At 48.8% G+C, this 132,111-nt stretch overlaps 7 protein-coding genes, 1 long non-coding RNA gene and 1 pseudogene across 9 annotated transcripts; 8 read left to right on the top strand and 1 right to left on the bottom strand.

The window, feature by feature from the left end:
- Positions 1 to 463: 463 nt before the first annotated feature.
- On the top strand, positions 464 to 6,103 carry IFT22 (intraflagellar transport 22; the record flags this gene model as incomplete). The annotated part of the gene is given in 5 exon segments (XM_004482122.5): positions 464 to 534; positions 672 to 744; positions 746 to 762; positions 1,293 to 1,495; positions 2,151 to 6,103. Coding segments are annotated over 5 exon segments (513 nt in total), but the record flags the coding sequence as incomplete, so codon positions are not given.
- Positions 6,104 to 7,163: 1,060 nt separating this feature from the next.
- On the top strand, positions 7,164 to 22,096 carry LOC101447595 (uncharacterized). Its single transcript, XR_189141.4, has 4 exons — positions 7,164 to 7,311; positions 7,988 to 8,265; positions 10,248 to 10,517; positions 14,756 to 22,096. It is a non-coding gene; the product is annotated as an uncharacterized lncRNA (long non-coding RNA).
- A 3,264-nt stretch (positions 22,097 to 25,360) lies between these two features.
- LOC101447150 (single-strand DNA endonuclease ASTE1 pseudogene) lies at positions 25,361 to 27,600 on the top strand (annotated as a pseudogene).
- A 44,559-nt stretch (positions 27,601 to 72,159) lies between these two features.
- Positions 72,160 to 76,527, top strand: FIS1 (fission, mitochondrial 1). Its single transcript, XM_004482120.5, is given in 6 exon segments — positions 72,160 to 72,249; positions 72,251 to 72,274; positions 73,141 to 73,273; positions 75,232 to 75,308; positions 75,754 to 75,859; positions 76,174 to 76,527. Coding segments are annotated over 6 exon segments (459 nt in total). The 5' UTR covers positions 72,160 to 72,228; the 3' UTR covers positions 76,272 to 76,527.
- An 88-nt stretch (positions 76,528 to 76,615) lies between these two features.
- Positions 76,616 to 83,375, top strand: CLDN15 (claudin 15). Of its 2 annotated transcripts, none has more exons than XM_058285901.2 (7): positions 76,616 to 77,730; positions 78,044 to 78,152; positions 78,273 to 78,723; positions 81,495 to 81,659; positions 82,667 to 82,748; positions 82,834 to 82,950; positions 83,019 to 83,375. In XM_058285901.2, exons 3-7 carry the CDS (start codon positions 78,507 to 78,509, stop codon positions 83,146 to 83,148), a joined length of 711 nt encoding a protein of 236 aa, XP_058141884.1. In that variant the 5' UTR covers positions 76,616 to 77,730; positions 78,044 to 78,152; positions 78,273 to 78,506; the 3' UTR covers positions 83,149 to 83,375. The 2 variants fall into 2 exon arrangements, with proteins under 2 accessions (XP_058141884.1, XP_058141883.1); XM_058285900.2 differs by having other exon boundaries at positions 76,616 to 77,840.
- Positions 83,376 to 84,000: 625 nt separating this feature from the next.
- Positions 84,001 to 106,947, bottom strand: ZNHIT1 (zinc finger HIT-type containing 1). The gene is made up of 5 exons (XM_004482119.3): positions 106,757 to 106,947; positions 90,809 to 90,979; positions 89,874 to 89,953; positions 89,608 to 89,777; positions 84,001 to 89,526 (listed from the first exon to the last, which is right to left on the bottom strand). The coding sequence occupies exons 1-5, from the start codon at positions 106,776 to 106,778 to the stop codon at positions 89,505 to 89,507; spliced, it is 465 nt and encodes a 154-aa protein (XP_004482176.1). The 5' UTR covers positions 106,779 to 106,947; the 3' UTR covers positions 84,001 to 89,504.
- Positions 106,948 to 107,700: 753 nt separating this feature from the next.
- Positions 107,701 to 115,015, top strand: PLOD3 (procollagen-lysine,2-oxoglutarate 5-dioxygenase 3). The gene is made up of 19 exons (XM_058285899.1): positions 107,701 to 107,824; positions 108,216 to 108,307; positions 108,437 to 108,573; positions 108,662 to 108,825; positions 108,949 to 109,061; positions 109,184 to 109,247; positions 109,741 to 109,838; positions 110,007 to 110,108; positions 110,285 to 110,410; positions 110,610 to 110,731; positions 111,074 to 111,178; positions 111,293 to 111,418; positions 111,640 to 111,781; positions 111,877 to 111,990; positions 112,100 to 112,168; positions 112,711 to 112,815; positions 113,750 to 113,896; positions 114,177 to 114,302; positions 114,556 to 115,015. Exons 1-19 carry the CDS (start codon positions 107,701 to 107,703, stop codon positions 114,709 to 114,711), a joined length of 2,232 nt encoding a protein of 743 aa, XP_058141882.1. The 3' UTR covers positions 114,712 to 115,015.
- Positions 115,016 to 116,825: 1,810 nt separating this feature from the next.
- LOC101416033 (2-acylglycerol O-acyltransferase 2-B-like) lies at positions 116,826 to 118,656 on the top strand. Its single transcript, XM_071211462.1, has 5 exons — positions 116,826 to 116,922; positions 117,042 to 117,220; positions 117,336 to 117,482; positions 117,590 to 117,861; positions 117,985 to 118,656. Exons 1-5 carry the CDS (start codon positions 116,826 to 116,828, stop codon positions 118,571 to 118,573), a joined length of 1,284 nt encoding a protein of 427 aa, XP_071067563.1. The 3' UTR covers positions 118,574 to 118,656.
- A 76-nt stretch (positions 118,657 to 118,732) lies between these two features.
- MOGAT3 (monoacylglycerol O-acyltransferase 3) lies at positions 118,733 to 121,755 on the top strand. The gene is given in 8 exon segments (XM_004482131.3): positions 118,733 to 119,162; positions 119,330 to 119,437; positions 119,524 to 119,594; positions 120,244 to 120,445; positions 120,614 to 120,788; positions 121,290 to 121,426; positions 121,429 to 121,491; positions 121,576 to 121,755. Coding segments are annotated over 8 exon segments (1,341 nt in total). The 3' UTR covers positions 121,731 to 121,755.
- Positions 121,756 to 132,111: the final 10,356 nt, after the last annotated feature.

The raw sequence follows: 132,111 nt of genomic DNA, 5'->3' as shown, positions 1-132,111 counted from the left end.
CCAGAACTGGAACCCAGCTCTGACCTTGGCCCACTGTGTGGCTGTGAAGAGGTCCCTTCCCCTCTCTGGGCCTCAGTGTGACAGACTGTGCTTTCCTGAAGATGTGAAGAGGAGCAAGGAAGAGGAAAGAGGCACATGCTAATGAGTTTTTTTTTTTCTGTTGTTTGGGGATAAGTGACCTGAGAGCCATGCGGGGAAATCAACGTGGGAAGAGTCACCCAGTGGCAGAGCCAGCCCTGCAATCCTGTGCTCCCTGGTTCCCAGACCAGGCTGTCCCACCACCCTAGAGCAAAGCAGCGAAGCCCACCCAACCAGGGAGAGCCCTCTGTCTCGGTGATCTTAGGGAGTAGCCATGGTCTATACTCCATCCAGCCTGGTTCTGAATACTTATGGGTGGGGACTCATGGTTTCTTCTATGCTGTTCAGCGAAGCTCTTTTATTCCCTCACATTTTCACAGAGTGAAAAACCGTTTTGGCCAACTTCCTAACAGAATCTTCTGACATCACCGAATACAACCCAACCCAAGGAGTGAGGTGAGCCCTGACAAATCTGTGTCCCCAAGAGTCCCCACACATCATGCTTCTCCAGTCCCACATTTTATGCTCGTGGCATTCCAAAAGTATAATGTTTTCCTAAGCATAGTTGCCACTGTGGTTGTTTTTATTTTCAGAATCCTGGAATTTGAGAACCCACATGTTACCAGCAACAACAAAGGATCAGGGTGTGAATTCGAGCTGTGGGATTTGTGGTGGTGATCCAAAGTATGTTTCCTTTCAAGAGGGTTTACATCATCAAATGGTTTAAAAATAAGCTGCCTGCCAGGCAACCTTGCACCAATTCCTAACACATAGTAGGGGCCTTGATTATATCAGCAACATGAACTGCTTTATAAGCTTTAGCATTTGGGTTTACAATACAATTAGAAATTATCAATCAAGTATTGATAATAAGATATATTCTTAATTTTATTGTTTTAACATATAAATAACAAAGTTTGCCACTTTAACTATTCTCAAGTATACAGTTCAGTGATTCGCAACGTTGTGCAACATCACCACCATCCGTTGCCACTACTTTTCCATCACCCCAAACAGAAACTCTGTACTTGTAAGCAAGAACTCCCCGTTCCCTCTCCCCCAAGCCCTTGGTAACTGCTCATTTACTTTCTGTCTCTAGACAGATATTTAAGATATTTAATATTATTTAAGATATTTAAGATGTTATTTGTAAAGTCCACAGTTGGAAACCTAAATGAACTGACATTCACTCTGGCTCTTTTTCGGCCCTGAAGGTTCGAGTCTTGCTGGCCGGCCTTGATGAAGGATGCTCATGGAGTGGCTATCATCTTCAGTGCTGACATCCCCAGCCACCTGAAGGAAATTGAAATGTGGTACTCCTGCTTTGTCCAGCAACAGCTGTTACAGGATAATCAGTGTCTGTTAATTGCACATCACAAGCCAGGATCTGGAGGTGATAAAGGAAATCTGCCTTTGCGTAAGGACACTGGGATCGCTCCTTTCTACTTTGGTTTTGAATGGGTTAGGCATTTATATATTTCTAGATATCTTTGAAGCCAGCAGCTACACACAGTTCTTCAGCACCTTTGTGTTTTCAGCCTTCATTTTCCTCCCCATGCAAATCAGAATCGCCATGTTTAAAGATCAGCCATACCATCCAGGCAGGGGTACAGGCATGTTAAAAGCAGGCAGACACTAAGACGGGCTAAAACCTGGGTTGGTTGGTTGGTTTTAGCCATTTGTCAATAGTCAGGGACTCTATTTCCTGACCAGCCTTTTCCCCTGAAAAACCTACAATTTGTATATGACAGACACATTACAGATATGACAAAGCAATCGTGGGAAATGGCTCAATTAGAAAATATCCAGAAACAAATAAGAGTAAAAGAGAATTTGTCTCTTTCTGATTGAGGAACAGAGAGAATCTGTAAGTGGTTTGTAGAGTTTGTATCCTGACACTAGGTGGCAGTGTGGGAAACCATTCTCTGTTAAATTGTATCAAGCAAGATACCGAACTTTTATTTTGAGACTTTAGAAAGTTAAACTAATTGGCTTCTATAATTTCAGGTCATTTGGAACTAGTAAGAGCCTCTCAAACACTCACGTCTAATTACCTTGCCTTCCTTGTTCAGCACCGCCCTTGAACAAGCTGAGGCTGGTACACTCGAATCTTGAGGATGACCCTGAAGAGATCCGGATGGAATTCATAAAGTATTTAAAAAGCATAGTTAACTCAGTATCTGAGAACAGAGACCGGGAGGAGATGTCAATTATTACCTAACCAGCCTTCATCGAAGATTCTTCCATATCCCAAATGAAGGCCTATTCCCCAAACAAATCTGAAATCTTAGCCAGCAACTGAAGTTTTCTTCCTTCTGGAACTGTTTAAGGAATTTCTCTATTTGCTTGGGAGACATTTGGCTTATGCCATCTACTCCCTGTTTTTAGTTCAGTTGAGAAAATTCTGTTATTGAATTCTGATTCCTTTGCGCTAGACCTTTCTAATGAACTGGAAAAAAAGAGGGCGTCCCCCCCCTTTATATATGTCAAGTTATAAAAATTGTGGAATTGTAATTACTGTAGCCCAATGATACAGTAGTAGTTTAATCCATGTGTATTGGTTTGAATAAGATTTTCATTCCTTGGTTTACTCCACAAATAACAACTTTTTGAGCAGCTGCTGTGTGCCAGGGACTGTTCTAGAAGCTGAGGATATATAGCATGAACAAAACAAAAATCCTTACCTTCATGGAGTTACCATTCTATTTTTGTAAATAATAGTAAGGTCAAGTGAAAAACTTAATACTTCATCCAGTGTGAGCAAAGTACAGCTTCTTTGTTTTCTATAACTGTTCCCATCCACCTAGATAATGTGTGGAGCTGGGGTCTTTAACCAGGCCAACTGAAGGTATTTCTTGCAATGTAAAAGCTTTTCAGGTAGGGGAACGGATGTAGCTCAAGCAGTTGAGTGCCCGCCTCCCACTTGGGAGGTCCCAGGTTTGGTTCCTGGTACCTCCCAAAGGAAATGAGCAGACAACAAGCAAATAGACAAGGGAGCCAACTCAGGGGAGCCTGTGTGGCTCAGTGGGTGAGCTCCAGTGTCCTGCATTCAAGGTCCCAGTTTCAAGCCCCAGTCCTGGTACTTAAAAAAAAATATATATATATATGTGTGTGTGTGTATGTGTATATATATATGTATATATATGTATGTATGTATAAAAGATTTTCAGGTTAGTTCATACTCTTTTTTGGAGAACTGTTTGATCAATTCAATGTTACAATCCCCCATCCTTTACCTCTCCCCAAGATGGTATCAGAAAAGTATTCAAGTCCTTGCTTGCTTGTTAGGGCAGATGAGCTGGTTGGTCCAAAGACAGATCTTCTGGTTCTTCCCCGACCTCTGCAGAGATGTCCAACCTACTAGCCATCTCCTGCTGTCGAAATCCAAAACTGATGAGGCTCTTGTCCAAGTCTCCACATATTCCAGAACCAGAGGTCCCCAGGCTGACTTGGCTCATCCTGGCTCAGACCTTCCCTGCTCATCTGAGAGTCGTCTGTGGCCTCCATCCAGTCCCAGGAGTGGGTTGTATTTTGCCCTTTGCCACAACTGGCCCATGGCAGGACAATTCATTCTCAACTCACCTTCCTGGGAGAAGAACATGGTTTTCAGAGAAATCAGGAATATGTCAGGTGAATAATTTTAAAATATTATCCCTATTACAATAGCAAGAAATGCTATATTTTCATTGTAAATCTAAAAGGAGGAAGCTGTACCTGACCACTGAGGATGTTTTTGAAGAATATTAGCCTTTAAGCTCCCTGAAATTTTATGTTTATTTACATATACTTCATGTCTGGACACCATATCAAACTAGAAGGTGGAGTACATATATAGAGAACTTGTCAAAAGTTTATGATCTTGGGAATTTCTTTTTTCTTATATATTATTTAATGTGATACATGTAAAACAATGTTACATTGTCATAAAACTTAATTTTTAAAATTTTAAAAAATTATGCTCAGAATAATATGAATTTATAGGTTATACATACAAGTTTGTTTTAATTATCTTAGAAATTATTTTTAATTCACAAAGTTATATATATTTGTAATTTTTTAATATTGCCAATCTGAAATAAATTGAAAACACATTAAATAAATCAAAAGCTAGATATAGATTTTTTCAGCTAAGAATGGGAGAAGACACGAATAAATATTCAAGAATGCATTTCACTTTTACAATTAAAACAGCTAATTGTAGCTATGTAGGCAATCTGTTTGCAAGAGTAGTTTTTGTAAATCATAATTCTCTGGCAAATTTATATTGAACTACAGTCAACTCATTTAGTAATCTGCTTCTGTTATCTGGGACCACATTTTAACTCAAGATTAATTTTCTTCTGCTGCCTAACATGCTATTAGTTGGTACATATGCAGGGAAAACAAAATAACTTTAATGCTAACTGAAGCAAATGATATTTACATAATTGCTGCAGTAATAGTAACTGATTTTTCAAAATGTATTTCAAAACCAAGGGATCATGGCTGAGTGTGTCACCTTTCAAATTGAAGCCAGTAAAGTACTAACAACCACAGTAACCACAGGGAAATAAGTAATAATCTATTTTTATTTTTTATTTTTTTAAATTTATTTCTGTCCCCTTCCCCCCCCCCCCCCCCCCCCCCAGTTCTGCTGTCTGTTCGCTGTGTGTTCTTCTGTGTCCACTTGTATGCTTGTCAGCGGCACCCGGAATCTGTGTCACATTTTGTTGTGTCACCTTGCTGCGTCAGCTCTCTGTGTGTGCGACGCCACTCCTGGGCAGGCTGCACTGTTTTTACGCTGGGTGGCTCTCCTTATGGGGTGCACTCCTTGCTCATGGGGCTCCCCAACATGGGGGACACCCCTGTGTGGCATGGCACCCCTTGTGCACATCAGCACTGCGCATGGGCCAGCTCATCACACGGTTCAGGAGTCCGTGGGTTTGAACCTTAGACTTCCCATGTAGTAGGCGGACTCCCTATCTGTTGGGCCAAATCCGCTTCCCAATCTAACCATTTTTAAAATAGATCCACTCAGGAAGATGGCTTACATATATATGTCAGATAGAACTAGCACTGTATATCTTGAAATCAGTCAGATGACCAAGTAGTATTCTGAAGCTTTATCGTTGTAAAGAAAACTATGAGTTTTTCATTTACATTTACGTTGTAACTTGACTCTCCAGGTCTCAAAACTGTTTGGACAAAGCTCCCGGGTATCACTATGTGCTTTTTGAGGGACAAGGGAAAACCCTTGTAGGGTAGGCTAGACTCTATAAATAGAGTAGAGCTGTGATGGCAACTGAGGATTTACAACAGTTAATTAAAAAAGAAAAAGTAGTACTCCTGGTGCCCCTTGAAAAGATAACCCGATTGTACCACTTAACTACTCTGTAATATAGCTAGCTTTCCCACCTGATTGCCAAGAACTGCATGGACTTTGGATGATGCTTTCTCAACGTACTTTTTCTTAAGACAAGAAATGAACCCTTCCAAGTTTTAAAAAACAAAACCAAAAAATTAAATGAGGGAGGAAATTCTCTACTTTTGAATGTTAAGAACAAATGACATATTTTTGATATGACTTCTAAACTACTTTATCAGTTAAATCATTCTCTACATTTATGATACAGGCCGTTCTTTCTACTAAAGTTAAAAGCCAGTGAGAATGTGTCTGTCAGCTCTTCCCACTTCAAAAGGAAAGTTCTTGATGCTTTGATGTGAGCAACACATCATTTATCTTTCTGCACTCCACAGTTCATTTTTATCTAAGCTTTTTGAGAGGCGTTAAAGTGTACCTCCTTGCTCTAAAACCTCAGTGCTGGTTTATTCCATGCTTAGGGCTCTTAGACCAGGGGTAATTATAGATCTTAGGACTTCATGGTATGATAGAAAATAAAAATAACCCAGCTATTTTATATTTGTAGTCTTCCTTTTTTCTTCTGTGATAAAAGACCGGGGAGATACCTATAGCTGTGCATTAACTGTATCATATGATGAAATATTTTGTTGAGATGAATAAAATGATTTCTGTTATCTGAGTAAATGGGAAACTTGGTTTTTGTTTATAGATATTCCAAGTATTTCTCAAGAATATATATATTTTGCAAATCCAACTACCCTGGAAATTTTTCACTCTTTGGTGCAATTGATAAAAGCAGGAAATTGGCTCTGCAATTTTTAAAAGAATAGTGATCTTGGCTTTAAGGTATCAGTTTAGAGAAAAGAGAATGTTTGTTATGTATAACGAGGAGAATGGTGAGAGACAAATGTACAAGTAGATGAGGTCAAATACAAACGCCAGCCAAACGGTTTGGGCTTGATTTTATTAGCGGTTGAAAGCTGTAAACAGCAGGGACAGATTACTTTGGTGGCCGCGTGGAGAAGAGATTTAAGTGCAACGAGACTGGAGGCAGATCAACCAGGTAAATGATCCAGGTAGGAAATATAAAGTGAAATACAGCACTGAAAGTTGGCATGAAGAGAAAGGAGCAGATTCGACAGCATTTAGAATGTAAAAGATGTGTTTGCGCGGACGTGGAAGGGAAGGAAAGAGGACGGTTATATCCCCTATCCTCAGCTGCCCGGCTTACAGCAGAGGCTCAAGGTGGGGCAGGTCTTCTCTGACTGCACTTCCGGTGGTCCGCAGGGTAGCGTCGCTTCCATTTCCCAGAATGCTGTGCGATGTTCGTACTGGTCCTGAGCATCCGTGGAAGCAACAGCGGCAAACAGGCGGGAATTTGCTTTTTAACGTTGCCGTATGCCCAGACTTCCTAGTCTCCTTCCCTTCTCTAGCCCCCTTCTCTGCCCTCCCGCTTCGCCGGAACAACTCCGGTCTCCTTGGCAACAACTCGATGTTAACCGTTTTGGTACCGCGATACTAGAAGGGCCTGTGCCCGGAGCCTTCTGGGAAATGTAGTTTAGCGTCCCCAAGGGCCCCATCCGGGTTGCATTGCTCTGCCTCCTCGGCCCCCAGGACTAAGGGCTGGGAGACCGCGGCGCGTCAACGACCCCTTCGGAAGCTAAGGGTTACCCTGCGCCAGTAGGTAGCAGAGTCGACCCGTCCGCCACGTCTCCGCGGTAACCGGCTCGCCGCTGAGGACTGTGGGAGTGGTAGTCGGGCGGGAGATGGGCCGGGGGCCAAAGGTCAGAGCTCCTGCCGTTAGTCCTGATCACGTGCATCTACCGGCCACAGGCCGGCGCCGGCGGTCAGACCGAGCGCGGTGACCCGCCACGCGACGAGCCCTGCGGGGGGTGAGGACTTTCTGACGTCCGGGACGGGCTTCTCTCGCGTCGGGTCACCTCGGCTTTCAGCCCCGATCTGACGCCCCGGAGGCCGGGCACCCAGGGACCGGCCACTGGGTGGGCGGCTGTCGGCGCAGATCCTCCCCGGCACCGCCGCCGGGCTCGCCCTTTCTGGGCCGGGCTGCTGGCCTTGCTCGATGTAGTTCACGTCGAGAGTTCCCTGGAATATACTAGGCTGGAGTTTTGCGTAGAATCGTAGAGTGGGTCGTAGCGCAGCCTTTACATATCGTCTAGTCCAGTCCTCTTCTGTTAGAGAAGGGGGAACCGACGCCCAGGGAGACTGAAGGATTTGCCCCAAGGGGCATGGCTGAATGCTCACTCCCTTATTTCCAACACAAAGCGCCCAGAATAGGCGCTCAAAAATTTATTAAGGGTTATTTCAGTGTAAGGACACACAATGGAAATACTTCAACAAATAAATTACAAGATGAAAATTTTTGGGGAAAAAAAGGATGTGAAGTGTAGAGAGGGATGGATGAAACAAGAATGGCAGAAAATGACAAGTTTTTGAAGCTGGGTGATGAGTACGTGAGAGTTCATTGTATCATTGGGTCCACTTTAATGGGATTGAAACTTTCCATAATAAAAGAGTTTTTAATAAGAGAGTGTATTTTGTGTATTTCAGGAATGTTTCTGGGGGAAAAAAGCAGCTCATGAGGAGTTTCTGTGAAGTTTAACCCTCCCTCAAGTGAGTCTCCTTCGGGACTTTTCCAGGCAAGAATGGCCACAGCAATGAGAAGAGCTATGTCCTTGGCCCCCCAAATCCTTCCAAAGCAGGACAGAATTCTGCTGGTGAAGATGCAGGAAGAGGACCGTTTGTGGGGGAAAGAGACCCTGCTCTAAGGGAACCATGCCCCCAACCTGGAGCTGACCCATCAGCACTTCAGACAGTCTTATCAGGAGGTTTGTGCTTGGAGACGTTCTGAGATGTCTGTGGGAGCTCTGCTGCCTCTGGTGGAGGCTCGAGTGGCAGATCCAGGAGCCCATCCTAGAACTGAGTCCAGGACTCAGACTGAGACCATTGGAGGACAGCAAAGAGAATGCAAATGCTCTTCTCAATTAGCCGTGGGTGCATCAGCCACAGCTGAGTGTGATTCATTCCCTGAATAGTTCACATTTTACACAGCACTGGGCTTTTTTGAAATGGGAGGGGGGTTGGAAATCAAGAGGCTATGCCTCCCAACCCAGGGGGAGGAGCAGGGCATGGTGGAGGAGCTGGTCACACTTCTCTCTCCTCCTTCAGACAGATTTCATTACATCACTGTTTTTGTTTGCTGTAAATTCTCAGAATTCAGTATATTCCCTTATAGTGGGGCAGTAAACACTTTTTGCAGCGCCAAATAAAAAGATGAAGTTCCTGTTTTAGATTAGCAATGCCCACTGATCTTTGTATGAGCAACCAAGAGTTGACTCCACAGATTTGGACACATCCATAGAAACATGCATCAGGGGAACAAGTTCCTTCTCTGTGGAGTGTGGTTTGGCAAAAGAGCTGCCACATGCCACACTGAAGTAATTGTTGACACATTGGACAACTCCAAGGGTGTTGTGTCCCTTTTGGAATCCACATGTCATAGAAGTAGGGGAGGCCATAGGCAGGAATGACATTCAGCTGGTACCCACCAGAGTGGATGGCTAGGTTGTTGAAGTATTGAAATGCTGCTTTACCAGTTGGTCACCAGCTGCTTCTCTGCCCCGAGGGCCCTACCAGGCACGTTGGCCACCTTAGCCACCCCCAGGTCCTCCCTCAGGATCTCTTCTAGGTTCAGCATCTAAGGGTTATTCTGGGTTATTACCCTCTGAGGACTTGGGATCCTGCTCCAGTGCTGAGGCCAGCTTCTGTTCTGATTGGTCAGTGTTTGGGTCCTACCAGTTGTTCAATATTTTTAATACCTTCCTTGGCTACAGCCTCCTTACACCTTCAGTGTCCAGACTCAAGACGGCTCAGCAGCAGAGTACAGGGAAAGGAGCACTGGGGCCAGCAGCACTGGCTTCCAGGCCTGGCCCTGCCCCATCCTAGCTGGGTGATCTTGGGCCAGTACTCAACTTCTCTGAGCCTCAGTTTCCTTGGCAGTGAGCATCAAAATAATGGATGAGATGGAAATGTTTGAGAAGGAAAAAAAAAAAGAATGTACATTTAATCGAGAAATGGAAATGTTAAAAAATAAAGGATGAGAAATTACTTTGTAAATTACAAAGTGGTAAACATTTAATTTGATCATTATTTAAATTATTGTATGATAATATCATAGATATGATGTTATTTATGAGTTTTTTGGTCCAACATAGGATCACACCCTCAAACCCAGCGCTCTTCCCTCTCCCTCGGCAGCTTTTCCCCTCTCTGCAGTTACCTCACGCTGCCAACCGCTGCTGCCCTCGTGTGGTGCTTGTAAGCTTCCAAGCCCAGCCCATAAGCGCCTCCTCCTGCCTTCCTCCCCGCCCCTGAGGGGAGCCTCAGGACTCCCTCTTTGGAGGTCCCTACCCTCAGGCCCTTCGGGTAGCTTCCTCAGCTGCCGGCTTGCCACAGCCTTCTACTTTGTGGCCAGGATTGCTGAAGTTATTCTTTCCAAACATCTCAGGCCTCCCTCACGTCACTCCACCTACCACTTTAGTCTCCTGCTCTTTTCCCCATCTTTGCCTCAGATTTGTGAAATAATGCATTATAGAACATTCAGAAAATAAGAGGAGCAAAAAATAAATACAAAAAATTGTGCCTTTTCAGATCATTAAATATTCTGCAACCTCATTTTTCATCATTGTATTCTGTGACACAGATTGGCTATACTAGAGTTTATTTGACCCTTCCCCTATGGTAGGCACGGGTTTTATTTAGATGGCTTTTTTCACACAGGAAATAAATCATTTTCTTCTTATGATTTCAGGTGGTGACATGAGGACCGAGAACAAGGGGTTCACCTCAGCTCAGGAACTTCCTGAAGAAGATCCCACCGGGTGACCTCAAGAAGACTCCAGGGAAGCTCTGTGGGCACCAGGGCTGGGAGACACCTCTGAGTGTCCCAGTACCTTAGAGCAGCATGTGGGAACCTCTCAGAGGAGAGGCCAAGCAGTGCTCCTTCCCAAAAGGAGAGTTTCAAGCAGGAGAGGAGAGAAAAGCCATTAAGGAGATGCAAGCAACTAAGCCTGCAGGCCAGGTGAGTCCCTTGTCCCAAATCAGAAGAGGTGGAAAGGAAGAGACCCCCAGAAGGAGACCATGTGGCCAGAGTTTCCAACCATGCCCCCCTCTTACTCAGCACCCAAGAGTCCACGCTGGAGAGAGACCTTTGGCTTGTAGAAAGGGAATGTGGCAGCCCTTCGGCAGAGCTCTCACCTCACTCAAGAGGCTCCACACAGGAGGAAACCCCTCAAGGATAAATGTGGACAGCCCCTCGCCAGAGCTCAGCTGTCAGTGAACACCAGGGCATCACAGCTGGGGAGAGAAGCCCTGTGGGGGCAAAGAGCGTGAAAGCACCTTCCACTGGCACTTGCTCTGACTAACCACCGGGGAAGTCACGCCCAGGGAGAGAAGCCCTGTGGGCCCCTGAGTTGTGGGAAGGCCTTCAGAAAACCCATGCCCAGGAGTGATCCTGCACATGGACAAACATGGAGGGGCTTCATGTTTAGCCCCTAAAACAACATGTTTGAAGCCTGCATGGAAATGGCCGGCTACCCATTGCCTTAACCCACAGCCTCCCCATTTGACCAGAGCTCAGAAGTCAAGAGGCAGCATAAGACATTTAACAGATACCCCAGAAAGCATACTCAGTATCCCCTGATGGCCAGGCCTGTGGAGAGGTGCTTCAGGAGAGAGTCCTGTGTAGTGGGAGAGTAAGAGAGCTGGTGGCAGCTGACACCTCAGAAGGAACAGACAGTTACCAAGACATGAATTTCAAAGGCTTTTTTCCCCTGGGATTGGGTTGCCAGAATTTCTCTAGGGAACCATCTGGCCCAGCAGGAGCTGAGGTACAACTGTTTCTGAGGAGGTGTGTGCCCTGAGAGTGCGGGGAAATTGGAAGTTCACTGCAGCCTGCCCTGTCAGAGGCCACGTGACTCCAAACAACCTAAGGCAGCACCCTGAGTGTGGCCCCCAAACTTTGGGTGCCCTGGCCCTGTGCCGCCTGTGGGTCCACCTGCACTGAGAGTAGTCCTGGATCCTCTGTGCTTCCTTAGCAGAGAATTCCCACCCCTGGAGCCCACTGAATGGCAGACCTGATGTGTCACATGTGGGTTAGCCAGAGCAGCCCCCACCCGAAGCTTGTGGAGGCAGCAGGGGTCATGAGGAGGCCCTGACTAGACACCGAAGACCCAGCATTGAGGAGCAGCTCATTTGGGCAAGCTAATTTCACTTAGCCTCAGCTTATATGTCTCTAAACAGGAATCATGTGTACTCTGTGTGTGTGTGAGTGTGAGTGTGTGTGTGTGTGTGTGTGTGACTTCAACAAAGCACGTTCTTAAAGCGTAAGTAATGATCCCAGGAATTCTGAGGAAAAGACACTTTAGATATGACCCATCATCGGTTCAGAGAGGTTCAGAAACATTTCCAGGATCAGTAAAGTCAGAGTCTGCACTGAGCTGGTATGAAGATGCTCCTCACAATCAAATCAAATAGATGCGGAATTATCCTGGAAACTAAATTATCACCGATGTTAGGAATGGTTGACATTGTCTTTCTTGTTGCTCTATTGAATACAGTATTTCAAATCAGCGCTTCTCAAACTTCCCTGTGCCCGTGGATCACCTGAGCAGCTTGTTAAAATGCAGATTCTAACTCACCTCTGATATTCTGCAGTTCTGAGGGCCTGCCAGGTGGTGTCGACCTCGGAGCAGAGCACACTCTGAGTGGCAAGTCCTAGATCAGTGCTGTCCAGTAGAAATAGAACGTGAGCCATGTGTGTAATTTTAAAATTTCTACTTGCCACATTAAAAAAAACTAAAAGGGACAGGCGAAATTCATTTTAATATGGTTCACTTCATCTGTTATATTTAAAATGTTGTATTTTCAGGATGTAATCTGTTCTATGGAGATACTTTACTTTTTTTCCCACTTAGTCTTCAAAATTGGACCTGTACTGTACACTTACAGCACATCTCAGTTGGGGCTGGGCCACATTTCAAGTGCTCAGTAGCTATGTGTGACTGGTAGCTGCCAGACTGGACCATGCATTTCTAGATCTTCCTGTGAGGGAAGGAGTTCTCTGAGGGAAGGGAGCCCCAAAAACCTCTTTGAAGGCAGTATGTTTGGTAAAAATCATCAGATGAAAATTTGTGCAGTCACACGATTATAACTGTAGCATAAACCCTAAAAGAGAAGGAAAACAGGCTAGCAATTCTGTTTAACTTTTAGAGGAACTGCCAAACTGTTTCCCCAGCTGTGTACCATCATGCATGCCCAGCAGCAGCGTGCTGGGTTCTGTTGCCCCGCATCCTCGCCAACACTTGCTATGCTCTCTGTGCTGTTACAACCAGCAGGGTGGGTGCTGCCTGGGTGTGGAAGAGAACAGGGCGCTGGGCTGGGCAGCAGCTCCTCGCCACGCCCCTCGGTGCCACATCAGCCATTTGGCCCCCACCTTAGTCCCATCTTAGGGCACTTTTTTGTCATTTTGGTTCTTTAAATGTATATATATAAACACACACATATACTGCTCTTTTTCCTTATGAGCAAAAGTAATACATGTCCATAGCAGAAAAAAAAAAGTAAATACATATAAACAAAACTAAAAAACCATTAGTCACCTTTCTTCCAAGAGCCCCACTAGTAACATCTGAGTGTCTGTCTAGCATTTTTTCCTAATATATAGTCAGATTTCTCTTTAAAAGAAAGAAAAGGTGGGGAATTACCTGGGAGCCATAAGCTGACTTAATTTCATCTGGTTTTCTGAATGAGAATCAAGAGGCAGTCCCTTAGACCCGTATTTGCAGATCTTCAGTTAGCAATACCCAAACAGACCACAAGAGAGGGATGTTTCTTTAAGAATGTCTGTCCCCAAAATCACTGGCTGTGGTGCACCTGTCTTTCATACACAAGACAATTTTTTTCCCCTCAAATCCAGGAATTAGCAACTCCCATGGAAGTTACCAAGGCTTTATTGCTCATTCTGCTCACAGTGCCTCTTGGAAAACCTTGTTTCACGAGGAAGTCAAGGCAGAGGTAACAAGCTCCCTCTTTCACCACGTCTGCCCCAAATTTGACAGCTCCTCTCATGGTGGCAGCCGTGGGCAGCTGAGGGATGAACAACAGGGCTGCTCGGGTCACCCCCCCCAACTTAAAACTCTTCCGGGGAGTGGATGTATCTCCGTGGTTGAGTGCCTGCTTTCCATCCCCATTATCTCCTAAAATTAAAAATAAAAAACCTGATTTCTCATGGTTTTAGGATCAAGTCTTGCTCTAGTTGGAATCCGGGGGTGACTAAGACCTGGTTTTTCAAATGATCACCAGCCCCTGACTCACTCCACTCGGAAGATTTAGCCCCACAGTGACTCCGTTGACGTGGGGTGAGGTGGTTTTCTCGGAAGGCCATTTCCTTCTTTGAGGATGTCGCTTTTCTCCTGCGCAGCACTCCTGTGGGTTGGCGCTGGCGGGGGCTTCTGCCCGTTCTGACCTGCAGACCACTGCGTCAGTTCTCACCTCTCATGACTGCTCCCCTCCAGCGGAGGCTTTTCCTGCCCTCGCCCCACACGTGGGGATCCTTTAGGATGAATTGAGAGGAATTTTCTCTTATTTGTAGCATTCAAAGATTTCTCCTAGCGTATGAATTCTTTGATTGTGTAGCAAAATTCTGTCTAAATGTTCGGCCACAGATATCAGGCTGGTGGAGCAAGGTTGGGGCTAGGAGTCTGTGATCCCCCAAAGCAATAAAGTCTCCTCCCAACCCTGGCATCCATCTTCCCAGGCTACCCTTCTCCCTCCCCCATGTGTCACACAAGCCTGAGCTTGTGTGTTGACGTGCCCTTAGCCCCAGTCCACCTTACGATGAGACCATAGGAAATGGGAATGCTGCAGGCTCCCGTTTCTGAGAAACAGCTCTTGCATCAGGCCTCTGGCTCCAGCTGTGTCCTCTTATGATTACAGCGGAGAGAACAGAGAAGGGCCCAGGTGAAGCGTTTACTCACAGGGGGCGTGGGAGCAAACTATAATATCCTGAGCACTGACCAGTGCTGTCATACTCTTTAGTGCAGCCCAGACCATCACTGCCACCACCATTTGAATTCTGCCCATCCTTTAAGGCTGGCCCAAAGCCGGCCTCTTCCCTGAAGCCCCCCTGGAACGGTGTCAGCTCACAATTAGGCTCCACCTTGGAATTTCTGGGCGAGTCACTGCTGGTAAAGCCCATTTAGTATTCATTTAATGCTCTGGTCTCATTATTTTTTTATGTGTCTTTTTCTTCTCAAATAGACTGAAATCTCTTTGAGGCTGAACCACATCTGGTCCGCTCTATTCTTCACAGCACCTCGGAACACTGAGCCCCGGAAGAGGGGGGCACTGGCTGCCTGTAAACGGTGATGGACCCTGCAGTCCCAGCAAATGGACTTGTGGTTCAGGGCAGTCGTGGGTGGAGATGTGTGCAGCCTGACTGAAACGTGTCCTGCCTTCTCTGGGATGGTTGTCGGTCATTCTCTTCCACCAAGGTCACGCAGGGAGGGAGGCCATCTCGTCCTCGTCACCCACCCCCCTTCCTGCCAAAGCCACCACCAGGCAGGCAGCCAGGTTAGTCCCCATGATCCAATAGGTGACAGGTGCTGCATCTGTGTCACCTCAACTCTGCTGAGGAGTGTAGCTGCTTGCCACACATTGCACTAGGCCCTGGAGCAACTTTGGGAGGAGGGAGAGAAGGAACAAGAGATCGGGACAGTTGCAGGACTGTCCATTCAGAGTAGCCTGGTTAAGTTGACTGGCCCAGAAACCACCCTGGGTGGACCTTGGCAGTCTTTGAGGGCATCTGTATATTCACAGGGTTGAATTGAGCTTCTAGCACATAGTAGGTGTTCACGCAGTTGCTCCTGAATGAGTGATTACCAGGCAACCAAGGAGTTCCTGGAGGTAAACTGGAGACCGGGCGTTAGTGACTGTACTGTCTGCCCACCTTGGCCTCCGCCAGCCCTCCACCAGCCTCCCCAGCCCTCAGTGAGTCTCCCAGCCATTGGTTCATGGCCCAGTTCTGGGTCTCAAGCACAAAGTGCAGAAAAGGCCTCTTTGATTAGTGGTAAATTCTCCATCTCCCCTGAGAATGAGGGGACAAAGTCTCTGCATAAATCCAGAATTTTATAGAGCCGTGGAGTTCTCTTCTCTCTTTAAAAGCTGGTGGGCTGAAAGTGTTCTTGGTGAGGGCTGTAAGAACCAGTCCCAGTGTGGGTCCTGCTGACATAGGAACTGTACTTCCTCAGAGTCCGGGTCGTCTTGTAAACAGCTAACCCTTTAACTTGGTGGCGATGTGACCAGATCATTGAGAACTGAGGAGAGGAAGGAAGGGAGAGCCCTTGCCAACTGCCTCTCAGAGGCTTCTGTGCTTAACCTGGTTATCTCCAGGCCACAGGAGACAGCTGATCTCCTAGTCTATGCTCCAATCTTGGAATTTTAGAGCTGAAAGGTCATTTGTGCGGGTCTCCAGATGCCCTCAAATTGCTCTTCTAATGATTATCCCAAGGCCAAATGGGATAAGCAATACTGGGGCAGGTGGGGGAGATGGCAGGGATGCCCATGGGAAGGCTGGCGGGGAAGCTGGGGCTGGAGGGCTCGGCGGCTCTCGGCCAAGCATGCTGAGGGAGCCGGGGAGGCCGTTCCCCACGGAGAGAGTGTGGCTTGTGGTCTGGGGGGACACAGAGAGCTCCCCTTCTGGGACTGCCACGCCAGCCTCTTCCCGTGCCTCTGACCCTCCCTCACCTCAGGGACTGGAAGCTCTGGGATAATAGTAACTAATATGTATTGAGTGCTGACTCTGGCAAGTGCTTCATGTCCAGCTTCTCATTCAGCCTTCCCCGCAACCTCTGAAATAGGTGTGTTTCTATCCTCAAGTCAGAAATGAAGAAAATAAGACTTTGAGAGGTTCTATAACTTGCCCAAGGTCATGCAACTGATAGAGTAGGAGCAAGGAATTAAATCCAGGTCTGTCCATTTGCCATGCTTGAAAAAGCAGTTGTTTTTCCATTGCAGGATTTTTTATTTCATTTGCTAGAATAACTGACCCACTTAAGCCTGTGTAATAAATAGGCCATCTTTGAAAGAATCCTCCCTCAACAAACCCTTCTACGGCCTGTCAAAGCCACAAAATGGTTCCTAAGAGACCAACTCTAGTGGGCGATGAACATTTCAGATCCCCTATCAAAGTCAGGTCATGAGGGGCACCAGGCTTTCCACGGCAGTCGCTGGGATTCCCGCTGTGGAGTTCTGTGAAGCTTTTGGAGTTACGGTGATCTCAAGGGCCTGTGATTCTGCTCTCAATTCGTGCCGGTTATTCAGGCAGCACAAAGAGGGAACAATTTATCTCTGCTCCACAATGTGTGGGCCTCTGCTGGCGTGGCTGGGGCGGTTCAACTTGGGCCAGATGCCAGGAGCCTGGGCTCTCTCTGCCAGCTGGAGTCCTCGATTCTTCTCCATGTGGCATCTGCTGGGGAGGAAATGTCCGAATGGCGTTTTCACTCCTGTGCTCGTCTCCCCATGTGCTTCCTGGTGGCCTTTCTCTCCTCTCCTTACATTGTTGCTCGGGGTGCTGTGCTCTCCTCCACTCTGCTATACCTGCCCTAGCCCTCAGTTTCCTTCTGAGGTGTGCTGCGTGTCATACCATAGAACCCTGCCCCCGGGCCCCTCCCTGCACACACACACAGGCAGTTTGTTGGGTCCAATATTGGCTGGCCAGTGACTTTTAAACCAGTTGGCTCAAAAATATAACAAAAGCCAATCAGAGTCCCTCTTTTGGAACTCTGAACAAAGAAGTCAGAGTTTCTGCACGAGATCATGAGGGCAAGTGGGGCCCACCCACGTGGGACAAGGTGGAAGTCCAGATTATATTGAGGAAGACACATGGAGTTAGAAGGGAAAAAAAATACAAACTATGACATGGAGAAAATCCACGCATAGTAGGGGAGGCAGGGGTAAGCCTGTTTTGGGCAAGAGAATAAAGGAGGAATGGCCAGAGTAGAGCTGGGACTCCAGGAGAGACAGAGAAAGCCCGTCTGGCCTTGCTTTGCCACGTGCCTCCTGGCAGCAAGCTTGTTCATCATTCCCTTTGTGGTCAGTTGCCTTAGAAGTGGGTTTGTGACTCAGTTCTGCTACTGAAACTTCAGAGGGAATTGGCTGGGGGACTTTTGGGAAGAATTTTTCTTTTTGATTAAGTGAGAGTGAGGATACCTGTCCCTTTTTCCTGCTTGAACGTGGATATTTGAAGGGATGCTACTTGGAGCTGAAGCAGCCATCATGAGACCATGGGGCAATATATCCAAGCGAAGTAGCCAGCATGCTGTTCCAAAAGAGCCTGGGTGCTGAGCCACTGCACCTGTCCTGGAACCACCTGCTTCCAGCCTTATGAATCTTAAAGGTAAATGCCTTTATTTGCTAGGCAGATTTCTGTTGCTTACAGCCTAAAGCATTCCTAAGCAGTATAGCAGGCTCTCTGTCATCAACTCCTTGGAGCCTCGTGGCTCTTGCTATAGATCCAAGTGGAACATTGACCTAAGATTAGACATTGGAAAGCTTGCTTAAGAGTTAGGAAATTAATAGTCAGAATTTGTCACAGTCTATGGAACAGTTCCAGCACGTAGTCCCAATTCCTGAGCCTACAGGGCACACACAAAGAAAGAAAGAAATAGGAAAGTTCCAGGGGTATGAACATGAGTTTTCAAAAATAGGTCTCAATGAATTAGGAGGAACAGGTTCAGTGAGGTTTTAATCTCTGAGACTGGTGCCTAAGCAAGGGCCGAAACAGGGAAGACACGAGCAGCGGGTTAGAATTGTCAGATGGGGAAAGATAGGATGATTCTGGAGAAGGAAGCCAGTGACCACGGCAGGACTTTATGAGCTCCATGTACTAGCCGGAAGTTTAAGACACGAACTCAAGTGGCGAAAAACTAGACCCTTTGGTTACTCTCCAGCCAGCCTATCTGATGTTTTAGATTCTCTTAGGAATGTGGAGCCTGGAGTTTCCATTCTCTGTATACAAGCACTCCCCAATTCCTTTATTATCTCTTCCCTATGTCTCCCTTTTTCTGTTTTGTTTTGTTTTGTTTTTTTTCCGCCCTCTTGTCTTTTCTATGCAAAGCCAGGAGCCAGAGGACCTGAATCGCTTCTAACTCAAGTTCATGCAGTGAAAGGAGAGGTGCATTTTGGAACACTGAGAATACTCGTCTAGGGATGAGGAGTGAGATTGTGGGGGGAGAGTGGTCAGGCCATGAGGACTGGAGAAAACCTTCTGGCCCAGCTTTATTTAAGCAATATAACCCAAGAAAATGTGCCTCATCCCTCCCTTAGGAAGTGAGAAGAACTCTAGTTCTCTCTCTTTAAAATTCTATTATTTCCTTATAAAACAAAGAGAAACTGAGCTCATTGCATCGGCATCCTCCTAATGTGTCCTACAAATATGAATTATCCCATAACATTCAGAGTCACCCAACCGTTTCCCAACTCAAATCCTCAACAGCAGTGTAGAAACGTGGCCTAAAGGCGTGTAGCAGATTTAGGGGACCCACCTGTGGATGTGGTGCAGTGCTACTAGAATTGGCAGCCACCAGGCTGTACCACTAAGCGTAGCCCCTCTTTTTTTTTTTTTTTTAAAGATTTCTTCATTTATTTCTCTCCCCTTCCCCTCCCCCCCCACCCCGGTTGTCTATTCTCTGTGTCTATTTGCTGCATCTTCTTTGTCCGCTTCTGTTGATGTCAGCGGCACAGGAATCTGTGTTTCTTTTTGCTGCGTCATCTTGTTGTGTCAGCTCTCCCATGTGGGCAGCACCATTCCTGGGCAGGCTGCACTTTCTTTTGCGCTGGGCGGCTCTCCTTACGGGGCGCACTCCTTGCGCGTGGGGTTCCCCTACTCAGGGACACCCCTGTGTGGCAGGGCAGTCCTTGCGCGCATCAGCACTGGGCATGGGCCAGCTCCCCACGGGTCAGGGAGGCCCGGGTTTGAACCGCAGACCTCCCATTTGGTAGACGGACGCCCTATCCATTGGGCCAAGTCTGCCGCCCCCTAGCCCCTCTCAAAGCAGTCCTTATGCACCCCTGAAAGTCCCCAAACAGTGCAGCTCGGTGCTAGCCTATTTTGTCACTTCATTTATTTAGCAGAAATGTACTGAATACCTAGTGGAATGAGAATTTAAGCCTATAAAAGGTATGATAATGTAAGAAAGATGAGTCATTAGAGGAAAAAAAAGTCCTATGAGATCATCAGAGACAGGAATGAAAACTTTGGTTGGAATGGAAAAATCAAAAAGTTCAAACCCCTACTTTGATGTGATTAACGCTTTAGTGCCATACTTAATAAACCCTGAATTCCCCCATGACGTTTCTCTGGATTGCACTAAGGATTCTCTGAAACCCGAAAAGGAGAAGTTGAAGGCTTTCCCCCATTCTCCATAATCAAGGTCTTTCTCCAGCATGAATTAGCCTGATTGCTGACTAAAAGCTCTCCCACGGTCTTGACAAGAGTTTATTTCCTGTGAATTCTCCTCTGATGAGAAAGGGCTGCGCTATCCCCAGATGATTTTCTGCATTGACGATATGCAGAGCCTCCTCTCCAGGATGAATGATCTGATATTCAATATCTTCCACGTTCCCTTAAATAGTTCCCTGTATTCATTACATATGGCCTGTTGAAGTCCCAAAGGAATCAGCTGGGATTGACTAAGGAGGCAACTCTGACTCCGTTCTATTCACTGGGCTTCTCTCTGCTGTGAAATCCCAGATGTCTAATCAGCCCTGGGCTCCATCTAAAAGCATCCTAGCCATTACGTGCACGCGGCTTTTCTCCAGTGTGAATTCTCTGACGTCAAATGAGCTTTACTTTCTTGAAAGCCCTCATGCGCGCATTCATTGCATTTGTAGAGTTTCTGTTGCATGTGAATGCACCGATGCTGTGTGGTGGTGGCACGCTGACGGATGCCTCCCACATCCGCAGGGATTCTCTCCAAGATAAGGGCTGTGATGTTCAAGTACACAATTGGAAGCCCCAAGGAAAGTTGCCCATATTCATAACAGTCAGAAATGTTCTCTCCAATATGAAAACCATTAACAGTGTATGAATTTGGAGTTCATTCCCAAGATTTGGCCACATAGCTCTTATCTTTGGTTTCCTCACTTCTAAAAACTGTTGATATGTACATAGAATTGCACATGTCCCCATATTCATCACACTCATGGAGTGGGGTCCCTAAAGCTTCTGTAGGATGTCTCCATATTCTCAGATCTCTCCAAACTCAGGCCGGTCGGCAACCCCCCATGGGGACCTTCTTATTATGTCCATCTGTGGGTCTGTTGCTACAAAAAGTTTCTGCTTTGGGGTCAGCTAGTTGTTCTTGGTCCCAGTTTCACAATAAGAGATTACAGAAAATGTAAATATCAACCATTCTTTCTTGAGGGACAAGAAAATTTCTTGGACTAAGAAGGAAAGATTTTGAGAGAAGGTTTAAGGATAAGAGTGCCTTTGGACAAATATATAAAATGGGTGTAGCAGGCTGGTTGTCTGCATTCACTTTTTCCCTAATGAATGCAATTTAGTTTACAGTGGCAGTGGACCCCTGAAAAATATCTTCTCTGGTAACTGGGAAGGGAGCCAGTTGGGGTGTTGCAAGGAGGCTGCCAGTGCTGTTTCTTCATCTGGATACTGCTTGGTTGGGTGTGTTCACATTGTGAAAACTGGTGAAATTGTAGACTTATGCTTTGTGCACTTTACTGTACCATGAAAAGTTTTCAAAAATACTCAGCTCCCTGTACTCCCATGCAGAGCCAGGTGACACAGTTCTGGCAAATGAGATGTAAGCAGAATTTACTGGATGGGCTTCCAAGAAACTTGTTAAAGGAAGCAGACCGTGGAGCATGCATCTTTTGTCTTCTGCCATCTGCCTTCCCCCTTCCCCTTGCCCGCTTCTAGAGCGGCAACAGTCATCCTCTGTTCATGTGGTAAGGGCCACGTGAAAATATGGAAGGCGCCCCATTCCTGATGGCCTTGGACCCCTTACCTCTGGTCTTTTCCTTTTTTTTTTTTTTTTTAGACCAAGGGGTAGAAAATGGAATCTCATTTTTAATTTACATTTAATTGTGTGAGGCTAGTTACCTTTTCCTGTGTTGATTGGCTACTTATATCTTATTTTCTACTTGTGTTTTCCTTTCTTGATTTGCAAAAGTTCTGTCTGTATTCATTGAAGAAATTAGCCTTTTTGTGTGTCAAATGTATTATAAATATACTTCTAAATTTGACATTTATCTTTTGGGTTTGTGTTTGTTTTAAGTGAACAGAGGTTATTACACTTTTATTTTATGGCTTTTGAAATTTGTTTAATGTTTATACTTTTCCCATTCCAGAACTGTTAAAATGGTAACCCTTTTTATTAGTACTTTTATGATTTCTTTTTTTATGTTTAAATCTTGGATCCAAAGGAATTTAATCTAGTGAAAAGAATGAGGTGAAGAGCCAGCTTTTCCCCTCCCACCCATGATTAGCCTATTGTCCCAACACCAGCTAGTGAATAATCTATCCTTTCCCAACTATTGAAATGCCACCTTTATTTTATCATGTATTAAAATCCTATGAATTTAGGTCTTTTTCTTGGTCTATTCTGTTTCATTTATCTGTCTGTTCCTTCCCCAGTACCAAATTATCTTAATTATTTTACTCTATAATTTGTTTGAAAAGCTGGAAGTGTTAGTCCCCCACCTTGTTCTTCTTTTTCGAATGCTCATGCTGAAAACAAGGGGGATAAATTGGGGTTGGTGAGAGTCACTCTTTCAGAGATTGAGAGATGTTTTTGAGAGGTTTTCAGTGTAGTCAATTATCTATGGGTCCAAGGACTTAGATAAAATGAAAAAAAAAGCTAAATGAGAATAATGTAACATAATCACAAAATATTCTGTTAATGTGACATCAGAGATTACATAAAGTTTTCTTAATATAAATCAGAACATTGTAATAATATCCTTATTTTAAGCAGTCACCCTTTTTCTCTGTAATGTATTCCTGGACCATTTGGTGAAAAAAAAATCATATTTTCTCTTATTACTCATGTCCAGAAATTCAGCATCACACAAATTATAGTTCAAATAGGCATGTCATAAAAGCAAAAAAAAAAAGTTATGACGGTCTTTAGTAATATAAATAGGTACTATTATGCTTCGAGTTCTATCGGATGGACATATATATACTCGAGAGGTTACTTTTCAGGGCTCAATGTACTATAAAGTCTACAAAAAGTACAGGCCATTCTGCCATTCTGTCTATTCTAAAAATAGCTCTAGCTATGACCAAAAAGCCAAATATAACTAACAATTGTGCTTCCCTCCTTGGAATGTGAGAGCCTTGAGGAAATTATATGTAAGATCCAGGTCTCTTTTTAAAATAAGCGTGCCAGAGAAAACTGAAAGGATTCTTCCTATTTCTGCCAATAAATTTCCCTGAAAGAAACAGAAGCATTCAGAAGAATTCTCTTCATCTTATGGCTGAATATGATTTCCGTGTTCATTTACCCCCCCGCCCTAAAAATGGCTATTACAGTATTTGAAGGGTTCATAAGGTCATGAGTTGTGACTGTGTGAAAGTACTAAGACAACTAGTTCCTGAACTCATGGCTTTATAGTCATCTTTTCTCTGCTGTATGTTCCACATTGATGTAATCAACATTAAAATGAAACATTTGAAAAAATTATCTCTTCCAGTAAATCAGAATTTGTAACAGTATAACAGGGTCTGAGATAAATATTTTAAAAAGAAATTACATGGGCTGCACATAGTGACTTCCAAAGAGTACAATATGGAAAGGGGGAGGGGCAAAAGAGTAACTTTAAGTAGAGAAACTTAGCAAACACTGCCTCAACCAGATGATCAAGGTCAACATTGACAGTGATGACATATTGATAGTATGGACCCATGATATGATGTGATGCAAATGGTCACTTTACATTTGTGGTTTCCTCCCCAAATCCCGAATCTAATCATGAGGAAAACAGCAGACAAAGCCCAACTACGGGACATTTTACAAAATACCTGACTCCTCAAATCCATCAAGGTCATCAAACAAAGTCTGAGAAACTGTCACAGCCAAGAGGGGCCCAAAGAGATATGACAACTGAATGTAATGTGGTACCTTGCACGGGATCCTGAAACAGAAAAAGGAAATCTGGATAAAGTCTGGACTTTAGTTAATAATATACCAATATTGGTTCATTAATTGTGACAAAAGTACCATACTTACGTTTGTTAATAGTAGGGGACACTGGATTTGGGGAATTTTCTGTACTATCTTTGAAACTTTTCTATAAATCTAAAACTATTCTTTAAAAATTTTTATTTAAAAAAATACCCTAAAATTATAAAAGTTAGAAAAAGTCACTGACAGTGCCAGACAAGATGACACAGACCCATTTTTTCTCTATTCCTCCTTGTAAGTACAGCAAAAAACTCTGGGCATAATACATAATGTAAATGAAAGATACTGATGAAAGATTAAAGGAAGAAGACAATGAGGGATCTCCAGACTCATAAAATTGGCATGGCACTGTATTCCCTGGATTTTCTTTTTGCCTTCTATTATCTTGGAGAGGGCACTGGAAGAGCCTGCAACCCAGAAAGGCCAATGGGCACAGACAGGAAAAAACAAACAAAAAACAAGAAAAAGCGGTCTCTCTCTAACCAAAAGATAGCCTAGCAGGGCAGAATATTTTGGACAATGCCTTGCCACTGCAGTCAAACATCATGGGGGAAAAAACATGCTGCATCCAACCCCCACCATCAGTGGAGACAGAACGACAGCCTAGACTCCTATCCCCACCTGGAAGTAACAAGATGCCCATCTCCTTCCCACAGTGTTACCAGAGGCCAAGCAGGGACTATGGACTTTAGTCCCCACCCTGCCCCACCAGCGTGATGTCGGAAGAAGATTTAAACAAGATCCAGAGTCTCATAATATCCAAAATGTCTAGGATACAATGGAAAAGCATTTGTAATACCAAGAATCAGAAAAATCTCAACTTGAATGAGAAAAGACGGCCAACAGACACCAACCCTGAGATGATGCTGATGTTGGGATTACCTGCCAAAGAGTTTAAAGCAGCCACCATAAAAATCCTTTGATGAGCAAATATGAACACACTTGAGACAAATAGAAAACAATGATCTCAGCAAAGAAATAGAAGCTATAAAGAAAAATCAAGTGGAAATTTTGAAACTGAAAAATAACCAAAATTTAAAACTCATTGGATGATCTCAATAACAGAATGGAGACACAGAAAAAAATAATCTCTGAACTTGAAGACTGATCAACAGAAAGAACTCAAACTGAAGAACAGAAGACTCGCTGATAAAAAATAAAATATCAGAGCCCCAGAGACCTGTGAGACAACAGGAGAAGCACTAACATCCATGTCATTAGAGTCCCAGAAGGAAAGAAAAAAGTGTGGAGCTGAAAAATATTTTAAGAAATACTGGCTTAAATTTCTCCAAATTTGGCAAAAGATAGAAACTTACAGATTCAGTAAGTCTCAAGGAGCTTTCCCTCGCGGCCGCCACAGCCGCCTTGGGCCGGGACCGGGCCGGGACGTGTGGGGACCTCCGGGCCTGCGGCGGCGCGGCGCGCACGTGGGGCCGCGGGAGGAGCAGCTGCTGCGCGGCGCGGGGTGCGCGGCCACGGCGCGGGGTGGCGGCCTTCCGCCAGGCCTGCCCTGTGCCTCTGCCCTTCCGCGCCCGTGTGAACAACTCCCCTGTGGAGGATTGCGCTCGTTGTTTTAGGTTGAGTCGACACCATCCTTGCGCGCAAGTGCCTTTCTTAGACGAGCTGGTTTAGGAAAAGTACTAAACGGGAGTCAGCAGCCGCCTCCACCCCTTTCCCAGAGTCAAACCCCCTGAAACCGCTGCATTTGTGCCTTGTACCGCACAGGGAAAAGAGAAGAGAATGAAAAGCCCTCAGCTGGCTGTGTTGCCTGAAGGTACAGGCAGTTCAGACTGTTATCTAGGGTATCCGAGGACTCATGTGGAAGATCATAGTAATGAGCTCTTCACTGATTTGAAATTGGGGGACACAAAAGTTATCATCGATGGCTATGCTCTTTTCCACCGGCCTTACTTCAGTTCAGACTTGGAGCTCCGATACGGAGAGGTCTATGATTCTTTTACAGACATTGTACAGAAGGTCTCTGAATCGCTATTTGCTTTGTCCATATGTTGTACTAGATGGAGGATGTGACACTTCAGATAAAAAGCTCACAACGCTAAAGGATCGAGCCCGAGAGAAAATGCAGATGGCCCATTCCCTTTCCGCCGGTGGGACTGGATATGTGTGTCCCTTACTCCTAAGGGAAGTGTTTATGCAGGTTTTGATCAGGTCACAGGTATGTTTTTTCCAGTGCTTTTCAGAAGCAGATCGAGACATTATGACACTTGCTAATCATTGGAATTGCCCTGTATTATCTTCAGATAGTGACTTTTGCATTTTTGATCTGAAAGCTGGGTTTTGCCCATTGAAGGGCTTTCAGGGGAGAAATGGGAACGCTGTGAAGGACACACGAGACTGCTGCATCCGTGCCAGGTGGTTTTCTCTCGATGCGTTCTGCCATCACTTCAGCAGTGTGAACAAGGCTCTCCTCCCTCTCTGCGGTGCTCTGTGGAAATGACCGTGTCAATCTGTCTTGCGTGGAGACATTCCTAAGTACAGTACACCTTCCTCTTGGAGGTACCAGTGCCAAGGGGAGGAGACACCACCGAGTTCTGGGACTTCTGAACTGGTTGTCTCAGTTTGCCGACCCCTCAGAAGCACTAGATAATGTGCTGAATCATCTCCCAAAAAAGGATGGAGACAACGTCAAGGAACTTCTCCACTGTTCCATGGAGAAAAGCAGCAGTCCTTGGTGAAGCTGCAGGACTTCTTCCAGTCTGGGACCTACGTCTGCCCAGATGCTTTGAACCTGGGCCTGCCTGAATGGGTCCCGGTAGCTCTGGCCAGAGGCCAGCTGCCTCCTTCCATCAGCGTCGCTTTGGTGCTGAGACGCACCATTCTTCACACACAGATGGAAAACGCGCAGCAGCCTCACGCCCCCAGAAGAGCCCCGCCCACCCGGCAGACCCTCTGGGGCTGCCCCTGAACCCTGACCCCCAGCTGGCAGCCGTGCCCTGGAGGGCATCACCTCAGCCTCTAGCTTTCAGTGAGGTGGAGAGGGTTAATAAAAATATCACAGCCTCCATCGTGGGTGCCGTAGAACTGCCCAAGGAGCACTCTGACTTAAGCAAATCGACCGAGCTTTCCTGAGTTCAGCGGCAGATGCTTCCGTTAGAAACCCTGAAGGCCAAACAGGCTGTCCCGAGCCCAATCCCTGCGTCACTGAGGCTGCGCATTGCTGTCAGCTGCCACTGGCCGCAGCACACGGAGGCCGAGGCAAAGCTGCATCATCCACGAGCCTGGCTGCTGGGGAGGCTGCTGGGGCGCCTGCGTGCCATGACCAACAGCCCTGATAAAGGACTGCGGGGAAATGGTGCTGAGGTGCTGTATGAGGAGTTCCACAGAGAGCAGGAGCAGAAACGGCCCAACGCGAGAGTGGGGCTGGACACGGCGCGCTGTCGGTAGCAGTGCTGTCCCCAGATGGGGCTGTACCTCAGTCAGCTGCTGTCCGTGCCTCTCCCAGAGCCAGATTGAACCCGACTGTGTAGTGGAGGCCTGGTGCACGGTCGGTGCCAGCAGCAGCTGATGGCGACCTCTGCAGAGAGAATCCTGGGCACGTGTCCCGAGGCCAAGCAGCTTTACGAGGGCCTCTTCACTGCCACGAGACCCTATGTCCCTCCTGAATCACTCCTACCAAAGGGTAAATCCTGCTCAAAAAAAAAAAAAAAAAGGCAGAAGAAGCAAGCTGCCGCCTGGCCTCAGAACCAAGCGGGAACGCCCTCAGATGCCAGGGCTGGGCATGAGGGAAGCAGTCGGCTTGGGCTGTGGACAGGTGAAAACTTGGAGGAACCCACTGAGGCCTCTGAGCAGGAATAAGCTCAATCTGCACCTAAATGCATAATTCTGACTTTAAATTTTCCTGTTTCTTCCAATTAACTTTCTTCTCTGGGACTAACCTGTTAGGAGATCAATGTTGTAATAGGGGATCTTTGAACTCCATGGTATTTTGTATTCTACTTTTATTAAATACAACCTGATTTAGAAATTTCTGTGCTTTAACTTCTCATGATCCATATAAGTTAATAATCTGTTACCTTTGAATTGCAGCAACTCAGCTATGTTTTCAAAGAGTAGGCATCCTCATGTATGAATGATAGAGTTCAATAAAATATATATTTTAAAAATCTCAAGAAAATTAAAAAGTACATTGAAATTATAAGCCATTGGTTGTACATTTTGGATGGATTGTATGGTGCGTGAATATATCTCAATAAAATTGCTTTAAAATATCTAATAGACATCAGTATTGTGACAGGATTTGTGCTAACAAATTAATGTAGATGCAAACTAAAAAGTACATTGAACTGAATGAAAATACAGCATATAAAAATTTGTGGGCCACAGCTAAAGCAACCTGAGTGGAAGAGTTAAAGCCCTATTGCTTACATTAGAAAAGAAGTTCTCAAATCAATAATCTAAGCTTTCACCTCGAAGTATTCTTTTCTAAGAAAAGAAGAGCAAAATAAACTGCCAAACAGAATGAAGGAGATATTAAAGATACAAGCCAAAATCAATGAAATGAAAAACAAAAATAGAGAAAGTCAATTAAAAAAGCAAAACTTTGGTTCTTTGGAAAGGTCAATAAAACTGATAAACTCTTAGCAAGACTGACAAAGAAGAGAGAAGACATGAATTACTCATATCAATATTAAAACATAAGCTACCACTGCAAACTCTGCAGACATTAAAAGTTTAATAGAGGGAAGCAGACTTGGCCCAGGGGTTAGGGCGTCTGTCTACCACATGGGAGGTCTGCAGTTCAAATCCCGGGCCTCCTTGACCCATGTGGAGCTGGCCCATGTGCAGTGCTGATGCACATAAGGAGTGCCATATCACACAGGGGCGTCCCCCGCCTAGGGGAGCCCCACACGCAAGGAGTGCGCCCTGTAAGGAGAGCTGCCCAGCGCAAAAGAAAGTGCAGCCTGCCCAGGAATGGCGCCACACACATGGAGAGCTGACGCAGCAAGATGAGGCCACAAAAAGAAACACAGATTCCTGGTGCCACTGATAAGGATAGAAGTGATCACAGAAGAACACATGGCAAATGGACACAGAGAGCAGACAACTGGGGGTAGGTGGGGGAAGGAGAGAGAAATTTTAAAAAAATAAATCTTAAAAAAAAAAGTTTAATAGAATACTATAAACAGCTCTACCTGTATAAATTTGACAAATGAAATGAAATGAACCAATGCCTTGAAAACCATAAACTGCCAAAACTCGCCCAATGTGAAATAGATCATTTCAAAAGTCCTGTAACAACAAAATTGGACTCAATTTTATTTAAAAAATCTATCTGAGAGGTCCCACAAATTCAGGGATTCAGTGGAAAAACTCATACAATTAAATTTAACTATACTCATGGCCAAGATTTATTATGGCAAAGGAGACAGGGCAAGAACAGCAGGAAAAAGCTACTCAGAGGTAAAGGCTACAGAGATCAAATATACACTTTCTTGTCCTATCCACCCCCCCCCCATCTGCAGAATCGAGCACACAGATGCATCTTCTCCAGCTGCAAATTGCAGGGACATGTATGAGATGTCCTTGCCCAGGAAATCCTGCTCAAATCTTGGAGTAGAGAGTTCTTAAAGAGAGCTTGGTCACCAAGTAGGGCCTCAGACCAGGCCCAGGTGCACATCAGGAATCTTCAGGTCCACTGTTAACCTGGTGGCAACCTGCTCCATCTTGGTGCATGCTTTGGCACGTAGAATAGCATCTTAGCCAGTAGCTCTATAGCTATTCCAGGAGTTAGGTTCTCAGGGTTTGACGAAGGGTCATTACCATGGCTGCAAAGATAAGTGAGAAATGGGTGGAACACCCTGCTGTGTTAGTTCTTGCCTCACAGTATCAAAAAAGAAACCTCCAGGCCTAGATAGTTTCATAGGAGAAATCTACTCACATTTAAAGAAAAATTAACACCACTTATAGACAATCTCCAGAAACTAAAGAGGGGGTACTCCCTAACTCATATTATGAGGCCAATAGTACGCTGACACAAACTTTCAGGATAAACTAGCAGTGGACTCTAAAGACTTAAACATATTTGATCCAGTAATTCCACTTCTGTGGATTTGTCCTGAGTAAATAGAGATGACACAATGGTTTAGGCACAAAGACATTCATAACCAAACATCCCATAGTAGAAAACTAGCAATTAGTAGTATATGCATAAACAGATAATCACGTAGCCATTTAAAATGGCATGGGAATTTAAAAAAAGAAAAATTATTTTAAGGTGAAAGATGGGAGGCAGATGTGGCTCAGGCAACTGGGTTCCCACCTACCACACGGGAGATTGCTGGTTCAGATCCTGGTGCCTCCTAAAAAAGACAGCAAGCTCGTGCAATGGGCAGGCACGGCAAGCTGACACAACAAGAGACACGAGAAGAAAAAACATAACGAGGGAAGCAGACTTGACCCAGTGGTTAGGGCGTCTGTCTACCACATGGGAGGTCCGCGGTTCAACTCCTGGGCCTCCTTGACCCATGTGGAGCTGGCCCATGCGCAGTGCTGATGCGCGCAAGGAGTGCCATGCCACACAGGGGTGTCCCCCACGTAGGGGAGCCCCATGTGGAAGGACTGTGCCCTGTAGGGAGAGCCGCCCAGTGCGAAAGAAAGTGCAGGCTGCCCAAGAATGGCACCGCACACACAGTTGACGCAACAAGATGACACAACAAAAAGAAACACAGATTTCCGGTGCCACTGATAAGGATAAAAGCGGTCACAGAGAACACACAGTGAATGGACACAGAGAGCAGACAACTGGGGGGAGGGAAGGGGAGAGAAATAAATAAATAAATCTTTAAAAAAAAAACCATAATGAGAGATACAACAAAAGCAGGGGGCAGAGGTTTCCAGTGCCTCCTAAAGAGGACAGCAAGCTGATGCAGCATGATGATGCAACGAGACATGGGGAGGAAAAGCATGATGAGAGACACAGCAAAGCAGAGAGCAGAGGTCACTCAAGTGATTAGTTGCCTCTCTCCCACATCAGAAGTCCCGGGTTCAGCTAGATAAAATGTAAATTTTGTTAAAAAAAAAATACAGGGGAGAGGATGTATCTCAAGTGGTTAGTGCCTGTTTCCCACATACCAGGTCTTGGGTTCAATCCTCAGTATCTCCTAAAAAAAAAAAAAGAATACAGACTTTAAATTCTATTTATATGAGTTTCTATAAATTTTAGAAAAGAGCAATCCTATTTATAGTGACAGTAAACAGATCAGTAGTTGTTGGGGTGGAGAGGATTGAGAAGAGTTTCAGGGGAACATTTAGGAATGATGGAAATGTTTTGTATCTTGATTGTGGTGGTGGTTACATAGGTGTATATTAAAACTCAGCAAAATATACTCTTTAACAAATGTACAGTTTGAGTATCAATTTTGATGTGTTTTGACAAATGTTTTTACCTGTGTATAAATTTACACACCCACTGTGGTGGTTTGAAGCAGTATGTATCCCAGAAAGACATGTGTTTTTCAATTTAATTCATTCCTGTGGGTGTGGACCTGTTGTGAGCAGGACCTTTAGTTGAGGCTACTTCATTAAGGCATGGCCCGGGATGGATCTTAATCCTTTCACTGGAGTCCTTTATAAACTGAATGAATCCAGAGAGAGAGAGCGAAAGCCGTGGAAGCAAGAAGCTGAAAGCAACAAAACTCAGAAGAGAAGGAAGAGACCAGCAGATGCCATCAGCTGCCTTGCCACGTGGCAAAGGAGACAAGGATCACCGGCAGGCGGTCTTCAAGAAGAGAACACGGCCTTGATGATGCCTTGATTTGGACATTTTCACAGCCTCAAACTGCAAGCTAGTAAATTCCCATTGTTTAAGCCAACACATCTCATGACATCTGCTTTAAGCAGCCCCGGAAACTAAAACACCCACCTATAAATTTAAATAGATATTGAGGTAAACAAATTATACATCCATAAATTGATCAAGAAAAATAAAAGACCACGGCAGCTGCCCTTACCCCCATTCACCATGCAGCAGAGTGATGCTTTGAAAACGTGTCGGATCTCGGCTCTTCTCTGCTTAAAACTCTCCCAGAGTGGGTTTAGCTCAGTGATTGAGCACCTGCTTCACATATACACAGTTCCAAGTTCAGTCCCCAGTACCTCCAAAAAAATAAACAAAAAACCACAACTCCCCCATGGCGCCCATCCCACTCAGAGCAAATGCCAAAGTCTTTCAGCCCCTTCCAAGCCCCACTCACTCTGCAATACCCACGTCCGCCCTCTTACTCTCTGAGCTCATTACCATTCTCCCTTCCCAGTCCACTGCAGCTACCCCACCCTCCTCTCTGTGCCTGAAACTCCCAGACCTGTTCCACCCAAGGCTTTTATTTTGAGGTAAAATTCACATAAGACTAATCATAATTATTTGAAAGTGTACAATTCAGTGACACTTAGAGACACATTGAAAAATGCTGTGCATCCATCACCACTAGTGCCCAAACATTTTCATCACCCAAAAGGAAACCCCTGACCCATCAAGCAGTCACCATTCCCTCCCCACCCTCCCCAGCCTCTGCCAACCACTACTCTGCTTTCTGTCTCTATGGATTTACCGGTTCTGGAAGTTTCATATAAATGGAATCATATAATATATGACCTTTTGTGTCTGGCTTCTTTTGCTTAGCATCATGATATCAAAGTTCATCCGCATTTTAGCACGCGTGACTGAATAGTATTCCATTGGGGGGGTATACCCCTTTTCTTTGTATCTTTTCTTTGTATCCATCTTTTGATGGATGCCGAGTTGTCCTCACCTTTAGCTATTGGGAATAGGGCTGCCTTGAACATCCAGATGCAAATAGTTGTCTGAACATCTGTTATCAATTCTTTGGGGTGTAGACCTCCGAGTGGAAATTGCTGGGGGGGGAGGGGGTTGGTAACAATGTTTCTTCTGTATTTTCCATCTTTTTGTCTCTATGTATTGCATTCTGGATAATTTCTTCTGCCAAATCACACATTTTTCTCTGCTGCCAAATATATCCATTTAAGGATCTACTTTTCTTTCCCTTTCTCTATGAAATATAACATACACACAAAGAAAAGCACATAAAATACATATGTGCAACTTAATAAACTGTTATGAAGCCAGTGCCTGCATAACCATCCCCCATCAGATAATGGAATGTGGCCAGCGCCCCAGAGACTCCTGCACCCCAGAGACCTCCTGCAGCCCAAGAGCTCCTCGGCCAGAGGCCTCCCGCACTCCCCTTCCTGACTACCAGCTCACTCCCCTCCCCAGAGGTGATCGTCAGCCTTACTCTTGGTATACTCATTTCTTTGCTTTCCTTTACATTTTTTGTACTTTTTAAAAAAAGATTTATTTTATTTCTCTCCCTTCCCCCCGCTCCCCGCCCTGTTGTCCGCTCTCTGTGTCCTTTCGCTGTGTGTTCTTCTGTATCTGCTTGCATTCTCAGTGGCACCTGGAATCTGTGTCTCTTTTTGTTGTGTCATCTTGCTGCGTGAGCTCTCCATGTGTGCGGCGCCACTCCTAGGCAGGCTGCACTTTTTTTTTGCGTGGGGCGGCTCTCCTTGCGGGGCGCACTCCTGCGTGGTGTGGCACTCCTTGCGTGCGGCAGTGCTGCACGTGGGCAAGCTCGCCACGTGGGCCTGGAGGCCCTGGGCATCAAACCCTGGGCCTCCTGTATGGTAGGCGGACACTCGTAGTTGAGTGTTGAGCCACATCCACTTCCCTGGACTTTTTTTTTTTGGTCCTATTTTCCTCCTGTCTTCCTGGCCTAGAGCCAGCTAGAAGGCAGCACTGGCTGCAGCTCCTGCTCCGGCCTCGGTGGGTGACGACCCATCTCCTTCCTCCACCTCTCCCATCCCCAGGCTTCCTGCTCTGTGGGACGGCTCCTTCTGCCCTGCTTCACCCCTCACAGCTCCCAGTTCCCATGCGACAGAGGAGAGAGGGTTCAGGACCCATTCCTAGGAATGGTGGGGTCAGCATAAATTGCCTGGGCTCAGGGCCTGGAGAGGGAGCAGCTCCCTGACAAGAACACAGCTCCCCTTGTTGGGCACAGACCCACTCTGTGTGCACGTGCGGGGAATTTTCTCTCCTCTTCAGGATGAGAAGCAGGCCAGGTGCTCGAGACCCTAAAATGACAGCTCTGGGCCAGGACACCAGTCTCCGGGTCTGTGCTGCTCTTCTGGATTCTCTGCCTTTCCCACTTTCTAGAACACTGTGTTGCCCCCCAGAGCCCCCAAAGGGGTCAGGAGTTTTTCTCTAGTTTTCACTGTCCTAAAGCAGGGCCTGGAGCATATATATATATATATATATATACATATTCATTTTTAAAAATTAATAGATCACACAGAACATTACACTGAAAAACATAAGAGGTTCCCATACAACCCACTCTCCACCCCCCACCCCCATCAGTTTTGTAAATTGTATTTTTTGAAGATATACATCACAAAAAATGTTACATTGAAAACATAAGAGGTTCTCATATACCCCCTACCCCCCCACCCCATTCCTCCCACACCAACGACCTCCCCCATCCTGGTGGCACACTCATCGCTGTACTTTTTTTAAAACTACCTCCAGATACATCCCTGAAGAATACAGTTCAGTTTGCTTATTTTTGAACTTTCTACGAATGGCATCATTATCATCTATGTATTTATGTATCTATCTGTTCTTTTGAGTCTCGCTTCTTTTGCTCAATGTTGTGACGTGAGCAAATCCACGTCGTTGCATCTCTCCATGGCTTGCTTATTTTTTTTACAATGTGTTTCAAGTATATATTTTTTATTATTTTATTTTTTTAGGAGGCACTGGGGATTGGACCTGGGACCTCCTACATAGGAAGCAGGTGCTCAAACACTGAGCTACATCCACTCCCCAGCATACTTTAAAAAAAAAAAAGATTTATTTATTCATTTATTTCTCTCCCCTTCCCCCCTGCCCTGGTTGTCTGTTCTCTGTGTCTATTTGCTGCGTCTTCTTTGTCCGCTTCTGTTGTTGTCAGCGGCATGGGAATCTGTGTCTCTTTTTCATTGCGTCATCTTGTTGTATCAGCTCTCTGTGTGAGCACCATTCCTGGGCAGGCTGCACTTTCTTTTGCATTGGGCAGTTCTCCTTACAGGGTTCACTCCTTGCACATGGGGCACCCCTACGCAGGGACACCCCTGCGTGGCACGGCACTCCTGGCGCACATCAGCACTGCTCATGGGCCAGCTCCACACAGGTCAAGGAGGCCCGGGGTCTGAACCGCGGACCTCCCATGTGGTAGACGGACGCCCTAACCACTGGGCCAAGTCTGCTTCCCTAGCATACTTATTTTTGTTGCTGATTGATATTACATAGTATACACTGATTTCATCCCTTGTATTATAAATGGACTTTTGGGTTGTTTCTCATTCGGGGTTATTATAAACAATGCTGCTCTGAGCCCATGTCTGACTACACATATGTGCATTATTTTAGGATAAATATTTAGGACTAGAACTGCTGGGTCAGAAGAGATGTGTATCTTCAACCTGACTAGTTAATGCCAAACCATTTTCCCAAGTGGTTGCAGCAATTTATACTCCTACCTGCAACGTGTTTCCATGGTTCCACATCCTCACCTGCACTTGGTATTGTCAGACTTTTCATTTTTGCCAATTTGGAAGGTAACTGTATTTCACCATATTTTAAATTAGCATTTCCTCAATAACTAATGAGATTGAGCACTTTTTCACATGCTGAGTGGCCATTTATATATCCTCTTTTCTGAAATACCCATCTCCCCCATTTTCCTACTGGATTGTTTTTTTCTTATTGATTTATAGTTCTTTATATACTCCAGCTGCCCGTCATTTATCAGTGTATGGGAAAAACTTCTCACACTCTGGGGCTTGTCTGTTCTCTTTACTTATGGAGTCTTTTGAGTAGCAGAGGTTCTTATTTTTAAATTTTTAATGTATTTGTCATTCTTTTCATTTGTGATTAGTGCTCTTTGTATCTTACTAATGAAATCTTTCCCTATCTTGAGGTCATGGGGATACTTTCTTCTTTTATCTTTTTCTTGGCAGGGGAGGAGAATCAAAGGAAGTGCAGGAGCCAGGCACTTTGCTAGCTCCATGGTGGTAAGCACCCACTTCCAGAAGTCGTACAAACGTTTATTTCTCGTGTCCCGAGACTCTTGGGGGAGTTTCTCTTTACCCTTCCTGGATCAGTGCTGGAACATTTTTTCCCCCTGGTCTCCTCCCATATATATTTCACCACTTATGAGTTGTTTTTTTTTTTTTTTTTTTTCCAATCAATGTCATGAAAATATTTTCTTAGGTAAAATTCTACAAACAGTATAGTTTCCCTTTAATACTTAGGTCTTTAATTCACTTGGAATTGATATTTAAGAATGATGTTGGGCAAGGATCCAATTTAACTTTTTCCTATATGCTTACTCAACTGCCCCAGTACCATTTCATTCAGAAATCCCTCCTTTCCCTGATAGCTTCAATGCCACCCCTGTTATTGGAAATAAATGCCAAGTATGCATAGTTCTGCTTCCGTGGTCTCTGCTCTGTGTCATTTTTCTGGCTGTTCTGGCACCAGTACTATGCTGTCTTAGTATCTGCAGCCTTCCAAGAAGTCTGGGTATCAGGTAAATCAACTCCTCCCGACTTGTGCCTCAAGAATGATTTGTCTATTCTGTTCTTAGTAAATTTTAGACTCTACTTACAAAGTTCCATTTAAAAAGTATACACACACACACACACACACACATATAAGCGGTTGGATTTTGATTGGAATTACTTTTATTCTATAAAGCAACAATTTGGAGAGAAATGACACCCTCAATAATGAGTTTTCCAGTCCATGGACGTAATATACATATTCACTTATTTTGGTCTTTGATATCTGTCATTAAGCTGTTATAGTTTTCTACTTAGAAGTCTTACTCATCTTTTGCCAGATTTATTCCTACCCACTTAAATTTTTTATGCTGTAGTAAATGGTTCCTGTTTTTTAAAAATCATTTTGTTTATTGCTGCATATGGGAAGTTTCTTGTCTTTAACTGAAGCATTTTTTTCGCATTCACATTAATGTAATGAAAGGTATAATGGTTTTTAAGTATTTTACAGTATGAGGTACCAAGGCCAGGAACTGAACCCGGGCCCTTGTATGGGGGAAGCCAGCGCTCAACCAGTGAGCCACGTCGGTTCCCCTGAGTTGGTTTTCGCATTTGTTTGCTTATTGTTTTGCTTTTGTTTTTAGGAGGCACCAGGGATCGAACCCAGGACCTCCCATGTGGGAAGCAGGCGCTCAATTGCTTGAGCCACAGCTGCTCCCACAATATGCTTTTTATTTGTCCTTTCTCTTGCTTCTAGTCCTCTTCTTTCTTTCCTACTTTTAGACTAATTATCACTGCATTTCCCCCCTCTTGATTTGGAAATCATATATGCTCTCTGCTCTTTTACTGATTACTCTTACCTACCGAGTTTTTTTTCTTTTTTACCACTGAGTTTTACATCCCTCCCCTGCCCAAGGACATTTGAAAAATTTATTTATACCCCCAGAAACTTGAAATGCAAATCCATACAGACAGACTCATACACAGCCTGCCGCCCCACCTCTTTTGTGACGCTCCTCTCCAAATTAAAGCACTATCTTAAGACTGCAATGACATGCTGTCATAAACTGATTTGCTGAAAATTATCTTTACAGTAAGTAAGTAGATGGTTTCTTATTTCTAGCATAGCCTGACATATATTCCCTGGTGGTACACTGAATTTTTAAAAATATATTTTTATTACAGATGTTGTGAATTTACAAAATTGTCATGCCTGTGTGTAGAATTCTCGTACAACACCCTTTCACCAACACACCACACCCTTGTGGAAAACTGAAGTTTCACATTTTTGTTACTAAATTTTTCATTTCTAAAAGTTCTCCTTGGGTCTTTTTCAAATCTGTTTTATCACTTTTTATTGTTTTCTGTTCCTTTCAAATATTTTAAAGTTAGTCATTTTTTTAAAAGAGAGTGAGAAGAGATATTTTATAATCTGGGTCCAATAATTCCACTCTGAAATCTTTGGAAATCAGTAGTTGCTGCTGCTTCTGCTCTTTTCTCCCACGATGCCTTTTTCCCTTGTGTACTTTCTTATCTTCAATGATGTGCTGCTCATTTCCCTTGAAAAACTGTTTCTAGGGCTTCCCCCTAGGCCCTTGATGAAACCGTCTTCTTTCAGAGAGGACGCTTTTTTTTTTAGAACTTTATTTCAAATTCACAAAAATAAAAGAACAGAAAAAGGCAGCTCAACAAGTTATGGAAACAACGTTCCTAAAAAGTTCTCTTTTCAGGCACTTTTATCTCATCTAATTCCATTCAGGGAGGGTTTGCATTTACTTCTGCCAGATGTCTGGGGTACTATCAGATCAGAACCACTTTCAGTTAAATTTCCTGCTAGAGTTTTCTTGTACCACTTCTGAAATGCAAATCTGGGCTACTATTTTCCTCAGGAGTCTGGTGTGGTTTACTGTCTCACAGGGATTTTTCCCCTTTGCTCTTCCTTGTACCACAGGAAGGCAAGTTTACGTCTGGTCTAACCTTCCCCTGGTAGTGCGCTTTGGTGGGAGGGGGAAGTGGTTGGATATATCTGACTTCTCACCTTAGGTGTCCCCTGGACTTGACCCTCTGTCTTCAAGCTGTGGGGCAATCTGCTAAAACGCAACTCAGTTTCACAACAGTTTACTTCTAGGTTACCAAAGGCCTTCAGGACAAAAGCAGTTTTAACAAGTTTGAAGAATTCACTTATCCCTTTGGGTTCTTGCACTCCTCAACTTCGGCCTGGTAATTCTTCACTACTTCGCTAGATCTTCAGTGCTTTTTTTTTCTTTTTTAGCATTTTTTAATTGTATTTTTTTGAAGAGACACAGATTACAAAAAAAATGTTACATTATAAAATATAAGAGGTTCCCACATACCCCACACTCCACCCCCACCCCCACTCCTCCCACATCAACAACCTCCCTCATCATCGCAGCACATCCGTTGTATATGGTGAATACGTTTTGGAGCACCACTGCACCACATGGACTACAGTTCACATTAGTTTACACTCTCCCCTAGTACATTCAGTGGGTTATGGCAGGACATATAATGTCCAGCATCTGTCCCTGCACTATCATTTAGGACAATTCCAAGTCCCAAAAATGCCCCCACATCACATCTCTTCTTCCCTCTCCTTGCCCCCAGCAACTACCGTGGCCACTTTCTCCACATCAATGCTACCGTTTCTTCCACTACTAATCACAATAGTTCTGTAGCAGAATACCAGTAAGTCCACTCTAATCCATATTTTATTCCTGCATCCTGTGGACCCTGGGATGGTGATGTCCCTTCCACCTCTATATCGAGACAGGGCTTAGATTCCACATGGTTGATGGATGCGATTTTCCTGCTTGCAGTTGTCGGCACTCTTGGTTCCCTGTTGTGGCGGTTGACTATCTTCACCTCCCTGTTAGCTGACCTGGGTAAGTCCAATGAACCGGAGAGTAGGAGCTGCAACTCTGCTGAGGCTCAGAGCCCAGCTGGCACATGGCCAGTCCAGAGATTCAAGTCTCCTGAGCATACACCAACCCCAGGAACGACCACAGTTCAGTAAAAGTGACAGAAGAGGCATGTGTAGAAGATCACATCTGAGTCCAACTCCATCAAACTCAGGAGCACAAATTCCAAAGTGCGGCCCACGGACAAGGCACTGAACTCCAGCGCCAACTGCCATGACCATAGCACCTGTGTGTCTCTGTAGCCCTCAAGACTTCATCCAGCATTTTCAGTTGGCCGCAGGGGCAAAGTTGGGCTGAATAACCTAGAAAATAGAAAAAACAGAAGTAACCACAGTGTACAAACACCCCGTACAATTTGCTTACCATGCCCTTTTCCATCTGCCTAACTTATCCTTTATGACCCAGACCAAATATAACCTCTGGGAAATCTTTCCCATAGCTTTGAAGAAGTGTTAGTTGCTCCCTCTTCTGAGTTCCCAAAGCACCTTCTACATTGCGCCAATACAGATTGTTGGCATGGGAGGGGACTGTGAGTTCTTCATTCATCAAACAAACAGGCTGGCAATTTGGAGAAGCTTCTGGCCAAGTAATTGCTCCTTCTCTGCCATCTTAATCCACTGCCAACCCTGGGAAAGCTGGGGTCCCAGTAAGAAAAGTTTTGAAAGCCCCTAAATATTCAATTTTTTATTTATTTATTTGTTTATTTTGAGGAACCTGGGGCCAGGGATTGAACCTGGGACTTCGTATGTAGGGAGCCAGTGCTCAGTCACTGAGCCACATCAGCTCACAGAAGGGCGAGGAAACACAGAAGGATGACACCTCGCTGGACCTGAGAGGTCCTGGAGAGTTCGTTGTAAGAGAGGATGCTGGAGCTGGGTCTGGAGAGAGCTCTAGGAGGGGCCTGGAGAATCAGCAAAGGGAGCAACAGGCACGGAGTTCGGAGGTGTGAAAGAAGGTGGTTTAAGAGCACGCCCGAGAGTGGAGCAGGTGGTGCTCAGTGACTGTGCGTCCTCTTCACATGTACCAGGTTCATGTACGTGGTGCCAGATTCAATTCCCGGTACCTCCAAATTGAAAAAAGCAAACACATGTGAGAGGTAAGACAGGACCCAAGAGATCTTAAGCTGAGGAGTGTCAGAACTGATCTGCCTGCAGCGTAGAAGGTTCTGGGAGCAGGGGCTGGATAGCCTGGCTTGGGAGGGAGTAGGGGTTGAAGACAAGGAGCAAGGTAGCTCCGAAAGGTGCCGTGGAAGTAGTGACCTCCTCAGCCCTGAATCCCAGCACTCTCCTCTGCTGGCACTTTCCCTGTTGGTGTTTCCACATACTCAGGTTTCTTCTCTTTCACTTTAAAAAAAAAATTATTTATTTCACTTTTTTTTAATCAACCCCCTTGTTTGTCTGCTCTTTGCTCAAAAAAAATTTTTTTTTTCCCTTTAGGAGGCATGGAAACAGAACCCACGACCTCCCCTGTGGGAGGTGGGCATTCAACTGCTTGAGGCACATCCATTCCTTCCCTCTTTTTTTGGTTCTTGCTTGTTGTCTACTCATTTTCTGCTCATTGTCTGCACATTGTTTTTGCTCATTGTAACCGAACCTGGGACCTCCCATATGGGAGGCGGGCGCTCAACTGCTTAAGCCACATCATTCCCGGTCCCCTCTTCTTGAAGCTCTTTTCTTGGCTGAAGGATATACTTTCCTGATTTTCCTTCCATCTCTTTGGCTATTCCTCAATCTTCCTTTAAATTTGCTGTCTGATATTTCCCTGATAGATTCCTCTGGTCACTTCTCTTCTCACTCTACACCATCCAAGTGAGTAGCTTCCTCTCCCACCCCTTCGCTGATGCCTTCCCAGCACAGCGCATGGCCCTGATTTGTGTGTGTGTGGCCCTGATTTTCACCCCAGCCGTCCCCAGCCCATGTGGATATCTATCTGCCCTTCTCCCCCTGCACATCCCTCTCCTCACGCTCTATATCCCATCAGTTACCAAGTCCTGGTGAACTTACCATCAGGGTATCTCTGGTATCCATTCTCCAACCCCCTCACCCAGTCCAGGCTCTCCCTAACCCACTCTTCACCAGGACCAAAGCGTCTCCCTTTCTTGCTCCCAATACCGTCACCACTCAGGCTGCCAGAGACAGACCATCATGCTGTTCTCCTGCTTCAGACTTCCAATGGCTGCCCGCTGCCCACAGGACGGAGTCCCAGCTCCTTTGTCTTTGCCCACAGGCCCTGTGTGATCTGGACCCTGCTCCCTCTTTGGTCTCATCCCCTTGCCATTCCCTCCGATGTGACAGATGCCCCAGCCAGCGAGGACAACCCCTCCTCCATTATTATTTGTTTTAGGAAGTACAGGAGATTGAACCCAGAACCTTGTATGTGTGAGGCAGGCACTCAATCTCTGAGCTGCATCTGCTCCTCAGCCCCACCTCCTTTCGTACAGACTGTTTCCTTAAGAATTCCTTATGATTTACTGAGCACCTACTTTTTGTCAGAGAATGGGCATTATTTCATATGATCCTCAAAAGAACGCTAGGAAGTGATCATTATTTCCATTTTACACAGGATAAAACCGAGGCCTAGTTAGAATGAGAAATGTGCTCAAGGTCACTTGACTTTCAGTAGTAAGCTGGCTCTTAGCCTTTACAGAAAAGGGGTCCCTGACCCTTTTCTATGCCTGACTAGCGCCAACTCACCTTTCAAAACTAGCGCCGCCGTCACCTTTTCAAAGCTCCCCCCTAACCTTCCCGTCTGTGTACAAGAGCCCTCTCGGAGTCTCCGTAGTCACAGGAGACAGGCAAGGACCTTTTCATCAGTGTTTCACCCTCACAACCGAAAACCTGTTTCTGTGTTCCAAACTCAGGCGGAAACAGAGAGGCCAGGAATGCACAAGGTTTGTCTGGGAAACAGATACAGAAAGCTCTGGAATAGAAAAATTGAGTCCAGAGGAAGATTGTATCATGCACTGACCAGGACTTCTTAAAGAATGTTTCTCTAGAATATGAAGAAGAAATGAGCGAGCTGATTTTTACATGGAAAGCTCAGGCAATTCAGCCTTGAACAAAGCCTTCTAAATATATAAAAACCTACCTAAGTTACAGATTTCTGCAGGCCTTTCCACCACTTTCATCCCATCTCAGCTGTTAAGCCAGTAAAAACTCAGCATTTTAAAAATATCCTAATTTTGACATTTTGGAGAGTTCGATGCCTCAGCTAGCTCTCAGATTTGCCCAGCTTGATATTATCTTGTTTTTCAGAGGAAGCAGCCCCTATTCAGCTCTTAGTCACAGCTGGCCTTCCAGAACATCCTTTGTAGCATCTGTACACTTCCAAGTGGTGAGAGGGAGTGTCCTCTATCCTGGAACATTTTGAATAATTTAGCTCATGCAGGCATTTTTTCTCATGAATGACTGAACTACCTGACTTTCTACGGGAATCAGATAATTTTGCACTAGAATTACTTTTCTTTAAAGTTAATCTATCCCCTATCTAGAGATAATAGTGCCTAGAAAAACTGCTGTGAACTAGGAGTCGAGAGACATGGTGTCTTCTATTACAGGCTATTGAGCTTTTTAAGAAAAGTACTTAGCCTTCAATTTCAGTCCTGATCTTTCACTGGAAACATGAGCAGCTGAATTAAAGGACTTCAGTTCCTTCCCACTATAAAATTTGGATAACACATGCATTTCATCACTCTGTCCTCCTAATTCACCCAACAAATACCAATTATTACATTAAATTCTGGTCTTCAGCCTATTTACCCAATCATGGCTCATCTCAAATAACCCTTGGCAACACAGAGATGCAACTCATGGAAGTGACCACATTTACAGGACACTACCATGGACAATTCTGCCATCAGACTTCTCATCTTATTCAGAACAAACTATTGTGTTGGTTTTTTTTAGGTACCAGGGTCCAGGGATTGAACCTGGGACCTCACATGTAAGAAACTGCCACTCAACACTGAGCCACATTGGCTTTCCTGAGTTGGTTTTTTCATTGTTGCTTTTTGCTTGTTGTTCATTTTTATTTTTTCAGGAAGTGGCACTAGGACCTGGGACCTCCCATGTGGGAGGTGGGAGCTCAACCACTTGAGTCACCCCCCCCCCCAAAACATATTTTTTTGGCTTGGCTCTCATGTTCCCTCAAAGTTTTGTGGAGTCCAGCCCCATGACCTAACCAAGATCCTTGCATTCCTTTATTTACTGCTTCTTAGATTTAATATGTATATTAAAGGCCCCATATATGGGAGAAAAATCTCATACAAATTAAAATACAAGTCCATGTGCTAAATGACAATTAGGAAAATAAATTTGTGAGACTTATGGAAAGGAATGAGCAGTAACTGGGTACATTAAAACTCTTATGTTGGGAAGCAGATGTGGCTCAACCACTTGGGTGCCCACCTACCACATGGGAGGTCCCAGTTCGGTCCCAGTGCCTCCTAACAAAGACGACTAGGTGCCGCCTCCCGCCACAACAGAGCTAGATGCTACCACAGTAGAGCTAATGCCGCCTCCCATTGAACAGAACTAGACACCACGGCAATCAGCTAAACTCCGCCCCTGCTGCAACAAGCAGACGCCACAAGCCAGCAGGCGCCGCAGCCCACGGGAGCAGATGTGGCTCAGGCCTTCGGGCTCTCCCCTCTTAGGTGAGAGGTCCCAGGCCCATTCCCAGGGCCTCCTGGAGAAGGTGCGCAAACAATGAACAGAGAGACAAATGAACCATTTGGGGGAAGGGGGGGAGGCGGAATAAATTAAAAATTTTAAAACCTCTTGTGTCCATAAAATTAATCTTTAATACAAGTGCTCTAATGTTCAATAAGCTCTCAGTGTCTTTGGGAAGCTCCCTCAAGTTCACTTCTTCTCTGTAAATTCTCTGATAAGATATGAGCTTGAGTTGAAAGCTCTTCCATAGTCTTCATGTTTAGGTTTTTCCCCCAGTAAACATTCTCAGATGAACGTCTCAGACTTAATCACCAACGGAAGGGTTTCCCACATTCTCTTGCACTTACAAGGCTTTTCTCTACCGTGAATTGCCTGATCATGGAAAAGGCTGAACTCGCTCCAAACGATTTCCCACGTTTTGCACTGACAGGGTCTCTCCCAGTCTGGATTATTTGGTGCTAAATAAGGTTTACATTTTCCTGGAAAGCTTTTCCATACTTACTACACTTGTATGTCGCCTCATGTCTGAGTGCGTCCCACAGTCACTGCACTCCTGTCCTCCACTCTGAATCCCCTGGTACCTGAGAAGCTCTGAGGCCCGCCTGAAGGTTTTTCCAAATGCTTTGCACTCACAGGGTTTCTCGACAGTTGACTTCCCTGATGTTGAATTAGGGAGACCTGAATAAAAGCTTTCCCACATTCAAAACAAAGATTCCCTTTCCAATATAATGTGTGTGCTGAATGAGTTTTCACTGCCCTAGAATTTCTCTCCACTATGAATGCTCTTGTGTCTAGGGAGATCTGAGCTTCGCTAAATGCTTTTCCACATTCCTTACATTCATAGTTTCTCTCCAGTGTGAATTCTGATGTTCAATAAGGTGTGCACCTTGAATAAGTTTTCCCACACCCATTACATTCAAATTCTATCTCCAGCACAAATCCTATGGTGTTATGACCTGAATTCCACTTCAGATTTGGTCAGGTCTATGTTGTTTCTCTCCATAGATCCTGATGACATAAAATAACCAATGAGCTCAAAATGCACTTTCTCTCATACTGGTCACACTCAGAATCTCCCCAAAGCTGCTCTAGATCGTTTCTGTATTCAGACGTCCTCAAACTCATACATGTAGGTAACTGTCCTTGGGCATCTTCTCAAAGCAGCAATTGCTTCACTTCTGCAAGGATAGTGCTTTTCAATCAACACCTTTTTCTCACTCCCAGACTCACAAGTGGAAGCATCTGAAATTGTCATTATCATCAATTCCCTGTCCAGGATCGAATTTCCACGAAGGATGCAAACTTAAGGAAAAGAGCGCTTCAGAGTATCTGTGTAGTATGATAGCATTTGTCTTTGGTAGTTGGTACTTTATTCGTAACAGATGCAAAGTAAGAGAGAGTACAGTCCACAAGACCACCCTCCTTTCTGACACCAATAGCAAGTTTGGGAAGTTTCCAGAACCATCCTGAGTTTTTGATAACTCGCTAGAAGGACTCATAGAACTCAGCAAAGAGATGAGACAAATGGGGCAGAGTCCAGGAAAGTTCCAAACTTTCAGCTGTCATCTCCCAATGGAGTCATGGACAGTGTTAACGTCTCCTAATATCCATGGGTGACAGTACATGTGGAGTATTGCCAACCAGAGTAGTTCAGCCAAGTCTTCCTATCCGGGGTCTTTACTGGAACTCAATCACATAAACCTGTTTGACTGCCTATATGGCAGCCCCTCAGGAGTGGAGCTGATACTGTGTGACCCAAATCCCCCGCGCTAAACCAAGACACTCCAATCAGGCATGACATGCGAAGGACTTAGATCCCCTACAAGTAGCCAAGGGCAAAGGCCAGACCTCTTTTGGAGCAAGGTTAAATTCTTTACTACAGTAAGGTGTTGGTGAAGGGGAGATGTATGGGAATTCTGTATGGTATGCATGATGGTTTTGTTAACTCACGACTTCTTAAATAAAAAATAAAATAAAAAGTAAAAAGGATAGTCTTTTAAGCTATTAAATTTTGTGATATTTTGTTATGCAGCAATAAATCACTGACATTGAAGGCAGCATAAAAAAATTATCTAGTCAGAGAAATCATCCAGTCAAACATGTTCATTTGGCATGAGTATTAAAATATTTAAAAACATCTTCAAGGGCACTAATTACTTTATGGCTAAGCCAGAAATAGAATTCTGGTCTCAAATTCTAGTTGGATATTCTTTTATATCCTGAAGTGTGAGGAATGGTCGTTAACTGAGGTGTTTTAAATGATCGGGCGAGGGGGGGCTTTAAATTAATAGTCAATTTATTAAAGTTGTAAATTATAAAGCATTTTTTCCTTTAGTTTTTAAGTTTAACTAATAAGTACTGTTGTTTAGGTTATGAATCTAGTAATGTTTTTTGGTATTCCTTTACTTAAAGTTTAACATTCAATTTTTCCAAATCACTATTAAAAAATTCTTTACTACACAGCAGACAACAGAAAATATTGGTGGATTGAATATAAATAGATGAAAATACATTCTTCTATGAATATAGCTTTGATCTTCCTGATCTAGAGCTGGTTGACCAGCATATTTATAATATTTATTCTTGTAACAGTGATAAATTGATCTTACTAAACACCTATATCTTGGTAGTACCAAAATTCAAGATAATCTTGAAAAATTGTCTTAGTTACTTAGGAGGTTAGAGCTAGGACTCTATGGAGAATAAGGGGCAGAGGACCAGTGGGAGCTCTAGGATATCTCCAAAGGAGGGACTCAGGTGTGGCAACCTGGTGTAAAGGAGTGGAGCTGTGCCAGCATTGTAAGCATGCAGATTTTCCTAGAGCTATAATATAGAATTTCTTGGGGATGATTTTGGGAAAGGGATGTTAATGAAGATTAGGGGGAGAGAAATCCTAAACCACTCCTGGCACAACTCTACATCATCCCAATGATCATTCAGGAGGATTCCTTTCCCTTTGTTATTGTAAAAGGGAAACAGAGGTAATTAATTTAATAGTCCCCATAGCACTAGACACGAAATAAGTCAACTGTGCGGAAAGCCATGAAGTACTGGATGACCCCGTGATGATGACTGTTACCTTTTAGACCTTGGGAAGGCCATTCTTAGCTAAGTCAACTCCAAACTTATTTTTCTACCAATAATCTGCACATGCTAGAATGAATAAGTGAACAAATGAATGAATAAATCTGGATCTTGTATGAAGACACTGTTACTTGGTGAAAGTATTGCTAAATTTTTTGGAGGTTAGGGAAAATAAGCTAAGGACAAAAAAAAGGGGACTTGCTAACTATTTGATTTCCAACCAAGTAGTTTCAGTGGTACAAAAAGAGTGAGTCACCTGTTTTACTTACCTTGGCCAGGAAAGTACCCCATTATTAACACTTGACTAGAAGGTTCATTGATTATATGCATCTATGATTTTGCCATTAATTCATTCCTCTGGCTGTCATCCTCAAAGGCAAAGCAGACATAGAAAATAATGGAAGCCAAAAAGAGAGAGCAGGAGAAGCCAAAGTGAGAAAAAAGTGGAGAAACAGAAAGTTCCAGTGCAGAGACAAGGTTATGCAGGACAATGCCATAGGGAGATGCCAGGTGTTTTCAATAGACACAGGTTTTTACCACCTGGCCAAAAACTAGGCAAAAGGGAAAATAATAAATGTTATAGAAAAGCTTGTTGCAATGAAAGGAAATTAATATTAACTGCGATGTCGAAGAGTAGCATGATGTATAATCTGTCTTGTTATAATTTAGGAGATTGAAAATAAATTTCTTATGAGTTCAATTATCTCCTCCTGTGTACTACAATGTGCTCCTGAGAATCATGCTTAAAATCAGTTATTTTCTCATTGAATAAAGGTGCATTCCAGACCAGAGAGACAGAAAGAACATCATCTAAATCATGGCTTTAAATAATAAAATAGCATGAAAGAAAATAATCACATACTCTAAAAGTCAGCTCCAAGTCCCAGCAGTTGGCATAGAGGTACTTAAAAAAGGGGGCACCTCATTTAATTGAAATGGGCTAAAATACGAATTCGGCACATGTAAACTGCAACTCTATCGTATCAAAAGTTTGAAGTAGTTAAAATCAGCGTCGCCATAGTAAACATTAAACTCTACCTTTAGAACTTTGTTGGACTCCTTATATTTAAAAGGACTGAGGAGAATATCCACAGATGGCCCAGATCTCTTACAAGGTGCTGTCCAGGGAAGTCTGACCTGATGCCTGTTTCTCCTGATAAATTTCTCTGTAGCAAGCAGAGGCGTTCAGAATCATTCCTTTGACTTGACAGCTGCACTCAAGTTTGGGATCGTTCCTTTTGAAGATAGTCATTGCAGTATCTAAGTAGCTGGGAGCCTCACCAAGAACTTGAGGCGTGAGGCCATGAAGGACTGGGGTCTCCTGCATCTGCTCCTCCTGGCCCTCTTCTTTCCTTTTCTCTGTTATAAATGTCAAAAGCTGCATAAATGCTCCACTCTGATATAATTAACACAAGTAGACGAGTACTTCCTAACAATAGACATGGAAAAGCCTCACTTACATATGCCACAAATTCATAACGTGCCACAACTCCATGAGGAGTTAGCTTCTCTGAATTTTCCTACTCATTCCGTAAACCTGTATTGGCTCCTTACTGGCTATAAGCAAGACCCTGTTGGGAGGGGTGTACACAAAGGCACTAAGGTGGGATAGCCTTGTCCTCAAGAACCTGTAAGTCTACTTTCCACAAGTAGAGTCAGCTCTTGCTTAGGTGAGGATCCAAGTTTGTGGATTAACCACAGTTGAAAAAACCAGGGCCGCTGGGAAAAAATGTAAATAACTACATATTAACAAAACACCAACATTTTAGCAGCAGTCTACAGTTTGGAATTACTGATCACCAAGGCTGCCACATCACACCCACTCTGGAACCTCTCACCTTGCCTGTTATCCATCCTCCAGGGCTGCAGGGCTAAAGATCCGGGCCTGGGGGACCTGTTCTCTAGGCAAAATGTATTTGTTCTGGCAGGCAGGAAGTAGGCTTTGCTCTGCCTGCTCCACAGACTTTTTTTTTAATTTAAAGATTTATTTATTTATTTCTCTCCCCTCCCCCTGCCCCCAGTCCCAGTTTTCTGTTCTATTTGCTGTGTCGTCTTCTTTGTTTGCTTCTGCTGTCAGCGGCACGGGAATCTGTGTCTCTTTTTGTTGCCTCATCTTGTCGTGTCAGCTCTCCGTGTGGGCGGCGCCATTCCTGGGCAGGCTGCACTTTCTTTTGCGCTGTGCGGCTCTCCTTACGGGGCGCACTCCTTGCGCGTGGGGCTCCCTTACGCGGGGGACACCCTGCGTGGCAGGGCACTCCTTGCGCGCATCAGCACTGTGCGTGGGCCAACTCCACACAGGTCAAGGAAGCCTGGGGTTTGAACTGCGGACCTCCCATGGGGTAGACTGATGCCCTAACCGCTGGGCCAAGTCTGCTTCCCCCACAGACTTATTTTTAACCTAAACCAAGGAAAAGTAGGTATAGGAGCAGCTGGGAAGTCAGGATGAACATAAAAGCCTGGGAACTGGCTATGAAGATCTTCAGGACTGTGCCTTACAGAGCCACGGACTAAATGCCCAGAAATGGGAGGCATTCGAGGAGTGGGAAGAAAGTATTTGCGGGGGCGGACGTTAAGGAGGTGGGTCTTTTAACTTCTGAGATGAGTGGCACGGCTGGGGCACATTTGCACGAAGGCTCGAGCCTCCGCTCAGTGACACCAGCTCTCGTGAAGACGCCTGACGAGGAGACAGCTGGGAGAGGCAAAACCACGCACGGTGCTACTCTTAGCCCCTAGGACAAAGATTTGTTGGTTTGGTTTTTTGTCATTGCTCCCCCCACCCCCTTTGGAGTCACAAACCACTTCAAGAATTTGAAAAAATCTGTGGACCCTTTCTTCCTCCAGAAAAATGTATATTATGCATGCGTGTGTATGCAGTTTTTTCCTGTACACAATTTTTTTGGAGTTTGTGAACTCTTTCAAGTCCATCCATTACCTCAAACCCCAGGTTAAGAACCCAGATGGCCAACCTCATGCTACTCTTTAAAAAACGAACAAACAAAAACAAATCTCCAATGAAAACCAGAATAAATTAATGTTAGAAGCATGGCTATTTTTGGTCAAACAATTTATATGATTTTTTTTTTTTGGTGTTTTGGCTTTAAAACTATTTTACTTGCATGTAAAAAAGTATTTTGTACTTTTGAATAAGGTCTATATAACAGTGAATGTGTAAATACATGTAGTGTTAACTAAAACAGGTTTACATTGAAAAATATATACTTTACATCATGTTTTGTTTTAATCTCTACCTTGAGGCATACCTACCTTCCTCCTAGGCCCCTAGAGCATCAGAAATCGATGGCGCTCTCTAACTATACTTCCATATTTCAAGGGAATAATTAAGTGAACTGACAACTTTCAAGCACCTTTTACATATTGATTTGCATATAATCAACACATTAATAGAGAACATTCCTGTTACAGAACGAACCCCAAGGGCTCTTATTAATTAATACAAAGTCAATTCACTGTACTGAGAATGATACACTATACTCCTTAAAAAAAAACCTACAACTTTTCGTACAAGACATACTACTTAAGCATAATACTAATTTTGCTCTGATTCAAAATTATTCCCTCCACACACTAATTAGTCTAAATTAGTGTATAAAATTAAAGTATAGCAACCAGGAAAATAAAGCAATGAAAATGAGAAACTGGAATAATAATTTAGATATTAAATATGTAAGAGTTATCTTTAATATCTTGCTACGGGAAGCGATTTGGCCCAACAGATAGGGTGTCTGCCTACCACATGGGAGGTTCAAGGTTCAAACCCAGGGCCTCCTGACCTGTGTGATGAGCTGGCCCATGTGCAGTGCTGATGCGCGCAAGGAGTGCTGTGCCACGCAGGGGTATCCCCCGCATAGGGGAGCCCCACGCACAAGGAGTGCACCTCATAAGGAGAGCCGCCCAGCGTGAAAACAGTGCAGCCTGCCCAGGAGTGGTGCTGCACACACGGAGAGCTGACGCAGCAAGATGACGCAATAAAAAGAGACACAGATTCCAGGTGCCACTGACAAGAATGCAAGCGGACACAGAAGAACACAGAGCCAGTGGACACAGAGAGCAGACAACTGGGGGGAGGGGGAGGGGTGGGGAAGGGGCAAGAAATTAAAAAAAAATCTTGCTAGTAGTGCTTATGGGGTTGAGGCTTTATTTATGGAAGAAATAAATTATTTGAAATACTGGAAAATTCTACTATATCTCTTTAGTAGGTGAAGGGTGATTCAGGAGTTTCTACAACCATCTGAATGAAAGCATTATTATTTTAAGATAAATTCCATGCTAACCAGATAGGTTCTCTAAAAATCAGCTTGATATATTTGAAAATAAGCGACCTATCTCTAGACTGGGATTTCCCAACTTTTGAATATACAGCCTTGCAAGTCCAGTGGCAAGTTGCTGGTAAAGTTCAAGAGAATAGAGTTAGGGGAAAGTATTATTAAAATGTTTTAAGTCCCATAATATACCACAAACCATTGGACCTCCTATTGTTCAGATTATCATGACAAACTATACAGAAAAAAGGAAAAAAGGATTTCAGCTGCAGTGAGCTTGGAAATGTATCAAATAAAGCCTTAGGATGACTTTAAAGAGTCTGGTTTATGAGAATATGTGCACAACATGTATTAACGAGGTATTTCACAAAGGGTCTCCATGTCAACATTCTGAAAAAAATAGAAAGGACTTACCTGTGGGGGACATGTAAAGTTCAGTGATTATCACCATCTGCTATAAATTGGTACTCTGGAGTCTTTAAAATTAGATGAGCACACATCAGTTAGTAACAATTCACTCAGAATGTGCAACTCCCCTGAGTTCCATGGAAAATACTCTAGAACAGAGGTTCTTCAAGAATGGTCCCAGACCAGAAGCATCAGCATTATCTGGGACCTGGTTTAGAAATACAGATTCTTGAGGGTAACCCAGACCTACTGAATCAGAAACTCTGGGGGTTTGCACCAGCAATCTGTGTTTTAATAAGCTCTCCAGGTGATTCTAATGTGTGCTCAAGTTTGAAAACCACACAGTCCTAGAATGGAAGCACAAACCCAAGGCTCAGTGTCAACTAAAACCAAGTCTAAATAGTGAAGCTTACAGTAGCATCATGGTGAGATTGTGGTGTAGGACTTGGGTAAAAGGTGATGACAACAGAAGCCCTCCCCAACCTAGTCCCACATGACATGTGATCTGGTTTGCCAGGACAGTCCCATTTTATTCCTACTGTCCTTGCGTAACTGTTAATATCACCAGTGATTCACTCTCAAAGTTGTCCCCATTTGGATAATAAATTATATGGCCAAGGATATGAGGCTTCATTTGATTAGAGAAGACCTTTCCATCCAATATGTGCACTATAACTGGGGCCATAGAAACTCTGATGGTTTTGTATTTCTCTCCCCACTGCCTTGGCCTGTTTCCCTCAGTGACCTGGGACACGTCTCTCAGGTCCTCTCTGTGCTCCTGCTCCTGTGGAGAGATCAGAGCGGGTGTGTTCACTGGAAGCCCTGAGAATGGGAAAGGACATGGGAGACATGCTGTGTGACGGGAAAATGTAGCTGAAGCTGTCCACAATCAGTCTTAACTCCTGGAATTTTTAGAGCAGAAGAGGGACCTGACTAGAAAGGATGAGTATGAGCTGGCTGAAGAGGACTCAGGGATGAAGGGCCCCAGAAACAAACTTCTTTAAGCGACAAAATAATCTGAACAAAAATGACAATTAACTCACTGGCTCTCTCTCAAGTAAGAATATCCAAATTAAAATGCTGGGAGAAAAGAAAACATTTTCCATAGGGATTTTTAAAGCTCACAGAGTGTACAACTTAAGGAAGCATCCTATTATTGTCATAGTCAAGATAAGGCCTGTTTTATCGACTTAGCTTGATCATCAGTTTGCATTATACGTATAATAATAGAATTAGCCTTATTACTTTTAGTGAAATAGTTGACCAGCAAAGGATATTTTTCCAGCGAAAAATCTTGGAAATCTTATATTTCAGTAGTAAATAGACCTCTTCTGATTATTTAACATAATTGATATGATCCTAGTTCAGTGAATTTGTAAAAAAAAAAATCTGACTTTAATAATGCAAACATTCAGGGAATTAATAACATACATTTTCTTCTTAGAAATAATTTTTGGTAATTAACAGTCTCAATAAAATGAAGATTTTGGGTTTTGTTTTTGTTTGGTTTTGAGGTACTGGGGCTGCTGGAAGACCCTCACCCCCAAGATTCTGCTATTTGGAACAAAAACTTCTTCTAGAAGCCAAGAAAAGCCCTGGATATTCCCCAAAGGCCTTTTTCATTGGGCCCTCACTGGACGATTGAAGGTGGGGTAATCAGTCAAAACAGCAAACACCTGGAACCCCTCCCCTGCCATTAGCAAAGGGGTGGAGTAATTAATATTTTATAAACAGACCGTGAGGCCTGAATGCTCTCTCTCATCACTCTCTTGCCTGTGGACCTGTCTTGCTTTCAGAGCACTGCTCTCACCCTTTTTCCTCTGCCATGTTGCCAAGCAAGTAAACCTGGGGATTATAACCTATAATGGGAAATTGTAGTCTGTAAATCAGCCCGCTTTATCACTTTTTAACCCCATCCTCTCTACATGGGACCCCTGATCTCCCATTTCTCTTCCTTCCCTACCTGGATAAATTACTGGCCTAACTCAACTGATGTGCTCTTGATATTCATTTCTGCAGCATAAGTAAAAAACTTAAATAAAATCTGGTAACATAGTTGGCGAGCCAGCCAGGAGTTTATTGGTGATTGAAACTATGGCCTACAGCTTGTTTCATGCCTTCCTTTGGTCCTCTATTTTAAGCGGGTTCATCTATGAGCCCCCACAGGACATAGTCCCAGAAGGAAAGGGTCTGGGGTTTGGAAATTGTCCACGTCTGCACCACGTGCCCAGGCTCGTTAGATCTGACCCCAGTCAGGAGGGCTGGGGTACAAGACAGGAGTTCACTGTGCCACTCTTTCAAGCCCTTTTAGCAGCCGGCAGCTCTGTCCTCAGGGCCGGCGAGGAATGCCTTCTCCCGTCCTCTCCCCTAGGAGGTGCACGGCAGTGATGGAGAGCCAGAGAGCCAAGGGCTTCCCCGTCTATGCCTTTGCAAAGCGACAGTCCCATCTGGCTACACCCAGCTACCTGGGAAATAAAAGTAGAAAGGCAGGAGGCAGAGCCAAGATAGAGGCCATGGGAGTTCCCTTCCCCAAGGTGGTTACAGGCCAAGATTCCTTTGCATAAGTAACCTTTACCCACGTTTTTACCTTCCTACTTCTTGCTACCCAATCTCTCTTTACAGGTTTGTGTTAGAATGTTTTAAAATGTCTTACAAACTGTGGAAAAGGAAAGTACCTTGGTCTAGTAAGGAAGCTATTGCCTCAGGGCCCCAAGGCCTGTTAGCTAGAGCAATTAATCTCTAATCACTTAATGGCCTTTTGATGGCTGGTCTAACTAAGAAGTGATCAGACAGTAAAGTCGTGAACCTAGGATGGCTTTAAGGACCTTTGTGAGGGTAGGAAGAAGCTTTTTTTGCCCCTTCTCAAAGGAAGGAGCAATATTTGAGAAAGAAGCACTCTCCGGCTTGGCAGCTTCAGGCTGGAATCTATGCAGCCTGTCTCCAAGTCCAGAAGGCCCCGGGAACGCCCAGCGGCAGCGGCTCTGTGATTCCCGCCAGACAGCAGCCAAACATTTCCTAAAATCTAGCTCAGGAACTTCTGTTTGGGTAACCGTGCAGTCGGTTTCAGGCCTTGTAATGGTCAGGGGTGCCGAGAAGCAGAGCAGTAAATTGAATGGCCCCCATTCCTTGGGCCCTTCCATTCAGAAAACAGCCAAATATCCCGAGACACAGACATCTCAGGCACTTTGACTTAGGGTCACTGCTCGGTCTCCCACCAATTCGGCGTGGGCTCATTGATCCAATCGCCGGAGAAAGCATCAGATATCCCCCAAGATGTAGGTTGCCCACCCAGGATGTCTGTGGGCCAAACATGCTCTGAATATTAAAATTCTCAGGATGCTGAGACAGAGCTTCAGCTCCAAATTATGTGGGGCAGTGAACGTTAGTCAGACTAGGACTCCGGAAGACCAGCATCAGTCCAACAAAAAGGTGCTTCTTCATTCTTCCTAGAAGAATTGGCACAGCCTCCAGCATACCAGCAGACTCCCAACTGGGAAGTATTCTCAAGAACTAGACAACCTTACCCATCAAAGAGTTGAAAAAGGAGAAACTGATCTTCTTCTGCAACACTACATGGCTACAGTATAAGCTTGAAGGTGGCCAAAATCGGCCTGTAAATGGTCCTCTAAATTATGACCATATTTTGCAGATAGACCTCCTGTGTAAAAAGGAAAGAAAGCAGTCAGAGGTGCCGTATGTTCAGCTTTTTGTGGCTCTCTGTCAGGATACGAGGTTAAGTAGATCTTGCGAGCTATGCTATATTGGGGAAGTAAAAACACTCCCTAAGAAGGAAGGTGATATCTTAGCCGATCCCCTCCTCAGCCCTCCCCCTCCAGCCTCTGCTTCCGTGCCTCACGTGCCATAGCTAGCCCAGGGGGAGTCACTGGGAGTCAAGCATCTTCCCAGCCTAATAGGGCACACAAGAACAGCCTCCACCCAGGAAGGGAAGCAGCACATGGAGAAGTGGGAACAATTAGAGTACATGTTCCATTCTCCATGACAGATTTAACTCCGTGTAAGGAACAGTTGGGGCAATTTTCAGAGGACCCAGATAAGTTTACCGAGGAATTTTACAAGACAACCCTAAATTATGAGCTAACGTGGGAAGAAGGACATGTTATCCTAGTCTCGTGCTGCACCCCTGATGAAAAAAGCCGCATTTGGGAGGCGGCCCAAGAGCATGCCGAGGCAAGGCTGCCCAGCAGCCCCAGTAATACGCTGTAGGGGGCGTGGCAGTTCCAGAGGCTGATCCTAACTGGAACTACCAAAGGGGCCAAGCAGACAGAAGAAAGAGAGACCAGATGAGAGCAGGTCTACTAGAAGGCAAGAAAAAATGCATCATCAAGTCTGTTAACTATAATAAACTGCAGGAAATAACCCAGAACAAACAGGAAAATCCTGCGGTGTTTCAAAGGAAACTAGTAGAAGCTATGAAAAAGTATACCCAAGTTAATCCAGACTCACTGGAGGGACAGATCATACTAAAAACCTATTTTATCAGCCAGGCAGCTCCAGATATTAAAAGAAAACTCCCAAAGCTAGCTCTAGGTCCTAAAACTTCAATGAATTATCTTTTAAAAGTAGCTTTTTCTGTCTTCAACAACCGTGACCAGACCTTTGAGGAATCAAGGGCAAAGAGAGACAGGCAGAAGGCTCAGCTACTTGTAGTTGCCATAATTGGCAGCCGGCCACCTCGGGGTCCCCCCAGCTCAAGCTCCAGACTATCAAGATCCTGCTTCAACTGCGGAGAGCTTAGCCACTGGAAGCAAACCTGCCCTGAACCACGTAAGGAGCCTCCCGGTCCCTGCCCCCGGTGTGGGAAAACAGGCCACTGGGCTGGGAAGTGCGCCGAATCGTGAAGGGGAGGTGGAGCACAACCCGTGGGTAGTGGCACAGCCCCCAAGGAGGACTGAGGGGCCCGGGGCAAAAACTGGTTCCTTGGATGACTCCGTGGAACAGTGAACTAGAGGAGCCCCAGGTGACCTTCGACTTGGCAGGTAAAGAAATTAATTTTTTAATTACTACGGGAGCCACTTACTCAGTTCTGACCTGTCACTCCAAACCTCCCTCCCCCAGAAGCTGTCTGGTAGTGGGTATTGACAGTAAAGTTAAAATTAAATCTTTTACTGAGCCTCTCCTCTGCCCAATAGGACACTTAATCATAAGCCATCAATTTTTAATTGTCACTGAATGTCCCACCCCCTTACTGGGGCAAGATTTACTTCATACTCTAGAGATATGCATCCAATTAGTAGAAATAAAAAAAACCTCTCAAGTGCTTATAGTCCAGTGCTCAAAGAAAAAATGTGGAACTCTGTGTCTAGCCATAGTTCTGGATAAAGAGTCCTGTGTCTCATCAGCAGCTACAGCCCAGGAAATTAAGAACAAAGTAAATTCTATTGTCTGGGAAACTGGGATATCCGGGAGGGCCCTCTGGATTCCCCCAGTTTCCATTTCTTATAATACTAAACAGTCATACCCTCATGGAAAGCAGTATCCCCTCAAAGAAGAGGCTGTTAAAGGCCTCAGCCCACGGTTAAAAGGCTCTTAGAAAATGGCCTATTGATTTCCTGCCAATCCCCCTGCAACACACCAATTCTTCCTGTAAAAAAGCCAGCCGTACCTACAGGCTAGTTCAGGACTTAAGAGCAGTCAATAGCTTTGTAATACCAATTCATCCAGGTGTACCCAACCCTTATACCCTGCTAAACCAGGTCCCAGAAACCTTGGCTTGGTTTACTGTTCTAGACTTAAAGAATGCCGTTTTTTGCATTTCTCTCCACCCGGACTCCCAATTCCTTTTTGCCTTTAAATGGCAGGAGTCCAACTCTAGGCCCCCAGTCCAGCTTACGTGGACTGTGTTGCCTCAAGGGTTCCGAGACAGCCCCCCTATTTTTGGGAATGCCTTAGCTCAGGACCTAGCTAATCTCCACTTGCTGCAAAGGGACCTTTTGTAATATGTGGATGATCTGTGGCTCTGCAGCCCAACGAAGGAAGTTTCTGAAGCCAACACCATTTTAGTCCGTAATTTTCTAGCTAACAGGTTATAAGGTGTTGGCATCCAAGACACAAATCTCTCGGCAGAAAGTCTCCTATTTAGGGTTCCTTCTTACCCCAGGGGAAAGGTCTCTCTCCCCAGAGAGAGTTCAAACTATGACTAGTATTCCCCTACCTCAAACAAAAAAGCAGCTGAGAACCTTCCCAGGAAAGGCTGGTTACTGTAGACGGTGGATGCCTAACCCAGCCACTGTACAGCGCTGCTGCAAGCGCTCATGATCAGCACCTAAAATAAGAACTAAACCAGAAAGCTGCCTTCCCCGCCCTAAAACTGACCTTAATTAACCCTCCAGCCTTAAAAATTCCTAACCTAAGCAAGCCTTTCTTTTTCAATGTAACCAAAAAGAAAGGGGTGGCTCTAGGAGTGTTAGTGCAAAAACTGGGTAAAATTTCTCAACCAGTAGCTTACTTCTCCAAACCGCTGGACAGCACAGCACAGAAATGGCCACCTGGCCTGAGAGCAGTGGGGGCAACACCCTTTTCAACTTAAAAAGCCACTAAACTAACTTAGGGGCAACCTCTCACAGTCTTCATCCCACATCAGGTAAAAGATGTGCTTGAGGCCACAGGCCACAAGTGACTTACAAGTGGCCGGTTAATTAAATACCAACCTCAGTTACTAGAGACCCCCGAGGTACAGATAAGAGTGTATCAGACTCTCAACCCAACCACCCGACTACCAGTAAAAGGGTCAAAGTCAAATCCAGGGGCCCCTTCTCTCCTGCCTTGAGACTCTTAACCAAAACTACTCAAGCAGGCCAGATATAAAAGATGAGCCTTTTGTAATCCCAAACACGGAATGGTTCACAAATGAAAGCAGTATTATTAAGGAAAAAGGTAAAAAGACAGAGTTATACAGTGGTTTCTCAATTTAAAACCATAGAGGCTGAAACTCTTCCCCCTGAAACTTCAGCCCAAAAGGCAGAGCCAATTACCCTTACCTACAGTTTAGAGCTAGCAGACAGAAAACGGGCTAATATTTACAGACTCTTAAGTATACTTTCCTTGTCTTTCATGCTAACTCTGCTGTGTGGTAAAAATGAGGCTTGATTACTAACAGCGGGTCACCTATTAAACACAGGCAAGAGATCCTAGATTTACAAAAAACCATACTGCTAACCTCAAAAAATACCAGTTTTGTATCGTCCAAGGCATCAGAAAACAAACTGCTATAGCCAAGAAAAATGCTCAAGCTGATGCAGCAGCTAAAGCAGCAGCACAAACCCAGGTTTCCCTCTTACCCCTTATTCCAGCACCTGTACCAGTACTTAAAGTTCCACAGTGTACCCAGGATGAACAAACCAGGGCAGCTGGCCTGGGGTCTGCCCTGCAGTCTGATGACTTGCTAAGAATACTCACGTCTGCCTGCCAGGAGCACTGCACTGGACTTCACCAAGCCACTCCTCTGGGGAGAGAGCCCTAACTGGCTTAACCAAAAGGGTTTTCAAAGGACAGGGCCTAGTGAAAACAGGGGAAAAAATTACCAAGAGTTGTCCCCTGTGTGCAGTTAATGACTCAAACAACAGATGGCTTAAGTATCCTCCCTCCTTAACCCCCCTGTCCAAATGCAGGGATCGTACCCTGGAGAGGACTGGCAGACAGACTTCACCCATATGCCATTTTGCCAAAGCTATTAGTACCTCTTAGTACTGGTAAATGCTTTTACTGGGTGGGTAAAAGTGTTTCCCACTAAAACAACAACAAATGAAGTGGCTAAAGCTCTCATTAAAAAAAACAGTTTCCAAGTTTAAATTGCCTAAATTCCTCCAAAGTGATAATGGGCCAGCCTTTACTAGTAAAATAACCCAAGGTTTATCAGTTGCCCTCAAAATTAAATATCATCTCCATAGTTCCTGGAAGCCCCAATTCTCGGGGAAGGCAAAAAAGTTAACCGCACCTTAAAGCAGATTCTAGCTAAACTCTGCCAGAAAACTGCCTCGCCTTGGGTCACCAGTCTACCTGTTACCTTCCTAAGACTACTTTTAGCTCCAAAACCCTTCACCTTAACCCCTCTGAGATAGTTTAGAGATGGTCTTTCCTTACCCAGGACCTGGTGCTAAATCCAGAAATTCAAGACCTCACAAAATATTTTATCAACTTAAGAAAAACTCAACAAGCCATCCAGGAGCTGGAAAACAAAATTCTTCCTAGCCCCAATCATGAATTATCTTTACCTAAAGTTAAACCTGGAGACTAGGTTCTAATCAAAATCTGGCAAAAAAAAAACAAAACAAAACAACAACAACAACAAAACAGGCCTCACTCTCAATTCAAGCCTAAATAAAAGGGACCTTATCCTGTGAGTTTAATCACTCCCACAGCTGTTAAAATTTTTTAAATTGCCAGCTGAGTACACGTATCTGGAGTGAAGCCAGCTGTCCAAGAAGGTCCCAACTCGCCAGAAGCACCTAAGGGGTCATACGAGTGCCAGCCACTGGACAGCCTAAAATATCTCAAGAAACAAAGCTAAGTATCATCTGGGTCCCTAAGCCATCACCTTAAAAAAACCCTTGTCTGTTTTCATTTGAAAAAAGCAATTTCTCTTCTCATCCCCCTCTTGGCTGCTTTAGACATAACCAACGCCATCAAAAACATGGGTTGGCAATCTATACCAAACCCCACCATCTATTTCAGTCACTCCCTAGAGCTAAAAAACAGCATAAATGTGGGAAACGGACTTTGGCCCAGTGGTTAGGGCGTCCGTCTACCACATGGGAGGTCCGCGGTTCAAACCCCGGGCCTCCTTGACCCGTGTGGAGCTGGCCCATGCGCAGTGCTGATGCGCGCAAGGAGTGCTGTGCCACGCAGGGGCATCCCTGCGCCCCACACGCAAGGAGGGCATCCTGTAAGGAGAGCTGCCCAGCGCGAAAGAAAGTGCAGCCTGCCCAGGAATGGTGCCGCCCACATGGAGAGCTGACACAGCAAGGTGACGAAACAAAAAGAAAAACAGATTCCCATGCCGCTGACAACAACAGAAGCAGATAAAAAGAACACTCAGCAAATAGACACAGAGAAAAGACAACTGGGGGGGGGGGGAGTAATAAATAAATCTTTTAAAAAATGCACCCTTAACAACACCTGGCCTTTCCTACTTCTGTAGTCCAGTGTCCTCTTAGTGAGACCATGTATCCTCAAAATTCTAATTAAGTTTATTTCTTCCAAAATCAACATCTTGCTAGCTATATAAAAACTTCATCCATCTTCGCCCAGGATGCCAGAGCCATCTTCCTCCAACCAAGATAAAATAGCAAAAGAGCTTTAAATCTTGTCAAGTAGGGCCTACTGCCCCTAACCAGCAAAAAGTAGCTACAGAAAAATGATCTTCAGCACCCCTTTAAAATTAAAGGTGTAAACTCTCTGAGGTGGGGAATGAAGCAGGCTAGTAAAATAGGGAACCAATAGCCGGATCTGGAATCTGACAATAAGTCCACAAGGACATCAGTAACCCCAAGATGGCTGCTGGAAGACCCTCACCCCAAGATTCTGCTATCCAGAACAAAAACTTCTTCTAGAAGCCAGGAAAAGCCCTGCGTATTCCCCAAGGACTTTATCATTGGGCCCTCACTGGGAGATTGATAGGTGTAGTAACCAATCAAAACAGCAAACAGCTGGAACCCCTCCCCTGCCATTAGCAAAGAGGTGAAACAATTAATAGTTTATGAAACAGACCACAAGACCTGAAGGCTCTCTCTCATGCGCTTTCTTGCCTGTGGACCCATCCTACCCTCAGAGCACTGCTCTCGCTGTTTTTCCTCTGCCATGTGACCAAGCAAGTAAACCTGGGCATTTATCTACTATAATGGGAAATTGTAGCCTGTAAATCAGCCTGCTTTATCACTTCTCAACCCCTTCCTCTCTACCTGAGACCCCTGCTCTCCCATTTCTCTTCCCTCCCTACCTGAATAAATTACTGGCCTAACTCACCCGATGTGCTCTTAAAATTCATTTCTGCAACATAAGTCTAAAACCTAAATAAAATCCAGTAACAGTACCAGGGATCAAACCTGGGACCTCGTACGTGGGAAGCAGGTGCTCAATCACATCTGCTCCCCTGTTTTTTGTTTTTTAGTTTTAACAGATGTGGCTCTACTTTTATCCATGATTTTATTTTAGTTTGAAACCCTGGAAAATTGATGTGATGGCTTCTGCTTTTACTGATAAAGGTGGACGCAGGGATTCAGCCCATCTCTCCCCTCAAAGTCAGCTAGATACTAGATAACCCAGTCAGATGATGAAAACATCCTCTTGAAGGCATCAGAGAGCTAACAAAAGAGTAAAGAATTACCCCTCAGAATCCAGTTAGAATCTGGGGAAGGATGGACAGAGGCCCTAGGGGGGAGTCTGGCTTCAAATGTTGCCTTTCCCTAGGGACAAATGCCGAAGAGTTGCTTTTTAAAAAACTGTATGTTGGAGTTAATTATACATGCAGGAAGGTGCACAAATCATAAGTTTATAGCTCAATTAACTTTTACAATGTGAACAGATACACACAGACTAAAATATAGAACAGCATTCCAGAAGCCCTCCTTATCTTCCTCCCCAGTCTCTACCTGGAATAACCACTGTCAACTCTCATGATTTATAAAATCGTAGATGAATTTTGCATGTTTTAAACTTTCTATAAATGGAATCATGTAGCATACATGTGTTTGGGTACATGCATGCAATAGAATACTAATTGGCAGCAAAAAATGAACAAACTCCAATTATATACGATAACATGGACAAATTTCCACAAATATAACATTCAGTGAAAGAAGCCAGACACTAAAAAATATGAATTCCCAAAAAAGAAAAAAAAATAGAAAACAACTGTAGTATTTAGGAATACATGCTCAGATGGTAAAAACTATAAAGAACAGGAAAAAAAAAAAATATGAGCATAAAAATTCTGGATATTAGCCACTACTGGAAAGGGAATAGGAGGGCATAATATTGCTGAGGGCCCAAAGTGGGTGCTTCTGGGACTGGCAATGCTTTATTTCTTGACCTGGATGGTGGTTACAGAGTTATTTGTTTTGTAAAAATCATTGAGCTGTGTATTTTTTGTTTTGTGCACTTTTTTGTTTGTGTTATTCTCCAAAATAAAAAGGTTTTTAAATTGTTTCATACATGATCATAGGTCTTCTTATTTTCAGGTGGTTGTATGAGTTCCTTGGGCTACCAAATATACCATATCATGGTTCATAATCACATAATCTAGTGAAACACTAGATCACATTCAGTGTCTGGCAGAGAGCATTCGAAGCTCTCTGGCAGGCTCAGTGCTATGCTCTATTTTGCAATTTACAACTACAGAGATTGGAAAGAAGTTCCAGTAATTCCCATGTTATATCATTGTGGCAAATAATGGAAAACAATTTGAGCATAAACAAAAAAGGGGACTGAATTTTCCCCCAACCGAGCTGCAGCAGGGATTGTCATTATCCTTCAGGAGCAGCCTCCAGGAGGGCCTAAAACCAGGACCTGAAAGGACATTGGCAAACCGAGGCAGCTCTGCCCTCAGTACTGTTTTCTTCAGGTTCACAGATGTCCTGTCTCCACTTTTCTCTGTATATCTGATTCACTCTCTCTATGTACAGATTGGCTGTATCAGCTTCTCATGCACAGAGCACAGTTAGATTTCCCCACAGTTGCTGAGTTAACTAACCCCTCCCGTCGGCCAGTAGCAGAGGCTGGACTAGCTATAGTTAAGGCCCATTTCTAGAGAGAATCTGACTGGCCCATCCTGATCCAAAGAGATATGGGCCATCCAGGGTAGGCTGGCATTTCTCAAAGACATAATGAGGAACTGGAGAGATGTCAAAAAGGAGTCAGCTACAGAAACAATTCTACAAATGGTGACATGGCAGTAATGAATTGCACAAGTCGCACAACCAGCTATTTAAAAAAAGAATTTCCCTTATAGTTCAGTTCAGAGTTGGGAAAGAAAATATTTAGCCTCTATTCTAAGGGTTGCTTCCACCTAGCTGCCAATCATTGTATAATCCAAGTCCCACCAAATAGGTTTCTTATTTAAAATAAGTAACTACTTAAAATTTTTAAGTGAAATTGCTTTCACAGATGATAAATCCATAAAGATAAAGAATATATAATTAATTATAATAATTAGCATGAATAAAGCCAATTCACATGATGTAGAGCTCAAATCCTGGAAACCAACAGGCCAATCTGGCCTTCCACTTGTTTTGTTGGATTCCCACAGTATTGTCCTTAAATTCTGAGTTTGCCTTTTTGGAGTAATGAAATTGTTCTAAAATTTTTTGTGGTGATGAATACACAACATTGTGATTATACTAAAAGCCACTGATTGTATACTTTGAATGGATTGTATGGTATGTGAGTATATGTCAATAAAATTGCTTTAAAGCTCTGAAAGCACTGGGATTTGTGACTTCTGATCTAAAGTGCCTAGGACTACTTAACCATTAAATGGTCAGTTGGTCAATTTCTCTTTACCGACTGTTTAATCAATTTTACTAAAATGTTCAAAGTAATTCTAGGACAGTTTGCCTAAAACCAATTGTTTAAAGATAGATCTCTTAAAGCTACTTACACCTAATTCACTCACTAATACACTTACAATCAATCACATAAAATCTTATTTATTGCGGTCAAAAAATTTCTTAAATAAAATTATTTCCTTCCCATTTGAAAATATTTGTAGTTTTACAGGCATTTTTCTATTTCATCTAGTTTTGAACACTTCAAAGGAATTTTAGCCAATTCACTAAATGTATTTCCACCTTAAATTTATATTTTAGATTAAATACATTTCATACAGGACACATGGAGCTTGTTCCCTTTCGAGGATTGTAATTATCCTTTAGGAGACTTTTTCAGCTTTGCCTACTTTTGAATATCCAAGGATCTTTTTTATGTTTATCCTTGAAATGCTTAAACAAAGTAAAGCTGCAGCACAGAAGAAAAGTAGGAGGAGGAGTTGAAGGTGAAGAGGAAGAGGAAGGGGGGGAAGGAAAAGGGAGGAAGAAGAAAGAGGAGGAAAGGGGGGAGGGGAAGAGAAGGAGGAGGAGGAGAAGCAAAAATAAAGATATCTAAAAACACAGCAAAGGGAAGCGGACTTGGCCCAATGGAAGAGCGTCCGCCTACCACATGGAGGTCTGCGGTTCAAACCCCGGGCCTCCTTGACCCGTGTGGAGCTGGCCCATGCACAGTGCTGATGCGCGTAAGAGTGTCTGCCACGCAGGGGTGTCCCCGCGTATGGAAGCCCCACGCGCAAGGAGTGCACCCCGTAAGGAGAGCCGCCAGCGCGAAGAAAGTGCAGCCTGCCCAGGAATGGCGCCGCACACATGGAGAGCTGGCGCAGCAAGATGACGCAACAAGAATAGACACAGATTCCTGGTGCTGCTGACAATACAACAATGGAAGTGGACACAGAAAAACACGCAGCGAATAGACACAGAGAGCAGACAACTGGGCAGGGGAAGAGAAGGGGAGAGAAATAAAAAATAAAAAATAAAAAATAAAAACACAGCAAAGCCAAACTATCATAAAATACTAGAGTTTACACTGGACTAAAAGTCAAAGGCCAACATGTTGCTTTTTGACATGGCCGTTGGGCAGCAGAGCTTTCAGATCACTGACTTGTTCCTATCTAAAATGACCCAGTTATTTAAAAGTTGTACTCACTGGGGCAACTACTTGGTTGAAAAAGGTGAACAGTCACTCATGTCTCTTTTCTTCCAGCTCCATTACCCCCTCCCCGCACTAACATCAACAAAATGCAACTGACACCAAAATCATGCTAGATTTAAGACCTATGGTTGTTAACGTATGACTGTTGATATGAACAGAAACTCAAAAGGCTTCCTCTCTACGTGGCAGAATCCTTATCTAGTAAAACCATGTTCCTGTAATTTTCCAGCATGACATTCTGGAAGAGGGCCCGCTGAGTCGGGTCAAGCAACTCCATCCATCTTTGGTAAAGTCTACAGCCACATCCTGGAAGGTCAGCAAGTCCTGAAAGATTCCTAGACTCAGAAATTAGATGGCTCCAGGGAGGACGAGGCAGTCTGTGATGAAGGGAGAAAAAATATTCTGGTTCTTCCTTTGGCAGCTTGAATCCAACTGCTGAATGAAACCCCACTGATCCAGAAAATTCTCTTGCCTACCTTCTGAGTTTTCCTTCCTCTCCCTTCCAAATCCTAAGGCCAAAGTGGCAAATGGCAAAGGTGTTATCAATTCCAAGATAGGCAAGCAGGGAAAATCACACTTAAATACTTTATCTAAAGTGCATCTGTTGGTTGAAAATATCCTCCTTTGTCCATGTTGTTGACATCTGAAATTCATTCATTTGGAAGCAGCATTCTGCCAAATGAATGACTTTATGGATAATCACTACAGTTGACAGGTCATGTTGTTCTGGTTGTTGCAGTCCCAAGTCTGGTTTTTTCCCCTTTGGTGGACAAAGAGGGGAGTTTATTTCTCCATGAGCTAACCTCCCACACCTTACTCCCTTTACAATCTGTTTCTGTCCCACCACACTAGTGAATTTATTCTAAGGTCACAAATCCAGGAGCCTATTTTTGTACTTCTACTTGATACCTCTGCAACTTCTTTCCATTTAAAAAAATTTATTCATGCAAGAACATACATAAACACTAAGTCGACAGTAAAAGTTGTAAACTTATAAAACAAACATGCACATCATCAAACAGGGCTCCCATCCATCACCCCACCAGCATACCTTGCATTGTTGTGAAACATTTTAACAAATTATGAAAGAATTTTGCAACTTGAAATAATCAGCCACCCAGAACCTACTGAAATTCTCCCTTGGCTTTCCGGATACCACTTCCAGGGACTCTCCAGTCACTTCTAATGACCTGACCTTTTCTCCTTAGCTCTTATTCTCTCTCCTCATCCTCTGCCTACTTCTTTAAGGTGGCTGAGCCCCAGGATTTGGGATTTGATCTGTGTCCTATCTTTATTTACATGTTCTTCTTTCACGCCTACCCCAAGCTACAAAACTAGTTCCCTCCCACTCCCTCATCTTCCATATTCAACTGTTCACCAAATCCTGTCCATTTTACCAGAGATATGCACTTCCTTCTTCTAGCACCTTCCTGTTACATTCACTGCCAGGGCCTTAGCCTCAGTCTTGGTTGATTCTGGCCTGACTTAACACTTTACCCTTCAAACTGGTCTCAGCTTCCCCACTCCAGCATCAAGATTCCCGGTCCTGGCATCTTAGCCCACCCCTAAGTAAAGCTACCACCACGACCACCCCGGAAGAACGACAAGCAAACATCGTAGCCCGGCATTCAAGGCCTCTCTCTTCCTTACTCCGCAGCCCCCAGCAATTCCCTCCAAGCCAGGCCCTTTGCTGAGTTTACCCTGGTTGCTCCCTGTTCCCAGAACGCCTTTTCTCACCTTCTCTACCCGGCAGCCCCATCCTCGATCAAGTATCAACACTCTATTTCTTCCCTGAAGACTTTCCTGACACCTCCAACCAAGTGGTTGCACCCCAGCACCCCACTGGGCCTCGAATGGTAACGAGAGCCAACATTATAGAACACTTCACATCTATTCCTGGTAACAGATCCAGGAGGGGGGCATTAGTCGTAGTATCTTGATTTTTCTGGTGAGGAAAGGGTAACTTAGCCACATGATGCCATTTGACCCCAAAGTCTGTGGAGGGATCAGCCTCAAGCAATTTGGCTCTGGAGTCCGCATGACTGACTTCCCCCTGTGCCGAGATTCACAATCTCCAGCTCTCTCCAAATCTCCTGTAGGGCTGGTTACCACACGGGACTGCGGGGCCCACCCCCACAGCTTCCGGTTCTGCCGGTCCGGGCAGGGCCCAAGAACGAGCATTTCGAACAATCCCTGAGCGACGCTGATGCTGCGGTCCGGGGACCGCACTTTGAGAACCACCCACAACATCGGCATCATTTGGTCACTTGTTAGAGAAGCCGGATCTCGGGCCTCGCCCAAACCTAATGAATCAGACTCCGCACGTTTAACGAGATCCCCAGGGATTCGCGTGTGCACTAGTTTGTGCAGCTCACCACAAAATTTGGGGGCCCAGACGTACTCGCTAAAACCGGCAACAAAGGATAAATCCTAATTTGTAGGGAAGGTCTGTGCCGCAAGGGTCAGGAGCGGGCCTCGGGCCCCAGGGCAGGGGAGGGTTCCTGCCGGAGCTGGACCGCCCGCCCCGCGGCGGGGTGTAGGTGCGTGGCGGGACTCGGGACTCACGGGCCGCGGCACCGCCCCCTCCGCCTCCCGGCCGCGCCCGCCCCGCCCCCCAGAGAGCCGCTACTGCGCAGACGCCGACCCCGCGCGGTCCCCTCGCCCTTCTCTAGGTCCTCCACACCACCGAGCCCTCCTCCTAGAGCGGCCCCTGACCAGGCTCCCACTTCCTTTTCCCTCTCTCTGGTGACAATCAAATGGCCACCCGGAAGCACGGCTGTTTCGGAGCTTGCTGGGGTCCCTGTTGGAAGGCCTGTCGTTACTCTTTCATTCACCCAACGAACGATCCTGGAACGCCTGTCCTTTGACGAGAGATGAACGATGCGTGGCGCCGGTCCACACTGAGGACTGGACAGTGTTCTAAATGCTGTACCTGCAAGGAGGTGGGGCGGAGGTAAAAGAGAGCTTTTCTGAAGGGGTAACGTCCCTGGGCCTAGCAACTGCTTGCCGTGTAGTAGACCCTCAGCTGCTCGGTGACCAGAGTTCGCCGGCTGGCAGAACGTGCCAGGCAGAAGGAACAGCGTCTACAAAGGTGGCCGTCATGAAAACGTCAGCCAGCTTGTGCAAGGTGCGTGGGTTCCCGGAGATGAAGCTGGAAAGGTAAGCGGCCACCCTGAAGGGTTTCGTGTGCCTGTTAAGAAATCTGAACAGTATCCTGAGTAGCCTGGACGGACAGGACAGGCGAGCTCTGGTTTGCACTTTAAAATTCAACGGGCAGCCCAGGATGGGATGCAGGAGGAAGAAATCTGAAAGCTGATGGAGACTGGTGACAGAATGGAGGAGGAAATGGGTTGATATTAAATATTTATTAGCTAAGATGTAACTTCCAGGACTATGTTCAAGTCATTTATCTTACCCAGCACTTAGAAGACGACTACCTGACACCGAGTATGCCCTTAATGTTTGTTGGGTGGATGAATGGATAGATGTTGGATGGATGGATGGATGGATGAATCAGTGTGCAGTTGACAGGATTCCCTAACCCACTGGATAGTAGATGAAACTGGGAAGTAGAGGAAACCGATTACTGAAAATTGCAAGAACACAAATAGTGAGTGTTGGCTGAGCACTTCTGGCTGACTGCTGACTACGGATTGAAGAATAGAAGTAGAGAGGGAAAAGAATCAGTGTGTCCAGAACAGCCTCCAACTTCTGGTATAGCCAAGGCAGGGGCCCAGAGCCCAAATCTGCTAAAAATACAAGATTTCGTTTTAGTTTCACCAACAAAAAATGTCAGTTTCCTTTCTGCCCACCCATACCACCAAATTTGAGAAATACGTACTTTCTCGTTTTGTTTTGAATGTTTACCATCTGCATGTATAGAATCCATTTGATTGACTTTAAGTCTTCATATTATGCCTTTATTATTATGTATCACCATTTAATAAAACCATTCCCTGGTGTGTATGTGTTTATTTTTTTGGGTTTTTTAGGCAGCACCAGGGATTGAACCCAGGACCTCATACACGTGAAGCACACACTCAACCACTAAGCTAAGCCTGCTTCACTCTCTGGTGTTTTTGTTTACCTTTAGGGATAAGTGCCTTCCTGTAAAGATTTTTTAATTCCTTTTTCTTCCCTTTCTCCCCCCCCCCCAGTTGTCTGCTCTCTGTGTCCAGTCACTGCATTGTTCTGTGACTGCTTCTATCCATATCAGCGGCACAGGGAATCTGTGTTTCTTTTTGTTGCATCATCTTGTTGTGTCAGCTCTCCGTGTGTGTGGCACCATTCCTGGGCAGGCTGCACTTTCTTTCGCGCAGGGCAGCTCTCCTTACAGGGTGCACTCCTTGCGCGTGGGGCTCCCCTCTCCTTACACGAGCGCACTCCTTGCATGTGGGACTCCCCTACGCGGGGGACACCCCTGCGTGGGGGGCACCCTGCATGGCAGGGCACTCCTTGTGCCTATCAGCCAGCTCCACACGGGTCAAGGAGGCCCGGGGTTTGAACCGCGGACCTCCCATGTGGTAGGCAGATGCCCTAACCACTGGGCCAAGTCAGCTTCCCAGCAATTCCAAACTGGATACCTAGTTGCTAGGCACTAAGCTGGGCTCTAGGGTACCCTGTCCTCCCAGAGCTTACAGTCTAGTACAGGAGGTTGGCACTGATTGGATAATCACACAAGTATATAATTATGTATACTCTTTTCTTTGTAATTACATTTTATAAATACAATGAAGAAAAAAATACACACCACAAGCCAAGAGACTGAAACCCTTTTTACAACAATTGCCACAGACATGGTTGTTGTTGTTTGGGGGGGGGTTGTTTTCTATTTTACTTCAATACTAGAAAAACAAGTGGTTTCTCAGGATTGCTTTGCCTGAGCTGGTTTTGAATTAACCTGTATTGTTCTGTGTTCACCTACAGAGTCGTGGATGATTCCCCTATTTTAAATCAACTCTCCCAAAGATGACAAATTCTTTTTTTAAAAAGATTTTTAAAAAAGATTAATAATTAGAGCTTACTTATGGACTTGCCTCACCTTTCCTCCTATTATTCTTGGGCTGAACTCTTCTCTTCTTGGTGTGCATAATCCTCTCCTCTCTTACCTGAGGCAGCAGTAACCTAGTGCAGGACAGGGGCTAGGTTTGAATCCCAACTTCTCCACTTCTAGCTCTGTGACCTTGGGCAAATTACTCTTCAAGCCTCAGTTTCCTCGTTGGTCAAATGAAGCTAATAATACAACCTTCCGGAGTGTAATCTGTGGCCACATGTCATGTGTGAGGGTTCCTTTGTGTGAAGGAAACAAAGACTCTGGTACCTGTCATAGAAACAGTGATAGCAAAGACAGGAATGTGCAGATTAGTTTTACATTCTGGAAACCTGGGACTGGTAATGCCATCACTCTCTGTAGGGGGTATTGCCCAGTCTGGATTGCCAGGGGCCTTTCTAAGGAAGAGGCTTTGAGCTGGGATCTCAAGGATGAGTAGGAGTTCACCAGCTTAAGAGTGAAACCCCACGTGTCATCCTACTCTCTTCTCTCACACATCAGTCCCTCAGCAAATCCTGCCATCTCATCCTTCTGGGCCTATATCCTGAACCCATTAACTCCACCTCTACCGCTCTAGACCAAGTCACTGTTTCTTGCCGGCGCCATCACAGCAGCTTCCCAACCAGCCTCCTGCTCTTACTCTTGCCCCCACAGTCTCCTCCAAACAGCGGCCAGGTGGATCCTTCTACACAATGCATTGTTTCATTCCCTTGCTCAAAACCCTCCAACCCTTCACCCATCACATGTAAAATTAAATCCAAATTCCATACCATAGCCTATTAGGCCCTCCACAATCTGCCCTGGCCCCCTGTCTGTCTACATTTTCTATCACTCTGTCCTGTCCTCACTCCATTCTGGTCACATTGGTTCCTTGCTCCCTCAAGGCTTTCACAGTTGCTGCTTCATTTGCTTGGAATGCTCTTTCCCCATTTACCTGCGTGGCACATTCTCTCACCTCAAGGCTCTACTCAAATGCCCCCTCATTAGGCAGGGCTTCTTTGAGCATCCCTTCTAAAAGAGGATCCTCTTCCTTCTCAGCTCCTTTACCCTGCTTTGTTTCCACAACACTTTAAACTTCTGACGTTACTGTGGGGGTTACTGGAGATGCAAAGGTGAACAGGATCCTTTCTCGTGTGCACTGGGACACTGTGGGTCATGTTTTAAAGACTGGACCGGACCCTCTGTAATAATGGAGCAAGTTTTTTCTTTAAACTCCCGTTCATGGTATCCCCTACTATTACCAACTCCAGTTTCTGGGTGTATAAGTTAACAGATCCAGTTACCTATCCTCTCGCGTTATAGGAGTCAGCAGAGGCCCTGAAAACCCCGGTACTAGGTATGATTTTGTTGCAGGCATTGAAAAGTCACGAGGCTCCGAGGCCCTAGTCTCGTGGGAGTTGGATTTAGGCTAGTCCCCAAAATTACGTGATCCCTGCCCAGTTTTCCACGCTCCTCTTTCCCTATTCCCAGCCCGCGGGCTAACCACCAAGACATAGTCTTCACACGCTCGGGAACCAGGGAAGACGAATGTGGCGAGTTCCCACGAAGGTAGTCGCTGCCGGTGAGGCCCGCCGGCAGTGGGCACCGGTCCGAGCCTGCGCAATAGCCGCCCCTGGCGTCGACTACCCGGGGGGAAGGGGCGGGGCCGGCGTGGGGCGGGTTCGGCATCCGCTGCCAGAAGTGATTGGCCCTGGGTAGGGGAGGGCTCACGTCCATTGGACGCGGAAGTGGGTCTTCATCCTTGCCAGTGGGCCATGGAGACGGCGGTGGTGTAGCGTCCGAGTGTAAAGATTGCGGGGGTGGCGGCCATGGAGGCCGTGCTGAACGAGCTTGGTGTCTGTGGACGACCTGATGGTGAGGCCTGGCCCCTAGAGGGAGAGGGAAGATTGGGACGGGCGGGTCCTGAGGAGAGTCGGGTCGTGACCAAACCCTCCTTCCCATCTTCAGCTTTGCCTAGGGTAGCAAGACTACGGCTCCGGCAGCCTCTGCGGCGTCCGGCTCCTGCCCAAAGGTTCTGCTCTGCCCCCAGAGGCTGATGGGAGTTGTAGTTCCTTGAGCCACCACACCTCAAACTAAACCCCTAGAATCAAGCGTGGAAAGAACAACAGGGTCTGGGTTCTTGCACCAGTTGAGAGCTCAGGGTGTGGATGCCTTCACTGGCGGGGAAAGACGGCGGCTACCGTAAAATTCTGCCGTTTGCTGAGCCTGGCACGGTGCTAAGTGCTTTTCATGCGATATCTCAAATCTTTGTAGCTCTGGGAGGTAGGTAGGCAGTATTTTTATTTCCCTTTTACAGATAGGAAAGTGTGGGGGCAGGATAGGGAAAGCAGTCTCAAAGCGAAACCGTGTGGGCTGTGGAGCAGTTCTAACAGCGTGTTTACTGTTCACCCCAGCTGTGTCAGCTGCTCTGGGAGCGGTGCCTGGAGCTGCCACCAGGTGGCATCTCCGCTCGGTACCACTGGGGGGAGGGGAGGGGATGGGACGACTGTCCAAAGAGTCCTGAGAAAGAGAAAGCCTGAGTCCCAGGGATGGAGACGGCGGAGCTTGCGGGGGGGGGGGGGGGGGGGGGGGGGGTGGTAGGCGCCCACGACCGCGAGGAAAGTGCGGCACAGACTGGGGAAGAGGGAGTGTAATTAGGAAATGGACGCCCAAGACCAGTTGGAGAACGGTTCACTCCCTTCATTTCTGAACGATTCCTCTCCTCTTCTCTCCTCTGGCAGAAGTTTGAAAAGAAGTTTCAGTCTGAGCAGGCTGCAGGCTCAGTGTCCAAAAGCACGCAGTTTGAGTACGCCTGGTGCCTGGTGCGAAGCAAGTACAATGACGACATCCGGAAAGGCATCACACTGCTCGAGGGTGAGGTGCTGGAGCCCCAGTCCCTCTCCCCTTCCCAGCTGCCATCGGGATCTCTCCTTTCCTCCTGCCCTTGGCCTCATTCACCTCCTTCTTCTGGAGTGCTGAGATCCTTCGCCAGCATGGGATCCTATAGCATACTCACCGCAGTGTTTTGGCGGGTAGATTCACTGCAGCAAAGGGCTGTGCTTAGTCTGACTTCTCCCACTGTACTTTTGGCAAATCACCAGCCCTGTCATTATTTTGCCAAGCAGTCAAGGCATGTCAGTGCCACAGGACCTTCATGATCTGGTAGTCCAACCACAGTGGTAGTCTAACAACAGGGAGAGAGACTTGTCCAAGGTCACATAGCTAATTAATGGGTGTATTGGGACTAGAAGCTCCTGTCCTGAGTCCCGTTCCTGTGTACTTTGCCTTCTACTGTGTTGCTTATTTGGCAGCTATTGAGAACTTTCCATGAGGGTGGTGTGGAAAGATACAGAAGATTATCCTTAAAATTTGTGGGCAGGTGGTGATTTTTAGCATGGAATCCTATTTCTTATGGTTTGGGATGTGTCGTCATTTGTCAGAGGCAACAATACTTGACCTTTAAATGTCTCTGTACCCCTTTTCTCTTGGTCAACTAATCACTTATGAGCAAACAGTATACTAGCTATGGAAGCCCATTGTAAGCCTATAAAAATAAGAATATTCATAATGCAAATAATCTCATCCTACATTCTTCTGTTTAACCAGTTCAGATTTTTCAGGTTTACTTAAAAGCAGGGCATATCTGTTGAAGAAGTGGTCTCTCTAAGCATTGCTGTTCTAGTTGAGGAGAGAGTTTAGACGCTTGGGAAGATTTATAAACACCTTCAAAACTACTTCAGGAGCCTTGTGTAGCTCAGTGGTTGAGCACCAGCTTCCCACATATAAGGTCCTGGGTTCAGTCTCCAGCCTTGGTGCCTCAAAAAACTAATAAACAGGGAAACGGACTTTGGCCCAGTGGTTAGGGCGTCCGTCTACCACATGGGAGGTGCGCGGTTCAAACCCCGGGCCTCCTCGACCCGTGTGGAGCTGGCCATGCGCAGTGCTGATGCATGCAAGGAGTGCCCTGCCACGCAGGGGTGTCCCCCGCGTGGGGGAGCCCCACGCGCAAGGAGTGCGCCCGTGAGGAGCTGCCCAGCGTGAAAAGAAAGAGCAGCCTGCCCAGGAAAGGCGCCGCCCACACTTCCCGTGCCGCTGACGACAACAGAAGCGGACAAAGAAACAAGACGCAGCAAACAGACACCAAGAACAGACAACCAGGGGAGGGGGGGAAATTAAATAAAAATAAATAAATCTTTAAAAAAAAAAAAAAACTAATAAAACTACTTGGCAACAAGTTCTGGTGCTTAGAGTACAACTGAACACCAAAGCCTGTGAGAAGTTGCTGGATTTAAAACGACACCAGAGTAAGGTGGGATCATTCAGTGAAGACCAATTGAAGCTGGTTTTTAAAAGGGAAGAGGGTAGAGCTCCGTGGTTGACTATACACTTCACATATACGATGTCCCAGGTTCAATCCCCATTACCTTCTTAAAAAAAAAAAAAAAAAAGGAAGAGGGAGTGCAAATTTATTTTACAACTAATCTGGACAGGAAGCAACTGTAGTTAAAGCACACAGCAGATGCGAAAACCAAGTAGAGATGCCTTTTGACTGATCAGGTGCCTTGATTTGCTTCCATTGCCTCTGGATGAACCATAGTTGGCTGTAATATTGACCCTGGAGGTGTTATCACCACTGTGTTAGTGCAGCTTCAGTCTGTGCTGCCCCAGGGCCTGACTGGGGAGCTGAGAGAGACGAGAGCTGAAACGGAGACTGAGGACAGTGACTTCCCCAGGATCCTATGGGGATTTAGAAGTGGAAGTGGTCTCTAAGATACAAGTATGAGGAAAGGGGAGAAGCAGCTTTTCATTTTCTCTCCTTTTTCCCTCCCTAGAGCTACTGCCCAAAGGAAGCAAAGAGGAGCAGCGGGATTATGTCTTCTACCTGGCTGTGGGAAACTACCGGCTCAAGGTAAGAAGATAGGGCTCCCTCCTTCCCATCCCACCTCTCTGAATCAGCCACCTGCCCTCTTCTTCTCCTCCTCCAGGGTGGAGTCCCTGGACATCAGGAAGGCTGAAGAAGGGCAGTGGGCAGGGGGTGGTGTCAGGTACAGAGGTGCAAAGTGATGTCAGGTCAGGATTCTCAGGAGGTGAGAGAGATGATCAGGGTGCTGAGGGTGTGGGGAACAAAGTGATACGAGGACTGGGGTGCAGCCCCAAGCCTTGGGCTGTTATCTCCCCCAGCTTATCATCCCCGTGCAGTGGGGTTGTTTGTGGACTCTACTCCATTGGGTAGGGCTGCAGTGGCAGCGGGAGGGAGTGGGTAGGGCTGTGGGGCAGCGGGAGAAGGCAGGCCCCTCAGATGGGCAGGAGGAGTGAGAATCCTGAGGGGTGTGTGTGTTCTTCCCTGAGTGTAGGAATACGAAAAGGCCCTCAAGTATGTGCGAGGGCTGCTGCAGACAGAGCCTCAGAACAGCCAGGCCATGGAACTCGAGAAGCTCATTGACAAGGCCATGAAGAAAGGTGAAAGCCCCCCTCTGCCCTCCTCCACACCTTCTCTTGTGCCCCCGCGTTCCTCCAGACTCTTACGTTGAGCTCTTCCCTCATGCCTGCACCCTTCTGGTCTCCTTTAAATGACCTGCCTCCAAGCACTGCCTCCTCACGCCTCCCACCCCCTCACCAGAAGCTTCTTTCTCCAACTCTGGGAGTCCCTCCTCCCTGACTCAAGGTAGCGAGGCATCTCTTCTGTTGGGCGGGGGCAGGGAGAAGCTGGTAGCCAGGGTCTCTCAGGGGCTGGGGGCCCCTCCTGATGCCCTCTCCCGTTGCCTATATCCTAGATGGACTGGTGGGCATGGCCATTGTTGGGGGCATGGCCCTGGGCGTGGCAGGACTGGCTGGACTCATCGGACTTGCCGTGTCCAAGTCCAAATCCTGAATGAGACTACACCTCCTCGTCTGTTCAGAGGAAGCAGCCTGGCCCCGGCCTGCGAGAGATGGAACAGCCTGCCCAGCTCTGGGGCTGAGCGTGGCGGTCTTTCGAAGAGAGCCCTTCCCAGCTGTCCCCTCCCCGTTCTTCCCCTGCACCCCTGGCACTGTCCTCTCTGCAACCTCCTCTCCCCTGAGACCTTCCTTTGCCCCCAAATCCTGTGTTTTGGGATGAGTGTAAATAAAATTGGGCTTTGGCTTGGGAAGCTCCGCGTCTGTATTGAGGGAAAGGGTGGTTGCGTTGGGCACAGGGTGGGTGGAGGGGCTCACACAGCCTTTCCTGCCCTCTGCTTTCCCACCCCTGCCCTCCAGGCCTGGTCCTGGGTTCTCCTTTGTCCACCAAGCTGCCCAGCCCCCACACCCTTCCTTCCTCCTTCCCCCATGCCACCTCCTTGGGCAGCGGTGGTAGCTCAGGGCTATGGCCTTTGCACAGCCCTGGAATCCTGGGGGAAAGCAGTTACTGGAAGAGGGATGGGCAGAGCTGAGGAGACAGGCTGGAATTTATGCATCCTGTCTCCTCTGGCCCACTCAGCTGCCTCATAGCATGTGGAATTTTCCACACCAGGGGCTCCCCACTCAGCTTCCTCCATAACCTCCTCCCCTCCCTGCCTTGTCTTCCTCCATCCTCCCCTTCCTCCTCCCCTGTCCTTGGGGAGAGGGGAGGGCGGCACTGGAAGTGGGAAACACACAGGCGCCTGGCATGGCAGGGGTCTTGGGAGAGGTTGGGAACCCAGTCACAGCCTCCAGGGTGGGAGGTTGGGACCCAGTGCCTGCCCAGCCTGCTTTGCCCTACACCCTCCTCGTGCCAGGCTCAGCAGGGGCCTGTTTTGCTTCACTGCATACCTCTCGTTCCACAGCTGAAACCAGCCCAGCCCTGCGGGAGGCACAGAGGAGCCTGACACAGGGCAGAGGGAATGGGAGGTTACAGCCCGCTGTCCTCCAGGGAGGTGGTGTCCTGCGTGAGGGGGCAAGAGCAGCCCCTCAGACGGCGCTGGCCCCACTGGCCGGAAGACAACCAGAGCTGTCTCACCTCTGGCCTCAGGGTGTCCTGGGGACAGGAAATGATGCCGTTTGTACCAGGCCAGGTGCTCAGCCCTGGCTTGCAGTGGGGACCCAGAGATTTCTAATTCATCATAATTAATAGAGGCGGTGACCGTTGCTGATAACTCTGAGCTTGTTAAGGAGATTAGCCATCAGGTCACGTTCTGGGCTTGTGATTTATCCCCCTTGAGGCTCCTTGGCAGCAAGATCAAGTTCGTTGCCGAGAGTCAAAGATCAACCTTGTGGGGAAATCTTAGGGCTCAGGAAGTGTGGAGGAAAGATTCCCTGGTGGCCTCTTCCCAGCCAGGACAATCACCACGTATCGAGCAGTTCAGACATGTGGTCACAATCCTCGTGCATCCTATGGGGTAAGTAGCAGTATTTATAGTTCACAGAAGCTGAAAGAAACAGGCTCAGGTGGGCTAAAAGTCTGTGCCCACATCGCTTTGGCTAAGGACGGAGTGCGGTCAGAATCAAGGTTGGTTTGACTCCAGAGCTGTTGGTTTCTCCCTGCCACCCACCCTCACTCTTCCTTGTCGATGCCCCAACCCCAGGATCTTTGAGCTCCTTGAGCTGTTGTCACCATCTTGGGGGGGCTCTGCCCTCTCTCCTGGGGAGTTATGGGGCAGCTAGTGTGCCTGCGTATCTCCCAATCACCTTTTCTCTCCTTGCCCTTCTTAGTCCATCCTCGGGCTGCCAGTGGAAGCCAAGTCAGAGACAGATGTTTCCCCTTGGCTCCCAGTGCCTCCCCTGGGAGCCCCTCCTGGGCTGTGTCCGTGCCTCAGCCCTGGTAAGTCCTGTGCCCACCCCACCCCATCCTCCGCCTCATGGGGCGGGGAGCCCAGAGGCTGGGGGAGGGGGTGGACTTTTGGCCCGCTTAGTTGATTCCCTCCATCTCCTCCGTCAACAGCTGCTGCACACTCTTGGCTCGTTCCTCCGACCTATCGGGAGCAGAGAGACCCGGAGCAAGGGAGGGCGGCAGAAACCGGAAGCGGGACCCGAGCCCGGGGCAGAGGCTGCAGCTGGATTTCTGCCTTGCCCTCCTCTCTCCTCCGGGCCTTGAACCTAGTCCTTGCCAGAGCCCCTGCACGGGCCCCTGGGGTTCCGCCCTCCCCCTCTCTGGGGCCCCAGGTGCCCTCCCGCCATGTCGGTGGTCGTGGAGACCTTTGGCTTCTTCGTGGCAGCCGTGGGGCTGCTGATGCTGGGGGTGACCCTGGCAAACAGCTACTGGCGCGTGTCCACCGTGCACGGGAACGTCATCACCACCAACACCGTCTTCGAGAACCTCTGGTACAGCTGCGCCACCGACTCCCTCGGAGTCTACAACTGCTGGGAGTTCCCGTCCATGCTGGCCCTCTCTGGTATGGGGCACGGGGCGCTTCAGGGAGCGCAGGGGGGCGGGGAGGTGGGAGAGACCCCAGGAGGGAGGCCTCTGCCTGCCGTCAGGCCTCGGGCACCACGCGGCCCCAAGGATCGAGCTCTCGGAATATACCGTGGGGCCAGGGTGCCGGCAGCGGGGAGGGCCGGCGCAGCCCCCTCACTGCACCCGGAGCGAGCCCTGGCCACGTGGGCCTCCACTGCAGCACTGTCTTAGTGGTTGGGATGGTGGCACCGGTGGCAGCCTGCCGGGTGAGTGACAGGATGGGCTGCGGTTCCTTATCTGCAAAACGAGAGTAAGAGTAGCGCCAGCTCACAGGGTGTTGTGTGGATTAGGTGAGAGAACGCAGCGTGGGCATGATGCTAGCAGACAAATGCACGCAGTACGTTTAAGCTTCTTATTTTGGGGGGTAGGGTTAGTGGGACAAGGTGGAAGCCTCATCCTAGCGGTTGATGCAGCCGGGTTCCCCCTGGCTGGGGCCTGGGTCCCCTGTCCTCGAGTGTCCTGTGGAGTCCTGGTCCCAGAAGGCCTGAGTGCTGGTGACGGAGGTGGGGGGGGGGTTCTCAGGCAGGGTGTCTTCCTAGGCCTGGAGCCTGCAGCTCTTGGGGGCCAGAACAGTTCTGTCTGGTGGCTGAAGAGTCTTCCTGCTCACCCCTCGTTTCCCCAGGGGTCTCCCCTCAGTCTGCTCCAGGCCGGAGACCAAAGGCGATGCCCACGTGCCCCTGCCAGGCCCACTCCCCGGCCCTGTCCCGGGTTCTCCCGGGCCAGCTTGTCTCCCAGGCACCACACAGTGCAGGCCAGGTTGGCAGGGTCGGAGCAGTGCTCAGAGCAGTTAGGGGGTCTGGGTGGGTCTCCTGTGCCCTGCTCATTCCCAGAAGCTCTCATCTTCCCAGCCATATACAGCCCTCCAGACAGGGGCTCCCGACTTTCACCCAGTGCCTACTATGTGCAAGGGAAGTGCTCAAAAGGAACGAAAAAGCTGAGGACGGGCTGGGCCAAAGCCCAAAGCACTGGGTGGCCCGAAGGGACATTGGCGGCAGCTTACCCAGTGCCCCAGCCATCCCACCTCACCTCCCTGGACACACGCCTGAGCTCAGGAGGCCTCAGGTATGAGGAGGGCACTTGGCTGTACGCCTGGCCTCCCAAAAGCTCCCCACCTGGGGCTGCAGCCCTTGGCCTGCGAGTCGCACATGTGCAAGAGCTCCCAAGTGGGACAGGCAGAGGGTGCAGGTGCAGGGCCAGTGGGGGTCCAGGCTGGCGACACCTCCTGTTTGCAATAACCCTGCCCCTGGGGGGGTGTAATTAACCTCTTTTTACCGAAGTTGAGCAAACTTTGCAAAGTTAAGCAACTCGCAGAGGGGGGCGGTGAGAATTCCAGCTCAGGTGCATCAAGGCCCAGCCTCCATGGGGCCCCCACAGGGCCTCCGCAGGGCCTCCGCAGGGCCTCCGCATCCCGGCCCGTGCTGGTCCTAGAGCAGGGGTTCTTGCAAGAGGTCCCTGAGCTTGAACCGAAATTCAAAAGAACGTTACTTTTGTGGGGAAGTGTCGGCGCGGGTGTGAGGTATTTAAGGAATATACAGTAAGTAGAGCGGGGACTTGTAAGGGGTCCGTGGTTTTCACCTGACGGGCAGAGGGGTCCGTGGAGCAAAAAGGTTAAGAACCCCTGTCCTAGGGGGAGCCTGATCATTGCGTCTCCTCCCTACCGCCCACCCCCGTGACCTGATGGCCCTTCAGCACTCTCCCCTTTGGCTGCCAGAGCTCCTGGGGGACCCAGAGTTGGTCTGTGCCCCAGGTGGAGGAGGGTGGGTGAATGGGTGGGGAAGGATGAGGGGTAGGGGGCGAGGGCGGGAGCTTGAGGGCGTGGCTGGGAGTGAGAAGGTATTCCCAGAGAACTTTGTCCCTCCCTCCCCAACAACTCTGGTTGTTTCTCATCCTCCTGGCAGGGCCCCAGCCTTTCCCTTGCAGTCACAATAGCCCTGCCCCACCCGGGAAAGGGGTGCAAGGTCCTTGGGAGTGCTTGCCGGCTCTCAAGTTCAGAGAAGGCGGAGAGGGCCAGGGGGAGAGGGCCAGGGGGAGATAGCTGGGAAGGGAGCCTGGGAAAGAATGCCTAGGCTGACTTGGATTGGCCTGCGGCCCAGGTAGCCCACCTTCCAGAAGCAAACTGCCCTCTGCCGCGGACCACTGCTGCCCCCTGCAGGTTACTCCAGGAAGAAACCCAGTTCAAGATGCCAGGCGCAGTGTGAGGCACGCGGACAGGAAGGGGAGGGGCCGCATGAGGGGCGGTTTCTATAGTACACAGCAGAATGCTGGTTCTCAGGCCGAGAGCCCTTGGTGCCCAGGAACATTTCTCCCCAGGGACAATGTCTAGAGGTATTTTTGATTGTCAGGGGTGGGGTGAGGAGACTGTTGCTACATACTTTACTGGGTAGAGGCCAGGGGTGCTGCCAAACACCCTACAATGCATAGGACAGCCCCCCGCCAAGAATTATTAGTTAGTCCAAAATATCAGTAGTGCGAGGGTGAGCAATCCTGTAATGGAAGTATAAGCAAAAGGTGCCGCGTGCATGGGTGGGGGGAGTAGAGGCCCGAGGGCCGAGATGCCTTGGGAGATGAGCTGCAGGGAAGGAGGGAGGTGTGACTCTGAGCCCGGAAGGCTGGGTGGGGCAGGAGGCCAGCTGTAGGGGGCTGCTGTGTGGCAGGGGTGGGCAGGAGGGGACCGGCCAGGGGACTGACGGCCTTGGTCCGCCTCTCCAGGGTACATCCAGGCCTGCCGGGCACTCATGATCACTGCCATCCTCCTTGGCTTCCTGGGCCTCTTCCTTGGCCTGGTGGGGCTGCGCTGCACGAAGGTTTGGGACACGGCGCTCTCCAGGAAAGCCAAGCTGGCGGCCACCGCGGGGGCCCTGTACATACTGACTGGTAACCATCCTGGCCCCGCGGTGGTGGGGGTGTGCCCCCTCCCCCAACGCTGACCCTTCCTCCCATGCTTGGCGCTTCTCTTCCTGCTCACCCCTCTCCCAGCCCTACTTGCCAGATCTATCCCTGAGCTACCGATCAGCAGCGTTTGGGTTTTCTTTTTTCAATGCTTTAATTTTTTTAATGAGTAGGTTTATTTTAAAAATCATACAAAAAGTAGAGTTTCCATATACCGCCTCCTCGAACACCTAGTTTTCCCTATTATTTACATTTTGCCTTAGCATCAGCAGTGCTTTTTAAGCTCCCACTGTGAACCAGGAGTGGGAGGGGCCTCAAAGGCCAGCGTCAGTCCCTGCCCCAGCGTCCACAGTCTGGCTGGACACACACACACACACACACCACACACACACTGCCCACAACACCTTACAGGAAATATTTCTGTACACATCCCTCACAGCCCGGGGTAGGTGTTGCCCTGTTGTTTTTCCCATGTGGAAATGGGCTCAAAAGGTCCAGTGGCCTGCTGAAGCCCCAGCGAGCGGCCAGTGGCCAGGCCAGGTCTCGGCCGGGGGTCTGGCTGGCTGCAGGCCTTCACCCACCTGAGCGACCGACGCCTGTCCGCCCAAAGGAAAGGAATCAGCGAGGCAGGACTGGTCAGGGCAGGCTTGCTGGAGCAGCCAGGCTTTCAAGGATGGGTAGGATGTGAATGCTCCAGATCCAAAGCGAGGAGACCATGTGATCAGGCCTCTGGAGTGGGAAGGAGTTGGGCAGGCATGGGACCAGACGGCGCCTGAGAGGAAAGGTGAGCTGGGGCCCGGGTCTCGAGTGCGAGGCTTACAGGTGACCAAGGAAACAGGGACCTTCACAGGCTGGGGAGGGGCAAAGGAAGGAGCGGGCTGAGGCGGTTCTCCCCGACTTGGTGCCCCACGCCCCGCTCTCCCGGCTGCCCGCCTGCCCCTCCCCAGCCCCTTCGGCGGGGGCTGGCTCTGATGCGGGCACCGCCTCCCCAGGCATCTGCGGGATGGTGGCCATCTCCTGGTACGCCGCCAACGTCACCCGCGACTTCTTCGACCCCTTCTTTCGTGGGACCAAGTGAGTGCGGGAACCCCACCCTGGGGGCGGGGGGTGGGGTGGGGCTCAGCCCGGTGCCGAGCTAGCGCCCCCGTCCCACCCCCAGGTACGAGCTGGGCCCCGCGCTCTACCTGGGCTGGAGCGCCTCCCTGCTGTGCCTCCTGGGCGGCGCCTGCCTCTGCTCCCGCTGCCGCGGCGCCCGCGACCCCGACCCCGCCGCCAGGTAAGGGAGGGGGCGGCGGGCGGGCGGGCCGGAGGGGGGAGCCGCGCCTCACCTGCGCCCCCCCACAGCGCGCGGCTCCCCTACAAGGCCTCGCAGCCGGCGACGCGCTCCGCCGGCCCCGCCGCCCGCCTGCCCGCCGCCTCGGAAGAAGACGGCGACAGCAGCTTCGGCAAGTACGGCAAGAACGCCTACGTGTAGGAGCCTGGCCCCGGACCGGCTGCTCCCACCGCCGGCGAGGGGCTGCCCGCGCCGAGGGAGGACCTTGGGGGACGGCCGAGGCCCCGCCGGCCGGGCGCCCGGGCTCCCCGGGACTGCTGCCAGCGGGAGGCTGGAGCCCCCTCATCGGAGCCCGGGCGATGGGTTGTCGAGGGGGCGGGGGTGACCCCGAGTGCTTGTTTTCTATATAAATTCATTTAGCACCTTCAGACCGTGAACTGTTCAGGGCTGAGGGTCGTGAAGCCGAGCAAGGGAAGGGGTGCCCGGGGTCCTCGCCGACCCGGCTCACCGCCTGTGGACTGTTTTATCCAGCAAAGGGGAGGAGGGTTACAAGTGCTTTCAAAAGCTATAGACGGTGGCTCAAGCGGTTGACCGCCTGCTCCCCACATGGGAGGACCTGAGTCCTCGGGGCCTCCTAAAAACAAACCAAAATAGAACAAGCTAGCGGACGAAGAAACCAACTCAGGGGAGTAGATAGGCTCAGTGGTTGAGCCCCAGCTTCCCACCTACGAGGCCTCGGGTTCAATCCCCCATCCTGGGGTACCTAAAAAAAAAAAAAAAATTATGGACATAATTACTGATAAGAATCATAGAGGGGCAGAAGTGGGAAGTCCCGTTCTAGAAAACTGAAAATCGAAGAGATGCCCCTCGCCAGTCTGAGAAAACGTCACTCCTTTTACCCTTGACACTTCCTAGGGGCTGGGCAAGGAGACACTTTGTCTAGAGCATTTCCCACCTTGGGTGGGGAGTATGAGAATCTAATATTATGTGCCAAAGTAACTGGGCTTAGTGCAGGTACATTCTTCTGATGAAAATTCAATAGCTTCCACCAGATTTTTAAAAAAAATTTTATTGTGGAACAAGAAAAATTTTCCTATTTTAACCACTTTCAAGTATACAACTCAGTGGTGTTAATTACATTCACGATGTTGTGCCTCCATCACCCCAAACAGAAACTCTGTCCCCATGAAGCATTAATTCTCCATCCCCCCTCCTCCTGCCCCACATAACCTCAAATCTACTGTCTGGCTTTATGAACTTGCACATTCTAGTTATTTCATATATGTGAAATCAAGCACTATCTTCCCTTTTGTGTGTGGCTTATTTCCTTCAACATGATGTCCTCAATATTCATCCATGTGTAGTATGAGAACTTCATTCCTTTCTATGGCTGAATAATATTCTATAGTATAAACAAGCCACGATTTCTTTACCCACACATCCCAGTGGACACTCGAGTTGCTGCCACTCTTTGGCTAGTGTGACGTTGCTATGAACATTAGGGTACAAGTTTGTTCAAGTCTCTTCAAGTCTTCATTCTCTTGGGTACATACCTAGGAGTGAGACTACAGGGTCAAACGGCAATTCTATACTTAATGTGAGGGCTTTTCCACAGCCAGCTCTACCACTTTACATTCCCACCACCAATGTACAAGAGTTCCATTTCTCCACATTCTTGGCAACACTGATTTTCCATGTTTTTTAAAAAAAATTATTAATAGCCATTCTAGTAGGTATGAAGTGGTATCTCATTGATGTTTTTGTTGTTTTTAAGGAGGTACTGAGATTGAACCCAGGACTTTGTACTTGGAAATCAGGCACTCAACCACTTGCAATTTCCTAGTGGCTAGTGATGAGCACCTTTTCATGTGCTTCCTGGCCATTTGTACATCTTCTCAGAGAAATGCCTGTTCAAGTCCATTTGCCCATTTTCAACTGGGTTGTCTTTCTACTCTTGAGTTATAGGAGTTCTTTATAAATTCTAGATATTAAACCCCTTCCAAAATGACTTCCAAATATTTTCTCCCATTCTCGAGGCTGTCTTCCCTTACTTGATAATGTCCCTTGATGATGCAATAAATAATAATAATTTTGGTGAATTTATCTATTGATTCTATGTTCCTTCTACTTTTGTAAAGCATTGCCTGACACAAGGTCCTGAAGATATTTCCCTGTATTTTCTTCTAAGAGCTGTATAGTTTTAGCTATTATGTTTAGGTTCATTTGAGTTACTTTTTGTGAAGTAGGAGTCCACTTTCATTCTTTTGCATGCGGATATCCAGTTTTCTTACCTCCATTTGTTGAAGAGACTATTCTTTCCCACACTCAGTGGATTTGGCACCCTTGTCAAAAATCAGCTAGCCATAGATGTATGGGTTTATTTCTGAACTCCCCATTCTTATTCCATTGGTCTCTATGTTGGTGGTCTTTCTAAGGTATATACTTCTAGGTATATACCCCAAAGAATTGAAAACAGGGACTTGAACAGGTATTTGTCCACTGATGTTCATGGCAGCACTATTCACAATAGCCAAAAAGTGGAAACAGCCTAAGGGTCCATCAATAGATACTGTACCAGTATCACACTATTTTGATTCCTGTAGCTTTATAATAAGTTTTGAAATTAGGACGCATGAGTCCTGCAACTTTGTTCATTTTCAAGATGGTTTTGGCTATTCAGAGCTCCTTACTTTTCCAAAGGAATTTGATGATTGGTTCTTCCATTTCGCAATGCAGGCTGTTGAAATTTTGACTGGGATTGCCTTGAATCTACAAATCACTTTGGATGGCTAGTGTTGTCATCTTAAAAATATTAAGTCCTGGAAAACGGACTTTGGCCCAGTGGTTAGGGCGTCCGTCTACCGTATGGGAGGTCCGTGGTTCAAACCCCGGGCCTCCTTGACCCGTGTGGAGCTGGCCATGCGCAGCGCTGATGCGCGCAAGGAGTGCCGTGCCACGAGAGGGTGTCCCCCGCGTGGGGGAGCCCCACGCGCAAGGAGTGCACCCGTGAGGAAAGCCGCCCAGCGTGAAAAAGAAAGAGCAGCCTGCCCAGGAATGGCGCCGCCCACACTTCCCGTGCCGCTGACGACAACAGAAGCGGACAAAGAAACAAGACGCAGCAAATAGACACCAAGAACAGACAACCAGGGGAGGGGGGGAATTAAATAAATAAATAAATCTTTTTAAAAAAAATATTAAGTCTTACAGTCCATGAACATGGGATGTCTTTCCAAATTTACTTATTTAATTTTGCTTAGCAAAGTTTTCTAGTTACTCATCTACAAGTCCTTTACAGCCTTGGCTAAAATTATTCCTAGATATGCGCTTCATTTAGTTGTTGTTTCAGATTGTTCCTTGTTGGTGTGTAAGAACAACACTGATTTTTGCATGCTTACCTCATACCCCGCCATTTGGCTGAATTCATTTATTAGCTCTTATAGATTCTTTGGAATTTCCTATATACAGGATCATATCATCTGAAAATAGGGAACATTTTACTTCCTTTCCAGTTTGGATGCCTTTTATTTCTTTTCCTTGCATAATTGTTCTGGCTAGAACTCCCAGGACAATGCTGAAAAGCAGTGGCAAAAGTGGGCATCCGTCTTGTTCCTGATCTTAGGGGGAAAGCCTTCAGTCTTTTCACTGTGGAGTACGTTAGCTATGGGTTTTTCATATATACAGCGTAACATGTCAAGGGAGTTCCTTTCTACTCCTAGTTTTCTGAGTGTTTTTAATCAAGGGTCCTGGATTTTGTCAAATGCCTTTTCGGCATCAGTTATCAGATGATCATGTGATATTTTTCCTTCCTTCTATTAATTAGTGTATTACATTAATTGATTTTCTTATGTTGAACCACCCTTGCATTCCTGGAATAAATCCCCCTTGGTCATTTTGTATAATACTTTCCATGCACCGTTGGATTCAGTTTGCTACACCAGATTCTTAACAAGAGTTATGTTCCAAAAAGGCTCTGATGGTCATTGTCCCCAGAGACTGGGCTCTCCATGGTTTGTGGTCTGGTAATGCCTAGCTCAGATGTGGTACTGCGTTATGGGCAGGCTTGGCGCAGGCCCAGTGAGCACTGAGTTGGGTTTGAAACAGGAAAATGAGGCCCCGAGAAAGAAGCCTGGAACCAAATGGAAGAAGAGGGAAATAGGGCCCTAGCCCAGTGCCTGTCCTCTGCAGCACTGAAGGCAGTGGCGGGTCACTTGGCTGTGCCCCACGTTCTGACCTTGCCACCTCCCCTTCCTCTTTAGCTTCCCCCGCTCACCTGCACTGACTCTCCCCAGGGACGCAGAGAGCTCCTGCCTCTGCGTTCTAGCTGGGCCCTCTCTCCCAAGCTTCAGAAGCCCACCCACCCCATATGGTTTCCCCAGGCTGGACTTCCAGCACGTCAAACCCATCACTTCCCCCAAAGCTCAGCTCCTGCCATTCCTGTTGACAGCATCGCCAACCGCTCAGCCACATGGACTGACCACCTCAGACATCCTGGCTTCTCCCTTCACCCCACGTCTACCACCCCCTCCCCTCAGTAAGTGGCCAAATGCTATCGAGTCACCTTCTGTCGTGTTGTTCACTGGGTTAGGCCCTCACCCTTTCTTACTAATCTCTGCCACATTCCCTTGCCAGAAGATCACCCACTGCCCTGCTTTGGCAGCTGTCCTGTGCCTCTGACAAAGACAGTCCAAGACACTGGACTCGCCCCGCCCCAGCCCACCCTTCTATCCCCATTCCTTACTCCAAACAAAGCTCTCCCAACAACCTGCACTCTCTGGGCCTTAGACACATGCCCACATTGGGGGCTTTCTGGGCTAGTCCCTACATTAAAGGCTCCACAGCCACATAAGTCTAGGGAAATCTGGCTAGCCTACCTTCCTTTGCATTTCTGTTCTGGTAAAGTTGGCAGAGATTACATTGGCCAGATGCTGGTGCCCCCGTTACTAGTGCTGCATAAAAATCATCCATGGCAGAAGACAACTCATGGATTCTGTAGGTTGGAATTTAGGCAGGGCACAGAAGAGATGGCTTGTCTCTGTTCAGGGCCTCAATTGGGAAGACACAAATAGCCGAGGGTGACTTGATGGCCAGGTACTGGAGTCATCTGCAGGTTATCGTCTCTCGCACGCCTGAAGCCTGGGCTGAGATGACTCCACTGGGGCTGCCAGCAGAGCCCCGGCACCTGGCTTCTCCACAGAGGTTGGCCTTCCCCACAGCATGGCAACTTCCAGACAGCTGGATTTCTTACATGGTGGCTCAGGGCTCCAAAAGCAAGTGTCCTCGTGACAAAGCAGAAGCTGCGCTGCCTTCTATGGCCTAGCCTTGAATGTCACATAGTGTTACTCTGCCACTCTCTACTGGTCAAAGCCATCCTAAGCCTGCCTAGGTTCTAGGAAAAGGGGACACAGACCCCGCCCTTCAATGGAAGGATGGCCAAAGAATTTACAATTGTTAAAACCTCCATACCTGGATTGTCTCTAAACCCTGTCCTCACTACCACCCAACATGGAGCCGTCCCCAACATCACTCGCCCAGCCACAAGTCTGCAGACAAAGGGAAAGCGTATCCTCAGGAAAACACTGGCAACAGCTGGGCCAACCCCAAGAAAACCCCCGAAAGGCAGAAGAGCCTAAGAAGCTTTGCTGGAGTCCATTTCCACCTCAACAGCTCCTCCCAAGCGCCGGCTCTGCTCTGTGCTCCCCGGGCACGGGCCTCCCTCCACTGACACCAAGGAGGCTACAGCTCAGGCTCCTCAGGGACAAGGGTGGGTGTGAGACGCTCCCTGACCACACCAGAGTCACCGGACCCACGGGCTACCAAAAACAGGAACCGCGACACCACGAACTCTCCAGGCGTCCCAGAAATCCGGGGGTTCCTGTGCTGCTACTAGGTTCACACACCACAGCTCCAAACAGGTCATGGGGGCTGCCAGGTACCAAGGCGACGGGCCCAATCGCTCCCATTCGGACAAAGTCAGGACTGGCTCCCCCTGCAATGCCATTATCACATACCCCCTTCCTCGGCCCTCCCTCCCCTTCCCCATCACCCAGGCCTGGAACCCAGCTGAACCTGGAAGATGCTCGGGAACTAGAGAAACAACGCGCGAAACCAACCAATGAAATCGTAACCAAAGTAGACACAGCAGGAGCCAAAAAAGGCAGCGACATGTGGGGAGCAGTAGAACGGGAAAAAGCCCTGCGTGGTCAGGGCCCCAGAGGGTCAGATGAGACGTGAGGTCCAGGGGGAAGGGGGTGGCAGGCGGGAGGAGAAGACAGGACCGGGAGCAGGAGACTGCGCCCTGCCCGCCGCCCTCACGCCGCCACGGCCAGCAGGCAGCCTGCCCCTCCCGTCAGAGCTTTTATTACGACAGCACTCGAAGGGCGCAGCCCACCTCCCGTCACGTCCTTGGGAAGGTGGCAGGCCTTCCCTGAGAGGAGAGACGCACGTCAGGCGGCGGCGTGAATGGCTCCTCTCGGGACGGGGCGCTCCTCTCACGTGGCGACGCCCCCTCTGAGGCCAGGGTGCTGCCGGGACAGCCTTCCTCCCCAGGATGCCCAGGCTTACACGGTCCACTTCAGGCACCTGCGGCCAGCAAGGAAGCCCGGGGTCAGGAGGGACGGCGGGAGGGCGTGGGGGTGGGCGCGGCTGAGGGGCCAAGCTCACCTGGTCTCCTGGTGGGTGCCCAGGCAGCGCACGGTGCAGTAGCGGGCGCCGCAGCTGACACAGGTGTACGGGGAGGGGAAGCCGCAGACAGCACAGAAGGGGCGCTGGGGCCGGGACGGCGGGCCCGCGCAGGCCGTCAGGTAGTTGGGGCCCTCGGCCACACTCAGGTTCTGGGGAGACAGGGCTCCGTGCCGTCTCCTCCCACCCATCGAGCGACCACCGGCACGCCTTCCCCGCGGGGCCCCCCAGGGCTGCTCCCCCCTTACCTGCTCCTCCAGCAGAGCCTGAAAGTTTTTTCGGAAGCGAAGTTTAAAATGATCACCTCGGGTTTTCTTCTTTTTCTTTCCTACGGTCAAGAACGAGTAGTTGGGAAACGGACTTTGGCCCAGTGGTTAGGGCGTCCGTCTACCACATGGGAGGTCCGAGGTTCAAGCCCCGGGCCTCCTTGACCCACGTGGAGCTGGCCCATGCGCAGTGCTGATGCGCGCAAGGAGTGCCGTGCCACACAGGGGTGTCCCCCGCGTAGGGGAGCCCCACGCGCAAGGAGTGCACCCGTAAGGAGAGCCGCCCAGCGCGAAGGAGGGAGCAGCCTGCCGAGGAATGGCGCCGCCCACACTTCCCGTGCCGCTGACGACAACAGAAGCGGACAAAGAAACAAGACGCAGCAAAAAGACACAGAGAACAGACAACCGGGGGAAGGGAGGGGAATTAAATAAATAAAAATAAATCTTAAAAAAAAAAAAAAAAAAAAAAGAACGAGTAGTTGCTCGACATCTGCCAAGGCACCATCTCTGTGGGTCTCGTCACCCCGGAAGCCCCTGTTCATTCCCTGCCCCATCCTCACCTGGCCTAGACTCTGCCTCTCTCCACCAGCCTTTCCCACTTACCCCCACTTCTCCAGGCCCAGCTACCTTCCTCCCCACACTCCCCAAGTCTGCGGCTTCACGGCAGGGCTGGAAGGGCTCTCTGAGCCCGACTCCATCTTCACTGTGCACGTGAGGAGACTGAGGCCCCGGCAGGAGGGGGCAGCTGGCTCGCAGTCACAGGACCAAGTCCCTGGTGGAGCCGGCGGAGCTCCCGGGTCACCTGCCTCCTGCCCACTGTTCTTCCCTCCACCCTGCCCGGGGCAGACCCTTCCCCGTCCTTCAGCCGTGTCTTTCCTGGTCGCCCAATCTTCCCTTCTCCCTGCACCCCACCTCACCAGTGTCCGCATCATCATCGAACTGAGGCAGCCTCTTGCCGAGCTGGGGGAGGCCCGCGTGGGGGTCGTCCTGGAAGTTGTCGTTCTCCAAGGCCTCGAGCTGCCTGTTGATGCGGCGCTGCCGGGCTGCCCGGTCCAGCACGCGCCGCTGTCCAGGGTCCTGCGAGCGGACTGGATGGGGCAGAGCGAGAAGGATGAGTCAGGGGCCGGGCAGGGGCACAGAGGAAAGGCTGGGGCGCCTTGGCTCTGGGCAGTGTGTGGAGGACGTCCAGGGGGCGGGGTGCCACAATTCTCTGATCTCACCCCCACCAGCAAGCCCTCGGCCCCTAGAGCTTCTCCCAATCTCTCGGCCCCTTCCGACTTTGCTTCTCCCAGCTAAGGCAGCTAATTCAGTCACCGTGCCTGTTCTCTAGCCCTTTGGCCCCAGCCTTCCCTCTGAATCCTGGACCTGGCCAATGAAATGCTTCCTTCACTGCTGGCAGGAATCGCACAACCGTGTCGACGGAAGCTGCTATATGTTCAGGGCTTCCAGGCTCAACGGGGATCCTGGTGCACTTGGCCTTCATGCTTAGCAATCTCATTTCCCACAAGGAAAGAAGGGCCACCCACAGGTCGAGATGCCCATCTTTCAGCCCACCCTGAAGCATAACTGCGTGGGCCCCCATCTTCCCCCTGTTCCACATGGATGCACCCCAAGTCCCACGGTCGAACCCAACCTTTGTCCTCCGGTCCCAGAGTCCATCTCCTCCCTCATGCATCTTCAACCCCTTCCTCCTGAAGTAGTACTTTCTCTTCAATAGAAAAACCTGCTAAACTCTCCCCAACTTCACAGCCACTCTTCCTTGAAAGAGGAGTCCATGTGATGTTCAGTCTACTCACCTGCCATCCACTCTTCAGCCCAGACAATCCGACTCCCACCTGACCATTCAATGGAAACCACTAGCACCAAATCCAGTGTGAATCCTGAAAATCCTCCTCTTACTTGGGTTCCCTATACCCTGTGGCTGTGCTGACCACCTCCCTTGGCCTAGACATTCCCATCCGTTGCCTCCAGGGCAGGAATGAAGGCTGGCCTTCTCCAGCTGGGGCTAGGCGTCTCAGTCGCCCATCCTGGCTGCTCCCCCACCTCCAGTGAGAAGGCTCTCAGTTTCTACATTCTTCCTGGGATTTCTAATCCAACCATGGGGCTCTCACTATCACCCACATGCGAAGGCCTCCAAAACTGAGTCCCTCAGTCCAGTACCTTCCCCTGAGCTCCAGAACTGGCTGTTCACCTGGCAGCAGGGAAATCATCTGCAGACCCCCTTGACAAAGCTAAAGCCCATCCCTCCGCCACTCCTTCCATGGAGCCTCTCTAAGTGGATGGAACCATCCAAGCAGACATCCAAACCAGGAACCTAGGAGGACCTTTAAACTTCTTTTTTCATTACCATACTCAGTTGTTCACTGTTCCACACAAAATATGTCTTTATTCATTAAAGAAATATGTATTGAGCGCCTGTACCCATAAAAACAATAGCAGCAGTGCCGGCAGCTGGCACTTCCTGGGACATACCATGAGCCAGGCACTGTACTAAGCCCTTGGCATAAGTGAAATCTGTCAGTTCTCCCAACAACCCCATGAGACAGGGGTCATTAGCCTCCCCAGTCACCTGAGGTTCAGAGGTTAAGAAACTCGCCCCAAGTTCACACAGCCAGTAAGTGGCTGGGTCAGAATTCAAACCCAGAACTGCCCAGCATCTGAACACACATTCTTGACCACTGTACTCCACCGCCTCCCACCAGAGAGCCACGCAGCCACAGGGTGCTGGGGTACAAACAATTCAACAGACGATGACAGCACAGCAGACCCTGCGCAGAGGGGGTGTGTCGAGTGCTATGTGACACACAGAAGAAACACCTCACCTGGCCTTGGAGTGGCCAGGGAGGGCTTCCCAGAGGGAGGCAAGCCCAGGATGAGACCTAACCAGTGAAGAGAAGGTGGCCTGGCTGGGGGAGAGGGGACAGTGCTTCAGGCCTTGGAGCCAGCATGCGAGACGGCCAGGATGGGGGCCCAAGGTGCCTTCAGTAAAGTGGAAGAAGTTCAGTGGGGCTGGGGCGCAGAGAACGGGGGGAGGGGCGGCAAGGGCAGCCAGGCCACTAAGAGCCACAACTTTAAGAACCTAAAGGAACTTGGATTGGGGTGTTTTAGTGAGGGTGATGGAGATCCAGTGAAGGGTTTTAAAAAGGAGTGGCATGAGTAGATTTAAGAGCAGATGAGGGGAAGCGGACTTGGCCCAGTGGTTAGGGCGTAGGTCTACCACATGGGAGGTCCGCGGTTCAAGCCCCATGTGGAGCTGGCCCATGCGCAGTGCTGATGCGCGCAGGGAGAGACGCCCAGTGTGAAAGAAAGTGCAGCCTGCCCAAGAACGGCGCTGCACACACGGAGAGCTGACACAATAAAGAGACAGATTCCCATGCCACTGACAACAACAGAAGCGGACAAAGAACAGGCAGCAAATGGATAAAGAAAACAGACAACTGGGGTGGGGGGGGGAGGGGAGAGAAATAAATAACATTTAAAAAATAAAAAAAATTAAAAAAAAGAGAAGATGAATCTGGCAGCAGCGTTGAGCCCCTCATCTTTCATCTGGACTGCTCAGTAACTTCCCAGCTGGCCTTGGAGCCTGGAGACCTGCCCTACACAATAGGTAGCCATGAGTCACATGTGGTTACTTAAACTTAAACTTAGATTTAAGTAATTAAATCTGCAATTAAATAAGAAAAACTGAGCTTCGGGCCCTGCCCTGATCAAGAAGGTACAGTGAGATGCTTCAGGGCTCTATCCCCCAAGAGAAGTTTTGACTAAAATCATCAAGAAGACACCAGGAAACAGCTAAAGGGCTGCAGTACCAGGGTGAGTACCCAGACAAGAAAACAGCAACTTAAGGGCGGTAGAATTGACTTCTGGAAAGACGTCGGACTAGAAAGACACAAACTCTCTTCTCTCCCAGAAAAAATAGCTAGAGGACAGACAGAAACGACCTGGAAAAACATCTTCTAGTGTTTAGGGCACCAAGAGAAGGCTGGACACTGCCCAGAAGGCAGAAGGGCAAAGGAAAAGAATCACGACAGCAAAACTGTGAATTAACAGCTGCAGCTGCAACTGCCAGCATCATCCCCAACCCTGCAGACACTTTTGAATTCCCAGGCCTCGGGGCCAGTGGCTACAGACAAAGGGAGCCTCAGGGAGCCACCTCCCCAGGAAAGTGGAGAAGGAGGGACACAACCTAAAGGTGACTCAGCTGTTGACCCTCAAGTTTGGTCTGCTGTGTCCCAGGAGCATTTCCAGGCCTGGTGGAGCCGCATCATTGTTTGCCTTGCGAGCCCGTAAGGAAATAAAGAGAGCCAACCCTCGCAATCTCCCTCTCTACTGACCAGGACTGGTTGTTGAGGACACAAAGGGGAGTAGAATTATTCCCTACTCAGGAAAAGGGAGGGGGCTGCCAGCAAAGGTTGGAGAACTGCCTCTGAGAAGTTTGAATTACAAGGCTCTTAGCTTCCAGGCAGGATCTTCTATCACACTGATCTAGTCCCTATTGCAGTGAACACTCTCCACCCAGGCTCTGAACTGAGAGGACGGGCAAAGAGCGCCATCTGCTGACCGAAAGAGGAAGTGCATGTGAGGAAACTGAAGTTTTTCCGTCCTTTACAGACTCTCTCCCCAAGGCCCTTGGAGCAAGTCTGCAACCTATTACTGGGTCCAGGGCACAGATATGAGCAGCTAACATGGACAATCATAAAGACCCAGAACAGGCTTAACCAAGAATCAAAGAATCAAAGAACAGCAGTAACACACAGCCTGCTGCCACTAAATCCTTATGAAAGAGAGAAACTGAGCATATGAGAAAAGCACCATCCTAATCAGATGCCTAGATATCAGCAAAAAATTACGAGCCATACTAAGAAAATGGAAGAAATTACCCAAGCAAAGGAATATATCAAAGCCCCAGAAGAGATATAGGATTTGAGACAACTAATCATCATGATGCACACGAATTTCCAAAATCAAATTAAAGAGTTGAAAGACAATATGGGTAAAGAGATAATGAACATCAAGAAGACATTGAGCAAACACAGAGAAGAACTTAAAAACCTGAATAGAAAAGTAAACAGAGCTCATGGAAATGAAAGATAGATGAGATAGAAAACACACTAGTGGTATACAACAGTAAACTTGACATGATAGAAAAATAAGTGATGCAGAAGACACAGTTGAAATAAAGGAGAGAAAAGAATGGAAATATTAAGCAGGGACTCAGGGAATTGAATGGTAATATGAAAAACAACAACGTATGTATCATAGGAGTTCCAGAAGGAGAAGAGAAAGGAAAAGGGGCAGAAAGAGTATCTGAGGAATAATGGCTGAAAATTTCCCAACTCTCATGAAAGAAATGAACTTACATGTCCAAGAAGTGCAATATATCCCAATCAGAATAAATGCAAATAGACCTCCTCCAAGACACATGCTACTCAAAATGTCAAACGTTGAAGATGACAATTCTGAGAGCAGCAAGGGAGAAGCAAACCATCACATACAAGGACACCCAGTAAGACTTAGCGCAGATTTCTCTTCAGAAACCACTGAAGCAAAAGGACAGTGGTATGATACAGTTAGGATACTGAAGGAGAAAAACTGCCAGCTGAGAATTCTTTATCCAGCAAAATTATCCTCAAATATGAATATGAATTTTAAATATTCACGAACGAACAGAAACTAAGAGTTCATAAAAAAGAATCCACCTTTGTAGGAAATATTAAAGGGAGCCTTACAGACTGAAAGAAAAAGACAGAAGAGAGAGGCTTGGAGGACAGTAGAGAAGTATAGCAGAAAGGATAACCAAGAGTAAAAAGGCAGGCAAAAATAAAATAAGACATTGGAAAACCAAAGAAAAAAATGGTGGAACTAAGTAATGCATTTCCAGTAATATCATTGAATGTAAATGGATTAAACTCTCCAATCAAGAGATATAGGCTGACAGAATGGATAAAAAAACATGAGCCATCCATATGTTGCCTACAAGAGACTCACCTTAAATCCAGGGATAAAAACTGACCAAAAGCAAAAGGTTGGGAAATAATACTCCATGCAAATAGTACCACAAAATGAGCAGGGGAAGCTACAATAGTATTGGACAAAAACACTTCAAATGGAAAAAAGTTGTAAGATACAGAAGGCCATTCTATAGTAATAGAAGGGACAATCCACCAGGAAGAAATAACAGTCATAAATATATATGCACCTAACAAGGGTGCCCCAAAATACATGGAACAAACACTGGCAAAACTGAAGGGAGAGATAGATGTTTTTACAATAATATTTAAGACTTCAACACACCACTTACATCACTAGATAGAACAACTAGACAGAAGATCTACAAGGAAACAGAATTTGAACAATATGATAAATGAGCTAGACCTAACAAACATAGACAGTCAGCGGGTTATACATTCTTCACAAGTGTCATGGGTCTTTCTCCAGGATAGACCACATGTTAGGTCATGAGGCAGGTCTCAAAAAATATAAAAATACTGAATTATACAAAGCACCTTCTCAGATCATAATGGAATGAAACTAGAAATAAGACAGGAAAGAGATAAATTCACCAATATGTAAAGGCTGAATAATATACTCCTAAATAATCAGTGGGTCAAAGAAGAAATTTTAAGTGAAATTAGTAAATATATTGAGACGAATGAAAATGAGAACACAAATTATCAACACTTATGAGATACAGCAAAGGCGATGTTGAGAGGGAAATTTATAGCCCTAAATGCCTATATTAAAAAAGAAGAGGGGAAGAGGACATAGCTCAACTGATAGAGCGTCCGCCTACCACATGGGAGGTCCAGGGTTCAATCCCCAGGGCCTCCTGACCCATGTGGTGAGCTGGCCCATACACAGTGCTGCTGTGCGCAAGGAGTGCCGTGCCATGCAGGAGCACCTCCACAAAGGGGTGCCCCATGTGTAAGGAGTGCGCCCCACAAGGAGAGCCACCCCGCATGCAAAAAGCGCAGCCTGCCCAGGAGTGGGACCGCACACACAGAGAGCTGACGCAGCAAGATGATGCAACAAAAAAGAGATGCAGTTTCCCAGTGCCTCTGGATAATGCAAAGCAGACACAGAAGAACACACAGTGAATAACACAGAGAGCAGACAATTTGGGAATGAGGGGGGAAGGGAGAGAAATAAATAAAATAAATCTCTTTTTTAAAAATGTGTGGCTCCTGCCTACCACATAGGAGGTTCCTGATTCAGATCCCGATGCCTCCTAAAGGAAGACAGCAAACTGATACAACAAAAGACACAAGAAGAGAAAACATAGTGAGAAATACAACAAATCTGGGAGCGGAGGTTCCCAGTGCCTTCTAAAGAAGACAGTGAGCTGACATGATGGGCAGGCGCGGTAAGCTGACACAGCAAGATGATGCAACAAGAGATATGGGGAGGAAACATAATAAGAGACACAACAAAGCAGGAACTGGAGGTGGCTCAAGCAATTAGGCACCGCGCTCCTATATCAGAGACCCTGGGTTTGGCTCTGGGTACCTCCTAAAGAAGCAAGGAAGATGAACAGACACGGCAAGTACAAACAACAAGGGGAATGGGTTGAAATAAATAAATCTTTAAAAAAAATTTTTATAAAAGAAGAGGAAGCAGGCGTGGTTCAAGCAGTTGGGTGCCCATCTACCACGAGGGGTTCCAGGTTTGGTTCCCGCTACCTTCTAAAGACCAGCAAGACAGCAGGCTGGCGCAGCGAGTGATGCAACAAGATGATGCAGTGAGATGACGCAATCAAAGGCACAGCAAGAAAACACAATAAGAAATACAACAAGCAGGGAGCAGAGGTGGCACAAGTGATTGATGCCTCCCTCCCACATGGGAGGTTCAGTTCCCCATGCCTCCTCAAAAAAAAAGAAGACAAACAGAGAACAGACAGCAAGCAAAAACAATGAGGTGGGGAGAAATAATAAAATAAATCTTAAAAAAAGAAGAAGAAAGAGCTAAAATCAAAGCTCTAACTGAACAACTGGAGAAACTAGAAAAAGAACAGCAAACCATCCCCAAAGCAAGCAAAAGGAAAGAAATAATAAAGATTAGAGCAGAAATAAATGAAATGGAGAACAAAAACTCAATAGAGAAATCAACAAAATCAAAAGCTGGTTCTTTGAGTAGATCAATAAAATTGACCAACCCTTAGCTAAACTAACAAAGAAACAGAGAGAGAAGATGCAAATAAATAGAATAAAAAATGAGAGGGGGGAAGTTACAACTGACCCCACAGAAATAAAAAGGATCATAAGAGGATATTATGAGAACTGTAGACAACCTAAATGAAATGGACAAATTTCTAGAAATGCACACATTGAAAGAGATTGAATCAGTCATCAAAAATCTCCCAACAAAGAAAAGTCTAGGACCAGATGGCTACACAGGTGAATTGTACCAAGCATTTTAAGAATTAACACCAATCCTGATTAAATTCTTCCAAAAATTTGAAGAGCAGGGAAAATTACCAAATACATTTTATGAAACCAACATCTCCTTAACACCAAAGCCAGATAAAGATACAAGTGGGAAGTGGATGTGGCAAAACAGCTGGGCACCTACCTACCACATGAGAGGTCCTGGGCTCATTTCCCAGTGTCTTCTAAAGAAGACAAGCAAGACAGAAAGCTGATGCAATGGGATGGCAGAGCAAGCTGATGCAACAAGATGATGTAACAAGGAGACGCAATGAGAGATCCAACAAGCAAGAAGCAGAGGTGACTCAAGCACCTCCCTCCCACCTGGTCCCAGGGTGTCCTAAAACAAAAGAAGACAACAAGCAGACACAGAGAGCAGATAGTGAGCTCAAACAATGAGGGGGATAAGAAATAAGTAAATAAAAATAAATCTTAAAAAAAATGACACTATGAGAAAAGAAAATTACAAGAAAATAGATGTAAAAATTCCCAACAAAATATTTGCAAAGAGAATACAACAGCACATCAAAATAATTAATTAAATTCCATGATCAAATGGGATTTATTCCTGGTATGCAAAAGTGATTCAACATAAGAAAATCAATTAACATAATACACCACATTAACAAATTGAAGGGAAAGAAACACGTGATCATCCTGATAATGCAGAAAAGGCATTTGACAAAATCCAGCATCCTGTTTTTTTTCTTTCTAAAGGTTTACTTATTTCTCCCCCCTCCCCCAATCTGCTCTCTGTGTTCATCTGCTGTGTGTTCTTCTGCATCTGCTTATATTTCCATTAAGGGGCTCTGGGAACTGATCCTGGGACCTTCCAGAGTGAGAGGGAGGCGATCATTCTCTTGCACCACCTCAGCTTCCTGTTCTGCTACATCTTCTTATAGTCTCTCCTCTGTGTCTCTTGTTGGGTCATCTTGCTGTGCCAGCTCTCCATGTGGGCCAGCACTCCTGCATGGGGTGGCTTTCCCGTGTAGGGCGGCACTCCCACGTGGGGCAGCACTCCCACGTGGGCTGGCACTCTGTGAGGGCCAGTTCACCGCATGGGCCAGCTTGCCTTCACCAGGAGGCCCTGGGCATCAAACCCTGGACCTCTTATATGGTAGACGGGAGCTCAACTGCTTGAGCCACATCCGTTTCCCTAGCACCCTTTTTTTTTTTTAAGATTTATTTTATTTATTTATTTCTCTCCCCTTTTCCCCCCACCCTGATTGTCTGTTCTCTGTGTCTATTTGCTGCATCTTCTTTGTCCACTTCTGTTGTTGTCAGCAGCACGGGAATCTGTGTTTCTTTTTGTTGTGTCATCTTGTTGTGTCAGCTCTCCGTGTGGGCAGCACCATTCCTGGGCAGGCTGCACTTTCTTTTGCGCTGGGCGGCTCTCCTTATGGGGCGCACTCCTTGCGCATGGGGCTCCCCTACATGGGGACACCCCTGCATGGCACGGCACTCCTTGTGCACATCAGCACTGCGCATGGGCCAGCTCCACACGGGTCAAGGAGGCCCGGGGTTTGAACCGTGGACCTCCCATGTGGTAGACGGACGCCCTAACCACTGGGCCAAGTCCGCCGCCCCCAGCATCCTTTCTTGATAAAAACATTTTGAAAGATAGGAATGGAAGGAAAATTCCTCAATATGGTAAAAGGCATATATGAAAAAAACCCCACAGGCAACATCGTACTCAAAGGGGGGGGTGAAAGTTTTCCCTAGAGGGAAAAAACAAGGATTGGGAACAAACAAGGACGCCCACTATCATCACTGTTATTCAACACTGTAATAGAATTTCTAGGTAGAGCAATTAAACAGGAAAATAAATAACGGGCATCCAAATTGGAAAAGAGGAATTTAAAACTCTCACTATTCGCAGAAGACATGATCCTATATTTACAAAATTCTGAAATATCTTATGACAAAGCTGCTTGAGCTAACAAACAAATTCAGCAAAGTGGCAGGATACAAGATCAACACACAAAAATGAGTAATGTTTTTGTACACTAATACTGAACAATCTGAGGAGGAAATCAGGGGGAAAACAACAAAAAGACTCAAATACCTAGGAATTAATTTGACCAAAGTAGTACAGGACCCATACGCAGAAAACTACAAAACAACGCTAAAAGAAATAAATGAAGACCTAAACAAATGTAAAGACACTCTGTGTTCATGGACTGGAAGACTAAATATTGTGAAGATGTCAATCCTACCCAAACTGTTTTATAGAGTCAATGCAATACCAATCAAAATTCCAACAGCCTACAGTACAGAAATAGAAAAGGTAACTACCAAATTCATTTGGAAGGGAAAGTGCACCCGAATAGCCAAAAGCATTCTAAAAAAGAAGAGCGACATGGGAAAAGTTTCACTGCCTGACCCTGAAACATATTACAAAGCTACAGTGGTCAAAACAACATAGTATTAGCATAAAGAGAGAAACATTGATCGGTGGAATATAATTGAGACTCCAGAAATAAACCCTCACCTCTATGCCCAATTGGTTTTTACAAACCTATCAAGTCCACATTGACAGGACAAAATATAAATATATTTATATTCATGTAAGTATAAATCCAACAAATGGTGCTGGGAGAACTGGATATCCATAACCGAAAGAATGAAAGAGGATCCCTATCTTACTCCCTATACAATCAATTCAAAATGGATCAAAGACCTAAATATAAAAGCCAGGACCAAAAAACTAACAGAAGAAAATATAGGGAAACATCTTCAAGACCTTGTAGTAGGTGGTAGTTTCTTGGGCCTTACAATCAAAGCACAAGCAACAACAGAAAAAAACAGGTAAGTGGGACCTCCTCAAAAGTGAACACTTTTGTACCTCCCTGGACTTCGTCAAAAGGGTGACAAGGCAGCCAACTCAATGGGGGAAAATATTTGAAATCACATCTCTTACAGGGGTTTAATATCCAGGATATATAAAGAGATACTACAATTCAATAATAAAGAAACAAATGACTCAATTTTAAAAATGGGCAAAAGACGTGAATAGACATTTGTCCAAATAAGAAAAATACAAATGGCAAAGAAAATATGAAAAAAATGTTCAACATCACTAGCAATTAGGGAAATGTGAATCAAAATTACAATGAGGTATGATTTCACACCCATTGGATGGGCTACTATTAAAAAAAAGAGAAAACTACATGTGTGGGAGAGGATGTGGCAAGATAGGAACTCTTGTTCACTGTTGATGGGAATGCAGAATGGTACAGCCACTGTGGAGGACTGTTTGGCAGTTCCTAAAGAATGGGGTGGTATTGCCAGGTAACATGGGTATATACCCAGAAGAACTGAGAGCAGTGACTGAACAGACATCTGCACACCAATGTTCACAGTGGCATTATCCATGATTGCCAAAAGATGGAAACAACCCAGGCGCCCATCAACCAATAAATGGAGAAACAAACTGTGGTGTATACACAACATGGAATATTATGCAGCTCTAAGAAGAAATGAAGTCATGATGTATATGACAACATGGATGAACTTGGAGGATACTGAGTGAAACAAGTCAGACACAAAAGGACAAATACTATATGATTGCACTAGTATGAACTAATATATTTTGTAATCTCATGAAATTAATAACTTGAATATGGATCACGAGAAAATAGAATGAGGTTAGATGATGAAAAGATGAAGGTTAACTTGTGCTGAGCTGGTAAAAAGGATGTGTGTTAATCTTTGGAAATGAAAAGGTGAAAGCACAACATAGTATGGGGATGATAGTGGCTGAAAGGGAATGTCTAAGGTCATGTATATAACTAAAAGGAAAGCTAAAAATGTAACATGGGACTGTACAGCATAATAATACCACATGTGAAATATGAAATATGGGTAAAATTATATATCTAAGACCATTTTTCTTTGAAACGGAATGAATTCATGTTAATACTACAAGATGTTAATATCACACACACACAAAAAAACATTTAAAAGTGGAAGAAACCAGACACAAAGCACTACATATTGTATGATACCAGTTATATAAAATGTAAATATAAATCAATTTATAAAGATGAAGTTAATTAGTGGTTATATAGGGCTGATGAAGGATAGAGGATTGAGAGATGACTGCTAAGGGGTGTGGAGTTTTTCTACTTGGAGTAACGAAATTGTTCTAAAATTTTTGCGGTGATGAATGCACAATATTGTGATTATACTAAAAGCCACTGATTATACAATTTGGATAGACTGTATGGTATATGAATATACATCAATAAAACTGCTTAAAAATAAAATTTTTTAAATGTGCAAAAATAGTCAGAAATAGCAGCTATGTATGGCAGGGGAAGCATAGCTAGATTGAGAGGTGAAGGATTTTCTGGTTTGTTTGTCTGGTTTTTGTTTACTATTATTACCCCAGCCTATTGATGTACTGTATAAAGTCATATCCACCACCCTCCAGGGGCGGGCTGAAGTCTCTTTTCAGACCCCCAGCACTGGGAGAGCTTCCGAATAAACTTTCTGCCTGTAACCATTAGTCTCTGTGTCCCAGTTAGCACCATTTCTCTAATATGTATTGATAAAACTAATTCTTAAAAAAAAAAAAGCTATAGGATCTCTTGGTGCCCTGGATGGCCCCTCTAAACTCATCGTATGGCACTCACACAGGTCAATCTGCAAATACAGAGAAAGGTATGGGTGATTTTTTTTTATTCTTTGTTTTCTTTTATTATTAATGCCTGGCATTCAAGGGTAGCTCTGTCATAACACTAGCTGGATACAAGCTTAAGGGTCGATGCCTCAGAGTCTAAATTCCAATGATAACATACTAAAATATAAAATGTCTAAGTTTCAATGAAAGATTACAAAACAGGGAAGCAGATGTGGCTCAAGTGACTGAGCTCCCGCCTACCACATGCAAAGTCCCAGGTTCAGTTTCCAGTGCCTTCTAAAGAAGACAAGCAAGACAGCAAGCTGACAGAAGATAAGACACAAGGAAGAACATAACGAGAGACACAACAAAGCAAGGAATGGAGGCAGCTCAAGCAACTTATGTACCTCCCTCCCACATCAGAGGTCCCGGGTTTGGTTCCCAGTGCCTCCTAGAAAAACAAGGAAGATGAACAGCACAACAAGTACAAACAATGAGGGGGTGGAGAGAAATAAATAAAAATAAATCATAAAAAAATTACAAAACATACAAAGAAACAGGAAGTGGTGGCCCAGGCTATGGAGAAGATGAAAGCTTTAGAAACTGTCAATAAAGAGGATCAGACCTGGGACATTTCCAAATACTTTTTCAAAAATGGACCTAAATATGCTCAAAGAGCTAAAGGAAAACATGGATAAGAGCTCAAGGAAATCAGGAAAACAACAGATGTACACAAAGAGCATACCAATAGAGATGGAAATTATGGAAAGAAGCCAAACACAGCAGAAGACCACAGGGACAGAAATAAAAAAATTCCCCAGAGAGGTTCAACAGCAGATTGGAGCTGGCAGAAGAAAGAATCCGTGAACTTGAAGACACGACAATAGAAATTATCCAGTCTGAAGAACAGAAAGAGAAAATGAAGAAAAGTGAACAGGGAGCCGACGTGGCTCAAGAAGCTGAGTGTCTGTTTCCCACATGGGAGGTCCTGGGTTCAGTCCCCAGTGCCTCCTGAAAACAACAACACAACAAGCAAACAAATGGAAAACCCAACTCTGAGAAGCCTATGTGTCTCAGTGGTTGAGTGTCAGCTTCCTATATACAGGGTCCTGGGTTCAATCCCCAGCCCCAGTACCTCAAAAAAAGAGAAGAAACTAGCCTGTAGAACCTCTGGGACACCGTCAAGTGTACCAAGGTAGGCACTGTAGGAGTCTCAAAAGGAGAAGAGAAAGGGGCAGAGGAACGATTCAAGGAAATTATGGCTGGAAACTTCCCAAATGTAACAAAAGATATGAATGTATGTACACATCTAAAACACTCAACAAATCCCAAAAAGAACAAATCCAAATAGACCTGTACTGCAACATATTATAATTAAAACTGTCAAATACCAAAGATAAAAGAGAAAATTCTGCAAGTCACAAGAGAGAAGCAATGTGTCACGTAAAATGGAACCTCAATAAGACTAAGTGCCAATTTCTCATTAGAAACCAAGAAGGCAGTGGGATGACATAATTAAAGTGCTAAAAGCAAAAAACTGTAGGGAGTGGATGTGGCTCAAGTGATTGAGCTCCTGTCTCCCAAACAGGAGGTTTCACATTCAGTTCCCAGCGCCTCCTGAAAAAAAAAAAAAAACACAAGAAAAACAAACAAAGATAAAAAACAACTCCGGGAAGCCAATGTGGCTCAGTTGTTGAGCGCCAGCTTCCCATATATGAGGCTGCAGGTTCAATCCCTGGCCTCCAGTACCTCAAAAAAAAAAAAAAAAAAAAATTGCAGTCAAGAATTCTGTATCTGGCAACACTGTCTTTCAGAAATGAGAGAGAGGTTAAGACACTCCCAGATAAACAAAAGCTGAGGGAGTTCATCACCACTAGACTGGCCTTACAAAAGTTGCTAGAGAGAGTTCTGCAGGTTTAAAGGAAAGGACAATAGATCTAATAAGGGATCAGTGAGCTTGTATTGAAACTCAAAAAACATTATTCTTATGAGGACATGTTGGTGTGGGTGTGATATATTTACCAAATAATACATAATATAGTGTGGACTTAGTAAGGGGACCATGGTTTCCAGCTGACTGGCAAAGGGGTCCGTGGAACAAAAAAGGTTAGGGACCCCTGCAGTAGACTGAAGCTGCTCATAGAAATAAAGATCTCTAGTAAGAGTAATGACATGGGTAAATACAAATGCCAGTTCTATTATATTTTTGGTTTGTAACTCCACTTTTTACTTCCTACAGTTTCTAAAAGGCAAATACAGAAGATTGTTATGGATTTAGGATGTTAAATTTAAGCCCCATGGTAACTACAAAGAAAAATCAGATACTATGCCAGCTCATGGAGAAAGTACAGTACAGGGCACCAGAGTGGTAGGACAGGGGTATTGGGGAGTTAATGCATAATGGGAATAAGGTTTATGTTTGGGGAGATGGGAAAGTTTTAGAAATGGAAGGTGGTGAATCACACTATGAATGTGATTAATCCCACTGAGTTGTACACTTTGGCGAGGTTGAAATGAGGAAGTGTATGTGTCCACAATTAAAATAAAAATAGAAGAATGAGCAACTAAAAAGATGATGACAATTAAATACGATGCTTAACACTGGGCAGGAGAAAAGGCTCAAAAGACATTATTGGGACATGAAAAAAGTGGAATATGGACAATAAGTATTTTATCAATGTTAAACTTCCTCAACTTGATAACTGCATTTAAGGTACTTACATCATGAATATCCTTGTTTTTAGGAAATATACGGCAGCATTAATTGCTCATGGAGCATGATGTATACAATCTATAAGCAAGTATTCAGAAAATGGATTCATAGATAGACAGATGTATGGATGGATACAGATGGGTGATTAGAATGATATGCCAAATGTGACAAAAGTCAAAATTGGTGATCTGGGCATGTGGAAGGCTAGGAATCTGCTGGAGGTCTTTGTATGGGATTTAAATTATTTTTGTAACTGTTCTGTAAGTTTGAAAGTATTTCAAGATAAGTATTTAAAAATTAAATAAAATTTAAAATTCAGTTCCTCTGTTGTTGCAACAGCTTGCATCAGTTGCAAGTGCTCAAGCCACAAGTGGTTAATGGCTAACATATCGGCCGGTGCAGATTAAGAACATTTCCAACACTCTTAGTTCCTCCAATCCATCTCCAGACTGACGGGAGACCTGCCTGTCCAAAAGATAAATACGCTTCCGTCATTCCCCTCCCTTAAAAGCCTTTGGTGGCTCCGCACCGCGCTCTCCGTTGACTTCAAACGCCTCAGCAGTGTAAACGTAGCTTTTTTCCCAGGCCTCCGGGCACCCAAGCTGCAATCACGAATGTGGCTCCCTAAACAACTTGCTTTTTCTTGTTTGCCTGCCTTCGCACATGCGGTTCCAGCTGCCGCGAGTAAATCCCCGGGCACCTCCACTGAGCGGAACTGTAAATTTACTTTCACGCCTCAGTGCAAGCGTTTTCTCTCTCCAAGTCTTCACGGTCCCCTACTTTCCAGAGTCACCTAGCCCCCGTGCCCCGCTCCGCCGTAGCACGTATCAACTCTGAAATGCTCTGGTACATCCGCGTGGCCGTCTCCCTCCCAGAAAGCCCGTTCTTGCATTATAGTGTTCTTTTTCCCCTCTCCATCCTCAATGCTTGGGGCAGGCTTCCAAAAAATGGATGTTTTTTTTTTGGGGGGGGGGGGGGGGCGGGGACCTGGACGCCAGCACCCGAAGGCCCGGGCAAGGATTTGAGCTGGATAACTGGATGAGAAAAATCCCAGGGCAGGTTCCGATTCGGGAAGAAGGAGGCCAACAGTCAGGGAGTCACTTACCCGAAGTCTTTTTCTCCACCATTGCCACAGCAGAGTTGCCGGAAGGGGCTGCTGCGCACGCGTGTTAAGTCACCGGCGTGGTAGGGGCATCATCACTTCCGGCAGCGTGTACTTCTGCGCGTGCGCAAACTAAACCGGAAGCTCGGGCCGTTGAGTGATGTTCCCTTGGAGACAAGAAAGCTTTCCGCCATATTTCATCGGGGCAAAACTACTTCCGGCCCGAGCAGAATTGGGTACACTGAGGACCCCTGAAATGGGTCACTTTAAAGAGGTGCTATCGGTGGTCTTCCGAGAAACCTCGTTTTCCTTTGGTCCTTCTGATGATGCCACCATCACAAAAGCAGCCCCCGGTGCTTCTCCCCCCGGGCGGCAGAGGGCGTGGGCCGGACTTCCCAGGACGTGGGCAGGCTGGAGTGGGAAATCCGAGAAGCCCCTAGTGGCCCCGTGACGAAAGCCCCAGCCTCGCGCGGGCTCCTGTTCCGCCGCAGCCTCCCCGGCCTGCTTCCTCCCTGTGGTGGGTCCAGGACTCGCCTCCGCTCCGCGGGCCACGCGCGCTCTCCCCGGCTGCGCTCGGCCGTCCCGGCAGGGCCGCGGCCAGGACCCGCCCGCAGCTCCCGCGCGACCCTCGGCCAAGGGCCCCTTCCCCTCTCCCGCCTTGGTTTTCCTAATCGGTCAGAAGTCCCGGGCGGCGCCGCGCGCCCCCCGCAGCCGCGCGCGCCCCCGGGACAATCCTCGCCTTGTCTGGGGCGCCGGCATCGAGAGTTTTCGGTGGCCTCGGGTTCCGCCTTTTTTTCCTAGGGCGGAGCCCCAGCCCTGCCTCTCCTCGCCGCGGGGCCCCACAGCAGCCCCGGCGCGCCCCTCCCCACCCAGAGACCCCTCTCGGACTTGGGATCCAGGCGCGCGGGCAGCGCGGACCTGAGTGCTGTCCCCGCCCGCTGCGCGCCATGGCCTCCTCGGGCCCGGGGCTCCGGCTTCTGCTCTGGCTGCTGCTGCTGCTGCTGCCGCCGTCGCCGCCTCCTGTGGCCGCGGCCACCGACCGTCCCCGGGGCAGCGACCCGGTCAACCCAGGTGAGAGCCCGGGAGGGGACCGGCCCAGGGGAGGGAGGCCGGGCTGACGTGTCTGCCTTCCCGGGGTCGGGGGTAGAGGGGGTGGCCGGCCTCTCCCCCGCCCTGAGCCCTCCTTGGGGCAGAATCACGCGGCCCCTGGCCCGCTCCCTCGCCCTGAGCCGAGGTTTCCAGCCTCCCCACGGGAACTACCCCTGAATTCCGGGGTGGCATTCCTAACCAGCGTGCTCTTGGGGGACTTCTCCCAGGGTGGGAAGAGTTTAAGAAGGGAAACAGGAGGAAATGGAAAGGGCCAGTAGTTGGGGCAGAGGGAGGAGAGGGGGCCCTGCGCAGAGCTGGAAGGGACTCGAGCCAGCCGGGTGGGTCCTGAGTGCCGATTCCTGGCTGGCGACAGAGAAGCTGCTGGTGATCACCGTGGCCACCGCGGAGACGGAGGGGTACCGGCGCTTCCTGCGCTCTGCCGACTTCTTCAACTACACCGTGAGGGTGAGGAGGGAGCTTCCGGCAGGAGGAGTGGGCTGAGGGCTGGGCTTCACCTGAGCCTGGTCAGGAGGGCCCACCTGGTGAGCTGAGCCCTCCCCCGGCCTGGCCCATCTCTCCCCCCACCCCACTCAGACCCTGGGCCTGGGAGAGGAGTGGCGAGGGGGCGACGTGGCAAGGACGGTTGGCGGAGGCCAGAAGGTCAGGTGGCTGAAGAAGGAAATGGAGAAGTACGCTGACCGGCAGGACATGGTCATCATGTTTGTGGACAGGTAAAGGGGCCGGGGGGTGGGGGGGACGAGGAGAAAGGACGCCGAGGTGTCCGGGGCTCGCCCGCTCATCCTGCCCTTCCCGGCCCAGCTACGACGTGCTTCTGGCGGGCAGCCCCGCGGAGCTGCTGAGGAAGTTCGTGCAGAGTGGCAGCCGCCTGCTCTTCTCTGCCGAGGGCTTCTGCTGGCCCGAGTGGGGGCTGGCGGACCAGTACCCTGAGGTGGGCACCGGAAAGCGCTTCCTCAACTCCGGCGGTGAGTGGCGTGGGGAGAGGGGCCCAGAGGGGCGGGCACGGAGGCTTCCAGGTGCCCGAGGGCCGCAGAGGGCCGGAGCACCTGCGAGGCTGGGTGTCAGCACCTCCCCTGCCCGCTCCTCAGGGTTCATCGGCTTCGCCCCCACCATCCACCAGCTCGTGCGCCAGTGGAAGTACAAGGACAACGACGATGACCAGCTCTTCTACACCCACCTCTACCTGGACCCGGGACTGAGGGTGAGGAGCGGTGAGGCAGGGGGAGGGCTCAGCCTGCGGCTCAGGGCTCGGGTGGGGGGAAGACGGGAAGAGAAGAGTCGGCAAGGGTGCCCACCCTGACCTTAATCATTGGCTCATTCCAGGAGAAACTCAACCTCAAGCTGGACCATAAATCCCGGATCTTCCAGAATCTCAACGGGGCTTTGGGTGAGGAGAAAGGCCGTCAGAGGCCCTGGGGGGGCCTCCTGGTGGGACGGGTTTCCACAGCTCGCCTTTCCGTGAACCTCCTGAAGGGCCGAAGGGCCGACGGGAAGCTGCGCCGCGCTGGGGGCAGAGAGGCTGCCCGGGGCCGGGCAAACATCTGCTGAACGGAGACTCGGTGCCAAGGCTGGGGCTTCCTGACCAAATGTCGCTGGACTCACTGTCCCGCTAGGGGCTTCCACCTCAGCCCCTGAGGGCCTCCCTGAGGGGCTGTGGCCTGCCTGGGTCACTCAGGGAGGAGCTCTCCCAGGGGGCAGCGGCCTGGTCGGATCCCAGCTCCTGCCCCTGCCCCCCGGAAGCACCGTCCAGAGGCCCCAAGGCCCAGGCACATCCTGGGCCTAGAGAAAGCAGGCACGTTGCCTGGCCCCACGTTCGGGAGAAGCTGTTGCCTGGCAGCCGTAAGACGAAGGGAGCCTAAAGCCTCGCCTCTCCTCCCCAGACGAGGTGGTTTTAAAATTCGACCGGAACCGCGTGCGAATCCGGAACGTGGCCTACGACACGCTCCCTGTGGTGGTCCATGGCAACGGTCCCACCAAGGTGCCACGGCTTATGCCCCTGCCTGCCCCCCACCCCCGGCCTTTCCAGCCCCCTGCAGCGGAGGTGCTGGGCAAAGTTTAAGGGCCCCACTCCCTCCTGCTGTCCTGCCCTGTCCCCTGCCTGCCCTCCTCCTCCCCGCCTCAGTGGCTCACCAGCTCCCCTCAACAGCTCCAGCTGAATTACCTGGGAAACTACGTCCCCAATGGCTGGACGCCCGAGGGTGGCTGTGCGTTCTGCAACCAGGACCGGAGAACACTCCCGGGGGGGCAGGTGAGGAGCGGGCCGGGGGGCGGGAGGAGGGCGCACCGAGCAGGGGCTGCAAGAAGCTCGTGGAGCGCAGCACTGGAGGGGGCTGCAAAGCTCCTGCGGACCCCCAGCCTGGGAGAGCAGGCAGCGCCCAGGGAAGGGTCGGGGGTGCCCTCTGACCCGTCGGGCGTCTCTTGCAGCCTCCCCCCCGGGTGCTTCTGGCCGTGTTTGTGGAACAGCCGACCCCGTTTCTGCCCCGCTTCCTGCAGCGGCTACTGCTTCTGGACTACCCCCCTGACAGGGTCACCCTCTTCCTGCACAACAGCGTGAGACCCCCTGGCAGGCTTCGCCCTTGCCGCCCCTCCCCCTGCCCTGAGCAGAGCTCCTTCCCGCCACGGCGTCTCCTCCCCCACCCCAAGCCCCCGCCTGTCTCCTTTCCCATCACCGCCAGCCCCTCTCCCACCCCACAGGCCCCCTCCACTCGGCCCTCCCAGGCCCTCGCCCCCCATCTCACTCCCCCTGCAGGAGGTGTACCATGAGCCTCATGTGGCAGACTGGTGGCCCCAGCTCCGGGACCACTTCTCGGCTGTGAAGCTGGTGGGGCCAGAGGAGGCCCTGAGCCCCGGCGAGGCCCGAGACATGGCCATGTGCGTGGACATCGGGGGGCAGAGGAGGGCCCGCCCTCGCTGCACCCAGGCTTCCGCACCCGCCCTCTCCACTTGCCAGTCCTCGGCCTCCACGCTGCTCCCCCCCAGGCACCCACACGCCCCGTCCCTCCCCCACGTGTGCCCCACAGACAGGCCAGAAGCAGGGGTCGTGGGGAAGGGAGCACCCTGGCTTCCCCCCATCCTGCAGCGCTTTTTTTCCCTCCTCTCCTTTTGCTGGTCTCCCCCAGCCCTCTCCCCTTCTGTTCACAGGGGAGGGGGGGTTCCATCTATCCCACAGCACCCCATTCCCAGCTCATCTGTCTCTTGGTCTGTAACCTCCAGGGACAGCTGCCGGCAGGACCCCAAGTGTGACTTCTACTTCAGCCTGGACGCTGACGCCGTCATCACCAACCGGCAGACCCTGCGACTCCTCATCGAAGACAACAGGTCACCCGCCCGGCTCAGCCCCACCTAGTCCCCAGGGGACCCCCCAGCTCCCTCCGGGCCCCCCCGGGGCCCCGCATGCCCGCGGCCCGGCCCTCACGGCAGCCCCGCCCACAGGAAGGTGATAGCCCCCATGCTGTCCCGCCACGGCAAGCTGTGGTCCAACTTCTGGGGGGCCCTGAGCCCCGACGAGTACTACGCCCGCTCCGAGGACTACGTGGAGCTGGTGCAGCGGAAGCGAGTGTGAGTCCTCCCGCCCCAGGACCCCAGCCCGCTCCCAAGCCCCCCACCCCGTGTCAGGGGTCTGGTGGGGGGAGTGGGAGGGAAGGTGGGGGGACCAGCAGTGTTTGTCAGGGGGCGTGAGGGAGGCTTTCTGGCTTGGGGAGCGGGGTGTCTTGAGGGAAGGAAAGCCTGGGATTTGGGGGAGCCCCCGGCCCAGCCCGCCCCCATCCGGGTGCTTCCAGGGGCGTGTGGAACGTGCCCTACATATCCCAGGCGTACGTGATCCGCGGGCAGACCCTGAGGGCGGAGCTGCCCCAGCGGGAGGTGTTCTCGGGCAGCGACGCCGACCCAGACATGGCCTTCTGCAGGAGCCTCCGCGACAAGGTGAGCGGGGCGGGGACAAGGGAGCGGGGCGGGCCTGGCGCAGGGTGCCCGGGCCGCCGCCCCCTGCCCCCTTCACCTCGTCTCCACCTCCCCAGGGCATCTTCCTCCACCTCAGCAACCAGCACGAATTTGGCCGGCTCCTGGCCACCTCCCGGTACGACACCGACCACTTACACCCCGACCTCTGGCAGATCTTCGACAACCCCCTCGTGAGTGGGGCCCCCCAGTCAGAACGCACGCCCCCTGCGCGGGTCCCGTGACTACCCGGGGAGGGGGCCCACATCTAAGGGGTGTCCTCCTGATCTCCCCCACCCCCAGGACTGGAAGGAACAGTACATTCACGAGAACTACAGCTGGGCCCTGGAAGGGAAGGGGTTTGTGGAACAGGTGAGCCCCTCCTAGGACCCCTGACCGCCCCAAAGGCCAGCGCCTCTTGGGCCCACTGCCTCGGTTAGTGGTTTTCAAACTGGGTTCCCCGGGTGCCTTAGGGGTGCCTCGTGGGTTTCTGCTCAGGCAAGATGAAGGCAAAGGCTGAGCAGATAGGGCTTCGTCCCCTACCCTCCCCCCCCACATTAATCAGCATCTCCTATTTCGCCTGTTGGTATGCTGGTGTTAGGGGCAAAGTTATATTTTTAAAAAGTGATGCCCCGTGATAAAGAAGGTAAAAACCACTGGCCTAGAACCTGGGGTTCTGGGACCCTCCTGCCGTTTTGTGCTTTGCTGGACGGCTCAGCCCTGCTCCCACCCCTCCCCTTCCCCAACCCCAGCCGTGGCCCCTGCCCGGGCTCTGCTCCCCATCTCCCCAGCTTCCCTCACCTTCCGGCTTCCCCTCCCTCCTCCCTGCTCTTTCTCACCTCCGCTCGCCGCCTGTCCCCTCCTCCTGATCTGCAAGCATCACCGGCCCTGTTGTCCTTCCCTGCCCTCCCCAGCCGTGCCCAGACGTATACTGGTTCCCACTGCTGTCGGAGCAGATGTGCGATGAGCTGGTGGAGGAGATGGAGCACTACGGCCAGTGGTCGGGGGGCCGGCACGAGGTGAGCGGGCGCCAGGGCAGCGTGGAGGGGAAGCAGGACCCCTGGGGGCAGGGAGACGCTGGGGCTGGCGGAAGGGAGCAGAGAGGGGTACCTGGGGCAGTCGCCCGTGGCTGCTGTGACAAAGTAGCACAAACGGGGGATCAAGACAACAGACATTGACTCTCACAGTTCCGGAGGCCGGAAGGCCCGAGTGCCCCCACCTGTGTGGCAGGGCCATGCTCCCTCCGTGGCCCCGGGGAGGAGCTTCATGGCCTCTTCCGGCTTCCGGCAGCCCCAGGCGTTCCTTTCTTGGAAACGCATCACTCCAATCTCTGCCTGCCTCTCCTTTCTGTGTCTGTGTCCAAATTTCCCTCATTTTTTGAGAACGTCCATAACGTTGGATTAGGCCCCACACTACCCCCGTGGGACCTTGTAGTCACTCGATTACATCTGCACAGAACTTTCCCAGTGAGGTCACAGCACAGGTACTGGGGGTTAAGACATTAACCTATCTTTTGGGGGGATACGGTTCAACACATAACGCTCCCCCAGGAGAGGATACTACAGGGGATATATCTGCATTCATTCATTTATTCACCCATTCGTTCGGCAAATAGTGGGCAGGCCCTCGGTGCCAGCCCCTGAACCAGGCGGTGCCGGGCTGAAGATGAACTGCACGTGCCAAACTCGGCCCTTCGGGAGCCCGCCCGGGCAGGGCAAGACAGCCCTAGAGGAGCAGCCCAGGTTCCAAAGGCCCCTGGCCCAGCCTTGGGGAGACCGAGGGGCCTCACGAAGCAACACCTTGGCTGAGACGCAGAAGGCTGCTGGGTGTGCGTCCAGCCAAGGGGTGGCAAAAAAAACTGTTGCAGGCAGAGAGGACCCACGTTTTAAGACCTGGGAGCGGAGGAGAGAGGAGGGGGTGGCTCGGGGGTGGCTCAGTGCCCGCTGCCCGCAGGACTCCAGGCTGGCTGGGGGCTACGAGAACGTGCCCACCGTGGACATCCACATGAAGCAGGTGGGCTACGAGGACCAGTGGCTGCAGCTGCTGAGGACGTACGTGGGGCCCATGACCGAGAGCCTCTTCCCGGGCTACCACACCAAGGTGGGCCGCCACCCCTGCTCCTCCCTGTCCCCCCACCTCCCCCACCCCTCAGCCCGGGTGGGGTGTCTCCACGTCCACACAGGTCCCTCGTGGCCCCGTGGCACTGGGTCCCAGGAACAAGAGCCGGGTCCTGGCTGGACCCTGGGGCCAGCGTGCAGTGAAACCTCTGTGGCACAGGGGCCTGGGGAGCCCGCTCTCTCCTTCACACCTTCAGGGACACCCAGATCCCCCCGCCCCCATCCGCCGGCCACCCCTCCAGCCCTTCCCCCCTGCCGCACAGACCCGGGCCGTGATGAACTTCGTGGTCCGCTACCGGCCCGACGAGCAGCCCTCCCTGCGGCCGCACCACGACTCCTCCACCTTCACCCTCAACGTCGCCCTCAACCACAAGGGCCTGGATTACGAGGTCAGCCCGCCCCCCGCCCCCCGAGGCCCTGCCGGTGCCCCCTCGCACCCCCCCCCAGGCTACCCCCCTGCCCCTGCCCTTCACCTGGCTCAGTTATTGTGTGGGCGTCATCTCCTCCCCCTCCTCCCGTGCCCCCCCCATGCCTGCCGGGCCCCCCACCCACCTGTAGCTGCCCCCTCCCTTGCCTCTCTGCCCCCCCAAGCACCCCCACCCCTGATTGCTCCTCATCTCCGTTCCCCTCTCCTCTTCCCAGGGAGGGGGCTGCCGCTTCCTGCGCTACGACTGCGTGATCTCGTCCCCGCGGAAGGGCTGGGGGCTCCTGCACCCGGGCCGCCTCACCCACTACCACGAGGGGCTGCCCACGACGCGGGGCACCCGCTACATCATGGTGTCCTTCGTTGACCCCTGACACTCAACCACTCTGCCAAGCCTCCCCCGCCCTCGTGCCTTCTTGGGGGGCCCGGGACTGGTTCCCCATCCTTGGGGGGGGGGGCCGTCCCCGCGCTTCCTGTGTGCGTGTTCTGTGAGCGTGCGGCTGAATGTGTTGCCTTGCCCACCAGCACCCGGCCCTCTCAGGGAGCTCCTGGTGCCCCCTTTCCTCTCTCCCCTGCCCCAAGGGCTTGTGGGAGGAGGCCTTCTGGGGGGTTCCCGTGTGATAAATTATTAAGGTGTCTCAACCTCTCTTTTTCCAATAAAAGAGGATTTGTATGTAACTCTCGAGTCCCTCCAGCTGACTTCTCCCGACTGACTCCGTATCCCTCCTTGTCGCCCGGAAGGGAGGGGGACCCCGATTTACTCCAAAGAAGGACAGAAGAGGAAAAGGGAGAAGCAGAATGTCAGACCTGGAAGATTCCCTTGGCCCATTTTCTTACTTCCCATTGTTGTCTGAGCTGGAGAATCTGCAGCTGAAGGGCCAGACCACAGGAGGAACTTCCCATGTCAAGTTCAGATGGCCCCCCACCCCGCACCATACACACAGTCCCCAGCCTCCAGGCTGTTCCCCCAGGATGCATCTGCATACAGGCAGGGGCAGTAGCGCCCTGCGCTGGGCTAGGAGCAGAGGTCGCCCTGGAGGCTAGTGTTCTGAGGGGCCAAGGCAGGAGACAGCTGCCCCCGGGCTGGCTCGGACCTAAGCTTTTGGTTGGACAGGATCAGGAAAGGGGACGTCCTGGAGGTGGACCCCAAGAAAGCTCCCTGGAAAAGAAGGGAATATGAAGCAGCCTTGAAAAAGAAGAGAGGACCCTCCTGAGGCTGGCCTCCAGCCCCCAACGGGCCCATCGAGACCCCTGGAGGTGCCCTGGGGACAGCAGACATGCTCCCTTAGCTTGGACTTGCACTAGCCTGTCTGGATCTATTTCCCAACTGTTCCCTTTCAAAAGCCTTCTAAAAGTTCATCCAGCCTGTTGAGCCCATCTACCCTAGAGCACTTCCTGCCCCAGGACAGCTCACTTGCTGCCCACAGGTAGAATCTCCTTCCATCAACCTGCCACTGGTGAAACACCTGCACAGCCTGCCTTCCTGGCAGGTGAGGCTGTCCACCTGAGTTACCTTTCCATGTGCACCGAACCACTCCCTGGCTAGATTCTTGAGTCCATCTCACCCCAACCCACCACCGTTATCAGATGCCTCGTGGGTGGAGGTAGGCTGGGCAGGGACAGGAGAAAGCCCCTTGGCAAGGTCCCCAGATGGGCAAGCCTGCACGAGGGTAGGTAGGGCCGGGCTCGGGGACAGTGTGTCCTGCCTGAGCAGTGCACCCTCGGCATCAGTCTCCTCGGGCCCACCACGCATTACCCAGTATCTTCCATGTGCTGGGCTCGGGGCTGCTCCCGTGAGCACAAGACCTGTCTTTCCGTGGCTACAAATTGGAGGGTTCTGACCAGGGCACCTGCTAGGAGTAGAGGGGTACAGTGGGTGACGGGCCTCCCCAAGGAAGGGACATTTTCTGGCTGGACAGGGTGCTGGCTCCCATGGGCCTAGGGTCAGTGCTAGGGTGGATGGGCCCCCAGCCCCTGTGGAGGGCATGTCCCACAGCTGGGGGTGACACCTCTCCTGAGGGGCTCACCAACCTTCAGCCTGTCCCACCAAGCCCTCCTCTCCCGGAGTCCTCCTCCCAATCTGCAGGGAACACCTGCCTCCAGGTCCCCCTCCTCCTCCAGGGGCCAGGCCTGGGGGGCCAGGGAGAGTTCAAGCGGGGCTCACCCCTGCCAGGGGCCCTGTCTTGCAGGCCGGGCCGCCCTCTCTGGGCCGTATCCCCACTTCCACCCACCTCTCCTACTTGTCCAGGCCGCTGCTGGCCTGGTTGCACCACAAGTCCAAGGTCCTGACCTCCCCCTGTATGGCATCCCCTGCTTCACTGGGCCCCAGTCTCCTGGCCACACCCCTGATGGTTTCCTCAACCCCATTGGTCTGCGCCCAGGTGATGATTAACCCTTTCTTCCCCCTGGCTAGGGTCAGCCAAGGGCTTGGGAGTAGAGTGGGGCCAGGGCCTTAGGCTGGGGCTGCTGAGCAGGGAGCGGGGCGACCATGGCCGGCTCCCTCCATGACCCGCCAGCCTCCTCTCTCAGGAGGGCTCTTCAAGTGGCCGCTGTCCTGCAGTGGGTCTTCTCCTTCTTGGGGCTGGGTGAGTCCAGGAAGCCCTATTACCATGAGGGGGGCTCCAGAGCCCTCGAAGGAACCTGGAGGGGTGGGGGGCGAGGGGTCAGAGGGGCCTGGGGCCTGAGCGCCCGCCTCGTCCTCCAGCCCAGGTGGGCCTGGCCCTGCTCCTGCTGGCGCTTCTGGGCCGGGCCTGGGCCCTGGCACTGCTCTACCTGCTCTGGCTCTTCAGAGATAGACACACACCCGGGGCTGGAGGCCGCCGCTCCGCCTGGGTCGGTGACTGGACGGTTTGGAGACATTTTCGGGATTACTTCCCCATCTCGGTGAGGGCGTGGGTGGGCTGGGAAGGGGGGCTTCAGAACCCGCTCCCGGCCATCCCCCAAAGCTCAACCTCACCGTCGGGATGGGGTGTGCACCCTCTGCCCCCCCCCCATCCAGCTGGTGAAAACCGCAGAGTTGGATCTCTCCCGAAACTACCTGTTGGGTTTCCACCCTCACCGGGTGCTGATGATCGGGGCCTTTGGCAACTTCTGCACAGAGGCCTCGGGCTTCTGGCGCCTCCCCGGCCTCCGGCCACACCTGCTCGTGCTGCCCTGTTGTTTCCGCCTCCCTCTGTTCTGCAACTACATCATGACCAGCGGTGAGAAGCGGGGAGCTAGCCGCCGCCACCTCCTACCTCCTCCTCCAGTTAGTGTCTCCTGGCCCCCAGCTGTACCCACCGGAGGCCCCCGCCCTTGCCTCAAAGACCCACCCGCCACCCCACCCCCTGCACCCCTACCCGCACCCCAGGTCTGGTCTCCTCAGGCAAGGCCAGTGTCGCCTACCTGTTGTCCCTGCCGGGGGGCGGCCAGGTGGTCGTCCTGGCTGTGGGAGGGCCCCTGGAAGCCCTGGAGGCAAACCCCGGAGCGCTGAGCCTGCGGATCCACAACCAGAAGGGGTTGGTCAAGCTGGAGCTGGAACACGGGTGAGGAGCCCGGCCCGGGGTGGGGGGTGGGAGGGCGCGCCCCGCGAGGAAGGAGCGGGAGGAGCCCCGCCCGGCCCGCAGCACCCCCGCGACCCGCGCCCTGCCCGCGCCCGCCTCCCGCAGGGCCTCCCTGGTGCCGGTCTTCTCGCTCGGGGAGAACCAGCTCTTCCGCCAGGTCCCCACCCCGCCGGGCTCGCGGGAGCGGCGGGCGCAGGAGGCGCTGCGGGAGCTGCGGGGCGTGGCGCTGCCGCTCTTCTACGGGCGCCGCGGCCTCCTGCTGCCCTTCCGCTCGCCCGTCCACACCGTCGGTGAGCCCCGGCCCCTGGCCCCGCGTCGCCCCCGTCGCCCCGCCTGCAGGAGAAGGTCGGGGGGTTGGGGCCTGAAACCCCGGCTCCGGGCCCCAGGGGACCCCGCGGGCCTCGCCCCGCAGCCCGGCCCCTTGGCAGCCGCCCCCGCTGACCTCTGGCCCCGGGGGACGGGGAGGGAGCGGCTCTCGCCCTCCCTGCTGGGGCGGGATCCCAACGACCGCCCCCTCTCGCCTCGCGTCGGGTCCGCAGTGGGGACCCCGATTCCGGTGCGGCGGACGCCGCGGCCCAGCCGCGCACAGGTGGCCGCGCTCCACGCGCTCTACCTGCAGCAGCTCACGCAGCTCTTCCCGCAGCGCAAGGCGCGCTACGGCGTCCCCGCGCACCGCCACCTTGTCCTCATCTAGGCGCGTCCCCGCCTAGATGCCTCGGTGGCTGGGGACGGGCGTGGGGTGACATTAAAGGCGGGGAACCGGCCGCACGTGTCTGTGTGTTCGTGCGCGGCAAGGGGAGGGACCGCGGCGCCCGCAGGCAGGCCCGGGGACGCCGACGGGGGCACCTTAGAGATGGAGCACCCCGCGGGCCAGCTCCCCAGCGCCTCGTGTCGCGCCCTCCCGCCTCCTTCCCGCCCCGCCCCCCGCCGCACCCCCTACCCCCAGCCCCGCCCACCCCACGGCCAGCCCAGATCCCCAGGCCCAGAAGCTGGACGTCAGTCGGAGCCGGGGATACCCGGCGCTTCGGATCCACGGACTTGCCGCCACCCCCGCGCCCTCACACGCTTCTTGGAAGGAGGAGAGGAGGGCGGGCAAGGCCTTCCCCGGTGGCCTCAACCTCGCCACGTGTCCTCCGGGGGCCTGGCGTCCCGTCGCTGGAGAGGAGCTCCCGGGCTGGGAGATGCGGCAGCCCCGGGGCGCTCCTCCACCACGAAGCCCCCGTGGAGGCGCTGGCTGGAAATCGCCGGTGCCTTCTCCTTTGTGTTCACGTTCCTTTTCCTGGGTGAGAGGAGGGAGGGAGGATGGCTGGAGCCCTGGGGGCCAAAGAAGGGGAAGGACCCGCGCTGGGCCCGGAGGGGGTGGTGTGGAGAGCCCCTGGGAGTGGAGGGAGAGGCCCGTGGACGCCCGGCTCTGCCAAGCCAGCCCCTTGTCTCCCCCACCTCCTCCCAGGCATTTCCTTCTCCTTTCTCTTCCTTTCTCTCCTCTTCACGCCGTTCTGGCCCCTCGCCATCTGCTCCCTGATGTGGCTTTACCTGGACTGGGACACCCCCAAACGAGGTGAGCTCTGGTCATGGCCCCTAAAGTGAAAGACGGCGGGGAGGGTGCCTCCAGGGTTTCTTTCGCCCGTATTTCTCTGCTCACAGGTGGAAGGCGTTTCGAGAGGGTGCAGAACTGGACTTTGTGGAAACTGCTAAGGGACTATTTCCCTATCAAGGTCGCTGTCTGCAGAGACTGCCCCTTCCCCACCCCAGGCTCCCACTCCTGGGGCCTGGGAGGTCAGAGTTCAGGCACTGGGGCAGGGGGTGGAGTGGGGCTCAAAAGTGGGTCCCGGGAAGTGGACTTGGCCCAGTGGTTAGAGCTTCCGTCTACCACATGGGAGGTCCACAGTTCAACCCCGGGCCTCCTTGACCCGTGTGGAGCTGGCCCATGCACAGTGCTGATGCGCACAAGGAGTGCCCTGCCACGCAGGGGTGTCCCCCGCATAGGGGAGCCCCACGGGCAAGGAGTGCACCCCGTAAGGAGAGCCGCCCAGTGGGAAAGAAAGTGCAGCCTGCCCAAGAATGGTGCCGCCCACACGGAACCCTGACACAGGATGATGCTACCAAAAAAGACACAGATTCCCGAGCAGCTGACAATAGAAGAAGACGAAGAAGAAGACGCAGCAAATAGACACAGAGAACAGACAACCAGGGCAGGGGGAAAGGGAGAGAAAAATAAATAAATCTTAAAAAAAAAAAAAAGTGGGTCCCCTGTGCCCTCCATCCCACCCTAGGGCCTTAAACTCTGAAGTCCATGGGGCGGAGGGCAGCCCTGGTCAACTGGCTTCCTGCCTCCCTCCCTCCCCACTGCCCGACGCTCCGAAGCTGGTGAAAGCTGCCGAGCTGCCCCCCAACCAGAACCACGTGATCGGTGTGCACCCGCACGGCATCATGTGCGCCGGGACCTTCTGTAACTTCGCCACTGAGGGCAACGGCATTTCCCAGCCCTTCCCCGGGATTGGGTGCATGGGGGCCACCATGGCCAGCCTCTACCATCTGCTCCACCGGGACTACTTCCTGGCCTTGGGTGCGCCTCGGCTGAGAGGGAGGAGGTCCCCACTAGCCAGACTGTACCCATCCCAGAGCAGGGACCTGGCCTAAATAGCGGTGGAGCGAAAGTGCCCCCCATCCTCCCTCCGGGATAGAAGGATGACGGGGTTGGAGGGCGACTGCTCGCCACGTGCCCTCACCACAGGGCATTGTTCCGTGAACACTGAGAGCCTGGACTTTATCCTGTTCCAGTCCCAGAGTGAACAGGCCGTGGTCATCATTGTTAGGGGTGCCCAAGAGGCCACATACGCGGTTCCGGGCGCACCCTGCCTCATTCTCCTGAAGTGCAGGGGCTTCGTGCACCTGGCGCTGCGGCACGGGCGAGTGGAGCAGAGGGCAAGGCCGGTCACATCAGTCCCCATGCCGGCCACTGTAGGTGGGACTGCGTGTCTGCAGAGTTCAGCGCCAGCCCCTGCACCTGGCAGGTGCCCTCTTGGCACCTAAGAGCTTCCACTGGGCCAAGCCCTGTGCTCTGGTTCCAGTACCTTCTTCATGCTCTAAGAGGGGCAGGGGCATGGGGCCCGCAAGCCCTGCCTCAGACCCCTCTCCTACCCCATCTCAGAGGCAGGTCCTGGGTGGGGGCCCTACCTTTCTTGCGATAATGCCCTCATGGTAAAGACTAGTCCACCACTGTTTCTCAAGTAATAGAAGATCTAGAAGCTCTTGTAGATCTTTGAAGCCACAGTCATTTCCTTCCAAGGGCCATGGAAAACGGAATCTGGAGGTGTGGGGAAGTGCTTGCCAGCCGAGGCTCCTGTCTCGGGGCAGAGCAGGAGCTGCTAGCCTGACAGTCCCTCTTCTCTCCTGCTGCCCCTCCCCAGCGCCTCCCTGGTGCCGATGTATTCCTTCGGGGAGAATAATGTCTTCAAAGTGAAGGCTTTTGACCAAGACTCCTGGCAGCTCCTGTGCCAGATGGCCTTCAAGAAGCTCACGCACATTGCCCCATGCCTCTTCTGGGGTGCAGCTTCTTCTCGGCCAACTCCTGGGGCCTACTGCCCTTCGCGAAGCCCGTCACCACGGTGGGTGAGTGTCCAGCCCCGGGGAAGGACGCTGCCTGCGGCGGGGTGGGCAGCAGGGGCCTCTCTCCTCACCGCTGCCTCCCTGCAGTGGGTCGCCCCATCCCGGTGCCCCGGTGCCTCAACCCTACCGAAGAGAAAGTCAGCCACTATCACGCGCTCTGCTTGAACGCTCTGGAGCAACTGTCTGAGGAGCACAAGGAAAGCTGTGGTGCCCCTGCTTCTACCCACCTCACCTTCGTGTAGCCCCCCTGCCACTCCTTCCAGAGCCCCCACCGCCCGGGCACTGAGCCCTCCACCCCAGCTGTACTCTAGGCCCTCCAATAAAACTAGCTCTTGCCCACCACCCCTTCAGAGACTCTGGTGCCTGCCCACTCACACTTGCCCCATGCGGAGCTCACGCTCTGCCTCTGGAATGAGCATGCCCAGGTACCGTCCTCCCCACTCTAATGTGCTTCAGTGTTGCTACATCAGGCTGTGTATCAGGACCCTGGATGCTCCCCACTGGGGGCCTTATCTCTGCTACACGAGCTTCCCCTTTGCTGGGCCCCTCCTCCTCCTGTGAATAGAGGCACCTGCTTAGCTAAGCATGTAGGCCACAGGTCAGTGTTGAGGAAGGAGAGCGGGGGGGGGGGGGTGGGCCTCAAAGAACAGCATGGTTTGGGGAGGTGGAAAAGATAGGCCAGTTAGTGGAATACCATGATTAAAAAGTTGAGCTTAGGGAGCGGATGTAGCTCAGTGGTTGAGCACCTGCTTCACGTGTGAGGTCCCAGGTTCATTCCCTGGTACCTACTTTAAAAAAAAAAAAAATTGAGCTTGGTCAAGGGCACCTAGCAGGGTGGAGGAGGAAATGCTCCCAGTGGTAGAAAAAAATAGAGTGAAGTTCATAGCTTCCCCGTCCTTTCTTCCTGGGGCTGGGAAGATCAGGGGTTTATTTTACCAGCAGTAAGCCTCGGGCAAGCCCAGTATAGCAGAGTTCTCCAGAGGAAGAGGTTTATAATTGGAATTGGCTCAAGAGACTGCCAGGATTGACATGGCCAAATTCCAAAGGGCAGGTGGTCAGGATTGACATGGCCAAATTCCAAAGGGCAGGCGGCAGTTGAGAATTCAGTGGCGACATCGAATTCCCCAGAAGAAGCTGCAAGTGAAGAGCTCTGATGAAGGGGACAGTGAATCCCCCAGAAGCTGACTTACTGAAGTAGGGTTATAAATTCCTTTTTCTGACTCTTGAAATCCTTAGTTCTTCTTGTAAGGCCTCCCAAGGATCTGGGTGAGGAGAATCCTCTCATTGCTGAAGGCAGTCTCCTCTGTTGATTGCAGATGTAAATGGTCATGATGTCATCAAGTGGAGAATGACTTAAATCCACAGAATACCCTCAAGTAACCATCAGTCCAGGGCTTGCTTGGCCAAACAACTGGGTACTGAAACTTAAGCTAAGTTGACACGTGAAATTAACCATCACAGTCCACCACTCATCAACTTGGCACTCATACTCATCTCCTTAAACTTTCTCTCTCAATAAAAACAATAACTCGTAACTTTCCCCTAATATAATTCAACTCTCCTATGTCCAACCAGAAATGCACTAACAGTTTCCCCAGAAGAGCATGCAAGTTCTTAGGTAATATTTACCCTGTTTAAAACAAAACAAAACAAATCATTTTATTGATACATGTTAATAAAGCAGATAATCCATCCAAAGTGTACATTCAGTTTTATTTGGTATAATCACATAGCTGTGCATTCATCACTTCACTCATTATTAGAACATTTTCATTATTTCAATAATAATCATGAAAAAGAGACAAAAAATTTTAAAACATTATCACCTCTCAATCTCTCTATGCTAATAGTCACTCAGACTTGATATCTTTTAACTTAATCCTATGATACAAAGTTAATAAAACTTACATGTTAAGGGGATAAGTAAGGGAAGAAAAATGCTTTATGTATCTATACAAACATTCATAAGAAAACAAGGAAGAAATATGCATAGTACTTCTCATCTCTGCAACTGATCGAGTGGCCATAGCTGGTGTTTATAACTCCTCCTTCCACTGCCCTTTCCTATTTCCCTTTACCCTCAGCAAGCGCCTTGGCTGGTCGTGGCGCTGTGCCTGGTGGGGGGACCCAAACCTTCAGTCCTGAAGGGCCTGGGCCATTCGAGCTCCCGCCAGGGTTGGGCCGTTGCAGTGATGCCTGGACTTGAAGCTCAGGGCGTGGTGATTAAAGGCGTTCCCAGGGCAGAGCTCCTTAACCTTTTACGTTCCATGGACCCCTTTGCCGGTCAGGTAGAAACCATGACCCTTACTAAGTCCATACTATATTGTGTGTCATTTAATAAATATATCACACTCAGGCCAATACGTCCCCACAGGAATGATGGCTTTTTGTATTGCTTTCCAAGCTCCCGGACCCCTTGTTAAGGACCCCTGCCCTAGAGGTTTCCTGCACTCCAGGCTGGTCTTTACCTCCATCGTGCCATTGTGTAATAGCAGTCCTACTTCCCCTTGAGAGCCACCATCAGTGACTCTTTTATTTACGTGTTGGTTCAGAGGCATGAGTGGCCCGAAGTGGCCAAGTGGCAGTCCACTTCCAGTTTGATGGGAGCATTGTTGTGTCTCCTGATGGAAGCACTCCTCCTTTGGGAACTAAGACCTCTAGAGTAGCAGGGCTTTAGCTTGTGGGCACAGGAAACCACAATGTTTCTGGAGGGCCACTAGCATGACAGTGAGTGGTGCCCCTCCCATCTCCACCCGGTCCTGAGAATCCTGGCTATGGAGAAACAGTACCACAGGTCGGATGCTGATTGAGAACATACACAGCCCCCGGGGGACATCGCCCCAGCCCTGCGAGGTATTGTCACCCAGTTGGCACCATAAGTGAGTCTTCAAAAGGCCGTTCCATTGTTCCGTCCATCCAGCTGCTTTGGGATGATGCGGAACGTGGTAAGACCAGTGAATTCTTCATTTGCTGTGAAGTGGGTTTCTTGATCAGAAGCAATGTTGGGTGGAATTCCATCCATAAGCCAGGTCCAAGTTTCCTCTTCTTCAGTCAGCTGATCACAGGGAACTCCCCAGGAGACCATAGCTGCAGGCTGGGAGAGAGAAGGCCATGTGGCAGGAGTTGGGGCCATGGGCATCTGGACCACTTCCTTTTGTAACTGATGTCTTCAGGACCCGCTCGAGCCTGATCTCATATATACCATTTCCTCTCGATGATGGAGTGCTGCTGTGCATGCCCAACTTTATGGTTTGATAGATCCAAGAGGACCCAGTTCATGATGGGCAGCTCAGATCTCAGTGTAAATTTGTAGCCCATGGTTAAGCATTCAGACTCTTGTAAGGCTTCGTAGCAGGCCAAAAGCTGTTTCTCTAAAGGAGAGTAGCTGTTTGCAGAGATTGGCGGGGTTTTGTGCCAATCGTAAGTGTCTGCACTATGATTCTCCCCTAGGGCCTGTCAAAGGCCCCAAATAGCAACTCTGTTCACCACTGACCCTTCCAGCACCATTGGATCTGCGGGATCATATGGCCCACGCGGCAGAGAGGCTTGTACGGTGGCCTGGACCTGTGGCAGAGCCTCCTCTTATTCTGGTCTTCACTCAAAACTAGCAGCTTTTGGGAAGCAGATTTGGCTCAAGTGATAGAGTGTCTGCCTACCATATGGGAAGTCCTGGGTTCAAACCCAGGGCCCTCCTGACCCCTGTGGTGAGCTGGCCCGCGCGCAGTGCTGATGCTCACAAAGAGTGCCGTGCCACACAGGGGTGTCCCCAGAGCAGGGGAGCCCCACGCACAAGGAGCGTGCCCCGTAAGGAGAGCCGCCCCATGTGGAAAAAGCACAGCCCATCCATGGAGAGCTGATGCAGCAATATGATGCAACAAAAAAGAGATGCAGATTCCTGGTGCCACCGGATAATGCAAGTGGATGCAGAAGAACACACAGCGCATGGACACAGAGAGCAGATGGGGGAAGGGGGGGGAAGGGGAGAGAAATAAATAAAAAATAAATCTTGAAAGAAAAATAAAGACCCTACCAGCTTTCAGGGTTGCTCAGTAGATGAGTGTACCTAGTCAAGCTGACACACGAAACTAACCATCGTGCCCAGTGTTACACTAAACTCATTTGCTCAGTAAGCACAGGACTGTTGTGAGGATTAAATGAATTAATATTTAAATGCTTAGAATGAAGATTGGCACAAAATAAAAGCTATCATCATTATCATCATCATCCCAGGCACGGCCCTGGTAAAAGGCCTAAGGCTGTAGCACACCTCGGATTTTATTAGTCGTATTTGCTCTCGGCCTTGTGCCTATAGCTAAGACTTCAGAATAACTTGAAATGCAACTATATTTATCTACCATCTGTCCCATAAAATTTATTCAGTGGAAGAATTTTCCCTTGTCCCTGAATGAAAATTTGGGCCGTCCCATGACTTTATCTGGGTCATTCTCAGCTAAGAAGTTCTATATTCACTTTAAGTTGGTACAGAGAAATGTTTCATCCATGCATTGTCAACACTTCAATCGTCATTCAAGGGCGGGCGTTTTCTCTTCCCTGGCCAGGGGAGCTGCACACTGGCCCTGCGTGGCCCGTGTGTGGGGGCTTGGGGAAGGGGGGAGTAGAAAGGGGTGGGGTGGCCTCTTTTCTCCACGTCCTTGCTAGCTGCTGTTAATGAACCTTGGGGATCAGGTGTGGAGCAGAGATGGGGGAAGGGGAACAGAAAATTCTCGAATGGAGAGTCATAGGACAGCTTTGTGTTCTCTGGGCCTGCAGATGTTTAAAGCTGATTCCTTTTCTTCATGGGCAAGTTCACGAATTCTTTGGAGGTTTCTTCTAAAGGTCAAACTGGAAGTTCCTGTGATTTCTTTGCTCTCTGCCCCTGGCTTCTGCACTTGAACTTGACACAGGTTGCTCCGTGGGAATCCCATTATTCGTGGAGAGCGTGGAGGGGTAAGGGTGAAAACAACTCCAGGCTGTGGCTCCTTGGAGCACAGCCTGGCATTGGTGCGATTGCTTGCCCTTCCTCTTCCCTGTCTCAGCAGCTCCCAGCCGGGAGTCTGGCTGCTGGGCTTCTCTGGAGGGCACGCTTGGGAAGTACCCAGCCCTTGGCGTAGTAAAGCCCTTGTCACTGAGCTCAAGGTAAGCCTTGCCCTTTGGGGCTCGAGCTCACAGGCCTCTAGGAGGCCTCACAAAATCCTCCCCTCTTCCAGGAGGCTGGGACTCCAGAGTCACTTCACCATTCACTTTGCAAATGTCGCCTGTGTCTGGTCTGGCCCTCTTTGGGGATGCAGGCCCTCCCGATCGTATCTTTTTATTTTTATTTTTTCCCTCTCTCTCTGTTGATGGCCTCAGCCTGAACTTCAACACTAACAGCATGTGTCTTTTTCTGTGGGGCAGAGACATCATCTTCGAGGGAGGCCTGGTGGCCAAAGGGTGAGGTGTGGTGAGGATGAGAAGAGCCCTGTGGACCGCCCCGCCAGCCTCCTGGCCTCCTTATGAGCGGTGGGTGCTCTGTCCAGGGGGACAGGGGACGCTTGGGGCTTCGGCGTGGGGCTTTGGTCCCCATCAGGCCATCATCTGAAATCTTCAACAGACGCGTCCTGGGCGCGGGGTGGGCGTTCACCTGAGGCTGGAGAGGAGCCTGAGAGGCCAGGTGAGGCCCAGCAGGACAGTGTGCTCGCCGTACCTGCACCCAGTAGGTGAATTTTATGGCCTCGGGGGCCAGGTCTGGTCTGAGTGGAGAGCGGAAGCAAAGGGAGGGGACAGTCTCCTTGTGGAAACACTGGGGTGTGGGGAGAGGCCACCCCTGAACGTGATTGGCACAGGTAGGTCGAGGCCAGTCTTCGGTCTCTGGGAGAGACTTGGTGTCCTTTTCCGGGTGTTGGGGGGCGGGGTGAGGCGGGGTGAGGTCCAGCAAGTCGAATGCAGTGTGCTCCTGCCAGGGCCACGGGGGGGCTTCGGACGACACCCCTGAGAATCACACGTGTGCCCCTCTCATGACAGTGACCCCAGGCCCGCTCCAGTGAACGAGGGCCAGCCCCGTGTTCACGAGGCCAGCTCGGCACCCCTCCTACCACTGCAACGGGCCACAGGCACCCTGCCCCGCCCCCCCAGCCGGCCTTCTTTTCCAGGAAGCCAGCCCAGGTTGGCTGGACGCCCTAGGGTTCCGGGGGCCCTGCCGTGCCCCAACCCCCTCCTGAACTGCCCTAGGCTCTTCTCCTGCCCAGCTCTGAGGCCGGGCTCCAATGAGGGTCAAGGTCTCCTGCCCACGATTTCCTCCTCCTGTCCTGTTTTCCAGGCTCCATCTTGGGTGGGAGCCGGTGAGAGGGGCTGAGTATCATTTGGAGAAGAGTGGAAAGTCCAAGAGTCAGGTCCATGTAACACACATCCCACCGGCCTGCCGGGCCCCAGACCCCAACATCTAGTGCCAGAGGTCCAGCCTCCTGGTGAAACACTGCGAAAGACCTTTTGAAGAGGAGACAGGGATAAAGCACACATTATTTAGCCATTTCCCGGCAACTGCCGTCCCTGGGATTCCAGTCACTTGGGACTAAGGCTCCACATCAGCCATCAACTTGGCCTTGGGTTGAGCTTGAGTGATCTGGGTCAGGAGGCAAGACTGAATCTCATGACCTCCAGCTGAGCTCGCTGAGCAGTGGAGCCTGCCCCAATCAGTCCCCGGGGTGTGGCTAATCACCTAGAAATACAATGTCCCTTGGCTGCTCCCGAGCCATCACCATGCCACTGCTGGGTTTGTTGTTTTGTTTTTAAGTAGTTTTATTGAGATATATTGACATGCCATACAATCTATGCAAAGTGTACACTCACAATGTTGTGCGTTCATCACCACAAAAAATTGTAGAACAATTTCATTACTCCAAAACGATAAAACGCCACACCCCTTGGCGGGCACCGCTCAATCCCTCTATCCTTCACCAGCCCTACATAACCACTAATCTAATCTCATCTTTATAAGTTGATTTATATTGACATTTTGTATAACTGGAATCACACAATATGTAGTACTTTGTGTCTGGTTTCTTTCACTTAGCATAATGTTTTTCTTGTCTGATTCGAACATCTTGTAACATTAACATATATTTGTTCCGTTTCAAAGAAAAACAGTCTTTTATTTGCAATATTACCCATATCCACATTTCACAGGAGGTTTCGCTATGGTATACGGTCCCATGTTACATTTTTTAGCTTTCCTTTTAGTTATATACATGACCTTAGACTTTCCTTTAAACCACTGTCATACCATATAAGAGCACTGCTAGTTACAAACATTATGTTGTGCTTTCACCTTTTCTATTCATTCCCAAAGATTAACACACATCCTTTTTACCAACTCAGCACAAGTTAACCCTCAGCTTTCCATCCTCAGACCTCATTCTATTTCTGTTGACCATATTCAATTTATTAATTCCATTAAGATTACACAATATAGTTAGTTCATAATAGCACAATCATACAGTATTTGTCCTTTTGTGTCTGGCTTGCTTCATTCAACATAATGTCCTCTAGGTTCATCCATGTTGTCATATGCTTCGTGACTTCATTTCTTCTTACAGCTGCATAATATTCCATCATTGTGTATATTCCACAGTTTGTTTATCCATTCATTAGTTGATGGACACCTGAGTTGTTTCCATCTTTTGGCAATCCTGAATAATGCCACTATGAACATCAGTGTGCAGATGTCTGTTCATGTCACTGCTCTCAGTTCTTCTGGGTATATACCCAGTAGTGGTATTGCCAGATCACATGGCAAATGTATATTCAACTTCTTTAGGAACTGCCAAACAGTTCTCCATGGGAAGTGGATGTGGCTCAAATGATAAGTCCTCTGCCTACCATATAGGAGGACCCAGGTTTGACCCCTGGGGCCTCCTGGAAAAAGAAGAAGAGAAAGCGTGCCTGCGCAGCGAGCCAGTGCCCACGCGGTGAACCGAGTGCCTGTGCGGCGAGCCGAGTGCCCACGTGGGTGACCATGCGGCGAGCCGAGTGCCCATATGGTGAGCCAAGTGCCCGCGTGAGTGCCCATGTGGCGAGCCAAGTGCCTGCACAGCAAGCCGAGTGCCTGCATGCTGAGCCACTGCCCACGCAAGTGAGTCACACAGCAAGATGATCATGCAACAAAAGAGAAATGAAGGGGAGAGCCAAGGTGAAGCGCAGGCGGCGGACTTGGCCCAGTGGTTAGGGTGTCCATCTACCACATGGGAGGTGCGCGGTTCAAACCCCGGGCCTCCTTGACCCGTGTGGAGCTGGCCCATGCGCAGTGCTGATCCGCGCAAGGAGTGCCCTGCCACGCAGGGGTGCACCCGCGTCGGGAAACCCCAAGCGCAAGGAGTGCACCCTGTAAGGAGAGCCACCCAGCATGAAAGAAAGTGCAGCCTGCCCAGGAATGGCGCCACCCACACGGAGAGCTGACGCAGCAAGGTGACACAACAAAAGGAAACACAGATTCCTGTGCTGCTGACAACAACAGAAGCGGACCAAGACGACACAGCAAATGGACATAGAGAGCAGACAACCGGGATGGGGGGGGAGGGGAGAGAAATATATAAATAAATCTTTTTTTTAAAAAAGCCTACAGAGAAAAAGAAGTAAACAAACAAACACAAAAAAAGAAGACAAACAAGAAAAAGAAGAAAAAAAAAAGGTGAAACGCAGCAGAGACCAGGAACTGAGGTGGCACAATTGACAGGGAAACTCTCTACATCAGCGGTCCCCAGGAATGAATCCTGGTGAATCCTAGAGGAGAAAGATGAGAGAAGACAAAAAGAGAAAAGGATACAGAAGACAACACAGCAAATGGACACAGACAGTAAAACAGCAGGGCGGGGGAGGGGGAGGAAAGGAGGGGAAGGAAAAAAAAAAGGTCCTCCACAGTGGCTGTACCATTCTACATTCCCCCAACAGTGAATAAGTGTTCCTATCTCTCCACATCCTCATCAACCTTTGTAGTTCTGTCTGTTTAATAGCGGCCATTCTAATAGGTGTGAAATGATATATCAATGTAGCTTTGATTTGCATTTCCCTAATCACCAGTAATGTTGAACATTTTTTCATGTTTTTTTTGTCATTTATATTTCTTCTTTTGACAAACGTCTATTCAACTCTTTTGCCCATTTTTAAATTGGGTCTTTTGTCCTTTTTATCGTTAAGTTATAGCATCTCTTTATATATCATGGATATTAAACCCTTTTCGGATATGTGACTTCCAAATATTTTTTCCCATTGAGTTGGCTGCCTTTCCACCCTTCTGACAAAGTCCTATGAAGGGCAAAAGTTTTTAATTTTGAGGAGGTCCCGCTTATCTCTTTCGTCTTTTGTTGTATGTGCCTTGGGTGTAAGGTCCAAGAAACCACCACCTACCACAAGATCTCGAGGATGTTTCCCTACATTTTCTTCTGGTAATGGTCCTGGCTTTTATATTTAGGCCAATTGCTTGAGCCACCTCCATTCCCTGCTTTGTTGTGTCTCTAATGATGTTTTCCTTGTGTCTCTTTTTGTGTCATCTTGTGTCAACTCGCTGCACCTGCCCATAAATCAGCTTGCTGTCTTGGGGGCACTGGGAAGCAAACCTGGGACCTCCCGTGTGGTAGGCAGGAGCTCAACCGCTCAAGCCACCTCCGCTTCCCACGTTTAAGTTCGTTTAGCATTGTTTGTAGTTTTTTGACTAGAAGTCCCAGACTTCTTTGGTTAAATTGATTCCTAGGTATTTGAGTCTTATTTTTTGCTATTGTGAGTGGAATTTATTTTCCTGATTTCCTCCTCAGATTGTTCAATACTAATGTAGAGAAACATTACTGATTTTTGTGTGTTGTTTGTGTATCCTGCCACTTCGCTGTACTTACTTATTAGCTCAAGTAGCTTTGTCGTAGACATTTCAGGATTTTCTAAATATAGGATCAGGTCATCTGTAAATAGTGAGAGTTTTATTTCCATTTTTCCTTTTTGGATGCTTTTTATCCCCTTGTCTAATTGCTCTAGCTAGAACTTTTAACACAACGTTGAATGAAAGCGGTGACAGTGGGCATCCTTGTCTTGTTACTGATCTTAGAAGGAAAGCTTTCAACCTTTTCCCATTGAGGACAATGTTAGCTATGGGCTTTTCATATATGCCCATCATCATATTGGGCAATTTTCCTTCTCTTCCTATCTTTTGAAGTGTTTTTATCAAGAAAGGATGCTGGATTTTCGGGACTTGGAGTTGTCCTGAGTGGTGCTCCAGGGACAATTGCCGGACATTGTATGTCCTCCCATGGCCCACTGGGTGGACTAGGGGAGAGTGTGGGCTATGGTGTGGACCACAGGCCATGGGGTGCAGCGATGCCCAGAGATGTACTCACCATATGCAATGGATATGTCATGATGATGGGGGAGAGTGTTACTGTGGGGGGAGTGGGGGGGTGGGGGCGGTGGGGGTGAATGGGGACCTCATATTTTTTGAATGTAATATTTTTAAAAAAATGAATAAATAAAATAAAATTAAAAAAAAAAAAGGATGCTGGAGTTGGTTGAACAATTTTTTTGCTTTGATCAAGATAATCACATGGTTTTGCCTCTTCCATTTATTTATGTGGTATATTACATTAATTGATTTTCTTGTGTTGAACC

This window comes from Dasypus novemcinctus, chromosome 23 (genome assembly GCF_030445035.2).
Source record: "Dasypus novemcinctus isolate mDasNov1 chromosome 23, mDasNov1.1.hap2, whole genome shotgun sequence".
NCBI classification, from domain to species: domain Eukaryota; kingdom Metazoa; phylum Chordata; class Mammalia; order Cingulata; family Dasypodidae; genus Dasypus; species Dasypus novemcinctus.
Note: the sequence above shows the minus strand (reverse complement) of the source record. Positions and strands in the feature narration are given on the sequence as shown.

Bases quoted from the DNA above. Each gene is read 5' to 3' on its own strand.
- LOC101416033 (XM_071211462.1), top strand. From the start codon at position 116,826: ATGGCCGGCTCCCTCCATGACCCGCCAGCCTCCTCTCTCAGGAGGGCT. The intron at 116,923-117,041 runs GTGAGTCCAGGA...CTCGTCCTCCAG, and splicing joins CTTCTCCTTCTTGGGGCTGG to CCCAGGTGGGCCTGGCCCTG. The intron at 117,483-117,589 runs GTGCTGCCCTGT...TCCTCCAGTTAG, and splicing joins GCCTCCGGCCACACCTGCTC to TGTCTCCTGGCCCCCAGCTG.
- PLOD3 (XM_058285899.1), top strand. From the start codon at position 107,701: ATGGCCTCCTCGGGCCCGGGGCTCCGGCTTCTGCTCTGGCTGCTGCTG. The intron at 108,308-108,436 runs GTGAGGAGGGAG...CACCCCACTCAG, and splicing joins TCTTCAACTACACCGTGAGG to ACCCTGGGCCTGGGAGAGGA. The intron at 112,169-112,710 runs GTGAGCCCCTCC...TGCCCTCCCCAG, and splicing joins GGAAGGGGTTTGTGGAACAG to CCGTGCCCAGACGTATACTG.
- CLDN15 (XM_058285901.2), top strand. From the start codon at position 78,507: ATGTCGGTGGTCGTGGAGACCTTTGGCTTCTTCGTGGCAGCCGTGGGG. The intron at 78,724-81,494 runs GTATGGGGCACG...CCGCCTCTCCAG, and splicing joins GTCCATGCTGGCCCTCTCTG to GGTACATCCAGGCCTGCCGG. The intron at 81,660-82,666 runs GTAACCATCCTG...CCGCCTCCCCAG, and splicing joins GGCCCTGTACATACTGACTG to GCATCTGCGGGATGGTGGCC.
- ZNHIT1 (XM_004482119.3), bottom strand. From the start codon at position 106,778: ATGGTGGAGAAAAAGACTTCGG. The intron at 89,778-89,873 runs GTAAGGGGGGAG...CTGTCTCCCCAG, and splicing joins AGGCTCTGCTGGAGGAGCAG to AACCTGAGTGTGGCCGAGGG. The intron at 89,527-89,607 runs GTGAGCTTGGCC...TGCTGGCCGCAG, and splicing joins GGCACCCACCAGGAGACCAG to GTGCCTGAAGTGGACCGTGT.